Source organism: Natrix helvetica (assembly GCF_964273705.1).
Source record: "Natrix helvetica genome assembly, chromosome: 3".
Classification (NCBI taxonomy): domain Eukaryota; kingdom Metazoa; phylum Chordata; class Lepidosauria; order Squamata; family Natricidae; genus Natrix; species Natrix helvetica.
The window spans coordinates 39299216-39433011 of NC_138549.1; the positions used below are offsets into that span (position 1 = coordinate 39299216).

The 133796-nt window shown below is 37.7% G+C and overlaps 3 protein-coding genes across 5 annotated transcripts; 1 reads left to right on the forward strand and 2 right to left on the reverse strand.

Annotated features, from left to right (window-relative positions):
* Positions 1 to 1688: 1688 nt before the first annotated feature.
* Positions 1689 to 26626, forward strand: NIPA2 (NIPA magnesium transporter 2). 2 transcript variants are annotated; one of them, XM_081947665.1, is made up of 7 exons: positions 1689 to 1991; positions 16973 to 17028; positions 19390 to 19620; positions 20489 to 20545; positions 22532 to 22622; positions 24215 to 24375; positions 25693 to 26626. In XM_081947665.1, exons 3-7 carry the CDS (start codon positions 19482 to 19484, stop codon positions 26328 to 26330), a joined length of 1086 nt encoding a protein of 361 aa, XP_081803791.1. In that variant the 5' UTR covers positions 1689 to 1991; positions 16973 to 17028; positions 19390 to 19481; the 3' UTR covers positions 26331 to 26626. The 2 variants fall into 2 exon arrangements, with proteins under 2 accessions (XP_081803791.1, XP_081803790.1); XM_081947664.1 differs by lacking the exon at positions 16973 to 17028.
* Positions 26627 to 28444: 1818 nt separating this feature from the next.
* Positions 28445 to 80120, reverse strand: CYFIP1 (cytoplasmic FMR1 interacting protein 1). Of its 2 annotated transcripts, none has more exons than XM_081947656.1 (31): positions 79807 to 80120; positions 69241 to 69364; positions 69026 to 69115; positions 66808 to 66885; positions 64329 to 64430; positions 63850 to 64031; positions 60346 to 60442; positions 59980 to 60108; positions 59053 to 59157; positions 58390 to 58481; positions 57476 to 57593; positions 56527 to 56649; positions 53081 to 53206; positions 52816 to 52982; positions 51294 to 51441; positions 49903 to 50050; positions 47253 to 47409; positions 46397 to 46493; positions 45468 to 45544; positions 44457 to 44565; positions 43470 to 43589; positions 42167 to 42366; positions 40258 to 40345; positions 36938 to 37081; positions 36100 to 36190; positions 35054 to 35184; positions 33164 to 33236; positions 32341 to 32435; positions 30523 to 30761; positions 29553 to 29700; positions 28445 to 29468 (listed from the first exon to the last, which is right to left on the reverse strand). In XM_081947656.1, exons 2-31 carry the CDS (start codon positions 69355 to 69357, stop codon positions 29304 to 29306), a joined length of 3756 nt encoding a protein of 1251 aa, XP_081803782.1. In that variant the 5' UTR covers positions 69358 to 69364; positions 79807 to 80120; the 3' UTR covers positions 28445 to 29303. The 2 variants fall into 2 exon arrangements, with proteins under 2 accessions (XP_081803782.1, XP_081803781.1); XM_081947655.1 differs by lacking the exon at positions 49903 to 50050 and adding an exon at positions 49528 to 49681 and having other exon boundaries at positions 79807 to 80117.
* Positions 80121 to 84733: 4613 nt separating this feature from the next.
* TUBGCP5 (tubulin gamma complex component 5) lies at positions 84734 to 118506 on the reverse strand. Its single transcript, XM_081948201.1, has 23 exons — positions 118197 to 118506; positions 114804 to 114857; positions 114614 to 114722; positions 113068 to 113164; positions 112513 to 112589; positions 111755 to 111887; positions 103119 to 103233; positions 102205 to 102294; positions 100750 to 100843; positions 99464 to 99710; positions 99165 to 99367; positions 98377 to 98492; positions 97322 to 97590; positions 93459 to 93657; positions 91918 to 92106; positions 90985 to 91167; positions 90345 to 90429; positions 90138 to 90258; positions 88814 to 88992; positions 87970 to 88095; positions 86543 to 86631; positions 85565 to 85665; positions 84734 to 85270 (listed from the first exon to the last, which is right to left on the reverse strand). Exons 1-23 carry the CDS (start codon positions 118367 to 118369, stop codon positions 85224 to 85226), a joined length of 3096 nt encoding a protein of 1031 aa, XP_081804327.1. The 5' UTR covers positions 118370 to 118506; the 3' UTR covers positions 84734 to 85223.
* Positions 118507 to 133796: the final 15290 nt, after the last annotated feature.

Here is a 133796-nt window from a genome sequence, read left to right on the forward strand (position 1 = left end):
CATGAAGAGAAGTAAGCAGTGGGGTACCACAAGGTTCCTTCTACTCTTCAATATCTTCATAAACGATTTAGATGAGGGAATAGAAGGGGAACTTACCAAATTTGCAGATGATACTAAACTGGCAGAAATAGCTAACACCCTAGAACAGCGATGGCGAACCTTTTTCTAAAGGTGTGCCAAAATTGTGTGTGCACGCCTTGCGCATGCATGCGCCACCCACCTGTGCATGCATGCACAACAACCCCCACACATGCGCGTGTAAAATCCCCCCCATGTGGGGCGGGGAGTTTTCACCCTCCCCAGGCTCCAGAGGCTTTCCTGAAGCCTGGGGAGGGCAAAAACTGCCTCCCAGGCCCCCTGAAGGCCCTCTGGAAGGCAGAAACAGATCATTTCGCAACTTCCGGTTGGCCCGTTGGGCCCGTTTTTCACCCTCTGTAGGCTCTGTAGCTTTCCTGAAGCCAGGGGAGGACAAAAATGGGATCCTCGGTCCTCCGGAAGGCCAAAAATCAGCTGGCTGGAGCTGAGGGCTGCCAAGCTGGTAAATATGGCTCCATGTGCCACCTGTGGCAAGCCATCACGGTCCTAGAAGATAGGCTCAAGATCCAGATGGATCTTGACAGACTTGAACACTGGGCCCCATCTAACAAAATGAAATTCAATGTAGAGAAAAGTAAAGTCTTACACTTAGGTAAGAAAAACCAAAAGTATACATATAAGCTGGGTGAAACCAGGCTTAATAGCAGTGACTGTGAGATTTTGGTGAGTCTTTAGTGGATAACCAGCTGCAGCAGCCGCCAAAAAAGCCAATGCAATCCTAAATTGCATTAACAGAGGGATCAAATCAAGATCAAGTGAGGTACTAATACTACTCTATAAAGCCCTAGTAAGAGTACACCTAGGGTACTGCACTCAGTTTTGGTCACCACACTATAAAAAGATGTGGAGACTCTAGAAAAAGTGCACAGAAGAGCTACCAAGATAATTAGGGATCTGGAGACTAAAACATATGAAGAACGGTTACAGGAACTGGGCATGGCTAGTCTAATGAAGAGAAGGACTAGGGGAGACATGATAGCAGTGTTCCAATATTTGAGGGGCTGCCACAGAGAGGAGGGGGTCAAGCTGTTTTCCAAAGCGTCTAAAGGCCAGACAAGGAATAATGGATGGAAACTGACTAAGGAGAGATTGAACCTAGAAACAAGGAGGAACTTTCTAACAGTGAGAACAATCAACCAATGGAACAGAAGTTGCCTTCAGAAGTTGTGGGGGCTTCATCACTTGAGATTTTCAAGAAGAGATTGGACTGCCATTTGTTAGAAATGGTGTAGGGTCTCCTGCTTGAGCATGGGGTGGGGGGTTGGACTAGATGACCTATAAGGTCCCTTCCAAATCTGTTTTCGAGCACTAACTACAGACTTGCGTTATAAAGCAAATTTTTAAAGACGGGCCAATCTATCGTGCAAAGAGCAGAGCCAGATGACGCCTCGCACTGTCAATTTCACCGCTTTGAGGTAGAGCAGGCTGGGGGAAGCGGGCGTTGCAGGCGAGGCGAAGGAGACCCACGCCGCTTATTCCCACGCAGCCCTCCTTTCGGGGGGGCGGGGGGGGCGAGGCGAGAGGGCGGAGCAAACGGCACCGTGACTCTGGCCGCGAGCGGGCAGCTTCCGCAAAACCGTTTGTTTTGTCGCCCCGCCTTTTCCGGCCGCGGTCGGTGCCAGCAGGAGGAAGACCGGCAAGAGGCTCGCGGGTTACTGGCAGCGCCCAACGAAGGGCGATGCGCAGCTCCGGTGCTACCTGAGGTGGGGGCGAATCTCCATGGCGACGGCGCGGCTTTGGGAAGGTCCCTCGGCTTTCCCGTCCCCCGGTGGCGGTGGTGGTCGTGGCGGACGCGGTCGCCGTCCTCCTGCGGCTGCAGCGGCCGCAGCTCCTCTCGGAGCTCGCGGGATGTGAGGGCGAGGCGCTGCCGCGGAAGGAAACTTCGCCCCGAGCAGGTGATTCCTTCTTCCTCACTTTTTTGCGGGAAAAGAGAAATCGCATCTCGGGAAGAGGGTGCTGCGGGTTGCCGGCCTGCCTGCCTCGGTCCTGGATCCCTTTGCTAATTGCTGCGCCTTGAGAAATGCGCGCGTAGGAGACTCGGGGCATAAGTTAGAAAGAGGTGCTCGGAGAGGGCTGGGTGTGACTTAGACGATGGCTGGCGGCTTTTTCTTTCTTTCTTTTTTAAGGGAGGCTGGTAGCTTTATTCGATCTGGGCTTCCAAGTGCGGTGTTCATACGTGAAGCCCTCCTCTGGAATATTAGGAGCGCTAATAGTTTTGGGGAGGTGGTTTTAGTCCCTTGGTGTATTGAAGCGAACTCAGCAACCTGGGCTTCAATTTTCTAGATCGGCTGGAATTGAATTGCAGATTGCCGTTCACACCCCCCCCCTTTTTTTTTTTGCTTCCTCTTCTGATTGTGTCACACAATTCTTTTTACTGTTTTGTAAATATACCGTGGTTGTAAAATCAGGAACTAAAGGCCCTTGAACGGAATTTGGTTTACAACCTACAACCGATACCATATAAATACCACACACACAGCATAGCCCAAAACACACACGCTGCTAGAGAGAAGTTTCCTGAAGATGAACTCCAGCACCGAATCCGAAAGCTTGGAAGTCCGAAAGCTTGGATGACGAAACCTCTGGTCCCGGTGACTGACCCAGATTGGGTGTTGAGTTTGGCTTATTTTTCAAGGACCATGCATGAGATTGTGCAGTGCCTTGATAGTCCTTTTGGGATTTAGTCATTCGAACTGTACAAAATTGTAAAGATCAGAGAAGAACAAGAGAGCAGAAAAGTTGATCTGCAAGGTTTGAAATTTTGTTAGGTTTGTTTTTCTTCTAGCTGATGTTTTCATCAGAATTCTTGAAATAACATGGGTTGGTGGTAGTATATGTTCCAAGATAGGGCATGATTTCATTATTTTTAATCAATTTCTTCTTATTTTTCTGCTGGCAAGATGCACAGATTGTGTGAGATTCCTATCTTAATTCATATAGCAGAGCTAGGAGGGAAGATACCAGGTAAAGGCTTGCCTTGGAAGATAGCCAGACCAAGATAGGAAGCCAGGGCCAGGCTATACAGGCCTAGAGAGCTTCTAGAAGAGGATATGGACATCTAATCCATTGGTTGTGATAGGAATTAACCAACTGGGCAAATCACTTGATCAAATTGGCTCTCTAGACATGACAGACTTCTAGGGTATAAAAATTAGAGCCCTAGAATTTTCATCCAGTTATGCTAAAGGACAGTGTTAATTTTGATTTGATTGATGGTTAAATGATCATTAGCAGGCTCATTTTACCTGTTGATTTCCCTATACTTTAATATCTATAATGTATGAAACCATTGGAATAAATTTATCTACAACTTTAAAATGTATTTGCTTACTTGATTTATGCTCTGCCTTTTTGCCCAAACAAACATTCAGGGTAAATTGGATGTTGTTCATTACTTAATATTCTGTTAACCGTCTGGGAGCATTTTTCCTGGACTTGAATGGGTGTTTGGAAGCTTTGAGCATCTGAGGTTACACATATTGTATTTAAATTGAGATTAGTTTTAGAAATTGCTGATTTGCAATCCTCAAGCTCTAAAAACAAATGCATAAATAGATTCCCCCCCCCCCCCCGAACTATTGGTGAGAGCTGATGAGACTGAATAAAATAATACCAGACGGTCAGAAAGTAGATTAGTATGCATTGATAAATTATTGTAACTGCAGAACATTGAGAAGTTTCTAAAATAAAATTGCCTCAGAATAACAGTTAAATATTGCTTTTCCCCATATCATAGTGCAGCATTTAGAAATCAATATTGTGGGATGGCCACTGTAGAAGGAATGATGGAAAAACAAGCTTCATTCTGGATGCTGAATTTGGGAATCTGGATGAATCACTAGGCATACCACCTTGATTACTGCTAGATACGCAAGCAGGAAAAACATAGATACTTTTGCCAGTTCTCAAACAATCAGTTCAATTACCTGACAGAAATGTATTTCTCAAAGATGTTTGATAAACTCAGACTTTCTACTTCAAGCTTTCCTTGTAAATCTGCACAAATATTTTTCATATATTACCTTATTGATACTCTATTATTAATTATATAGGCAGATTTTATATATGGCATAAAATCAACTATAAAATCAACTGTACACATGTGACATGTCAAATATTTCATATGAACAATAATCTTGTTATAGTGTAAAATTCTGTAATTATAAAATGAGATATCACTAGGAAGAGCAATTCATTACAGCCTGTTACATCTGTAATAGTCCCATAGTTCTTTAGTGATAATAGAGCTTATAAATAATATCACGTGCCACTCATGAATTGCTTTCTGTAACTTTCTAGCATACCCAGACAAAAGTTGCTTTGTTAAGATAAAGTTGAAAGTTGTAAGCACAAAATGCTGAGTTACTTTAGCATTCTTCATAGAGATAATGGGGAAACATTTCTATATACTTTCATTTTGCTAATGGCTTAAATTTTGTATTTGGATAAACATTCTCTTAATAGAACACAATGATATAAATACAGTATTTGCTTTAAAACTGCTAGATAGCATGTTTTTTTAATAGTTCTTCCTATAATCTGTTTCAAGTAAAGTATATTCCTCACTTAATAATGATAATTGGGACTGAATTTCTGTTTCTAAGCAATGTGTAAAGTGCAATATCACATGACCACACCACTTAGTAATAGCAGTTCTGGCAGTGAGGACAAAGCAGGTTGTCAAGCATGACCGTGACTTATGGTTTCCACTGGCTTTTCTTTTTTTAAAAAAAAATATTATTATTATTATTATTCTTTAAAAAAGACAAAACAACACAAACAGAACAAGAGCAAGGAGAAAAAAAAAGAAACACAATTTCATCAAGCATGTCCACTGGCTTTTCTGATGACTTTGCATGTGATAAATCTGTAAGGAAGGTCTCATATGATAATCACGACTATGGGGCGGTGTGAGTGTCAGAAACCCAGGCCAGTTGTTGTATGCCTAAGTCATGAACAGGTGATCATGTGGACACTGCAATAGCCAGAACTTCAAAGATTGGTTCAGTGCCATCACAATTTTGAACAGTCATTGAACAAAGGGTTTTTAAACTAAGACTACCTATAGAAGGTTTATGGGAGTCAGTTTAATGCAGTGATTAAAGGTGCCAGGTTAGAACCCAGAAGACTATGAGTGCTAATCCTGTCTTAGGCAAAAAGACAGCTGGGTGACCTTGGGCCAGTCCTACTCTCTCAGCCCTAAGAAGAAGGCAATGACAAACCACTTCTGAAATCTTGACAAGAAAACTGTGAGGACTTGTTCAGACAATCATGTGGGATCAAGATTGCCTTGTTTGTACACATAAAGAAGTGGAATTACAAATGATAGAAAAGCTTTAAGTGAGTTGTTACTCATGAAGAATCTGAACTGGAATGAATGTTATTCATGTGATGCCTCTATCAGAAGTTGGTTCAGTGAAGTAGGAGATGCTAAAGCTGAGACCATCTGAAGAGGAACATAGTCTCAGGAACATAGTCCCACCATCTCCCCAGGAACATCCAGGGAGGCCAGGGGCTGAGGATAATGCATTCCCAGGCCATCCGGCATAGGGGAAGTGGTCGACCAGGTGAGGAGCCATCTCCACCTGCACCTGAAAGTAGGGAAGGGTCAGCTGCCAATGGTGCTGATGAAAGGCAACATCCCCTCTGACAAGGAACAGCTGCCTCCCCCACCCGACCTGTAAGTTCAGAGAGTGGAGTGAAGGGAAGCACAGAGGAGGTCTGCGAGGCTGCCCACAAGGAAGCAGCCCTGCTCCTCCTCACAAGAAACACCTGACTTGGGATGTTTTGGCCAGACATAGGGGAAAGGTGCATTTGTCAGGAACAACCGTTTGCTTTGGTGCACACTTCCCCAGCCCTCATAAACACTACTTTGTGGATTTTGGATTGCGATTCAGCCTTGTGGATTTTGGATCTTGCTGTGTGGACTCGGAACCTTGTTTGTGGATTTCCTTCTTTCCTTGTGGATCGGATTTGGTAACTATTGACCGAGTTTGTGGGACCAGGTGGCATTGACAGTGGGTGGCTCCTTCAGGCAAAATTGTGGTGGAGCTTTACTGGCACCATTGGAGGACCATCTGTCATGATATACCTGTGCAATAAAACAGACTTTATTGGTAACTCCAGTTGCCAACAGGACTCGAGTCAGACCAATTTATCATTTTAGATTCACAATAGGTTATGTAAGCAGAGGGAAAAGTATCCTAGATTTTGGATTTACTCCTATCAGTCTATCCAGCATAATAGCAGTTAATGATACCTGAATTTTCCAATAGTTAAATTAATATTTGGAGCAGGGATTTTATGAGCTTCTAAGCATATTTGAAATCCTGACAGATACTTATAAAATGGCTGAATATAGATAGTCCTTGACTTATAATTGGCTGCTTAGTGACCAAAGTTCCAGCTAGAGTACTTACAATCCAGATGTGAAGTTCCAACAATTTTTCCTGCTCCTTAAAAAGGTTTTAATTTTGAAATTTTAGTTCTAAAAATTTATATATAAACTATATATCAATAAAGAAATGGGCCATGAGATGAGCTTGATTTCACAAATGATAAACTTGTCCCAATACAGTACATACAATTTAAAAATGGCACACTGAGAAAAGCATGCATGAACACTAACAAACCCCAGACAATTCCTCTTTCCTGCCCCCATACATCAAGGCAAAATACTATCATACATGCCCCAGATCTCCAGGACATTTGCAACCATCAAAATTCTACTTTGTTTATTGTTCTGCTTTTTTAAATAATATGATATGGGGCCTAGAATGAAGCTCTGAAATAAAATGCTGTTGGAGACTGGCGTGAATGAAGATCATCTGGACTTGGCCAACACCAAATAAAACCTCTGTGGACAAAATTTTGCAGACCTCACATCAAGAGGAAGCCATGTAGTGAAAGATACTTTATGTTATCTGAGGGCAGATCTTAACCCATGAAGCAGCCCTGTTCTCTGCAGTAACTCTGAATTTACTTCAGGCTAAGCAAACATTACTCGGAAGAAAGGAAATAAAAAAGGGCTGGAAAGAGACAATAGTTACAAACCAAAAACTTATGAAGTTGAATGGTTGGACTCTAACCTTAGACAAAATGCTTTTTGTAACTATCATTGGTGGCTGTTGAACGTTAGTCATAGATGCCTGAAGTCCTAAGGAAAAGGACTCTTAGACATCATAAATGTAGAATGTTAATATTCTACCTTTATGATGTAGACTGAATAAGAACATTTAGGAGGATAATATTCCTCATAGGGCTTTTAAACAGTAATGCTGATTACTAGTTTGTGTATTGGGAGTACTTCAATACAGCTCATCATGAATGATGCAGTAGATTGCAATTAATACCATGGCCCATTCAAATTCAAAGACCAAGACAATTTTGGAAGCCTGGTTTGAAAAACCTTCCTTATTTAGAAATTGTTATATATAGAGTCATGTTTAATATTTGTTTTTTAAACAAATAAGGGTGAATATGTGTTATATTTATTGTATTGTATATTGATGAAGTGCCATCAAGTAAAGTATATTCTGTTTGGCCTACGGGGCCTGACTTAATACACCTAGTATTTACTTATATCTGTCTGTCTATCTATATTTATATACTTGGATGTAGAATATTGAATTACAGTAATAGTTTTATCTTGAAACATTGTCATATTCAGATAATACACACCTGAATTCAATATGAATAATAAGAGTAAATGATAATCCCATGTGGCCCTTCATGTAGATTTTTTATTGCCATAATCAATGACAATGCTGGCACATAACTAAGCATCCATGTTTTTTTTATGGACCCATATGTGTATAGATGAGGTCTGTATAGTCCCATTTACACAGCTTGAAGAAAAACTCATGTTTTATAATGTTAGAATTAATTTAAAATTTACATTGAATCAGGAAGTGTACTTTGCTCTGTATTGCTTACATGTCAATATTTGCAACATGAAACACAGTTCACACGGTCTATAGTCAAAGTTCAGCCATAAAAAAACTGTAATCGTTTTTACTGTACTTTCTCCTGTTCTGTATTAAAATTCTGTTAATGATTTGCATCCTACTCTGTTCAAAACTAGTCTTAGAAAATAATAGTGTGTCCCAATTTGCTAAATATTACTTGGGAAAGCTAGAACTTTTACATTCTTTCATCCAGCATGGGAAAAAGTTTCTGAACAGGAAGAATTGTGTGCAAAATTTAAAATATTATAAGGACCCATGCCAATTTTTTATAGAAATCCATGCCCAGGCTTGTAAGTCACAAAGCTTTAGTACCTTTTTTGTTTTAATGCTTATGTTTTTGTTCGGGGACAATATATTAAAATTGGAAGCAAATATGAATTATTAATGAGAAGTATTGTAGGAAATAATGCATAGTTTTATTTGAAAATTAGAATAATGTTTTATTCGAAGAGAAGAAATGGCAGCAAGAAAAGAGGATGCCTCTTCCTGAATGTAGTTCAGCTAATTGTTTGATACAGTGAACAAAAAGGAAGTTAAAAAATTAGTTCTTTTCTGTAAAAGAAAATATGTTTGTTGAGCCAATCATAGTGAATCATAGACATACATTACCCCAGGCGCTGCTTGGAGAGTCCAATCATGAGTTAACTTCAGCTTGCTGCCCAAGGACTGAGTTCAAAGTTTGTGTAGCCATGCCTCCTGCTCCTTATAGAGGCCAGTTTAAAAAACTCAGTTGCCCTAAAAGGACGCAGTTTGGGGAGCTCCAGTACTTGAGCAGCAAAGTTGGACTCTCCAAACAGTATAGTGTAGCCTTTGTTATTTTTGTATTTAGTTCAGAGTTTAGTTTTTTTTTGCAGTTTAGATTCCCCCCCCCCCCATCTTTCTCGACACACGGAGCAGGCTGCTTGGTGCAAAGTTGCCTTCCGCGATCATTGTGGTTGAGGCACCACCGCGGGAGAATCGTTCAACGGCTGCTGACGAACCTAAGGGCATGTAGGAAGCCTAGGGGTGCCCCAAACCTGTCGGAGGATTTTCCTTCTTGCTCCGGAGGCTCTCCTGAGCGCTCCAGATTGCCCACAGTCCCAGTGTCGCTCCGAACCATGTGGTGGCCATTTTAGACAGTTTAAAATTGGCGCGCTTTTCTTCTGAGCCGTTTGCCTTGCCGTTACCTGGCTCCAAAGCAGATCGCTGCTGCGAGGGGTATTAATTTACCAACCTTGCTCTGGACAGGTTTCCCCCTCCCCAGGAAGAATGTTCTGAGTGGCTGCAGAGTGTTTGGCTGTGTGATTTGGTCATACCCTGCTTTACATTTAGGGCGGATCTGTGGGCGCTCTGGATCTTTTCCGATTGGCACCAATTTATTCCTGCTTGAGCTCATTCATTGCCTCAGGACAGTGACTGTTCTATTTTGGACTTTAATTACTTCACTTTGACCTCCAGGGCAGCAGACCTGCAGTGAAGAACAATTTCTTGTGCTCTGATCCCTTGGCAATAGCAAGCAACAGCGCAGCCAAGGATATTGAGCAAGCAGGACCATCCACCAATAAGCACAACAGGCCGGGTCCTGCTGGCAAGGGTGAGGGTACTGGGCGTACATCTAAGGGGAAACAACCCAAGCCTAAGAAGGCGTCCAAAGCTGCTGAAAATATTGCTGAGAGGCGCCAAAGAGCCCTGGAAAAACTATTTCAAAAAGCCTAAAGGCTTGCCAGGGCTCCTTCTCCGTCTGTGGAGGCCTCTGTAGGCCCTTCCCAGCCTACTTCTCCCTCCTCTTCCTTTTTCAATAGGGCATCCCTCTTCTGGCTATGTAAATTGCGATCCAAATTGCCAGCTGGCGACACTAGGTTGTGCCAGGACGTCAACAAAATTATTGCAGCAGTCGAATATTCAGCAGATGCCTCTCAATGCCACCAAATTCTCATCAAGAGCCCTAGCTTCCAACGTGACCTCACGCCGCCTGCTTTGGCTCCGCCACTGGCAGGCGGACATGAAGTCAAAGTGGAAGCTTGCTTCTGCTCCCTTCAAAAGGGGAAAGGTCTTGGGGGAGGCCTTGGATTTAGTCTTAATAGAATCCAAGGATAAACGCAAAGTCTTGCCATCCATTACCAGGAGGTCTGATCGCAAGGGCCACTCTTATTTTCGTAGGCAGCCCTTTCAGAATGCAGATCTTGCAGCCACCTCTGCAGAATTTAACCGATCTTATCCCCAAGGACAGGATTGCGCCCATGATAGGTCCTCATTTTGGACACGGGCAAACAACAGCAGACTAACCGCAGTCTTTTCAAGGGGGGGGTTTCCAACCTCCCCTTTCGTAGAAATAAGTGACCATCATCAGTCCCCTCCCATAGTCGGACGTCTCCAACTCTGCCCAGTGGGAGACGATGACAACAGACATGTGGGTCCTAAACACCATCTGTCACTGCCTCACCCTGGACTTCCTCTCTCTTCCTTCGCGGACATTTGTCTGCTGCCCAATTTCGAAATCGAACCACAAGCGTCAGCTGATGCAGGCGGAAATCCGGCATTTACTGGACATAGCAGCCATCGAGCAGGTTCCGGTGGGTCAGGAGTGAAGGGGATTCTACTCTATCCTCTTCCTGGTTCCAAAGTCCTTTGTAGCGTACAAGCGTTTCAAAATGCAATCACTTCAAACAATATTGGGCTGCATCAGGCAGGGTGACTTCTTGACGTCAATCAACCTGAAGGAGGTGTACCTGCACGTCCCCATTCATCCAGCGCATCACAAATTCTTGAGATTCCAGTTTGCAGACAAATATTATCAGTACAAAGCTCTATCCTTTGGCCTGTCATCAGCCCCCAGGACTTTTACCAAGCTCTTCGCTGCAGTCACAACACATCTCCGATCTCGTACAGTGAGGCTCCAGTGCTACCTGGACAACATCCTGATATAGGCATCGTCTGTGGTGCAAGCACATCGAGACCTCAACACCACCATTCACATGTTCCAATGGCACAGATTCTCCGTCAACCTGGAGAAAAGCCACTTGTCACCAACCTCCAGAATCCAGCACCTGGGCTCAGTGATCGACTCCAAAACCTGCAGGGTGTTCCTCACACAGGAACGGGTGACCAGCATCACGTCCCTTGTGCGACGGGTCCGTGCATTCAGGTCAGCATCCATCATCACCCTATCCCAATTGTTGGGGAAACTGATCTTGTGCATTGCAGTAATTCCCTGGGCACGATTGCATGCACGGGACCTTCAGCGGTTCCTCCTTCCAATTCAAAGATGCAAAGCCAGCAATTCCCAGAGAGTGGTACGAGTGCACCCGAGGGTACTTCAGAGGCGGAAGTGGTAGCAGTCAGCGGTGTTGACAAAAGGATCCTTCTTCAAAGATCCGGAGCGCCTCATCATAACAACAGGCGCCAGTCTGTATGGCTGGGGCGCCCACCTACAAATGCATGTGACTCAGGGCAGGTGGTAGCAAGTGGAGCTCTCCCACAACATAAACTGGCTGGAACTCAGAGCCGCCAGACTCACCCTGCATCATTTCTACAAACACATCGAGGGACTCCACGTCTTAATACTAACAGACAATATCACCACAAAAGCCCACATAACCACCAGGGTGGGACTCGATTGAGGGGCCTTCATGTCAGAGGCAGAGGTCCTAGGGCGATGGGCAGAGTGTCACCTTGAATCGTTAAAAGCAGATCACAGCTCGGGGAAGGACAACGTGACCGTGGACTGGTTAAGCAGAACCACCTTCAGCAACTCTGAATGGTGTCTTCACCATCTCTGTTTCACCAGCTGTGTCAGAGATTCGGCCTTCCGACGATCGACCTCTTCGCCAGTCCGGACAACACGCACACACCTCTGGTTCTTTTCTTGGTTCCAGTGCTCCGGGGCAGAAGGGATGGATGCTCTCTGCCGCTGCTGGCCTCCTTTACGTTTTTCCGCCCCTCTCCCTGATCCCACAGGTGATCAGAAAGATCCTGACAGAGGGAGCGGAGGTCCTACTGGTCGCACCTCACTGGCCGAGAAGGCCTTTCTTATAGCCATCACTTCGGCTCGCACAACTTCGGAGCTGGCAGCATTCTTGGTCAGGGAGGATCTTTGTATTGTACATCCTGACAGGTTCATTCTTCGGTTGGATCCGTCTTTCCTTCCGAAAATTAACACCTTATTTCATAGGATGCAAGACGTGGTCCTTCCAAATTTTTGCCCGTGCCCCAGACATCCCAGAGAGTGCATTTGGCATAAACTGGATGTACACCGCGCAGTGCGCGTATATAGGAAAAGGACAGCTTTCTTCCGCAAGTTGGAATTATTCTTCATATCCTTTCAACCTGCTTCCATGGGCAGAAAGGTATCATCTTTCACCATAGGACGTTGGCTGCGACTTACATTTAGCTAGCTTACAAACATTAGGCTAGGCCAGGCCCTCCTCACATAACGGCTCACTCTACAAGGAGTGCCGCGACTATGGCTGTTGGGCCACGCAAGCACCCATTGAGGAGGCACTGCGAGAGAGTTCAACCCCACCTTAGGGTCGTCCACTGGTGCGCAAGTTACCATTTCTAAGGACATATCACATCTACTTACTGCATCCTTCTGGGTGTCATCCCTTCATTTTTTAAACTCGCCTCTATAAGGAGCAGGAGGTGTGGCTACACAAACTTTGAACTCAGTCCTTGGGCAGCAAGCTGAAGTTAACCCATGCTTGGACTCTCCCGCAGCACCTAGAGAACAACAATTCAGGCAAGCCAATGGTCATTCTGCTTTGAATGGGTCAAAGTTTTACATCAATTGCCTCATTACTGTACATACTATTACCAATTAAGAAATAAGTAGTGTCACATAATCCGAACTTAAACTGTGTTTTAAATCCAATGTATTAAGGTTGGCCTTATGTTTTCTCATGGGAAATCTCATTTACAAGAGATTAGAGTGAGAATAGAACTCTTCTATTAATAAGAGAAGAAAGGGAGCCCCCTTCGTCTGATCCACAGAATAATGATTTGTTTTATCACAGAATCATAGATTTGGACGGGACACAAAAACTATTGAAGTCCAATCCTCTGTACTACACCATTCTTGATATAGATAGATAGATACAGCTGTGTGAAAAAGTCCTGCCCATTTTCAGTTTTAAGCTGTATTTACATGTTTAATCAACTTTTCACTCATAGAAACCATGCAAAGTTAGTACTTTGATGAAAATTTGTATAGTTAGATTGAGATGCATAATTTTTATTAATATAACCAAAGTCTTTTTAAGGTTTTGAGTGAGTTTATGTGCTAAAACAAACACAACTTGAATTTTCGAGAATGTTAGGATTGAAAGTAGCCAATCAACAGCAAGCTTTGGCTAACCCAGTGGTGGGCAACCCGCGGCTCCGGAGCCACATGCGGCTCTTTACACCCTTTAATGCGGCTCTTCTGTGTGCCGGGTGCCCGCTCCCCTCCCTCCTCTCGGGCTTCAGAGGGAAGCTTCTGCAAAAGCCCGGGCGAGTGACAACCAATTTTGGTCCTATGACTGCAGAATGCTGCAAAATACCATAAATGCAGGCCAGTTGTTAAGTGTTTCAAATGTGATTGGAACACTCAACAAGGTGACCACAGTGTGTGTGTGTGTGTGTGTGTGTGTGAGTGAGAAAGACAGACAGAGAGAGGAACAGAGAGAGGGAGTGAGGGAGGGAATCAGAGACTGACAGACAGACACACACACACACACACAGAGACAGAGAGGGGGAGGGAGGGAGAGAAAGATAGACAGACAGAGAGACACACACAGAGTGAGTGATTAAGTGAATGAGTGAGAGACAGACACACCCACATACACAGAGTGACGGGCAAGGATGAAGGCCTTTGCTTTCACCAGCACTGAGCAGCGGCATCGCATCATTGTGCTTCATGAAGAGGGCTACTCCTGTACAGAAATAGCCAAGAGAGTGAAATGCCATCGCATCACAGTGAGTAGAGTGGTTGAAAAATACCAAATAACTGGTTCAGTTGATGACAGGCTCCTCTCTGGAAGACCAAGAAAGTCGACAAAACGGCAAGATCGGGCTCTGCAAAGCATTTCAATGGCTGACAGGAAGCTCACCTCACCTCAGATCACAAGAATTTGGGATGAAACATGTGATGTAAAAGTGTGCACAAGCCCAGTGCGTCGCAGACTGCTTGCCAGAGGGCTCAAAGGCTGCAGGATTTGAGGTAAACCTTTGCCCATAGACGCTCACCGCTCTCGTCGACATGCGTTGGCCAAGAAGTATACCAAGTGGACCAACGAACAGTGGGCCAAGGTCATCTTCAGTGACGAGAGCAATTTGTACTTGACTGGGAATCAGTGCAATAAGTATGTCAGAAGATTTCCAGCTGAAGAATTTAGGCCGTATTGCCTGAATCTATCTGTGAAACATCCATTGCACGTGATGACCTGGGGCTGTATCGCTGCTTCTGGTATTGGTCAGATACAAATCGTGCAGGGAATCATGAATTGCAAGCAGTATGCTGAAGTCCTGGCAATGATGACAATGCTCCTTGTCATCCAGCCAAGTCCGTCCAGCAGTGAATGAAGAAGCATGGTGTTCAACTCCTGGATTGGCCAGCTCAGAGCGCGGATTTGAACCCAATTGACAACCTGTGGGCCAAGAATTGTTAGGAAATAAGCAAGCATGCGAAGACCAAGCAGGAACTGATTGAATCCATTATTGCAGCCTGGCACCACATTCTCACCAAAGATCACATGCAAAAGCTTATACAGTCTATACCGAAGCAATGCCGCCTGGTGATAAGCAATAAGGGCTGGTCAATTTCATATTAGTAACCATGTTTCGTTACCTAAACGTTCCTTTTCAGGGCCACAAACAATAAAAATGTTAACCAAACACTAGCATTGGCCTTAGTAATTGCAGTACGTATGCCACTGGATATGCATCAGTTAATCTGTTTTCATAGTCATTGTAAGCATGCAAGAAAATTCACAATCCCCATCCAAACAGCACCAAATTGCAAAAGCTTATGCTTTTCAGTTAAGAACCACCAGTATTTATTTAAATATAATAATATTTACATAGCAATTAGAGTAAAATATCATAAAATCAATGGCCTATCCAAAAAATGTCATAAACCGTAAAGCGTGCAGACTTTTTCACACAGATGTAGATAGATAGATAGACAGATAGACAGACAGACAGACAGACAGACAGACAGCAACAGACAGACATATCCTTGAAGTTTTGTCTTGCTAGTTTTAGTCTTAACCTCAGAAGCAGGTGAAAATACATCCAAATCCTTTATAATTTGACAGCCCTTGAGTATTTGAAGACTGCTGTCTCAAACTATTCTTCTGCAAGCTAAACAAATTTAAGTCTTTCAACTGTTTCTCATAAGACTTGTTTCCAGTCCTTTCACTTTCTTGGTAGCCCTTCTCTGGTCTTGATCCAGTTGAACAATTTTTTTTAAAGATAGGGTGATTTGCAATGGGGTAAATAAAAATGGAAGAATTGGGACTGTCAATCATCCTTTTATATATGTGATTGCTAAGAGTTAACACTGACTTAATAGCACCTAATCAATTAACCAGTACAATATCACTAATTTGTTTTCTTAGAATAATTTATAACAAATTCCTAAAGCTTTTAAACAAAAATAGATCTGAAGTTTATCTTTGAGGTTTAATTGATCTCAAGTCCAAGGAATGTTTATTTTATCAAATGCAAATAGCGATAGTGGACCTTTTAGGTATTAAGATGGAATATTCACCATGGGTGCAGCATGAATATGTGCATCATTAACTTTGCAAATTATATTAATTAACAAAGACAGTTAAATTATCTTCTGCCTTTTACTCGATAGAATCATACTTAAGAATAAGCAAATGCTATAATGTGTCTTTATGTTAATAGGAACAAAAGCGTATACAAATTTATTCAAATTTAAACTTTGATAGATATCAGCCTTGCATGGAACTAGGGTACATTAATCTCTAAGCACAAGAAAGGAAACAATAAATTTAATTAGAATATAATTTTTCTAATAGAAAATGTATTTCTTACTGAGTAGAAAACTTGAAACTTGATTGCCACAGGGACTTTACTGCCCAAACACTGTCTCTGTAAAGAGTGTGATTAATCAAACTGAATGTGCACATTCCAAATTATAACCTCCAAGATGTATATAAAACTAATATAATCCATAGTGACTTGGTTTATGCATTGTGCTAACTCACTTGTTAGATTGATAAGCCAGGTACCCTGATTTAAAGTCTTCAGTAATGAAATGTATTTAACTTGCTAAATGAAATACTCCACACATTATGACCTAATGCAGTTTGTGAAATGAGCCTGGATTTGCTAAGAATTGTTTTTAGTGGGAATATTGAATATGTAAGTAAGAAAAACTTACGTTTTCAGCATGAACGTTACTAAAATTCCCTGTTACAGATTAATTTAACACTTTAGTTGGTTCAAATTCTAAATATATATTTTAAAATAACTGGATCAGAGAAGATGGATCATAGATGAGTGGAGGAAGTTGAAGGGCTCCTGCGGTCATAAGTGTGGGTGGGCTGTCAAGTGCCTGAATTTTGATGACATGGTCACAGGGATACTGCATCAGCAATAACTTTGGGCACACGTCATATTGTAAGTCCATGTTTTCAACACCATAAATTTGAATGGTCATTGAACAAATTGATCATAAGTTGAGGATGACCTGTACAATGTTATGACTGAATTTCATGACAGAAATAGCAATATAAGCAGGTCAGGAGCTTTATTATTTGGAGGGGGAGGGGAGAGGAGAATTTGTTGTTCTTATCAGTGTAAATAGTTTGCAGGAGATATTACTATATATGACTTCTGCTCATATACTGTGTTTAAAAATAGGGAGACTTATATACAACATAACTTGTGCCAGAGTTCAGTTTGGCGTTTTTCTTTTTTAGCATCACCTCTCTGATTAATAATACGAAAGACAAATGGGTTGAAAAATGTCATCAAGGTAAGGTTACTGCTCTTTATAAGAATATTGGTTTAATAAAAAAAATATTCAGGTGATGTAGAAATCTGTCTTTCTTCTGAAGAGAATTGTGTGGCATTGTGTCTAATAAAATACTAAAAGTTGGAAAACTAAGAAAAAAAGTAGCTGCTTGTAAAATGATAAGTTTTAAGAAATTGTTTTACTTTCTCTTAATCAATAATGTCATTAGTAACTACTGTTGAAGCAGTAGTTCAGTACTGAATGTAGCCCATCAAACATTATACTGAAATGAAAAATTAAGTAATGTGTCAATTTTCCATTTTGAAAGGCATTGCAATGAGATGAGTTAGGATATTACTTATTTCCAAAGCAATATCATATAATGCTATTATGAAACATCGGATAAAATGCATGCAATCTATTCATCTCTTGTATTTTTTTTAAGATAACCATAGCACTTTCCTGATTGGGTAGGGATGGGTATTTTTAAATATTTAGATGTGATGATGTAGCAATTTGCAATAATGTTCTTGTTGAATTTTATGACTGATCATTTAACATGAAGCCAAAATGATTAGGAACTTCAGTTTTCACTTCCTTTTAGAGGATCTTTATAATCACACCTGTTTCTCTTGAAGAATTGCTATGGTCGCAGCAATTACAGGGGTTACAGAGGTTGACATTCCCTTTAAGGATGTATTTATTATTATTATTATTATTATTATTATTATTATTATTATTATTATTATTATTATTATTATATTGTCTTTAAAAGTCACTGAAAGTTTGGATTTTTATAATCTTTCTTTTTTAGATCATTATTACTGTCTGAATACTTTTGATCATGTGTTTTGAGAATCGCAAACCTTTTCAGAACTTTTGATCAGAAGTCATACAAGAATTTTGGACTTTCCAATGGAATGTACATAACATTAAGATTTAATCTTTTTCTCATATTCTTATCTATTTCCTATCAAAATTTGATTAATTGAATTATCATATTTATTACAATGTTCATTTCATTTATTGTATTTTTATTTTAGTATATCATTTCATTTTATAAAATTTCATTATTTTTCTTTCACTTTTCATTGTATTGTGTCATATCAATCAATTTGAAATTGATTAACTTCTTAAGGTAGTTCTCACACAATTAGGATGTGGACATGATCCTACGGATGAGGACGTCATGTGAATAGCAAAAGGGTCCAATGCTTCTGATCTGTCCCGTGATTCCAATGAATATGCAGACACAGGCTTGGCTGTCTGCCACGACTAATTACATAGATAAAACCAACTCTTGGCTAGGAGCCTAGAAAGCTAACTTCAAGAAACTAAGATTACATTTACGGAATGCTTTCTCAACGGCTCGGATAATGGACTGTTGTTTCCTGCAAAGATTCCTCTCCCGTCGCTCCACCTATAAACTCTTTGGGAGGGGCCACTCCCTTAGCCAGCTGTCCTTTCTTCTATGACGTCTTCTCCACAGCTATTCCTTTCTCTTATCAATTCTACACATACACACATCAGGGACAACCTACCTCTGTTCCTCCTCACTGCTCCCTGACTCAGATGCCACCTGGTGGCCAACAGGCCTTCCTAGTTCCTGCTCTGACTCCAAACACCCTCCCGAGTCTTCCTCATTCTCCAGAGCAGTCCCATAATAGTCTGAGCTGTCAGAGTCCACCAACAGCTCAGCTGGCCGCTGCTGGGCACAACAGTTTCTGAACAAAATTTTAAAAGAGACCTGAAAATTTTGAACTGTAAAATTCAGATATTCTGTGTTGAGAGATTTGATGTGCTCTTTCTGTTTTTGAGTGAGCTCCTGTTACTTGTCCCATCTTCTGCCAACCTAGCAGTTCAAAAGCATGTAAAAATGCAAGTAGAAAAATAGGGAACACCTTTGATGGGAAGGTGACAGCGTTCCGTGCTCCTTCGGTGTTTAATCATGCTGGCCACATGACCACGGAGATGTCTTCCGACAGCGCTGGCTCTTCAGCTTTGAAACGGAGATGAGCACCGCCCCCTAGAGTTGGGAACAACTAGCACATGTGTGCGAGGGGAAACTTTACCTCTGTTTGCAGTTTTGAACAAATGGGACTAACTATACTATTGGTCGGGAAAATTAATTTCCTTACGAAATAAATGTACATTGTGCAGCAGTTTGAGAACAGGATTATCGGGATCATATGAAGCAAATGAATGCTTTTACAGGAAAATTAATTCTTAATTGAAATGGATTGCCAGTGGGCCTACCTTTATTTGGAACTATGCCTTCCGCTGAAATTGATGGCAAAATCTTTCTTTAAAAAAGGCTTATTTACCACTACATAATTGATCTCTATGATGTGCTGGGTTATAACAACATATACTTTCTTTTAGGTTCCAGTTTGGCATCATCTTGCTTCCAATATCAGCAGCAGCTTTGTACCTTGATCAATGTGACGGTTTGGAAAACTTTAGCAGCTGACGAAATGATTGAGAGTCGAGGAAAATATGATTTCTATATTGGGCTTGTGTTGGCAATGAGTTCCAGTCTTTTCATTGGAGGGAGTTTCATCCTGAAGAAAAAGGGTCTCCTTCGATTGGCAAGAAAAGGGTCCATGAGAGCAGGTAACATTTTGAGGCTTTTTTAATTTTATTTTTTTTAATTCAATTTGCATTCTTATAAGCTGTGTAAGTTTTTTTCCCAGTATTACATAGCATCAGTTTTTAAGTAAGTATTCTTTGATTTCATGGAGAATCTGGTGTATAGGACAAAATTACAAGTATTTATTTCAATACTTTAAAGCTAGCTTTCCGTTGTATTTTCAACTTCTTCTAAATTCTCGACATGCGGTTTTGGTTTTCATGATGCAAGAAAAGTTCCTGTTTCTTCATAGATGCTTTAATTATTAATGTGAGCATCATTTTGAATATTGTATAAATGATTGAAGGCTAAAGTCAGTAGAACAATAATACAGAGTTGGGGCCAAATTTTTCTGCTTTTAAAAACGTTTTTGAGGGGAATTTAGGATTCTTTCCCCCCCCCCCCTATAAATTATGTTAATCTTTACTGTATTTTCTACATCAAAATTGCAAGAAGTTACACAATAGATGTTGGGCAAATATGATTACAGCTGGCTTCTGGGGATGCACAAGGGCCTGAGACCTTAGCTTGCCAGCTTTGATCATAAGTTGTGAATGAAAGGACTCACTACATCCTTGCTGACATGGTGGTTATTTTCACTCTAAAATGCATAGACACCTGCTTTTTCTAATGTACACACAGGTCACTGGACTTTCAATCATGCCTTATCAATTGGATTTGATAGACACAGCTGCTGCTTTGAAACATCTTTAATAACCAACAATAATGCTGACTGGCCAAGAATTTTTAACAAGTAGCTTGGCATTTTTACAAGAATTTGAACATATACTTTTAAAGTATAGTAATTTGTAATGGATCATAATAACATCCTTTTCTCTTTTTAAAAAATAGGACAAGGTGGCCATGCATACCTTAAAGAGTGGCTATGGTGGGCTGGACTTTTGTCAAGTAAGTATCTGGAAAAACTAGAAATTGACTCTTAGCATAACCACTAATTCATACATTGTACCAGTGGTGGGTTTCCAGATCCCGGTCCAACTGGTACAATTGGAACAGGCCCGGTGGCATCCACAGTCCACACTAAGATGCAGCGAGTATGCGTCTTAGCGCCTCCATGATGCTCCAGCTGCTCAGTGGAACGTCGCGCAGGTGCTGTATGCGCCGTGTGCAGAAGCGCCGAAGACTTAAAAGACCGATAAGGAGCTCGGTCAGGCGGGTGGGCCCTCCGGAGCACTCTACCGGAACAGTATCTGGTGCTCCGGGCAGGCTCCAGTACGCCCGTACTGGGGCGTACCACCTGCAACCCAGCACTGCATTGTACTAAGACTGGAGTAGTGGCTAAGGTATTGACACAGAAACCAGAAGACTAGGAGTTCTAAGCCTACTTTAGGCAGGAAAGACAGGTGGGTAATTTGGACCAATTATAATCTTTCAGCCCAACCCACCTCAAGGGCTTATTGTTGTGGTGAAAATAAGAGGCAGAAGAATTTATTCGGTGTGTTTGCTACCTTGAGTTGACAAACAAAAAGGCAGACACAAACATGCACACGTTATGTATGTATGTATGTATGTATGTATGCATGCATGCATGCATGCATGCATGCATGCATGTATGAGCAGGATAAAAATATAATAACAATAGTAATACAATGTCTAAAACAAACCAAAAGGTGACCTTAGTAGGAGCAGGCAATAACAATGTACTGAAAATCTTTATTTTCTGATATATGACAGGCTCGATATTTCTTATAGAATTTGAAAGATACCAAGATTTTTTGATTTAAAGATTAATATAATAGATCAGAAATTATAGTCTGGCATTCTTTTCAGAGAAGTCCAAATATTTAATACAGATAGTCCTCGACTTACGACCACAATTGTGCCCATAATTTTTGCCCCATTTTTGCAACCTTTCTTGCCATGGTTGTTAAGCGAATCATTGAAGTTGATAGGTTATTAACCTCTTTGTTAAGTAAATCTGGCTTCTCCGTTGACTTTGCTTGTCAGAAGGTTGCAAAAGGGGATCACATGACCTTGGGACACAGCAATGGTCATAAGTATGAACCAGTTGCCGAGCATCTGAAGTTTGATCACATAATCATGGGGATGCTTCATAGGTCGTAAAAAGTGGTCATAAATCACCTTTTTCAGTGCAGTTATAACTTGGAACAGTCACTAAATGAATTGTTGTAAGTTGAGGGCCACCTGTACTAGATATGGAATGATTATATCCAAAGTGGGCAAGATTTGGGCTGTTGATGTCTTCTTCACGCAAATATTTCCTTTACTACCATACAGCCCTAAGAAAAGCACAGCTGCTTTAAGGAGTAGTCAGCAGATACCACAAGCGTCCCTGTACATTGCATCCATAGCAATGTTGTTAACTTTGCATGTTTCTTCTTAATAAAGATGTGTGAGGTATATGGCATTATTCAACTCTATCATCTCCTTGCAAAGCAGTATTTTCTATAGCTAGAAAGTAGAGTATCTGAAGAGCTACAGTGCCACAGTAGTTAGAATGCAGTATTGTAAGCTGCCCACAGCCAGGAGTTAGATCCTCACAGGGTTAAGTTTGACTCAGCCTTCCATCCTTCAGAGGTTGGTAAAACGAGACCCATATTGTTTTACCATATTGTTGGGGGCAATACGCTAGCATTGTAAATTGCTACAGAGCAATTTACCCAGAGAGGGCTGTAAAGCACCATGGGGCAGTATATAAGCGCTATTGCTATTGTTAATTGTAAAAATAGGTAATATGTGAATTATCTACCAGAGATTATTCATGTGATGTTCTGTATTTGCCTTCTTCTCTCCTTTACTTTCTGATTTACTTTTATCTTTCCCAAGTATGAATTTACTTAAAATAGTAGGTGTAGCAGTGACAATTGTTCTTCTGTTTATCTCCCCTCTTCCCTTCCCATGTCTTTTCCTCAGTGGGAGCTGGTGAAGTTGCTAACTTTGCTGCGTATGCATTTGCACCAGCTACATTAGTGACCCCATTGGGAGCTCTCAGTGTTCTTGTAAGGTAAGAAGGTAGTTTTGGGTATCTCTGTAAATATCATCAGGAGATCCGGTTAAGCACTTGCTTTTAATGCTGGCAGAGAACTGGGTTTCTAAGACTGGCTCAGTTGCTTTAAGTTTTGCTTTTTTGAATGTTTCGATATAATTTTCTATTTTGATGTCTTTACTACCGTCTGCCCTTCCTCCCACTGATTGCTTACAAAAAAGTCACAACATAGATGATTTTAGAAATAAATCTCGGTATAGCATAATCAAAATTTATCAGCAATTCAGTTTAATGTTCTGTGCATGAGAGTTTGCTTACTTGTTTGTAGATTTAATATTTTGAATTGAAATTGGATACAGGTAGTACTTGACTTACGACCAGTCATATAGCAACCCTTCAAAGTTACAATAGACACCCACAAAACCTGAAGTTTCAGGACCCAGACCTGAAGTGACATCTGTGATGACACCCCTGCGGTTGTTTGCTCTTGCAACCAACCAGAGATGCTGCAATATGTGTGCCCCCCCCCCCAAATGCTGTCCCACTAAGGCTGCGACTCACCCTGGGGTTTTCTTTTCTCACTAGATGCTAGCCTTAGTTTCCCCAGCATGGGAGCATTTCTTCTCTGGTCTTAGCTCCCCATCAGAAGGATTTCTTCTCCTTGCTAGTGCTAGCCTCAGTTCTCTCAGTATGAGCTGTGTTAGTATACTAGAACTAACGCTAGCATCTAGTGAGGAAAGGAAAACCGAGAATTTTGCCAGTGTTATTTTTCTTTAAAAGATTCTTGGGGGATTGTTCCACATAGAACAGGGGGGCTGTTCTTATTCTCTGCCCCACCTTGAGCTCTGGAGATCTTGGATCTTGTGGGGATAGGAGTGGTGACACGGCTCCAAGGGCTGTGACGAACCCAAAGGGTTGCAAGCGGAGCATGGGGTATCTTGGGATAGGGGGAGGCCTTGGGAGGTCCACATCAGGTGGGCTTATGCCTGCACTGGGCCCCCTGGGTCTCCCCTACCCAAGGCACCCTTTTTTCCACAACGACTGGTGCATTTATTTTAAAAAATGCATTGGGGAGAGCAGGAATGAGGGTTATTAAGACAGGTGGTTCACTTAACAATCATTAGGGGTAGATTTCATTATAGTCACTCGAAGACCAACGGCGTAGAATTTTCTCCTTGAAGTAATTAGGATCCTTTTTATTTTAAAAATATCTAAAAGAATGAATTTATCATTAAAGTGTCACAACCAGAAAGTCCTTGCTCACTTTCTCTTAAACTCTGTGAGTGCCTCAAAATCTCCAGATAATTTAGAGACCTTCTGAAATTGGATTTTAAAGTATAAGATAGCCTCTTCGTCTCTGTCCAAAGAATAAGCATTTCAATTTATTTTAAATAAGGCTACTTCATAACGATTTATTTGGAATACATGCGTTCTACCTTCTAAACCTGACAGGCCTTCAAAATGTTGATAGCTTTCAACGTTTTAAAAATATGCAATCCCCCCCCCCCCAAACAGAAATTGTACTCTTTAACAATACAAACCCATAATTGTTACTGTAGATTATTATCTACAGGAGTGCTTGATGTCTAATTTATATTTGTGTGTTTTAGTGCCATTCTTTCATCATACTTCTTAAACGAAAAACTTAATTTACATGGAAAAATTGGGTGTTTATTAAGCATACTTGGTTCCACTGTGATGGTCATTCATGCACCTCAAGAAGAGGAAGTTGAAACGTTGAGTGAAATCTCCCACAAGTTAGGTGATCCAGGTGAGAGATTCGATACTTCTGTACTCAATTATATATGGCGGGCCAGGATCTAGCCCTGCTGCAAGTGTCTCTTCACATTCCACTAGAATTGTTCTGCGTAGGTTTTGTAATGTATTTAGTTGCATGTATCTAGCTGCCCCACAACTAGAGATCCTAATAAGACCGGATTACCAACAAGGCTTTCAAATGCTTTTAGTTGAATGTACTTACAGTGCTCTTGTATACACTTCACTCAATACACAAGAATCTGAAGAGGCATTTATGAATGTTGAGAATGAGGTTGGAGTACATCTTCAACTCCGTAACTCATTTTTAACCCTTTTCTGAACACTAACAGAAGATTATTAAATGGTTTAATCCTGCAAAGTTTAAAGTTGTAGCAATAAATAGATTAGACAGACAGTAACTATGACAGTTTACTGTAAGATTTCCTTTTTTTCTGGAGCCTCTGAGCTATGACGTTGATATTTAACATACATTAACAATGTATCGAGCAGAGAAGCATTCCTCCAATTTTTACTGAGAGTCAACATAGGTTTAGTTAACAGCTAGAATTAAAGTCTTAGCTACTCTTCATGAAATAATGTATTCTAGTGGTGGGATACAACCGGTATGCCCCGGATACGGGTGTACCGGTGCCTGCTGGGGCCACCAAGTACCGTTCCGGTATGGTGCTCTGGAGGGTCCGCCTGCCCGCCTATTCTCTTTACCTCTATTTGAGCTGACCGGGGCATTTGCACACACACAAGGACCATACGGCGCCTGCGTAATGCTCCGCCGAGCAGCTGGAGCATGGCAGGCAGTGGGTTCACATGTGCGCATGCACATAGTGGACGTCCGGCCCCGTTGCAGCGTATTGGTTGCAACGAGAGCCAGAACCCACCACTGAAGTATTCTGAATGATGCAAATATTAAAATTGCATCATTAGTAAAGGTCCTATAGGGCAAGGGTATTTTTCTATACATTCCTATCTTTTAACTCAAGGGTAGGCTACCTAAAATTTGTACGTGACTCTTCCCCCCTCCCCCCATTATTTCATCAAATTTGGCAAAATGCATACATTTGGAGATGTGACAATCCCTATACTTAAAATATATATATTAAACCTATACACATCTACTGCCCTCAACTTCCTCCCCTACCCCACCCACAACAAAATAAAATATACAAATATAACTTTTGGTCACATTGAGTTCCTGTCCTCCTTAGCTAATCATACAACCATTGACAGACTCCAGATGTTTGTATGTTTTCAAATTGTGTTACTACTTAGTATGTGCAATTGCAACATGCCATGTTTTTTTTTAATATTTCAGGTTTTGTGGTCTTTGCAACACTTATTGTCATTGTATCCTTGATCATGATCTTTGTAGTGGGACCCCGGCATGGGCAGACCAACATTCTCGTGTACATAACAATCTGCTCAGTCATTGGAGCTTTATCCGTATCCTGTGTAAAAGGTTTGGGCATTGCTATAAAGGAACTTTTTGCAGGAAAAGCTGTGCTGAAACATCCATTGGCCTGGATTCTGCTGCTAAGTCTTATTGCTTGTGTAAGCACCCAGATTAACTATTTAAATAGGGCCCTGGACATATTCAACACTTCTGTAGTGACACCAATCTATTATGTGTTCTTCACAACATCTGTTTTAACCTGTTCTGCGATCCTCTTCAAGGAATGGCAACACATGGCAGCTGATGACATTATTGGCACATTTAGTGGCTTTATCACCATAATCGTGGGGATATTTTTATTGCATGCCTTTAAGGATGTCAATTTTTCCCTAGCAAATTTGCCTGTGACATTGCATAAAGATAACAAAGGAATAAATGGCTGCATGCCAAGCACATATGAACTATTTAATCACGATGAAGAAAGTGCAACTCGCAAAAGTGACTTACACTCCCCTGATGGAGTGTCTTCCAGGAGAAATGGAAATTTGTCAGCCTCCTAAAGAAAACAATTCTTCAACTTTTGTTTCATAGTGAAAAGCCACTTTTACAGCATTTTTCAAACAGATATATTTAAATAGTACTATAGACAATCATTTTTTTAGGTTTGGCTAACTTGGTCAAAGAGCAGTGATGCTCTTTGTGATTTTATTTGCCTTACTCAATTTAAAAATACTAAAGAACCTCACTCTGTTATTTGCTTAACTTAGTATGAATATGTAAATATTCTGTTTTGGTTTAAGACTTCTTGCACTAATGACAATTTTAACAAATAAAATGCTTTATTTCTGATGAAGTATATTGGTCTTGCACACCTACAAATCTTTTATGGTAATTTGATGAATTATGCAGTGACTTGTTCTTATTATAAGACACTGCTACTCATCCATAAACAATCCATGTTTGGACAATTTATGATCAGATGTCTAGGAGATTTGCAATTGCATCTAATGTGTTTTTATTTAATCGATAAAGCAGACATTCCTGAGGAACAAGACTTAAGTGGTATTAGCTCACAAAGGTCATTACGTAGAAAAATGCTATTTTAAGAAATTATATGTTCACACACACCCAAAACACATACAAGTACTTACTGGTTTCAAGTGTTTAAAGTGCTTCATGTTGAGATTACTGCTGGATAATGCATAACAATTGGCAAAATTATTCATTCCATTATTGAAAGTGGGATGAAAGAATAAAATAAACTTGCCTTTTGCCCCTTTCCAGTCTTTCTAGTGTAACAACTATTACCTGCATGGTTTGACTCTCTGTTCTTCTGCAACACCAAAGGCAATAAAAATGCATGTACCTTTCTACTCCATCTAAAGGAGAGACAAATCAACAGGCAGAAGGCAGGCTTAGGTGTGTTTGCAAAATGGAGGAATGCCTGTAGATTATGCTTCTCTATATGGAAGAAAAGTTGAGAAAGCTGACCTTCAAAATTGGGAAGGTGGAAACTAACTGAGACTGAGCTGGGAAAAGCTTAAAAGAGAATAAATTAAATATCCTGATAAAATGCAATAGGAAGAGAGCATCAAATACCAATTGTTTAATCTACCTTCATCAGTTTGGCAGTTGATTGCATTCAGAGTTAGAAAAGAAGTCTCAAATGTTTGTAAGAACAAAAATGCAATGAAATTAGATGTTTCCGTTAATGGCTGAAGGCATCTGTTGTGGGAAATAGTGTGGATTATTGTAGCACTTTTTAAGTGTTCTGCAATATAGCTAATCGTATACCAATCAAGAACTCTGTTGGTAAGTGACAAAGTAATCAGATGTGATGGCGGTTGTGGCAGTTCCAGTTGCCGTCATTATGCAAGTCCCACCCAGTTGCAATGCCCCACAGTCGCATAAAAGCCATTTGCAGGGCTCACCATTTCCTGCTGGCTTCTCCACTGACTTTGCTTGTTAAAAGTAAACAGTGAAGGCTGTGAACATGTGACTGCAGGAAGCTGTCAAGGCCACAGTCATGATACCTGGTAAGTTCTTGTTCAGCACCACACCTAGGAAAGGTTGCCAAATAAGTAAACATTAAATCAGAATATAATCTTTTAAAGCAGGGATAGGCAAACTTTTAACTGGAAGTGCTGCAGTGAGCGGAGATATATTGTTAAAATGAATAGGATAATGACTTCCCATTTTGCTTTATTTCTGGAGGTTATCCCAACAAGTTAGCCTATTTTAACATTTAGAAAAGAAATTTATGACAGAGTTCCATAACATTACAGTGGGATTAAATAGTTCAAAATTTATCACATTGTGTTAACCAAGCTAAATACTTTGTGAATTAAGCCTGTGTGTTTTCTACTTCAAATTAGAAAGAAACTCTTACAGCTATAGGTTGATTATCTCTGCTCTTAGGTATGATCATCTATAATCTTAGAATAGTTTGCATTGTGTTAGAAACTTTAATATTACTGCCTATGTTATAAATACAATTACGCCACCTAGAAAATTGGATGCAGAGATAATCTCTCTTGCAAACATGTCTTGACTTTATACATAATAAGTAAACATTAAATCAGAATATAATCTTTTAAAGCAGGGATAGGCAAACTTTTAACTGGAAGTGCTGCAGTGAGCGGAGATATATTCTTAGACCAGAAAAGCCAAACAATACTTTAAAATTACAGTGATATTTAATTCAGAATTTTGACAGAACTAACAAAGAGAACCCTTAGAAAACTTAACTATTGAATCATGACTCATCAAAGTATATTTCTCAAACAGTTAAAAGTTTGAAGATAATTTTTCTAAAACTAAATAACCCTTGAAAAAGGTATAATTCTAAGCTAGTAAATGTAAGCTGTGTTCCCTACATACTATTCCACAATGATTCAACTTTATTTGCTTCCAACGAGATATAAAAACAGGATTCAGATTTACCAATTATATGAGAAGCTAAAAAACCAGAAGTCCTTTATTCTAAGGGTATTCAACCAATTCCCTAAATCTGAATAAACATGAAGCATTAATTATTTCTATCTTACAATCATACTTTTAAAATCTCATTAAAATCTTTTATTTCCAAAACTGATTACATTATGGGGTAAAATAGTTTACTAAAGAAACCTTCTATTGATTAAAAAATAGCAAACCGAGTGTCTTTATAAGATAAGCTGAGCAGCTTTACTTTCCTTATACAAAAACATTTCAAGCATACTCCTATAATAAAATTCACTTTTGTTAGCCAAAGTAAATAAAGATCCCTTATATTAAGCCTTTAAAACAATTATAAAAACTGAAGAAACGCAAAGTTTTACGCCTAAAATAGTTGTATTGCAAAGTGTTATATCAAAAGTATTTTAAAAATAGTCTAAAATCAGAAATTTGTGTACAGTCATTGAGTTTGAAAACAACCATTCAAACGTTTTAGTTGATCCTGGAAAGCAATGAAGATCAGGGCAGTCTGCCTTAGACAACAAATCTAGTTTCAAAATGTGCTGCAATTGTTTTCAAAAGATCACAGATCTTTTCTAGTTGCTGGCCAAAGACTGATGAATGGGAGGTTGGAAACAGCGGACATGTTCCACCGGTGTGCTTTCTCCATCACCAGATTTCAAATACTTGTCCAGTGTGGCAATAATTTCATCATTCAGGATCTGGAATTTGCGAATTCTCTCAACCATTTTTTTTAATGGCTACAAAACAAAAATTATAATCAGTAAAAGGGAAAGATACCAAAATGACACACAGAGTGAGAAATAAACCTTGGTCAAACCTACCACATTCTTGATGACTTCATCTTTGCCATCATGCTTCTGTACTTTCAGTAAGTGATAACAAAAATCGAGCACATCAAATCGACGCTGCTGTCCCAAGAGCACAATAATCATACAGCCAGCCCAATGCAGCCCATCTCCAAAACATTGTCTACAAAGTAAAAGTGTAGAGAAATCACTACATTATATTGAGTAGGTTAAATCAGGATTCTGGATTCCCAGTCCCAAGTCTGTCACTACAATTTACAATGCTGACTGAATGTTTTGCAGAATTTTGCAATATCTTTTTATTATATGGTACCGCTAATAAGTATGCAGTCAAAGACTATTTCAGAAATGGGTAGGGGCAGGATCCATTCAGGATGGAATTTTAGATTTAGGTGTTAAATGGATGCCTTTAGCATCTGTTTCTTTAACCATTAAAAATGCAAAGGAGGCTTTGCAAAGGAGTAGAATTTTGTCTACTTCGTGTTGGCTTTTGGGGGGGAACAGAAAAATGTCATTTCTGCATCCCTGACTAATACTACTATACACTATTTTTGATTCAGTATATGATCTTTATCTTCATACGGTTCTAAAGAAATAGTTACATGAAACCAGAACCATCCCAAAAACTATAAAACTGATTTGATATCTCCAAAGTTTAGATGCTGAAAACAAAGAATCATTGTAATCATAGTCAACTGTGACTCATTAGATTATCATTTTTGCATTTATCAAACTACATTTAAAATAGTATTTTAACGTGTTGGTCTAACACAAACATTAAAGTCTTAAGACTGACCATCCAAATGCATTTGAGTAAGTATCTGAAGCAACAATATACAGTTTGCTAATATTTGCAAAGGAATTAAGAGTTTAGTAATACAGTACATTCTTAATTCCTTTGTTATATCATAGTCATATCTAACTTCAGAAATAAAAATAAAGCACTATTAAATAGCAATGCTATTGCCAGTATTTGGATACATACTCGACAGTAAATTCATGGGTTCCCACTGGAATACAGTATACAAACTGCATTGCACTCCAAAGGCGGTGAAATTCCACGCACTCATCTACGTGCATCACACCATTGCTAGGGAGAGGACCACGCCATATGGGATCATCCAGAAATATTCGAATCCTTGTTAAGATGACTTCAAACATAGAAAGTCCACAGCAGAGACGCTCCTTAGTTAGCAAATCTCCTTCTCTTGCAATGGCAATTTGCTATAATTGCAACCAACAATACAGTATCAGTCTATAAAGAACGTATTAACTTGAAAATGAGCTACTGAGTTTCAAATAGGATGGAAAACGATACTTTCCCATCCTATTTTAAATTGTTTAATTTAGATGAAAGTCATACAAAATAACGTACGTGTAACTAAAATTTGAAAATAAAATGTATACAATATTAACATATAATCAGCTCACTCTTTTAGCACATTAAATGTACATGATAGAGAAATATACTGATCCATCTTCAATTTCTACAACTGAAAGACATCAAAAATCAATAAAGATTCAAATCCATCCTTTTGACAGAATGTGTTGTTTTCTTTTCACCTGCAGAGGCTGATTCTCTTCACTGAATCCCAAGCTCATTAAACCTAGAATGCTACATAAAGTGTTATATTTTGGAGTGAAATTCTGCTTTGTTTATATCATTAGCTATTATGGTTTCCCCAGTGTTGTATTAATAGATGTAGTCATTGAATCCAAAAAGAGCCTACTAACATTTCATTTTTTTTTCTTCCTCACACTTTATTTTTTTCAAATCAACCAAACGTTTATCCATTAGTTGCCATGGGAATTGATCAACTGGCTTGTTGCCTAGCCCGGAGGTGAGACATACAAGCAACTGGGACTGATGCAGAGGGCCACCACCCTGTCTCCCCATCACCAACACGCTGCCCACTACCCAGGTCCCTGCCAATACTATCTCCCCCCTCTACTGATGCTCTGCCCCCAGCTGACACCCCCTCTTCCACTGACACAGATGCAGGCTCAACAGGGACAGCCCACAGACCAAATGTGGCCTGTAGGCTGTAAAATGCCCGGGTCTGCCCTAGCCTGATGTGGGCTGAGAGTGACTGACCCAAAGTTACCTAGCTGGCTTTCAAGGGTAAGGTAGGACTAGAACTCATGACCTCCTGTTTTTGAGCCTGGTGCCTTAATCACTGGACTAAGTTTGCTCCCAACATTCCAAATATATCTGTATATCTCAAATAAAATGGCACAAAATATTTTTAAAATACTCCTTAAGCCATCTTAAGCAAGTCTTTTTCTCATGAATGGAATTAACAAATGAGAAAGTTATTTTCTTTTGGAACGTATAAAAATTGAATATTCAAGGGTTTTTTTTTCTCCCAATAAGAGAAAACAATGTTTTTGTAAAACTTAAATACATGTAAGTAAAAAGGGGGGCTGGGAATCATATTTGATTTTCATTAACTCATAGGCATATTTGTGCAGTTTCTTGGTATAGTATGAAAATAGTTTTCACTCCCTTTTGTTTCAGTTTCCAAATTTACTTTTACAGCCCTGTTCTGCCAAATAGTTTCTCCATCCAAATATTAATTGTGGCCAATTTTATTTAGTTATAAATCACATAATCTGGCAAGCTGGTGGTGTTGTATGGCACATAACTCTCTAAAATTTGAATTATGAATCCAATAAAATCAAATCTCATTATTTAGAAATTAATTACTAATTCAACCAACATAGGATGCCAAAAAGCTCTATCCTCTACATAGTGGTAAGCAAGTAGGTAAAATGGCAGTTCTGTAAAAAACGTAAAGACTACCTGAGGTGTTCCCAGTCTTTCAATCAATGGAACAAGGTGGAGTGGAGCATATTTTGATTCTAGTCTCTTCATTTTAGCATCAAGTCTTTCCCCCTCTGGAAACAGACAAAGAGAGAATAATGTGACTTAGTTTTCATTTATTCATTGTACTGTTCTTTTATCCCAACTTTCTGCACTCGGAGTCTGAAGGAGGCTAATAAAGCCTGTTTCAGCTTAATGTTTGGTTTGATTTATTCCACCACCACATTTTGTACATTCGAGAATACAAAATAAATACTAAACTTCAGAGCTTTTTATTTCACTCCTAAAATGGAGCTGTGAAGTTTAAACATATATTTGCTGCCACATGCTTTTTTGTATACGCAGAAAAACATCCTAATTTTTAAAATGCACATGGCTTATACATCTTGTGAAAGGAAATGTTCTGTGGCAAATATCTGACGAAGATGACACATGTTCTTAACCATCTACTAAGCAAGAAGAAAGACCTATGACATTTCATTTTGTAAACTAGCAGGATATGTAAATGATACCAGAATAAAAAGGGGGAGAAAGTGCTCAAAACAAAACTGAAATGAAGAAAAAATATAAAGTGCAGAAAGTGCCTTCACTTCATTAATCATACTAAGTTTTTCCAGCCATTTAAACTGCTTAATCTGTTCTCTGCACAATAGATATGCACTACTAATAACAAAGCTTTATTTAATTCTGATACAAATGTGTGCTGTGCTTCATTAGCTTTTTGTCTTGATTTTGCAGTCCCACAATGACAGGATAATTTGGCATAAGTATTCCGGTTGGAAAGCCATAGGAAAAAGCATACCCTTGACATGAATTCTTGGTAAAATATTCTGGAATGGCGCTGCATGCAATAGATCACAAACTTCCTCCAATGACTGCAACAAAGAGAATAAAGATATAACACTAGAGAGCGGTGATTGGGAATCTCTAACTGCAACACCGAGGTTGTTGGCTGATTTTGAACTGAAGTAGCAATATCCCAAAAAGAGAACATTTTCCCCATGGTTTCCTGATGGAAACTGGCCTGTGCCCCCATGTATAGGAACAGTTTCATAAATGAGGGAAATGAAAAGAGAAATACTGCTGAGGATCATGACTAATCCCACTCAAATAACCAGCAGGAATGTATTGACAACACCGGAGTAGCAAGTATTACATTTTTTAAACTTGCAAGATATAATGATATTTTGGTAGATTTGCCTCTGTCTAAAAGTTGCTATCAGAATAGCAAAGTAGTTTCATGGGCAGAATAAAATTTTATTTTATAAGTAAAACAATCCACATAGCATAGTTTATCAAAAAGCATAACACAAATTATTAATTTCCATTGTTCAAGCAGCAGATGGAGAGATGTCAACTGGATATAGAATTAAGCTTTTGTTTTCAACGTTATTCTAAAATTCACTATCTCCCCTAGGACAGTTTTCATAATAGAACTGAAAATCCAGGAAAGTAATGACAGGGCTTTCATTTTTAAAAAAAAGGATCTTCAAAATGTACTAAATTTGATAACTGTTCATTTCGACGCTTAACACCGATGAAACTATCTGTGCCAGGAGGTTGTTTTATATTCCAACAGCACCAAAATTCAGGAAGGCTACCTTCATAAGGGAGCAAACAGGGTTGTTTTCAGAATATACTTTCAATATGCGGAATGAATGAAGCAAATATACAGACTATGCTGTGGGAATTTACAGCACAGGTTTTTCTTCCCAATGATTATTCCAGCTAGCTAGGCAGAACTTTCAAGTAAGAATATACAGTCACCACCATGCAAAGCGCCATCTTTTTATACATGTATGTGTCAATGCAAATAAAAAGGGGCAAGCTGTCAATAACATAGTCACTACTGCCATCTTAACTTCTTTAGCCACCCACGTAGATACCTTAGATCAGGGTTGTCAAACTCGTGGTCTGTGGGCCAGATGTGTCACGTGCTGTCTCCGCCCCTGCCCAATTTAGCGAAGGGGGGGAATCCCAATACGTCACGTGACTCTACCCTGACACTGAAAGTTTGACATCCCGGCCTTAGATGATATACAGAATTGCTGAAATGCTAGGAAAAATTACTATTGAAGGACTGCTTCTCTATGGAGAAGCAGTCAAGTATATATAATATTTTTAAAATTAGAAAACATTTTACGAGCACTTAGGTGCAAGAAGAACCATTCTGATTTTTCATTACTCATGTATCTTCAACACTGATAGTGTTTCAGAGCTTCTCTGTAATTTCTCTAAAGATTTTTATTTTTCAAAGTTCTTTTTCTAAACCAGACAGTAGAGGGCATAAAAGAAATAGGACTTCTCCTTTGAAGGGAAAAAGACCCAAAGTAATTTGTGCACATTTTGAATCTGAATTCTTATGAAAAATGCTAGAATTTCTTCTTCACAATGTTATTTTTATAAATAATTAAAAAGTATTTGAAAGTTAAGGCTCTTAATTGATGGTTGATTTTATGCCATCATCTTTAATGTATGAAGCACGCAGGGAAACAATAGCACTGCTTGGTTTCTGCAGCAGGGGGCAAATGCTGAAACATGTATGACAATGTCAATATGAAAACGGTCTTATGTACTTGGGGCACAAATATGTAATTGATGCCTTTGCATGATGGCCTAACAGTACATACTGTGTGCTCTTTTGGCTTCATTGTACTATAATCTGTTATTGACACTGTGTTTCCACACCTACCAGGCTCTGCTCAATGAGGAGACAGAAGAGAATAGCATTTCCCACTTCTCTCAGATTTTGGAAACACACAGTTTTCAGTTCAGCATACTCAACAATATCCTTGAGCTGATGATGAAAGAATTCCAGAATTCCTAAAGAATGTGGTAATAGGAGAAAAAGAACGAGAGACAGACAGACACAGAACAGAGAGGCAGAGGAAGCGAATAAAAGGTCACATCAGTCAGCACCACAGTATGCTGTTCACAGAAAATTAGTATTTTTCCTCTATATTCATTACAGATAGTCCTCGATTTAAATGATTCATTCAGTGACCGTTCAAAGTTACAACAGAAACTTGAAAAAAATAACTTATGACTGTTTTTCACACAACCATTGCAGCAGCCCCATGGTCCCATGATAAAAATTTGGATGCTTGGCAACTGCTCATATTTATGACGGTTGCAAGGTCCCGGGGTCATGTGGCAACTTTTTGCGATCTTCTGACAAGCAAAGTCAATAGGGAAGCCAAATTCACTTAACAACTATGGCAAGAAAGATCATAAAATGGGGCAAAACCCACTTAACAACAGTCGTGCTTAGCAACGTAAATTTTGGGCTCAGTTGTACTCATAAATCAAGGACTACCTGTATCCAGATAAGGAAGCCATAGTTGTGATATTATATCCCACAGGCCTAAATTCTATCAAGACAATCTCTTTTCATTTAGAATGCTCCAGGATACCAGGATTGATCCCTTCTTGAACTGTTGTTCCTCCCCGCCCCCCCTTCGTACATATCATGGCTGGCTAGGGAATTCTTAAAATTGCCAACGTTGGACACTCCTCTAAATCTTGAGATTATTGTTGTATCCATAATCAATAAAGGTCAATTATGGAACCCCTGATGCCTACAAAATATATTGGAGGAAACCTGAAAATATATTACTCCAATCTATCACAAACTGAAAACTAAAATATAGCAATATTAGTCTTTTTAAGCACTATGTAATTGTTTATTAAATAACCCAATAAAAAGAAGAAACAAACATTCATTAAAATTGAACTTACCTGGGGAGCCATACTCATGTCTAGGCAACCGACAGATTTTGGGCATTACTTCCATTAAGGTCTTTACATACTGAAGAATTGTGCCTTGTAACTGAGAAAGCAAATATAAATAATATTGCTAAATGAGCATAAATTGAACTGAGGTTCATAAGAAACAAGCAATGTTTTAATCGTACTACTATTTTAAGCAGGGTTCATTTGCATAAAAATGTGAACATTGCCATGTTAACACTGCTTCAAAGTGAACATACTTATGATAAGACATACAAGTGCAATAGTTGTACAAAAAAGGCATTTCATCTCTACATAGGTACATTTATGTATTTAAAAAAGAGTAACGATTGAGTGAAAACATTAATTGTATTGTTTACTGCTAATACAAGATGTAATTTTAGGCAAATTAGCCAGATATGACTAAGCATACTTTGATGATATCCCCTAGAAAACAGTGGGACAAGCTGAATTCCCAAAATGAAATGGTAAAAAGATGTCAAATATTTTCATTAATAAACTAAAACTTCCTGTGACTTTCTTCTTTCATCCATACTATAGTATGAAATTTTATATTTCAAGGGAAACAGCCCTAGAATAATGTTTATGCTTCTAAGAATCATATAATTAAGAATGATTTTCACACAGAATTACAATTCCTATTTTCATACCATCTCACTCATTTATAGTCACTGGCTTTCCCAGAGATACTCCTTTAATGGCTGGAGCAGTATGAATTGTGATCCAAAATATGTGAAGAACATAAAATTCAAAACCTGAGTGATTAAATGAACTTGAAGAAAGGGTAGCTTTTTCTATTTTATTGAAATAAAAATAATCCACATACCAGACTCTTGACAACTTTCAGTAATTCTTCCATCACCACAGCAATCCCTTGATATCCCAATAGTCTGCAAATCACTTTGAAATGAGGGGGGCCTACAAAGTTCCTATAGTTGCTATAAATGCTGGAGTATGCAAGATTCAAAGCCTAGAGAGGAGAACAACATGAGTCATTCAAATCAAGTTAGAAAGTATTTCTCCTTTCATTACAAAATATATAAAATATTTTAATATTTTATATATTTGAGCCAGCAATATTTTTATATATGTGAGCCAGCAGTGTGCAGCAGCTGCCAAAAAAGCCAACACAGTCCTAGGCTGCATCAACAGAAGGATAGAATCAAGATCACGTGAAGCGTTAATACTACTTTATAATGCCTTGGTAAGGCCACACTTGGAATACTGCATTCAGTTTTGGTCGCCACGATGTAAAAAAGATGTGGAGACTCTGGAAAGAGTGCAGAGAAGAGCAACAAAGATGATTAGGGGACTGGAGACTAAAACATATGAAGATCGGTTGCAGGAACTGGGTATGTCTAACTTAAGAGAAAGAAGGACTAGGGGAGACATGATAGCAGTATTCCAATATCTGAGGGGTTGCCACAGAGAAGAGGGAGTCAAGCTATTCTCCAAGGCACCTGAGGGTAGAACAAGAAGCAATGAGTGGAAACTAATCAAGGAGAGAAGCAACTTAGAACTGAGGAGAAACTTCCTGACAGTTAGAACAATTAATCAGTGGAACAGCTTGCCTCCAGAAGTTGTGAATGCCCCAACACTGGAAGTCTTTAAGAAGAGGTTGGATAGCCATCTGTCTGAAACGGTATAGGGTTTCCTGCCTAGGCAGGGGATTGGACTAGAAGACCTCCAAGGTCCCTTCCAACTCTACTATTGTATTGTATTGTAAAAGAATACTTTAAGGGACTCAAGTTACATTTAATTTTAAAAAGTACAATGATGTTTGAAATATATGATACTTTCAGTTAAAGGAACAAAAAGAATGAATTTTGTAATTAATTAAATGCAATTAGTCCTGCAGATAATCTGAACCAATGCCATACAGCAGTGGTGGGTTCTGGATCCCGTTGCAACCAGTACAGTGAAACAAGGCCGGGCGTCCACCACGGGCATGTGTGCGGCATGCATGCAGCGCGCACATGGGTACCTACCACCCCTGACACTCCAGCTGCTCGGCGGAGTATCGCGCAGGCACCGTACGCTCTGTGAGCAAATGCCCCGATCAGCTCAAATAGCGGTAAGAACGCTGTACCGACGGGAACTGGTCATATCCCACCGCTACCCTACAGGGTTTAAAGGTGGTAACTATATCCTAAATTGCACTCAGAAAGAAACTGGAAGCCAATGCAGCTTACACAACAGCAGTGTGATATGGGCAAACTCCAAGGTACTCTGAACTATGTGTCCCACACTATTCTAGACCAATTGTAACTTTCAGGTGGTCTTCAAGAAGCAACCCCAAGTAGAGCACATTACAGTAATCCACTACCCTTCTCTTTTTCTAAAAAAAAACCTTGCAATTATTACAATGAATTACCCATTACGTCTGGCAAAAACTTGGCCCATGATTTCTACTATTTTATATTGTAAGATTTTAGAGATAAAACAAGTTAGAATATGAATTTGCCATTTAATGCATCTAATATACTCAGTAATGTATAGGAAAATCTTTTACGTGTTAATATCAGCCAAATGTTACAAAGACTGTTTTGCCGCAAGAAATATAACAAGATACAGATAATTAATAGCACTGTGAAACAAACTTAAGAATAATAAAGCCCAAATGCTCTTTCTAATGTGATATTTCCCTCCCCCTCGGTCCAATGGTTCAGTACTGGTGTCACTAAAAAAATGAGAATTATTCATTTGAATCACCAATGAAGCAAGCAGAGTCTGGCAAGAGTGGTTCACAATGCCTTTGCATTAGCAAATAAGAAAAAAGGAAAGTTTCCTTAGGGAACAGAACAGGCTGTTCTTGAATGGATGTAAGTAGAAGATAACATAACCCTCATCACAAGAAACCTCTGTAAACAAAAGGTCAAAGAATGGGAAACGTATTGAGCAAAAAGCATGTAGCAGCAACTATGAATCACGAAGAAATCTACTTGCTCATTTGCAAACTATCATATTTATTTGACTATTTTATGACAAACTCAGGATTTTTACTCTGAGCATAATTTATGGAATTTGAGTACTCCTAAGCATTTGCCAATATTAATAATTTAAGGGGAAAATCCTGTGAAAAATACATTTGTATATTTGTACATCTGCATTGTTTTCTTGAATATTCAGATTAAATAGGTGATTTAATTATACCGTATACAATAAATTCTGATTCAGTTGCATTTCAATTTGGAGCAAAACAAAAAAAATCTGTGTTAAAGACACAGAAATTATAAACTGCAGAGAATTTTAAGAAGTCAAATCCATAAATTATGCTCCTTGCATTATATCAAACCTTCATTGTGGTTTTTTCCTCATTACAGCATTAAGTAAGTCCCACCTACTTGTACATTATAAACAAATAAATGCAGTATTGTATCATTCAGCAATCAGTACTTTTAGTTCAGTCAAGGATCAGTTTTACTCTGAGAATGTGCCAACATAAAATGGGTGATATAATAAAATAAGTTTAACAGTTTGGATAACCCCTTTGCTTCACTGGAAAAAGCTTAGACCAAATGAGATACCTTCTAAGAGGGCTACCTCTATTATGATCTCATTTTCTAGAACTAGAGATGAACTTTCTTTGGAGCATAGCATTCTCAAGCTCCTTCATGTAGACACAAAACTGCTAGGACATAAGTGGATCATTTTATCTGCCAATGGAGTGGTCTGATAATCAACTTTGAATGGTCGACAACTGCCCGTACATCTGTCTTTCAGAAACAAATAAATAATTATACCCCACAAGTTATAAAGTGCAACTATTCTTAAAATGGACCCCACTGAAAAAAGTACAGACTGCAAAATTAGATATAATACCCTGTTTCCCCGAAAATGAGACTTCCCTGGATAATAAGCCCAATTGGGATTTTGAGCACATGTGCTAACCTAAGTCCCCCCCCAAAAAAAATAAGCCTTCTCTGAAAATAATGCAACACAGCAGCAGCCATGAGGTGACCGCTCGCTGCTTGCTGCACCTCAAAAATAATAAGACTTCCCTGAAAATAAGGCCAAGTGCTTATTTCGGAGGTCAAAAGAAAATAAGACCCTGTCTTGTTTTTGAGGAAACACGGTACATAGTGCTACAGAATGAAAATTATGAAACACCTGCTACACGAAAAACAAATAAGGAAAAATACGAACCTTTGATCCATGTAGATATTGAGGCTGTGCATTGGGCTGCTTGTCTCTCTGGAATTCCTGAGAAAATGGTAACACTGTTCGAACAAACCTATGTAAACCAAACAAGGCAACTGTCAGGCTCCAAAAACCAAGAAAGACATGGGATTCTTTCAAGTAGTTTTCTTTATTTTTCTCACTAATGGACAGAATCTTGCCAAACTAAAACATGCTACTAACCCTAGAAATATACTCTGGGAATTATTAGGGAGGATTGTCTTCATCCTTTTTTCCCCCCACATAAGCTGTCTGAACTGAGTTGTCTCTTGATCATCTAGATTGCACTCCCTCCCTGCTGGCAATCCAGACTATATTCCATCACAGCAATGCAATTTATAATTGTGTAAGTCCCACTTTAGTCATGAAAGCATGTTAGATTTATATCCTGCTTTTATTTTAAATTGGGAGCTCAAGGTGTCACACTTAGCATTCTTCTATTTTTCGAGACAACAATTTAGTGAGGTATGTTGAATTGAGAGAGAAGCAGAGACTAGTCCTGTGAGCTTCTGTGGTTGGGAATAGACTGACATGTGGGTCTCGTTGGCAGTCCAACCCCTTAAACACTATACCAGACCTTGTGCCAGTCCAACATTTTCACCACTACACCACACCAGACCCTATTCCTTTAAAAAAAATCAATTCTGTATTATTATGTGAATTATGAGAAATATGACGGTGGAGTTAATGTGTCACGCAATAGAAAAGCATCACTACAAAAATATTAAACGCTAAGATATGTGGAAAGTATGTGACTTCACAGACTAACTAGAAAAACATTATTTGTTTAACTGAGATGCCTTTCAGGATAAAAATCTTTGATGCTGATATAATTATAATACTATCAATTTTTGGTTTTGCTTTGTTTTCTGAGACTACCCAGTGCACATGATATATCAAAATCTCACTCATATATTCATCAAAGTTGGATTAGTATGTTTTATAGATGGCTAAATCAAAATTTAGATTCTACACTCCCTTTTTCTGACATATTGCTTAGTGAAATTCAAGAACTGGACCCTTAAGTTCTCTTCAGTTTTGTGGAATTGAAATAGTTCTTAAGAAGCTAAATATTCAGTCTCTTTTGTCATATTCAGACTCTCAGTACCTCAGACACTGAGTCAGGATATTGAAAACTGGTCCTGTACAGTCTGAAGTAGTTATGCACAAATGAATATCACCAGCATACAACTGGAGTGGTACATGCCAAAACTGGAATACAATCCAACCAGGTTCTTCCATTTGTACAAGACCTTATTCTACTAGACACAAAAATGACAACATAACCCTTGCATATATAAAATATTATCGCTGCACGTTACATGCAAGCACTGGCAGAACTGCTGCCTTTTATTTCTTTTTTAACCTTAATTTTTTGAATCTACCCCATTGTTCTAAAGCCTTTCTTTTACATAGTTTGTTCTAATTAAATGAGATCAAAAGCTTTATTCATATTTGCTCCCTCTGCATTCATGAATAGTGAGGCTATTGTATAAAACCTGTAGGCTAGAATCGAATATCATGCTCCACATAGTACAAACAATTTTAACAGCACAAGCACATATATAAAAATGCACACAAGAGAACACATAGAAATATATAGTAACTACTGGGAAAGAAGCTGCAAAAAACTAGGAAGCTGTTAGTATTTTATAGGTCATTTTCCAATATTTATGCCTCAAGTCAACTGCTGAACCTCTTTCTTGAAAAGGATTTCAAATATTTTTTTAAAAATAGAAATCCCTGTCCACAGAAAGCGCTGATATCAAGAATCATGTGCTTAAAACCTTAGAGTTAAGTTGTCTTAACTTTTGTACCAGGATCATGAAATTAAATACAGTATTAGAAAAAAATATTTAAAAATTGTCGCACTAACCTGTTGGTTGACCCATTGTAGCAATAATTGGGAAGAAAATCATAGTTCAGTTCCCAAAAGACGTGTAGAGTGATTCTTCCATAGGGAGCAGATACATTATGATTGGCTTCTCTGAACATAGCATCAAAGCTGTCCAAAGTCATATATCTGCTCAGGAGCTTGTGTGTCATCTTGTTTATTTCTACTAATCCATCCAACTCCTGATAATTTTTCATGGACAGATAAAAGTCATAAGGAGAGGGAAAAAAATCAGAATTTTCTAAAAAATCTAAAGCATTAGATCTTTTTTAGTGACTATGCACATTAGAAAAATGTTGATCTATGTTGGAATTATTTCTTGCCTATTTAGTTCAAATGCATATAATGGACAAAGAGCCAGAGTCTCAAATCATTTTTGTAGTAACAATTTTAAATATATGATATGCTGGCTTCCTATCTAACTGGAAGTTCCTAAACACTGAAAAGCCTATACAATGACATGTTTCAATGCCTTTCCCTCAGTCGCACTGGAAGATATTGAAATATTCTTTTCATGAACTATTTTAGGTCCTTGCAGAGATGGTCAGATGGGAACTATTGCACATGTTCTTCTCCACTGCACATATTATTGAGATGTTTGCAGCTCATATATTCACCCTTTATAGATAGTCCTGACTTACAACAGTTCATTTAGTGACCAAAGTTACAACAGCATTGAAAAAAAGTGACTTGTGACCATTTTTCACACATGCAACTATTGCAGCATCTCCATGGTGACGTGATCAAAATTCAGATTCTTGCCCACTAACTCATATTTATGATGGATGCAGTGTCCCTGGGTCAGGTGATCACCTTTTGTCATCCTCTGACAAGCAATGTCAATGGAGAAGCCATTGATTCACTTGACAATTGTGGCAAGAAAGGTCTTCTTAACAGCATCTATTTTAGCCTATCTCTTTAAGGGTACCAAATAATTCCCTTTCTAGAGTCTACCTTTTCTAATCATCAAAATCATACATCACATTTATTTTTTATTTTTTTCCTGCGAAAAGTCCATGAAGTGATTTCCAGTCACTTCACACAAACATACAGTATTTCCAACAGCATTACACAAGGAGAATACATGAGATCTATTGTAACTTGGTCACTGAATAAATGATTGTAAGTCAAGGAGTATCTGTATTTCTTTGCACTGATCGTATTACACTCTTACATTAACTTTGTTATCAATAACAACTGGCTGAAGGAACCTTGTCAAATTTGACATTTTCTGTTAACTCCAGACCCAGTGGGACATTAAATCCTACTGTATTTCAGCACTTACTACAATGGAGGTCAAATCTTCACTTTCAAAACGCCCAATTGCCAGTTCCATTGATTTGTACACAGCTGCTGAAATTCTCTGCGTGATCAAGCGATTCAGATCAATTGACCGACCAAGAAGCTGAAGGAAACAGACAAAAATATTAAATGAAGTTTTCATGTAATTATTCCGTATCTGTAAAAAAAAATGTCCTGAGCCCCACATACGTTAAGGTATGTTTGGTTTGCAGAAATGTTATGCAACAAGCCAAATAAATTTCTCCAGATCACAGTACATTCCTGAAGATGGAAATGTCACCTAAATGAATTAATTCTACATGCTCAATTACATTTATACATTTTACTTGTACCAGCAACCACATATTAAAAATAGACACCTATTCAAGTAATCTTTGATGGGTGAAATGTAGCAGGTGGGGACCGGTTGCGCATGCACTTAAATAGTTGGGGGCGGGCTTATTTTGGGGGGAGGGCTTATTATGGCACATGCTCTGAAAAGCCCGATTGGGATTATTAGCAGGGCATGTCTTATTTTCAGGGAAACGGTATTCACAGGATATACTAAATTATAGAAATATTCATTATTCACATTATCAACTAAATAGTGACATCTATAGACCCAAACTGATGTCCAAATCTGGTTCACTTTCATACTATGACCAGGTTTACCTTCCTTAACCCTAAATTAGCTGAGCCTGAACTGGAAGGGGTTTTAGCCAAAGGTTGACTTCCCCTAATCATCTTTGGACAAAGAGATGCAAATAGAACTGCTGTTCTCAAACATGCTTTCAGCCTCTGAGGTGGGAATGGGAAGAGCCCATTCCCACCTCATACACAGGATTAAGGAGATTGAGCTACTAAGTATTCTTTTAATGTGAATCATGTTGAAGTAAAACAAAAAAGGAAACTTCAGACAAGCATTGGTGAGGTTTCTTGGACATGATGGTAGTTGTAATCAAAAGATGCAATGAAAGAATAATATACCAACCTGGACATGTCTCTGTTTTAGCAATGTTTCATATCGATTAGATGTTAGCAATGGAATTGTTGCACCCTGATTCTTACATTCTGATCTTAATCGTTTATCCAGAAGTAGGCTGCACAAAAGTGAGAATATTAAATAAGACTCTATAATAGGGGTTATCTTTTAATATCATTATGTCAGTATTTTAAAATAACACAGTAAGAAAATAACAGAGTTGGAAGGGACTATGAAGATCCGATCTACTGCTCAAGCAGAAGATCTTACGCTGTTTCAAATGGTTGTCCAATCTCTTCTTAAAAATCTCCAGCGGTAGAGCATCCAGTTTCTGAAGGTAAGCCATTCCACTGATTAATTGTTCTAACTGTCAGGAAACTTCTCCTTATTTCTAGGTTGGTTCTTCCTTTCATAAGTTTCCATCCATTTGCTTCTTATTCTGCCTTCAGGTGCTTTGGAGAATAAGTTGACCCCCTTTTCTTTGTGGCAGCTCCTTAGATATTGGAAAGCTGGTATCATGTTACCTTTAGTCCTTCTTTTTATTAAATTAAACATACCCAATTGCTGCAATTGTTCTTCCTGAATTTTAGATACCTTTGGTCTCCGGATCATCTTTGTTGCTCTTCTCTGTACTCTTTCTAGAATCTTAACATTTCTTTTACATAGTGGCAACCAAAACTGGGTGCAATATTCTAAGTGTGGTCTTACCAAGGCATTATAAAGCGGCACTAACACTTCACATGATCTTGATTCTATCCCTCTAATGAAGCCTAGAAATGCATTGTTTATTTTTGGCAACTGCATCGCATTGGTGGCTCATATTTAAATGATTGTCCACTAGGAAATCTTTCAATGTATGGCATACATCCAATGTATGGCAATGTAAATAAATTTACCACCTAGGATATTGTTGAACTACAACTTTCAACATCATTTACCATTTGTCATGCTGATTCAGATACTGGGAAGGCAGTAACTGAAAGGCCCAGGCTAGCCCCAAACTTTAATGGAGTCACATACCTTCCTGCCATAACCTTGTAATATGCAAATATCTGATCTGCCAATTTGTAGACAAACTGATCAAAACATAAGTTGACCTAGAGAAAATATGAAAGATTAGACACTTTACTCAAATGCATTTTCTTTTGAGCATTTTAAAATGGAGGATGAAAAGGTACCTTCCCCAGCAATTTAATCTGTATAATCTATCTTCCAACTGTAGGAAATGTGTTCCACTTACAAAATTATTAAGAAAATATCTATGATATTCAGTTTGTTTTCTGCATGTGGCTTATTAAACTATAAACAAATGCACCTGGATATTCTAAATTCAGTACTAATTCATCTGTTCATATTTATTTTCATATTTATCATATTTATTCACCTTCATTTCATTGTACTTCTTAAAATATTTTTCAGACAAGATGGCAGAGTCAACTAACTTACATTTCTGTACTAACTGAATTATTTTTCCTACTAATCTCTACATTTTGAACAAATTTATTTTCCCTCTGCCAGTGTATTAATCACTGATCAGGCTTAGTGGCTCAGTTTACGTACCTTATTAGGATGCAAAGAGATTGCCTAGTTTTGCCTTATCATGTTTTGAGAACATACTATACTTAATTGTGACTTATTCAATATATCATGATTAAACAAGACATGCCCTAGCACAGGGGTGTCCAAACTTGGCAACTTTAAGACTTGTGGACTTCAACTCCCAGAATTCCCCAGCCAGCAGAGCTGGGGAAATTACTTATTATTTTGGCCCATTATTCCTCAGTAAAAATGAAATATTTTTCTGGGCTGTTCCTCTATTAATTTGAGCTGCAGATTTGAAGATCCTATCCTTGCAAGTCCTATACCTTTCAACACCATTCATACAATTTCTTTTAACTTAACCTAAGTATTTATCTTCTGTATGAATTATTTGTTGTCTTATGACTTACCTCTGCCTCAATTTCATCATAGAGAAATTGTTTCTTGAATGTGGTGAGTGCATAATGAGCACTGTCATTATACAGGTCCAAAGAATACAGGACATATCTAAACAAGAGATCAAAACACAGAGTCAGTGATGTGTAAAATATTCCTATGGCTTATCTTAATATACCAAGCTGCTGTTCAAGAACAAAACTGTTTATAACTTTAATGAGAAAAGTACAGCATTTATCTGCCCAATACTTTGTATGCAAGTAGTCATAGAAAGCTATTGATACATCATTTTGTACAAATTTCCCTGCACTTAAATAGTTTTATTTATTTTATTCATTAGTTTTATCTGCTGCCTATCTTTTTAAAGAGAGCTCCCTATGCTATTGGGAAAAGGAGGGCTAATCAATAGAACACATTTTACAAAACCTTTCTCTGGACCAAAAATTTGACTGTATATACCTAAGAATGTGCTTACATTCTTTTTTCCAACTGGAGCCCTTATAGATTCCTGGCACAAACTTAGGCCACAGGTGGGAAATGGAAAAGAGAAGAGCAAAGAGGAAAATTAAGACAGCAACACTGACCTTATTCCTGTTACCCATCCAGCAATAAAATGATTGATTTCAGCAAAAGAATGAAAAGCATGAAAGGAAGGATCCAGGCAGATTTCACCAATTCAAAAGAGTTTGTAAATGGAAAAGTGAAGCAAACTCAAAGGGCCCAACCCTCTTTCCTCTCTTTCTTATCTTAAAAGGGGGACTCTATTTCATAATTCAAATAATTTTAAATACTCTCATCTCATTTCGACTAAAATTTAGTGATTACAAGTCAATTATGAAACAAGAAGAGAAAGAACTTTATTAGCCTTACTCCATCATTGATGCTTCCTTGGTCTCCAATATGTGGTCAGTTAGAATCCAAGGCATAGACATCTCAATGGGGAACTGGATTCTTCTGCCCATTGTGAGCTCCAGAAAGAATTCCCTGAACCACAGCTGGGACAAATCACAGCACTGCTGGAGGGTTTCTTATTGAAAAGGAAATGATACCGAATTAATTTTGATTGAAACCAGGGAGAAAAGCTCCTTTAATAGTGCAGTGTTATAGAAGCACAACCGCGGAAGAGACACTGCAATAGCGAATGTGAAGAAACTGAAACCAGCATTCAGATGGAGCGCCTAAAGAGTTACTGTAAGCCGCTGCTGCTGCTGAGACAAATAGACACCAAAAATACAAAGGGGTTTCTTACTGAAAACTTTGGCAGAGGAAGTATCATCAGTTTTGTAGTACAGATGTTCTAAACCATTCTCCCAATTTGTGCTAAATATTGAGAACGTCACATTTTCAGCCCTTGCAAAGGAAAATGGAATTTCTTGCAACAACCATCAATTATTATTTATTTTACCTGATTAGATTATTTACCTTACCGCATTTATTTCTCTGCTACAATACGCACTGAACAGATGGATACTTAATGAAAAATATATGTGTATAGGTGTAAGTAAAAGGAATAGTTAAGAACAAGTAAATTGTTTTCAAAACACAAAGATTCCTTCTGGACTGCCATAATAGAAGTGTTTTCAGTAAGTTAGAACACTGATTCCCAAACATTTTATTGAGAGACTCTTAAGAGTATTTCCTGGTCTCTAATATAGAGTAGAATTTTAAAGTATAAGGTAACCTAAAAAAATGTAACAGAGCCCCAAAAGACATGTGCATCTTTCAACTCTGACTAGCATTGTGTACATCAGGGGTGTCCAAACTTGGGAACTTTAAGACTTGTGGACTTCAACTCCCAGAATTCCCCAGCCAGCATGGCTGGCTGGGGAATTCTGGGAGTTGAAGTCCACAAGTCTTAAAGTTCCCAAGTTTGGACACCCCTGGTGTACATAGTGATTTATAGAAAGCTTCTGTAGTACACACATACATTTCTTACAGCTGGCTAAGCAGAGATAATATTGTCTCTTATAGCAATATACAACCCTAACAAATAATGCTAATGGCAGACTCTCTCCAAAAACTCTACAGAATCTCAATTCAGTGCTTGGGAATCAGTGTCCTATCCACCAGCATTGTTTCTGAAGGGCATTGAAATACAAACTCTCCCCCCATTCAAAGCGAAAATATCCAACCACATTGTGGATTGAACAGACAATGCAGTATGATACACCTTGACGCATGTCAATAGGTAAATCCACTTGAACAACATGCTTCCGATTAAAGCCAATAATATTGAAAATGGTAGCCAAACAAGGCAAGATACTTAACTTCTCTCCTTAGAAAAAGAAGGGATGAGAAACAAACTAGGCAAACATTTTTGCTATTTTCACAGGATCAACATAGGGGCTCTTATTTGGCAACTATTTATGAACAACAAAACCATTCCAACTAGAAAAATCTATCAAGTATATCTATTTAAGCCTAGGGCTTTTATGTAATACAGGTAGTCATTGATTTACAAGAGTTTGTTTAGTGACCATTCAAAGTTACAATAGCACTGAAAAATGTGACTTATGATGTTTTTCCCAGTTATGACTTTTGCAGCATCCCATTATCATGTGATCAAAATCCAAATGTTTGGCAACTGGTTCATATTTATGACCGTTTATATGCCCCAAGGTCATGTGATCACCTTTTTGTGACCTCATGACAAGCGAAGTCAATGGGGAAGCCAGATTCACTTTAAGAACTGGGCTGCTGACTTATCAAGTGTAGTGATTCACTTAACAACTGTGGCAAGAAAGGTCATAAAATGGAGCAAAACTCACTGAGCAAATGTCTCATTTAGCAACAGAAATTTGCAGCTCAATTGTGATCGTAAGTCATGGACTACCTGTATTCTCAAAGGTGAAAGACTTAACAAAAGTCTTTTGGGATCAGACAGAGGGACCACATAATATTAGGTTATATTTGCCACCTTAAGTTATTTCTAAAAATAATAAAGGCAGGATTTAAAATAAATAAATAAACAAATTATCCAGCATCCTGTTTTTCTCAACAGCAGGAAAAAAGATGCCAAGCTGCTAAGCTCTGATAGAATATTTTAAATAAAAGTAAAGTTAAATAAATCGGAAACATTTTCCCAGGATGTGTTAGAAGTATTAGGACATGCTGAAGCTGAGCACTGATCATCTATGTATCTTACCACTGAAATTTATCAAGTGAGTGTAGAAGAAAGACTCTCGATGGAATTTTTCAATGTCCAATATGGTGGGCCCCTCAAGGCTACTTCTCAAGGTTTTCTTGGAACCACTTTTGTCAGCAATGAGGGACTCTAACATGGTTCTCACCATGTAAAGCTGCATTATTAAACAGAACATCCATGACGGAGGAAAAACATACATAGCACATTAGTTGAGCTTTACTTATCTGCCAAAAGGAAGATTACTTCAATTTGCAACCTGATAAGGAAAGTAAAAAATAATTAACCTGAAGGAAACTGAAAGGGGGAAAGCACCACAATTTGCAGTGGAACAGTTCATGGCATGACATTATTTAAAAATAATAAGTAATGCCTTACCACCAAAGTTTAAAAGAGTGGGATAGATGTAGGACTGCCTCAGAAACTTGTTTATCACATGCAATAACTTTTCCATTCCCAGAGATCTGAGCTGCTTCAACAGCTCTGCATAGTTTAAGGACTCTGTCATAGAACGAACCAGGAAGAGCTAACAGAAAAGGAAAAGGCAAAAGAGGAGAAGAGAGACTGCGTTAATAAATACACAAGGGTAAATAGAGAAAAGGAGAAAGCACAAAATCAGATGAATGTACAGTGTATTAGTTTGTTAAAACATGAATAGCAAGACAATGAAGAATACAGAACCCTTTGACCAACAAGAAGTAAGAAGTTTTATTTATTCAGCCTACTCATTTCGTTATAGCACATAAAAAGATCTTAAGTTTGTTAAGGAAGCTTAACAAATAAATTCAAAGATAATTTATTTTCCTATTACAAAGATTTCTTGTTCCAACACAGCAATGTATTAATGGCAAAGAACTGAGGATGCTGCAACTAACACGAAAACTGCAAGCAATATTATTTCACAACTGATTGATTGGAATCATTTTTATTTGTCTAAATAAATAAATAGGTAGTTAGATAGAGAACTGTGAAAGAAAAGTAAAAGACACTAAAGAAAGTTCAAGAAAAGAAAGCTGATGACAGGCAACCTGTCCTGGTAAATTCTATTGAGGGTGCCACAAACATCAGTGGAACTGGACATGTAGCATACTCAAGAGCAAGTTCCCAAGCAAGAACATTTTAGTCCATACATGATGGCTATGGAATTCAGCATAGCCTTGTAGGAGTTTGACATGAGCTTAATGCAGGGGTGTCCAAACTTGGGAACTTTAAGACTTGTGGACTTCAACTCCCAGAATTCCCCAGCCAGCCAAGTCTTAAAGTTTCCAAGTTTGGATACCCCTGGCTTAATGCATATTAACCAAAAGACTATAATTATTTGGTACTTTTTTCCCTTGTGTTCTAAGCCAGATAAGCTAGAGCTTTAAAAGTTTAACTTTACAGCATATATTCAAAGGTTTAAGTGGAGAAAAACATATTCCTCTCCTTCACCTCAATATAGCAACCCACTGAAAAACCCACCAAACAGTTAAAATTTAAGGCCATGGTGTTTTTCAGGAGCAAAATCTTGAGCATATCAAAAATCTAAATCCCAATAATTTGTAGCCATCTTTGGAGCTATGACAAACTTTGTATTTAAACAAAGGATTACTTGCACTGAATAAAAAAGCAGCCAAAAAACAAACAAACCCATAATCAGCAAAGAAAATTACAAAATAGGATCCCTGATAAAATTGCCTAATCCTGATGACATTTTAAATAGATTTATTTCACCGTAATTTCTGTTGTTGGTCAGTGACACACATACAAGAATTAGTAGAGGGAGTTACCTGGGTACTGGAGGGACCTACAGCACGCCTTGGAACTTTAACATCAAAGCCACTTTTGGGATCTTTCTCTCCCCTTAGTGCAGGGTCATTAAATGGTTCGTGCCCACCTTCCCAGTCACACACAGTCTTTCTGATAGCCTGCAGGATACTAACCATAATTCAAGAGGGTTTGTGAGCATCAGGTAGTCTTAAGAACCACAAGGAACTAGATATATGCTTTCTGAAGTTATTATACACTAATAATTGTGATATTAAAATATATTAGCAATTGATAATGCTATCATTTTATAAATCATAGTCTGGAAGCATGCAAATTTTAAACCTTGAGAAAAAAATTCTTGCCACAATAAACACAAACACAACTAAAGCTTTCTTCACATGTAATATATGTGATGTTGGTAGGTGAGGACCAATCCTTGATATCTGCAACTAACATATACATTTAGATCTTCAAATTATGTTGATTCCACATAGTGTGAAAGTATATGAAATGTGATTTCTAACTGAAGTAAGAAGTTTATTTATATAAATTAGGGATGGGCAAAACATCTTGACCACATAATAGGCAGTTCTGGGATCTAGGCATAGACCAAAAATTGTTTGATTGTGGGCCTAGATCATAATTTTAGGATGTTTAGGCTGGCATTATCTAAGGGACTGCCACTTTGATCAATTTTTAAAGACCTATTACTTACTCTCAAGAAATCATAACAATTAGAGGCAAGTAGGATAAATTTATTTTCAGTGTTCTTTCCAAAGATGTATTTTACCAAAGGCTAGTGTTATGTAAACATAACTTTCTATTTTTTCTTTTTCAATTTTTGATAAATACCAGGCCTATTTTGGATTACAGGTAGTCCTTGACTTACAACAGTTCATTTAGTGACCTCTCAAAGTTACAATGGCATTGAAAAATGTTATTTATGATTGTTTTTCACAGTTACAACCTTTGCAGCATCCCCATGATCATGTGATAAAAATTCAGATGCTTGGCAACTGGTTCATATTTATGACCTTTGCTGGGTCCCAAGGTCATGTGATCACATTTTGTAACCTTCTGACAAGCCTTCTGTCAATGGGGAAGCCAGATTCACTTAACAACTGGGCTACTAACTTATCAAATGAAGTGGTTCATTCAAAATTGTGGCAATAAAGATTGTAAAATGGGGCAAAATTCACTTAACAAATATCTCACTTAACAACATAAATTTTGGGCTGATTGTGGTCATAAGTCAAGGACTACACCTATATTATATTGGCATCCAATATTGCCAACTAGTCCTGTCAATTGCAAAAGACCACACTGCTTACATCCATACACATCCTACACAAATACATTACAACATTCTAGGTTCTTGGGAAGATCTCAATGTGTATGAAACCAACACCAGCTGAAAAACTGGAAACTATGATTTCACATTGTTGTGTAAATAATAATAATAATAATAATGTTCCTCAATATTCACAAAGATAAATGCTTGAAAGAAAAAATATAATGGCATGAGATAGTGTCAGTCACTACCTTTGGATGACATTCTTCTTCTTTTTGATGGCTTGTCTTAATGGTTCTCTAAGTGTGATTTGGGCAAAGTCTTGGAGAGCAGCATAGATTGTATGACGAATGGCATGATTGAAGACACTTTCCATCCTCCCCATCAACACCTGTAATCCTTTAATCATTGCAATGACCTGCATGGGGGAGAAGGGGGAATGTTAGTTTGTCTAATGAGGCAGATTTATAGGAGGGCAAGCTAGAAATTTTGCAGAACTCATCTGCATTCTCTTACCTCTACAAGAGCAAATTTTTCTTCACTTGTATAATTATAGCGAGTTGCTCTTTCATACTCCTCAGCATTGTCAGGGCAATCTTTGTTAGAATATTTGTCAGTCGGGTGTACTAACTTCCATGAATACTGAAATCAACAAAGAAAATGAGAATGACACAGAACTGAGCAAAATAAAACAAAACTTTCCATTCACTATTGAATATATAGACTTGTACCTCTTAATTAGCAGCTGACATGGGATACATTCCACATATTCTACTTAAAAGAATAACCCTTCTATATATGCATTGCTACGTTTATCCAGGCTCCACTGAACTGGCTTGATATACAGTATCTTTCAGTCTAGAAGTATCCATCTCAATCTAGGCCAGTGTTTTTCAACCACTGTTCCGATGTTGCCTGGTGTGCCGTGGGAAAAATTGAAAAATTCAAAAAAATTCCACTTTTCTGATGTCCGGGCTGTGATTGGTCCAGACTCCAGCCTTCCTTCCCGCCCGAGCACAGTGTGCGACGTCGCGACTCGAGTCACCAGGAGGACCGGAGCAGGAGGAGACGGAGTAAATATAAAAGTAATAATAAAAGTAAGGGCTCGCCTCTTGCACACGGGCGTTCCGATCAGATCCGCCTGGCGGGGACGAGAAGCGAGGAGGCAGAAAAAGAAACGGGAGGCTAAGGAGCTTCCTCCCCGCCTCCTCCCAGCAACAATTTGCTAATTTGCTACTGCCCGCCGGCTCCCTGATAAGATTTTTGCGGGGGAGGGGGGGAGAAGCTCCTTGCCTCCGTCTCTTTTTCTCCCTCCTCGCTTCTTGGGGCTCCACCAATGGGGGAGCAAGGCCCGCCCAGCGCCAGGCTTTGGGCTAACACAGAGGTCTGCAAAGGTGGCTATTTTAAGACTGGTGGACTTCAACTCTCAGAATTCTGGGAGTTGAAGTCCACCAGTCTTAAGAGCCAATTTTGCAGATCCCTGCCTGGGCTAATATGATTGATGCCCTTGGTGGACTTCAACTCTCAGAATTCTGGGAGTTGAAGTCCACCAGTCTTAAGAGCCAATTTTGCAGATCCCTGCCTGGGCTAATATGATTGATGCCCTTGGTGGACTTCAACTCTCAGAATTCTGGGAGTTGAAGTCCACCAGTCTTAAGAGCCAATTTTGTAGATCCCTGCCTGGGCTAATATGATTGATGCCCTTGGTGGACTTCAACTCTCAGAATTCTGGGAGTTGAAGTCCACCAGTCTTAAGAGCCAATTTTGCAGATCCCTGCCTGGCCTAATATGATTGATGCCCTTGGTGGACTTCAACTGTCAGAATTCTGGGAGTTGAAGTCCACCAGTCTTAAGAGCCAATTTTGCAGATCCCTGCCTGGGCTAATATGATTGATGCCCTTGGTGGACTTCAATTCTCAGAATTCTGGGAGTTGAAGTCCACCAGTCTTAAGAGCCAATTTTGCAGATCCCTGCCTGGGCTAATATGATTGATGCCCTTGGTGGACTTCAACTCTCAGAATTCTGGGAGTTGAAGTCCACCAGTCTTAAGAGCCAATTTTGCAGATCCCTGCCTGGGCTAATATGATTGATGCCCTTGGTGGACTTCAACTCTCAGAATTCTGGGAGTTGAAGTCCACCAGTCTTAAGAGCCAATTTTGCAGATCCCTGCCTGGGCTAATATGATTGATGCCCTTGGTGGACTTCAACTCTCAGAATTCTGGGAGTTGAAGTCCACCAGTCTTAAGAGCCAATTTTGCCCAGGTTGCGCACTGAATAAAGTATTTTATAATTTTTCATATTTCTGTTTACTTACTATTTCATAATAAAGTAATTATAAAATACTTTCGTTGTGTTTATTTGATTCCTATTCAAGAGAATTACTTTATATATAGTCAATATAGGCACAGAGTTAAATTTTTTAACATTTTCTAATGGTGGTGTGCCTCGTGATTTTTTTCATGAAACAAGTGTGTTTTTGCCCAAAAAAGGTTGAAAAACACTGATCTAGGCAATTAATTGCAGCATAAGACTAGTTGCAAGTATTTAAATCCAAACTGATACTTTAAAATGTAGCATCATTACACAGCATACCAGAATCAAATATAATGCAGCAAAATAATATTAATATTTCTGTCATGGTACATTTCAAAAGGCAGTTATTAATTTGCTTATATATATATTAAGTACCAATGCTATAAAATCACTCAAAATAACCCCTATCATTAAGAAAAAAAAACTCCTATAATTTGTTGTGAATTGTAAGTGAAGTTATGCTGATGGATATCACAGAGTTTAATACCCTTTCCCAGAGTTAAGACATCAAGTTCTATGTGAACTTCTTTTGTCTTGATCTCTTGTTCTGTTTGAGAAATCCCAACTTTACAAGACTATCAGAGTAACTTCTGTTAACAGATATATTATAAGCAACATTTATTCATGGATGTCCTCCAGAAATTTATAAAAATATCCTATGTTATAAATAACAGGCTATACATTAAATGAAGTGCCTATGACACATATGGTGGACAACGTTTTGAGATAGGTGCTATAGTTTCCGTTTAAAAAAAGCTGAAAGGGGGGGGGCTACAAGGGCACGCCTGGTGTCGAAGTGAGTCCCTAACATAACCATTCACAAATTTATTGTCTTGTTTATTGTAAATTATTATGAATGGGAAAGTGTTATTTTACACAAAATAGTCATCGGAAGCCTAACACACCTATTTTACATTGTACAAGAAATTAAACACTGAAAAAGCAATTATCCTACAAAGAAATCCACCATTTTGCCGCTGAATTGGCAGAGTTTGATCTTGGGCTGCCAATGCAGACTGACTTTTTTGGTACTCTGCAGATGTCCTGTGCTGACACAGAAGGTGTGCCTCTGAAATACTGCTTTTGAGATGGGACCGTATCATAGTACAAAACTATTTACATGTGTATTCAAAGGTCTACAATAACAATGAAGGTGATTGGTCAAATATGTGGGCCTGGCCTGGCCTGGCAATTTCTGAGATTATTCTATTGTATGGGCCCTCTGCTAGAAGGAATAACTAACAATTATTCCTTCTAGCAAAGGGCCCATACAACAGAATAACCTTGCAGATTTCCAGGCCAGGCCCATATTTGTCATCAGTTGTGTTGTGGATGGGCCCAACACAACTACTACTTTTGCTATGTTTTCATGTGATTTTGATAAAGAGAAACTTGGGTCCTCAAACCATGTTGAGTTAATTGGTGAAAAAAATGCTTCACAATTCAACAAATGTGATATTTGGCCACAATAGCTATGATAATTTTAGATCTGCAGAAGATATGACTATTCATGTTGTGATTCTTAATTCATTTATGTTGGACTGGAAATAACCAATAAGATTTTATTACTAAAATGCAACCTAAGATTACAATTATATATTTTTTCTTAATTTCTCCTTTAAAACTTCCTATCTATTTTTTCCACATACCACTTCCATAACATGTGCACTCCACTGTGATAGAAGTTGGAGACCCTGAAGAGAAAGATCAAAAAGTTTCCGATACTCAGCATCTGTTTTCTGAGCTTCTTGACGTCCTGATCCAGTCACCACCTACAAAGGACGTATGACTGTTAAATGATTTTATATAAAATGAAAGCCAGGTTTAAATGCAAAGAACCAACACGTACAAAGAATTATTTTTATTCAAATTAAATGAGAATTTGTGATGGTCCAATATTATCTCTATTCATTTGATACCCTCAAAATATGTGGCTTTACAAAAGTAATGTCCACCATCTAAAAGAACTGGTCTAGTTAGATAAGCAATTTGGAAATTAAGTGAATCTGTTCCACAGCAGTCTATATTCTTACAAGGTTTCTTCATGTAAAGAGCATGAATGTCAACATGGAGCAGGAGAATATATTAATTTATAAATAGAATGCATTTATATCACTACTTCTTCATACAAGGTTATTTTGATCTAGTATCCTTTTGGCTTGGTGCAAGGGTGGGGTAGAATAGGAAGTATACTTAGAAAACCAGGTATAAAAATCTTTTGCTGATGGTTTCAGTTACATTTCAACACCCAAGGGACAATGCCCCAAAACATTTGGGAATGGAATCCAACAATACTCAAAACTCTTATCAATTGACATCATGTTGTTTATGCAATTAACAAATCTCTGCCCAGATTTTAAGAAAAAGCCATCTTCAAAAAGAAATTGTTATAAAACAGGAATTCAGAAATCTGAATTCATAAGCAGAATTGAACTTCATACCCGGAGTAAATCTTCTATTGACATAGAATAGGAATAAGTTTAAATGATCTCTAAAAGGAAGTTACATACTAGAGTCTCTTGAGTGAAGCATGCAAAATAATTGGTCATAATGTAAAATTACCTCTGCTTAAAATGTGCTCCCCACTAATCCACATACCTCATTATTGCTGTAACGAGCCAGTTCTGAAATAAAACGCATGTGATCATCTCTTATCTGGATCATTTGCTCACAGATGTTGTATTGGGGACTACTGCCAGAAGAAGTACATGTCCATCTGCAAGAGAAACACAAAATGTGAAATGATCACACTAACGAGAAGGAGGAAACTTCCAATTAATAATTATTTCAAAACATTTTGAAACTACTTTTGCAGGAACTAGATGATGTACAAGTATCCCCCATTTAAATATAATTTAAAACATAAAGTAACATAGCCAATCCTAACAATTACCAGTAATACAATTTTAAAGGCTATATGAAGAAGATGCAACTCAATCAGACTCAATGTTTTAGGAATGTATAAGAAAAGCAAGCTCCTGTAAATAGGAGCAACTTAAAACAGATCGCTCCTGAAGAACTTCATGTTCAAGCACATCTACTCCCTCAGACACATTTAAATCTTTAAATATTAAAACCAAAACTCCAAAATGAGATCAGAAAATAGTGAAAAAGTGAAATAGTGAAAAAAGAATAAATTGGCACAGTGAATGTTATACTTTCCAAAGTTTGCTTAATATTTAGGAGAAATTAAATACAAGTGCGAAGAGAAAAGATCAGGCCAACATAGCTTCGGCCGGGTCTACCCAATACGAAGAGGAAACATGTCAGCAATTTGGGGAGTGGCTTCAAGCTGGCCATGCCCATCCCCCCCCCCCCGATCCACCACAGCCGATGCAGCCCTCAATGAAATTGTGTTTGACAATCCTGATCTAACTCTTTAGTAGTTGCTATCAAGATAACATACATTACCCTATATCATGATTTTAAGTGAGATATAATAATGCTGATAATAATATAAAGCAATTCTACAGCATGCTTTACAAAGATAGCGGGATATTTTTCACTCTTACCTAGATTTATTCTCCTCGTAATGAGCGCTAGTTTTAATGTATCTTGCCAGTTCAATCTGCATGTCACCAAACAGTGGAACTACTTGCAGCTGCTATATAAGAAAAAAAAATGCAAATCTTACACATATTTCATGCTCCCATATTTTTCAAATAAGCTGCTTAGATACCATTAAAATGTATGCAATTATAACAAAACAATCATAAAATCATGGATCCAAGTAAGAACATCATTTAAAACAATGTGCACAAAATTCAATACAATGTAATTTTGCTATAATAAATAATTGTCTTTTCCAAAACCTCATAAATAGATTGATGCCAGTAATGATACCCAGTATATCAACACCATTCAACTATTCCAATTAAAAAGTCAGGCATAAACATCCACAGGGCAAAATGTCTCCTGAACAGGTTCTATGGCTGAATTATTATCTCTTTCAAGCATAACAGGTGGGTATATAATCAGAGCTTGGAAAGCTTTCAATGTGTAAACAACCAAGTATCTTAAAAATATTTTGCAGTTTATGGCATTTTTTTTCTGTACAGTACAAAATTGACCCTTATAAACCTGTTGTTTGGTTGCCAAGGATTCAGCCTGTTGCATAAGACACGAAGATATTCATAAAAATACATTACTACTCATATTAACAATTATTCACGAACCTTAAAAAACTTGTCAATCTTTGTGAGATTTATCCTCTTTTTGGCATCTAATTTATAGATGTTACTGACACTTCCATCCATCAGGTATAAACCAAAACCCATCACCTATTAAAAAAAAAGAACATAGGAATATTGCTTGCAGATAAGAATAAAAGTCTATTTATCGGAAGCATTTTACCTTGCTGTTCAGCCCAAAGAAGCTCTAAGAAGAGTTTACAAGAATTAGTAATAGGACAGTTGTTGTATGGGAGTTTACAATCCAAGAGACATGGCATAAAGTAGATCAGAAGAAAGAGAAAAAAATGATTACACCAGAAACAATAAAAGTAGGCAGCTGAATTTCTTTCATATTTAACAAAAATGCTAAAAACCAGAGATATTGTTCTCTGGTAAAGTGGCACAATATGCACTGGGATCAATAAAACATGCTAACCAAGCCTTTTATAATATGCAATTAAATACTGGGTGATATATGCTTTAGAAACCTCTGTGTTAGCCTCTTTGCATAGTCTCTACTTGTTCAATTTTAAAGACGACTACCACCACTGAGAATTAAATGCACTTCTATTTTCAAAAATTATTATGTTCATTTTACTAAAAATCAGTGCAATTAATAAATGCTGAATCAATTTGTTCCACTAACCACTGAATCCAAAACATTTACTTCTGCAATTCGTTTACTACCTATGACCAAATTGCTTTGATATATTCATTCCATTCTGGTCTTTTCATCTGAGGGAAGGGAAGGGAGGGGAAGGAAAGGGAAGGAAAGGAAAGGAAGAGAGATTTGTAGGAGACAATAAAAAGATATAAATATTTCAGTAGAATAATTGTTCTGATGTATTAGCATTTCAAGTGAACTCTTTGCCAGCACATCCCCCCACACCATCTCACCCTGTTTTTATAGTTTCCAGCAATATAACTTACTTTTAGAAGCATATGCTTCTCATTGGGCGTTAGGTACATTTTGTTTTCATAATAATCTACACATAGATTCACAATATCAGCTAGTAGTTCTTCATAACCAGGAATTACTTCCAGTTGTTGCTGTAAAGACTAGAATAAAGCAAAACATGTGATTTAACGTTGTCTTAAATCATACTAAAACAATGAAAAGCGAATCAATGAATACCATACACTATTATTAAAATACCAGGTTAGAAGTGCCTATCCTTTTACTTTACACAGCAAAAAATGGAATTTTGTAAATGTAATGTAAACTTGAATAATGTAAATTCAAATAATAGATTAATGGTTAATTTATATAATGTTAGTGTTAAATGTAAAACATACTTGTGTAATCTTGTTGTGATTGGCAAGAAACATGGAAAGATTCTGGGATTCTTGGATAGATTGAGGATCAGCCATTTTACGTAAAAACTGGGCCGCCCTTTCAAGGAAAAAAGGGAAAATTAGTTAAATCTACAAAAATAATTCTAATTATACCATTTTATGATTTCCCGGATTCTTCAGCAAATTGTTTATATCTATAAGTTAATGTTATTTCACAATCGGTTATATAAATTAATAAACAGAGGCTGTATCTTTAATAAATCAGTATAAGTATAATCTTTATTGTCATTGTACTTAAATACAACGAAATTGGTTGTAAAAAGGAAAGATTCATAGTAGCTACAATACCTGTGACTATATATTCTTATCTTCCTGGACTGTAATCCTGAGATTTTTCTAGGGTTTCCATTTAAATCCTATGTCCTGCCACATGCAACACTTTTTAAATCAACCAAGGTTACAATCTGCTCAGGTTCAGTGAATGAGTAATAAGAAAAAAAGCTAATCACAATGTGAAAATAAAGCCATGGTATTACTATAGTTTATTATATTATAAAATATTATAGTTTTAATCACAGTAAAAATGTAGTATTCAATTCAGCAACCAAACCTGTTTACACATGATACATATGCAAGCAGAAATGCTTTTCTATTAACTGAAAAGGCGAACCTTCTTCCTTGGTGATTGCTAATGCTGAGAAGTAGACACTGAAAATACTTCATCTAAGAAAGTAACTGGAATTAGTAAATTAGTCCTTAACAATCACGGCTATGTGAAAAGAAAAGAAAATATTCTAATTTTGGGTCTCTCTTCTGCTGACTAATTAAATAAAGAATAGACACATTGCCCAAAATCAATAGTCTTCCTTTCTCTGTTGCTTATTCTTCTTATTAAGTCCCTATTTAGATATTTCATATTATTAACCTATCTTTGGTAAGAATAAAAGTGGATTTAAAAACATGTAACCAAAATAGACTGAAATGCAAGCTATCACTCTTAAATTCTGTGAACTGTTTTATTACAGGTAGTCCTTGACTTATGTTCATTTTGTGACCACTTGAAGTTACATAAGCACTGAAAAAAGTGACTAATGACCGTTTTTCACACTTACAACCATTACAATGTCCCTATGGCTACACCACATCAAAATTTAGATGCTTGGCAACTGACTCATGTTTATGACTGTTGCAGTGTCCCAGGATCGTGTGATCACCTTTTGTGACCTTTTGACAAGCAGAGTCAATGGGGAAGCCAGATTCACTTAACAACTGTGTTACTAAATTAACAATGGCAGCAAGTCATTTAACATCTGTGGCAACAAAGGTCATAAAATGGGGTAAAATTAATTTAACAATTGTCTCACTTAGCAACAGAAATGTTGAGCTCAATTGTGGTTGTAAGTCGAGGACTACCTATATACCGAAGTTGTACTAGTACAGAAGAAAAGGAGTAGTAAAATAGTACTTTCAACAACCTGATATATTTAAGGCTTCAAAGACGCTACCATGACACTTAAAGGAATGGAAATTGAAACTCCCATCTAATATGTAATAAATAGGTAATATGTAATAAAAATATCAGATAATGAAGTGAAAACAGAAGTTTGCCATTTTCAGTTGCCAGCTGAAAGCTGATTTTAAAAAAGTATCAGGTAGTCTTCATTTCCCAAACCACAAAGGTAACAGCAGATCGTGAATGCAAGAGCAAACAAAAAACACTGGGGGGCCCTTGGATTCCTACAAGGAAATCTTGCACATAATGTATTTGTCGAAGACAAGACGAAGGAAGGAGGAAGGCGTTAATGAGCCCATTAATTAATAATTACCGTATTTTTCGGAGTATAAGACACACCTTTTTCCCTCAAAAAAGAGGCTGAAAATCTGGGTGCGTCTTATACACTGAATGCAGCATTTTTTTGCGTCCTGAAACCCCGCCCCCTCACCAAAATGGCTGTGCATAGCCTTTAGGAGGCTTCAGAGTGCTCCTGGGGGCTGGGGAGGGCAGAAATGAGCAAAAAATGGACCATTTTTGCTCAATTTTGCCTCCCCAGCCCCCAGGAGCACTTTATAAGCTTCCTAATGCCCTTTTTTGGACAAAAAACGGGCCCGTTTTTATGAAAAATGGGCCGTTTTGGGGAGGTTTGCAGAGTGCAAGAACTTTTTTTTTTATTTGCCTCTTCAAAACCTTGGTGCATCTTATACTTTGAAAAATACAGTATAATTAACATCATAATCAACCACCTGGCTCATTCCTGTCAGGCAAATTTTGGCAAACGTAATCTCAGAAGGGATGGTTTTGTGCAGCTTGTAAAAATTCAGAAGTCCAAATGTATGCAATGAATATTGTGCATTTTACTCTAGCAAAATATAAGACCTTACACATACCATACATGCTCTTCCTGTGTTGGCAGGAAAAAAAAAACATCTTTAATGAACTGAAAACATGATGAACTGAGTGGCTGGTTTTGCTGAAGTATTGTGGCACAAACCTTCCCACAAATCATAAGTGACAGCTTTCTGCCATCATGACAGATTTACAATATTCAGTATTTAGTCTAAGTGAAGGGAAAATGGAAAGCAGAACATTTATCTACATGATCCAGAGGTAACAATTCAGTAAAACTGTTAGAGCCATGTCTTTAACAAATGTTTAGCTTTATTAATATTTCAATCTGAACCTAATTATGAAGTTATTTTGCCCAGATGAAATATATAAAATAAAACAATCGTATCAAATTCTGTGTATATCTTTTCAACAAGAATAATACCATATGACTAAAGCAAATTACTGTCACCTTGTGGTCTACTTTTTCCAGTCTACTTTTATTTTAAATAGTATTTTTCCCCTAATTGGAAAATCCTGCAGAGTGAGTCCATTTTAAATATATACTGTGGTTCGCTGGTAACTAGCTCCATTTAAATAAAATAAAATATATTGCAATGATTTGTATTATTGTTAGAGAGAGCAAGCATCTGAAGCAGATTTTAATCATATGTTTTAGTCAAATGAACTATTCATTCATTCATTTAATTTTTACGCCACCCATCTCCCCTATAAGATGATTCTGGGTGGCATATCCATTAGCCTGGATTGATGCCTTATGGAATATTTAATAAAAGACCTGCTACCCGTTACTGAGAAATTCTAGTTATTGATGTACTATTTAGAAAACATATTTAAATTTCCAACATATATTCATTCTACCAATATCAGCAAAGTAGACACTGTAAAACACAGTAGAGCATTAGAAATATCTAAATGTATGAACTGGTATAGAAAACATGACAATCAGGTTCACCCTATTTGTGTTTTGCAAAGCCTTTAAGGCCTATTTTGCTATTGAACGTGGAGCCCCGATTATATGGGTGAGTCTGTTTCTGGGTTGTATTAACTGAGAAGTTAATTGTAGGTTGTTTGTTGAGCTGCTGTTTATTTATGTTTTTATACATTTATAATGAATTATATTCATTATTGTACTTGTTACTTTTTAAAAAACCTCTCACCGCTTGTAGGCTGAATGGTCATTCTTCACACTGCATTTCATATTTTTCAGCTCATCTAAAACAGCAAACATGTTGATAAATTTTCCAAGAGTGAGCAAATAAGCTTCAGATACAAAGTCTTTCCTCCTTTCTGCATGACACAAACGTTTCACCTCTCCACAGAATCTTTCAATGGCATTTCTCTGTGCATAAAAATAAATCCATATTTTAAAAAAACAGCACAAATGGCAAGCTATTTCCCTCTTAATTGCAAGTACAATATGATGCCAATAGAACCAGACTATATACACAAATTGCATTAATCGGATTTTTCCAGACACATTCAAAAACTCATTGTGAGACTTCTTTATTTAGAACAATATCTATTTTCTATTCAACAGATAAGGTATGGCAGGGACAATACCAGAATAGAAGGATTAAAAAAGGGGGGTGGGGTGGGATGTTGGACAGAGAGATGCTAATAATTAACAACTATTTACCTGAAAATACATAAAATTCATCAGCTTGGTGACCTCTGGTTCAAGTACTTCCACAGTTTTTTCATAAATTTCCACTCTATTAGGCTGCTCATTACATTTTACCTGAAAAGGAAGAAAAGTTAAAGAAAAACACATTTCCGATTTTAAATCATGTTCTGCCATATAAAATGGCTTCATTTTTAAACGCAACATCTTATACTCTTTTTTTATTAGTAATAACAGTTTTCACAAATATTTGATTTCATAAATATTTTACATGAGTGACGGTTTTTAAGATTGATGAATTATATAAATAAAAAACCTGGTGGGCATATTCTTTCCCTGGAATCGGAGCATATATCTTTCAGTCCCAAGGATCTTATAAACACTTAGGGACTGACTAATTCTTTCTTCTTCTTGTGCCATATCCGTCATCAGATGTTGGTGAATCATGTTGGCTATTTTTAACAACAGCCACGTGAAAAAATGCTGTTGAGTTTTGTCAAAGCAGTCCCTTAGATTTTGAAGCCATGATGTTCTTCTTCTCCCTGGGCCTCATTTGACTTCAATCTTTCCTTGGAGGATTAAGTGAAATGTGCCGTATTTTTCTGGGTGTCACATCACATGCCTAAAATATTCTAACTTTTGCTTTTTTATGATCTCCCTTGGCTTTCCCAGGTGGCTTAACTTTCGGACTAATTACTTTGTTGGAAATAAGAGAAAGCAATATTGATTTCAATGAAATTATTTTTTTTCTCAAGAATATTTTTCTGTAACTTTTGGAACTATCAGCAAAGTAGAACACATTTCATCAAATTCAACAATGTCCAATTTATGCTTTCTTTTTTAATGGAAGTTCAAGAGTTTTTCAAAAAATGTTTTAGTCATTCCTACACAATGTAGGAGCAATGTAGGAGCAATGTAGGAGCACACAGTTGGTCTTTTATGATTCTAATAAGAAACAGAAAATGCCATTGTCAAGACATGAGGCTGTATTTTTTTTCCTCTCATTACTAGGTTATAATAATATAAAACTAGTTGGAGGAAAAGAGAAATTCACAAAGGTGTCCATTTCCATAATAAAAGAGTCCTCAAATGAACTTGTCTAGGACTAGAGCAGGACTAGAGATGTTCTGCAATATCTCCCTCTTATGCCAGGATATGCTTTAAAAGAAAAGTTATCCCCAGATGATGAAGAAACAAGTATATTTGCAATTTTTGAACTGCAGCCAAATTTAGCAGCAGATGGGCTGCAATTAGACCTAAGTGTTTAGTCTGTTGGATAGGCAAACTGAAGAAAATAAATGGTCTTCTGCTCACTGGGGTTGAAAAGGAAAGATTGAATGATCAAGAATGTATGCACAGAAGCACAGTTTCCCAAACCATTTCTTCCCTACATATCAAAGATTCTATATTGTCAATGCAAGATTAAAAAATAGGGAGATACACTAAATTTTAAAAGAAGCCTGTGTATACTGCTGCTACTCCAGTGTTAATTCTATTTCTTGGCTAAAAGCCTGTGGATAGAAGCAATACATAGGGGAGGAGGAAGAGCTCCACCAGATGTTAGCATCTATCTGATCCTGGCTGACTTTGAAGACCTAAGCAGGAAAGAACTGGATTATTACTGGTTTATTGTTGATAGAAGGCAGCTAGGCAATTCCAGCTAGGCTAAACTTTTTTGAAAAAAATCTAAAAGCCCAAAAACGGCAATATCAAACTACTTCCATACTGTTGTGACATCCGGAGGACACTTCATGAGGAGACTGAAAATGGAGAAATCTGAGGATTTCTCATTTGGATATCCCATTTGATATTATTACAATTCTTCAAATTTAAAAGTGTGTGAGTATATGAATGTGAAAAGTAGCAAAAGAAGAGAAATAATAAAACATGATTTTTATCTCTCTAGAATGATTTTATAAATAGTCAGAGAGATTAAATTGGGTTGATTTCAAACGTCAACATGGATATCATTCCAAAAGATTGCAAGACAGTTTTTACTTATCCTTGAATCCAAGATTCTTCCACATATTTTCTGGGACTAGAGAAACATATTGGAAAGGGTCATGCATGTTGCCTCTTAAAAACATGAATGATATATTTTTGACCATGAAGGCAATAAAGGGCACTTTGGATCTGCTTCATAAAGAAAGAGATGTCTAGTTGGTTGGTATTCTCAACATCTGTGCAACTGAAAAGGGGAGGGGTACGGGGAATCTTCTTTTATGTTTGTCCAATGTATTTCTAGTTCAATTCTTCCATCTAAACTCAGTGGTTTTAGTAATTATGTCTAAAAAGCCTGAAATGATTAATAGGTCACTGAAAGCATTTATGTGTGGTAAATGTATTATTAAGGTATACAATAATACAACCTATAAGCAAAAAGCTCAGAGACTGACCCATTTATAGAAGATCTCTTATTCTTATGCAACTGTAAGATATTATTTATCTATAAGTCTCTATGGGGCATTACAGTAATAATCCGAAATTATTCTACCTGCGGGATAGCTCTTGAACAGCTTCTCCACGTGTATAGCATAACAGCATATTCTTGACCTTCTTCCAACATTACATTCTGTAATAAAACCAAAGCTAATATGTAAGGTATAAAATATACAGAAATGATCAGGCTAACAGAGATGAAAAAAATGAACATATTTTGCATAATTTCTCTAAATCTTAAGCACATCAACAAAGAAATGTACTTCTTAATTAAGTTAGAAGCCCCAATTCTTCCATCTCATTTAAAACCAGATCTATTAAGATAATTATTACTGTTGCAAACAATATTGAGCATCCTGTCAAAAAATGAAAAGGGGAGGTTTATTAGGATGCTGAACTAGTATGTGCCTAAGGCAAAATTATTACTTTAAAGCAAACTCACAGACTTGTCTAGATCCTACATAAGAAGCTACTTTCCAGAAGATCAGATTACTTGATCATCTGTATCCCTATTCTAACCAAAAGATTCCCAAAATCTCAGGCAAAAGTCTTTCATATCACTTGCTACCTGGCATTCTTTTAAATTGGAGGTGCTAAGGGGAGAACCTAGGGCTTCTGCACAAAACCTGTATCATTGCATGTGTTCCTATCACAACCACATCTGCCACTTTGGACAGAACTTTTTTTTTCCAGATTTTAATTAAGGGCTATTTTATACCTTAAGCAAGAATCGTACCTATACCGCCCTTTCACAGTTCTCATAAGTAACTCAACCTTAGGAGTGTGAGGAAAATTTAGAAGCTAATGAAGTTACTAAATCCTGATCCATGGCAACAAGAATGCATTAGCTTATTATACAGTACATTCCTGAAACTTCTACACTGTTTCAGTGATAAGAATTGATCTTATAAGACAGAGACTCTAATCCACGGGTGTCAAACTTGTGGTGTCACATTGCCATCACGTAACATATCGTAACTTTTTTCCCTTCGCAGAGCTGGGGTGGGCGTGGCCTGCGTATGATGCAGTTTGACACCCCTGCTCTAATCCAATTTTCTCAGAGTAACATTCAAGCCTGCAAGAACAGTATTGCTAGGTATGTCCTGTCTCCAAGAGACTGGACATCAATGGACAGAATAGTCCGGAATAGTATAGGATTCCCTGATTCAGCAGGGTATTGGATTAGAAGACTTCCAAGGTCCCTTCCAACTGCGTTATACTGTTACTGTATACAAAGATGAAGTACAGAAGTGAGTGATTACACAAAAAAGCTCTCAGAGATTAATGATCGACTCAGTCACTCTTGCTGTCAAGTGGGCCTTCCTTCTGACTGAACTATATGCAGTTTAGGTGTAAGTTTGCCGAATGAGGAAACACCTTTGCCTAATGTGTTCCTGTAATTCTGCACACTGTCCTGGACTTGAATTGATTTATTGGATTTTGATTTAGTTATTCTTTGCCTTTGTCTTTTCTTCTCCATTTTCACCTGGCAGCATTTTAAACTGTTTCTGGTTATTTTCCATCAACCATCTTTTTCTTCTATTCTAACATCTCTAAATTTTAAGAGGCTGCCTGGAGAAGTAATTGATTAGCAGAAGCTTTAGATTTGCTTCCACTTTTCTACAGCTATGGCCTGAGTAAAACCAATGATAGCTTTAGGATTAATAACAATAACCTGGTATTACATTGCTATCTCAATGACCAAAACATTTAAACTTGCACTTTAACCCAAAGAACTCTGGGGCTGTTTCCCACAATGCTAAAAAATTATTACAGATCACATGAACACACATAAACATTCCTAGAACAGATGATAATTGTGTATCATTGCTAAGAATGAGATATTTATAAAATAAATATTATTCTCAACTAGTTACAAATAATTCCTAAATACATGAAATATTTCTAGATGAAGCAAATGAACAAATTTAATTCTTTATTTCTTTCTAGTACCCTATTTGTCGAAAATAAGACCTCCCTAGACAATAAGCCCAATTGGCTTTTGAAATAACCCCCCCCCCCCGAAAATAAAAAACTGCCTGAAAATATTGCAACACAGCAGCATTCTGGAAGTGACCCCGCTCGCAGCCCCCTGCACCTCAAAAATAATAAGACCTCCCCAAAAATAAGGCCACACGCTTATTTCGGGAGTCAAAAGAAAATAAGACCCTGCCTTATTTTCAGGAAAACACCATATAATCAAGTTCTACCTGAAGGAAATTCATTATGCCTACTGTTGCTGTTGTAAAGACATTATAGAAAAATATATTTACCATATTAGAATGAACAGTTGCTTGTTCAATATATCTTGCAATGCCTGTGACAAACGCATTCCTGTCTTCGAAATTGGTGTTGAAATTTGGCTGTGTGGGATGAAAAATAATCCAAAATAATCAATAACCATGAAAAAATGATTCAGCTGTGTTAATCTAGAATACTTCTAGGTATTACATTTTCCAGCGAATATTTATTTTAACAAAAATCATACCTGATAAAGCAATGATGATGGAGGGGGCTCAATGCATGGTTGTTGATCAGGCAGTGGCAATTCTTCCAGGAGATCTACATTGGACAAAGCATCCTCGAGAGTAACTTGGGCAGTCATTCTGATTCTATAAAAAGAAGGCAGATATTTTAAAAATCATAACAGATTGTGATGAATATGGAAACTGACAATCTAAAAAATAGACTCCCTTTTAAAAGAGAAAACTCAACCTGCATTTACCCCCATTCACTTTTTGAAAATAGTTTCATCAACTGTAGGAAGTATTTAATATAAGTATTCACTAATTAAAGATGACAGTCAACAGTCATCGCATGACTATCACACTGAGAAAGAAAAATCATAATGTGTACTGTCCAACTTAAGGTGACTTAATCAAATTTCTAAAGCTGTAATAAGTAAATGTACAATGTCTCACATAAATATACTGTGGTTAAGCTATTACAAATTCAGTCAGAAAAAAGCAACCAAACCACATCATACTGTATATTAATGCAATTTGTAAACTACAACTGCATAGGATAAGTACAAATTTAGGCAGTAGAATGATTATATCATTTTCTCAACTAGCAGGCAAATAAACAATCTAATCCTTGGACTACTTCTATAATGTAGAAAAATGCAATAGTCACCTAACAAATCAATAAGGTTCTATTTTTTTGCTCAATTTTTTATTTTATTCAAAAGATTAAAATACAAACTACAAAATAAAGAATTTAACAGAGACAAAACAAAACTAGACAAAATATTTAAAAACATGAACTAGGACAAAAACATATATTATCCTCTAGTTGAATACTGACAAATCTATTGCAACAATAGCTTCTCCCCTTGCAAAACAGCTCCAAAATTTGCAACCCAATTGACCTGCCATATATTACATATATGAAAGAAAAAAGTTAACAGATTAAACAGACAAATTTAAGTTCAAAGCACTCTGTTAACAGTCTGTTTTTGCAATTTACTTATAAACTACACAATTTCTTATTTATCACAAATTATTTTAAACAGTTTTATCTGGTGAAACACCCTTGTTTGGTTCTTAATGATACCCTTCCTTAGATTTTTAATTGGGAACTTTCAATTGCATCCCATTTCTAAGTTCATAAGTCTGTGTTGTAAATATCTCTGCCATATCCACTGCTAAATAATTCATCTTGACAAGACAATATTTGATGAGCCTAGGTGAATTAGAACCTGATTTGTTGCTGTCAGATATGAAGAAGAAAGTATTTGTTTCAGTGGTGGGTTCCGGATCCCGTTCTAACCGCCATGCGCATGGGCAGAAGCGCCGAAGACTTAAAAAACTGGTAAGGAGCTCGGGTGGGTGAGTGGGCCCTCTGGAGCATCTAATCGGAATGGTATTTGGTGCTCCGGCAGGCTCCGGTACACCCGTACAGGGCGTACCACCTACAACCGACCACTGATTTGGTTTGAAAAATATAGATCTGCCAGAAAAGATCTATAAGTAGTGCAGAAGTAGCCTGCAGTACTGCACTCTCACCATTGCACCACCACGGCTCAATCTCAGAAAGTGAGATTTGGGAACACAGGGTTCTTTAAAAGACTCCACTTCATTTCCAACAAAGATAGTTTAGTTTCCAGCCTAGGAAGCTTTTATATGGTATGTGGCATGCTTAAGAAGAAAAAAAAGCAGTTTTTTTCCTAGTTGCTTCTTCAAAAAATTGGAAGCAGATCCACCAAATAACCAGCTTTGGTGGTGAAATCAGCTGTTCATCAGCACGAAGAAAAGAATCACCTCGGGGAGGACCAATAAGATTCTATTTAATTGGGAAAACAACCTGATGCTTTTAGTTGCTTTGATATTCCTTGTGGCCTTCAGAAATAAACATTGCAAATGTATTCAAAATACAATTGTCCTTAAACTTTTTATACAGGTAAAATTATATTTAAAAAATTGTGATTGGAGATCACAACTGGGACCAGCAGCCTGGTTATTAAATGAAGCAACTAAGTAAAATTGCAACCCTGCTTATAATCTTACTTCAGCTTTTCTTTCCTTTACAGACCTGTGAAGGTCATGAATGTGAGGATTGCCTGTGCAGTATGTTATTTTTTCATCACTGTTGTAACTGCCAACCAGTTGCTAAATGAGGCTATTGCTAAACAAGATCTACCTGTATTTCCTGTAGTTGAAAAATGGGAAAATGCAAACCACAATTAATATATTCCCTTGAGAACTGAGAAACCAAAGTGAATATGAATATTTATAAGTACCTTCAGAATAAATGATACCTTTCAAGTTCTAACACAGTTCAAACCTCTGCTATTCTTCAAGATGTAAGAGAAACTATGATATATAATATCTATGAAAATTAATATAAGCAACATTCAGAGAACATGTTAACCTCAATACATGTAAAGCTAATTTGGATTCAATCTAAACCTTGACTCAACTGTGATTAAAGTCGATCATTTAATATGATTTTACTATAGATTTACTTACTAAAACCTTGGCACAATGGTCCCAATCTATAAAATAGAGCTACTTTAACATACTATTTCTTCTCCTGATTTTGTTTAATACCCCACTCCCTTCTTAGGATTGAGTACAAACCCTAGCCAAAAGGTTTTTCAAGCAAATTACTGTACAAGTTTTGTTAAAGAAAACAACAAATTAATAAACAAAAAGCAAAGGCACTAATTGACATAAGCCAACATAAGTAGTTCCCTACAAATTGAGCACTTGTTTTCTGGGTTCTCCAATATTGAATCTAAGGATATGCAAAACTCTTCAATCTGAAACATTTAAAATGAAAAATATTATAAAGCAGTGTTTTAAATGTAAAACTGGAGGTAGTGCACATTTTGGATGATTTGACATTTTGTTTCGGAGCTGTTGTGAGTAGGCATGCGGGATGTGGAGGCAAAATGCCTCCAAAATGCTGCAAAGAGTGCACATCAAATTCAAAATAATTTCATACTTTTGAATTGAATGTTTTATAAAATAAAAATCCAAAATCCAGTATGTGTAACAAGCAGATGCTAGCTTAAGTTTACTGCTATCAAGAGAACCAAAGTGGTGAGCAAACTTATATGTCACACAAGTAGTTTCTTAGTATGAATAATAAAATTGCAACTATTTCATGTCCACGTTGTTCTGCAAAACTGCTATCAATTGTCTATCTTTAGCCACACGTATTTTAAATAAAAAGGAACATTTGAGAGTTTTCTTTAAAAGATCAGCATTTGCTGTAAGTTCCCTATTTTTGGTATAAGGAAGCAAGAACAACCAGTATCTGACAAAAAAAAGCACAAATGCTTTATTTCAAAAATTGTTTTAAATGAATAGCCTTTTTATTATTATAAATTACATTGGAATCAGGTAACAAAAACTGTCCTCTTAAAGATGACACCTACATCAATTCAAAGCTTGCTCATAGATGTGCAACAGTTGGGGAGGCAGAGTTTCTTCTTAAGGCAGATCAAGACTGTCCTCTGCCTCACCTGTCAGCCAAGCTATTTTGAAGAAAGAATTATTGGTCCACCAGGAGGCCCATATTCAAAAGCAATTCAAGTGACAGGTCAACAGTCATCACATTGATACAAAAATTTGTACCCTGATTTTATTATAACTAAAACTTGCATCAGATACATGTCAGTTGCTGAAATTATTCTATAATGGGTTCTTTCACTTATCTATAATAAACCTATTTATCATAAGCCTGGGGTTTATTTATTTATTTCTAGATCAGCCTGTAAGAAGCCTGACACCAAATCTCTAAAGGCAGCAATAAAATGCAAAGCTGACAACAAATGACCCCCAGCACTGACAAGTATGCTATGGCAGTAGGCCCCCAACCTTTTGGGCACCAGGGGCAGGTTCCATGGAGAGACAAGAGAGGTTCCAGAGGGCGTGATTGCATAGTGCTACCTGCATCCTGAGGATGGATCTGTGCTTGTTTGCCTGGACCGGGCTCTGGCAAGCAGTGGACTGGTGCCAGTCCATGGACCGGGGGTTGGGACCCCTGTGCTATGGAATATACAAAGCATCACCACAACTCCCACCTCAATAGTAGTAACTAGGCCATATGACACCCATATTAACAGGAAGAACTGAAAACCTGTAATGTAGTCATTTGAAATAGAACCAGCAAAACATTTCTGGAAGAATTTGGCTCTTTCCCAGTTTAAACCAATTACCTCTCTGGAACCTAAAATACATTATCCACTTAGCTTTTGTTAAACTCTGCTAACGTTGTCTGAGTGTAAAAATCTACACACACAAACACACACAAATACAGGTCTCCTGTTTCTTCAAAAGAAGAAAACATGTATTTAAAAACAGGTCTAACGCTCTTCCAAAAGAATGCTAGGCCTAGGTATACAAGAAACAATGCATAGAGCATTGTGAAATGCCTCAGCGGGCATTTCCATTTGTGGAAGTTAGGAACCTAACTTCTCCTGCAGCCTAAATCAAAATATCCATGGAAGGTAACCAGGAACAGAGGAAAGGGAGTGTTCCAGCAACAACTAAAAGTGTCCAGTAGGAGTTTGGTGGCTCCCAGCCAGACATCATCAGAAAACATTTATTGTTCATGTAGCAAGACTAGTTGGGAGAATAGGAACAACACAAATTGTAATTTGAAACAGCTAAAGAAAAATGTGAGCTAGGAATGAGATGAAAGCTGCATTATGAGGACATGTCATCTAAAACCAGTTAAGGAGCTGTCTGCTGGAGAGTTATGATCAATCAATCAGAATAGAGCTGGAAGGGACCTTGGAGGTCTTCTAATCCAACCCCCTAGCAGGAAACCCTATATCAGTGATGGCGAACCTTTTTTGGCTTGTGTGCCATAAGTGGGGGGAGCGCAGGGGGGTCGTGTGCGGGCGTGCCGCACCCATAATACAATGCGCGACACCCCCCGTGTGCATGCGCACACTACAGGCGTGACACCCCCCCATTTTTTGCATGCTTTTTTCGCCCTCCCCAGGCTTTATAGGAGCCTGGGGAGGGCGAAAACAGCTTCCCCTGCCCCCCCGGAAGCCCTCCGGAGGCTTCAGGGACCTTCAGGAAGCTTCCCTGAAGCCTCCAAAGCAGTCAAAATGACCCTCCAAGCAAACCGGAAGTCACTTACAGTTTGCTGGGAGGGTCGTTTTGAGCACTCCGAAGGCTTCAGGGACCTTCAGGAGGCGTCTCTGAAGCCTCGAGAGCAGTCAATACGACCTTCCGAGCAAACTGGAAGTCACTTCCCGTTTGCTTGGAGGGTCGTTTTGAGCGCTCCAAAGGCTTCAGGGACCTTAGGACGCTTCTCTGAAGTCTCCGGAGCAGTCAAAACGAACTTCCGAGCAAACCGGAAGTCCGTTCCTGAACTCCCGGTTTGCCCGTAGGGCTGGTTTTTTGTGCTCCGGAGGCTTCAGGGAAGCTCATGAAGCCTCCGGAGGGCCTCCGGTGGGGGTGGGGGAGGCTCTTTTCGCCCTCCCCAGCTCCTATAAAGCCTCTAGAGCATGGGGAGGGTGAAAAATGGCTTTAAAAAAGAATGAACTCAGCTGGCCAGCGTGCATGTGCGCTGGCCAGCTGACAGGGCAGCGCCTCGTGTGCCCTGACAAATGGCTCCACATGCCACCTGTGGCCCGTGTGCCATAGGTTCGCCATCACTGCCTTATACCATGTCAGACAAGTGACTGTCCAATGTCCTCTAAAAACCTCCAATGATGAAGCATCCACAACTTCTAACAGCAAGCTGTTCCACTGGTTAATTGTCCTCACTGTTAGAAGTTTTGTCCTTAATTCCAAGTTGATTAGTTTCCATCCATTACTTCTTCTCCTTCCCTCTGTTACTTTTGAAAATAAGTTGACCCCTTCCTTTTTGTGGCAGCCGCTACCCTTCAGTTGCAGAAGAATTAGGAGGAAAAATAATGTGAGACTTTAAAAATGTAGAAATATAACCACTTTATATAATTGTGCCCATTCCTCCTTGGTTGGATACAAGTGAATACAAAGGGGGGGGGGGAGCAAAAGTAAGGCAATGACTAAAATGCTTCCCTGTGCAACAGAGGAGCACTAAAAAAATAAGTTACCTATCTACTGTTCACTAGTACCCCCCACTGTATTCTTATATGCAGTGACTTGCGGTGGGGTTTATGGCTGGTGAGGCACTGACCCAGTGGTGGGTTTCAATTTTTTTTGACTTGTAGACTTCAACTCCCAGAATTCCACAGCCAGGCATGCTCAGTTCCGATTTAAAGCAACAGCATTTGTTTTTCTCCTTTGTGAAAGAATTTTCCTTCTTTTCTTTTTCTTCTCCCTTCTCCTTCCTCCCTCTATCCCTCCCTCCCCCATCTCTCAAACACACACACACACACTGGATTGGACTACACACATTTTCCCCCAGCCCCGGAAGGATCCAGCCCAGCTTCACTGATTACAGGTTTGAAAAGGCAACGTGGCTCTGCCTGCAATCAAACCCTAACCCTTCCCTCCAGCCTTTGCCCAAAGCTCCGCACCAGGAGGATGAAGTTTTAATTCCTCCCCCTCCCTCCAACCCACACGTACCTTTCCCAGCTGTTTCAGAGAGGATTTCAACTCTGCTCTTGCCTCGGGTCCTCTGAAGAAGCCCCCCCCAAACGAGCGACCTCTACTATGAGGCAGGAGAACTGTGTGCCTCACCTACATCAGGAATTTTTAGACTTTTAATCCTTGCTTAACTCTGCTGGAGTGATCATAAAACGTCTAAAGTCAGACTAGATGAGGCATGCAGTTCTACTGCCTCATAGTAGAGGGCGCTTTTTAGAGGCTTTTTTAAACAGTCAAGCAGAGTCATCTACAGTGAGGCAGCAACTAGCTCAGCCTGACCTCAGCTCTCGCCTTTTTCCTTTTACATTTTTTTTCTTTTCATGATGACAGTGGTGAGGCTGTGCCTCCCCTGCCTCCCCTGATTGCACGTCACTGTTTATATGTAAACCACATCTCAACTGTGCTAGTACAATATTGTTTATAAAGACATTTATTAAAGAGATACCTTCAAAATATAATTTAAAGAACAAAATTAAACTTCTAATATTATTCCATCTATTCTGTTATGTAGCATATAGGAGGCCCTGCGGAGACTTCATGAGCTTCCCTGAAGCGTCCGGAGCGCAAAAAACCAGCCCTACGGGCAAACTGGAAGTTCGGGAACGGACTTCTTGTTTGCTCGGAGGGTCATTTTGACTGCTCCGGAGGCTTCAGGGAAGCCTCTTGAAGGTCCCTGAAGCCTTCGGAGCGCTTAAAACAACCCTCCAAGCAAACCAGAAGTGACTTCCTGTTTGCTTGGAGGGTCGTTTTGACTGCTCCCGAGGCTTCAGGGAAGCCTCCTGAAGGTCCCTGAAGCCTTCGGAGCGCTTAAAACAACCCTCCAAGCAAACCAGAAGTGACTTCCTGTTTGCTTGGAGGGTCGTTTTGACTGCTCCCGAGGCTTCAGGGAAGCCTCCTGAAGGTCCCTGAAGCCTTCGGAGCGCTTAAAACAACCCTCCAAGCAAACCAGAAGTGACTTCCTGTTTGCTTGGAGGGTCGTTTTGACTGCTCCCGAGGCTTCAGGGAAGCCTCCTGAAGGTCGCTGAAGCCTTCAGAGCGCTCAAGACGACCCTCCGAGCAAGTTGGAAGTGACTTCCGGTTTGCTCGGAGGATCGTTTTGACTGCTCCCGAGGCTTCAGGTCCCTGAAGCCTTCGGAGTGCTCAAAACGACCCTCCGAGCAAACCGGAAGTGACTTCCGGTTTGCTCGGAGGGTCATTTTGATTGCTTCGGAGGCTTCGGGGAAGCCTCCTGAAGGTCCCTGAAGCCTCCAGAGGGCTTCCGGGGGGGGAGGGGCAGGGGAGGCTATTTTTGCCCTCTCCATGCTCCTATAAAGCCTCTGGAGCCTGGGGAGGGCGAAAAAAGCATGCAAACAAGGGGGGGGGGTTCGTGCCTGTAGTGCGTGCATGTGCACTGGGTGGGTCGCGCATTGCATTATGGGTGTGGCATGCCTGCAAATGACCCCCCTGCACTCCCCCCACTTATGGCACACAAGCCAAAAAAGGTTCGCCATCGCTGACCTATACCATGTCTCTGCAGCATCTGAAGCACAATGTAAATTGAGTTATAGCCTCTCCATTTGATGACTAGGCTTTAAATTAACACTCTTTTAAATAATCCCACATTTCAAGCAGTTCAAAACAAAATGTACAAAATTTCACACTGTTCAAAATAAGATATTCAGTATTTTAGTTAGAGTATTTTAGCAGGCCAGGATGAAGCATTGGGAAGAATCAAGATACATGCTGGACTTTTTTTTAGTTAACCTGATTAAACATGACTGCTTCTTACATATTATTTATACTTTATCACACTTTAAGACAACTGTTAAATATAATTATACCAGAACCAAAGCTGTTATTCAAGCACTTGAATAACAAAGCATGAAAGAAAACCCTTTCCATCCATCAGAAAAGGCGTCTATAGTTGGGAGAATTTTCAAGGAGGGAAAGCAGATGATCATTTTAGAGCTCAATCCAACCGGCTGATTCTTCCCTGCTAACAGCAATTGCCATAGGAGAAGAGGAAAAGCAACCTCAAAGACTGCTCCAACTATGCATTTTGCATCTTTCTTCCACAGAGCTATCTGCCATGCTATGTTCTGGGGGAAGGTTTTTGATCATTTGTAAATATACAGACAACTTTTTTCTGCCTAATCTTCCATAATCAGGTAAACCGTTCTTCTGAATAAGTATGCTTTACTTTTTTTCTTTAATCAGGTAAAACTTTCTTCTGCCAAAATAAAATAAATCAATATTAAATGGATGAGTGACTTTGAAGGAGTCCTTTTCTCTCAACCCAACAAACATTTCAAAGCTATTGGGAGTGGAGGGATGGAGAAGTGCATTATGTACAATGCCTTGAGCATCTAGAGGGAAATGACATATAAATACTTAGAAACAAAAACTGAGGAAAATAAAACACTTATTGCAAATGAATATTCACAGTAAATAAAAACATTTACTGCAAAATGAAGACCATAAGCGGTTTAATCAACTGCTTCTTTCAACTAGTTTTCCTATGAGAATCTGATAGGAACGGACTGAAACAAGCTGTGAAAGAAAATCTATGTAGCAACTAACAATGCACATCAATTGCATGAACACTGTGGTTAAAGCTACTCTAAAAATTAGTTTCTATATTAGTTTAAGGGCTGAAAGTAACTATTTCCTTCACCATATTTACCACAAATCTGTTATCATTACAAGTACATGAGAATTTATAGTAGCTTCTTAATATTTATCAATTTTAACAGTGCATTGCTAACTAAAATACATATACATATTGTAATTGAAATTTAAAATCCATGATAAAAGCAGTTGCTTTATAAAGTCAACTTACTGAACACAAAGTAATATGCAGCCTTTTGAAGTTTCCAAAATTGTCAGTTAAAGTAAGAAATAAAAGGAGGAAAGCCAGCAAATGTTGAAGGTATATAATCTACATTTCATCACATGTTGTGTTTCCAATCTACTACATATGACTCTAGAGGCCAGTCAACCAAAACACCAACTATGATATCCTTTAGTGCAAATTGAAACATGATGTTAGCTTGAGGTTCAATATATTATAGAAATACAGAAAATTGATCAAGCAATTAACTAATACAGACATGATTTGCAAACATAATCCTGAAATATATTTGCAACTTTCAAAGTAAATACCCACTGGATTACAGCTCTGATCTACTTCCTCCCACACTGTAAACATTAGCAGACTGTTTCCCACTCCTTCAATGAATTCTAACAAGTATAAATTATGTGCATGATGCCATTATTATAATAGGAAAGTTCATTCCCAGCTTTTAACGAACCTTTATTCTCAATAAAAAGACACTCGGCCGTCAAACTTAATTAATAAAATCTGGGGATGTGGATGGGTTGGTTAAGAATTCTGAATTTATTCATAAATCTTAAGTGAGATTGCCTGAGATTTCTTTCAAATTTCGGGAAAAACGCGATTGCACTGCAATTTACAGCAAACTTGAAGAAAAGGCACCCACGTCTGAATTGTTTCAAATGGATCACAACTTCAATAAGATGTAGAGTTAAGAAGAAACCCTCTTTAGTTGTTCCCTTTCCACCACAATTCCTAGTGTGCAACTTTCTTTCTCCCTCCCTTCTTATCTCCCCCAAGGCTGTTTCCGACACCGGGGCTTATCCCACTTAAAACAACGATGCTTCCAAGGCCGCACCGAGACTGGACTTGTTCAATGCAGCAGCCTCTCAGGAATTCCTCCGCGCAGCTCCTAGCACAAGCTTATTAGGCGCCGCGGAAGAAATTGGCATTTTATGTCCCGGAAGCTTGAACTTCCACGGAATTTGGTATGTGAGGGAGACCCGCCCCAAATCCACGAGCCGTGGGCCTCCCCGGTTAGGCCGCGCCGTGGAAATAAATGCATTTCAAGTGTGCGCGGCCACCTGCACGCGAGACTCCCCGCGCCACATAAATGAAAAGAAGAGCCGCCTGGCACGGGGTCTCGGGGTTCTTCTCGGACGGAAAGCGGAAGGAAAAATCGATGGAAGTTTTTTCTCACCCAGCTTCGTGCCGAGGAGGCCCTGTGGGTTTGTCCTCACGCCCAGAGATGCAAGCCGTTCCGAGGGGCGGCCTCACTCCCCTTTAGGCTTTGTCTCCGGCTTTGCCTTCAGGTCTTGCCCCTCGGGATTATCCCCGCGCTCCCTTCCAGGGCCGCCGGACGCTCGGAAGTTTCCTGCCTGAGTCAAACCGGGAAATAGTGCAAGGAAACACCCTTCCTCCCACTCCGGCTCCTCCCCCGTCCCGACCGAAACCTTCGGCCATCTCTTTCGGAAGCAGTCAGTCCGCCCAGGGAACTATCCGCGGCTCCTCCTTCGAGTGAGGGAATCCCTTTCTGATCTTCACGCCGGTTTCTAGTAGAAGAGAGCAGAGCTCGCAAGGCTTCTTCTCACAAAGGGGGGGGGGGGGGAGTTACTTTATACATACGTGCAAATACTGTCACCTGTGATCTCATGAGGTGAATTGCCATCCCCGAGTCTTTATTCAGAGAAAACAAGCCAAGTAGACCAAGTTAGGGTCTCCTGTTTAACCATAAACTGAAGTTGCAAAATTTGACTATAACATGAGGTAGTCTTTGACTTAACAGCCATTCGTTTAGTGACTGTTCGAAGTTACAATGACACAGGAAAGAAGTGACTTATGACCGTTTTTCACATTACATTGCAGCATCCCTCTGGTCACATGAACAAAATTTGGATGCTTGGCAACTAGCATGTATTCATCATGATTGCAGTGTCCTGGGGGTCATGTGATCTCTTTTTGCGACCTAACAAGCAAAGACAATGGGGAAGTCAGATTCACTTAACCATATTACTAACTTAAATGATTCACTTAACTGTGGCAAGAGGTTGTAAAATGGGCCAAAACTCACTTAAAAACTTTTTATCAACAGAAAGTTTTGGATCAATTGTGGTTGTAAGACTACCTGTAGATTGGGAATCCAGAAGGAATCTCTTTGTGAGGTGTGTCCAGGCTACAGAATGATCTTTGCCAAAACTAATACATTGTGGTTGTATTGATGGACTGCAACTACATTTACTGTGAACGGCGATTTGCAGGTGGGACAAGGTTGCATATCATGCTAAACAAAAACAAACCACATTTTATCTTAATGGTGGGAATCATTCAATAGACCGTATCATTCATGAGCTCTATAAGCCTTAAATTTTATATTAGGATTAATTTGTATCTAGGAGGGCCAATTGAGTGGTTAAGCCATCAGGCTAGAAACTAGAAGACCATGAGTTGTAGTGACTATGGGCCAGTCACTTTCTCTCAACCCTAGGAGGAGGCAGTAAGAAACAACTTCTGAAAAACCTTGCCAAGAAAACTGCAGGGACTTGTCCAAGCAGTGCCCGAAATTAATTTTTTTTTAAAAAAATCTGAAATTATGAATAATTTTAAGTCTTTTTTTCTGTATAGAATTTGCGATTGAATCCTGTATCAGCAAGCCTATTGAAAAAGTTGTACATTACAGGGAAAGCAACTTTACTCTATAGAGGTGCATTTTTTCCCCTAAAGCTCCATATTAGATTGTTCATTGTTTTCTAAAAGGAGATTTTAAAAAAAAAGAGAATTGAAGACAGAAAGCCTGAAATGGTCTGATCTCCTCTTTTTTTTAGGATTATGGGGAGACTTAATCCTTTGGCAGATGTCACCTTATACTAAAAAGGAGAATGGCTCCAATAAATCACTTTACAATAAGTACCACTATCATACCAGGCCACTGGCATTAACAGTCCTTTCTGAAAAATAACTAGTATTCTTTGTTCTTAAAGAAAGGTAAACCTCACGATTTTAATACTGTCCATTCTTGGTTTGTTCTTATGTTGATCTTGCTCTTTGCAGAAACATATTGTTTTGTTTCTAGTATATGGTCTCAATACAGTAGTACATTCTAATAATTTTTCCTCAGTAGTAATACAACACCTTATGCTCAAAAAGGAAAATATGTAACAGGAGTTAGCCATGGTGATTACTGCAACTGCCAGAATATACAGAATCAATTTCAAGAAAATAAACTGCACCATCAAAGAGTCTTTAATTGAAATGCCATTGTCTCAGTAAAGAATTACATGAAATGATAAGAAGTATTCAGAAAATGTTTGAATAGGAACATTTTCATATCTTCCTGTCCTACCTTAACACTCATAATCTGGGCAGGCATTTAAAATGTTAGTTATAAGGGGAGACTCATGAAATCATTCCTGTTCAATTGTTTACAATCACAAACAGCTTTGTAACTGATATACTCCAAGTAAAACATCTGTCCCAGAAAAATCTGACCCCAGAAAACTTTCTAACTCACATGTTTAGTTCAGTTCTAATACCAAAACAGGAACAAAAACTTAAGAGTCTTTTTTCGGTCATGAAGTTACGGCCATAAAAGTTCGTGGCGTGTGCTCAGAATTGCGCAACTTTTGTATTTCCCCTACAATTTTTCCCGAGACAGCCAATACAAAACTAATTAACATATATTTGCATACAAACGTTTTGGTAACCTGGTCCAGTTGCATAGATTTACTGTTCATGTGCAGATGTGTAAATTATAAACAATATGGCAAGTGCAAAAGTTTGTACTTTGGAAAAATCTTTTGCCAGAAATGGCAACATTCCTATGTAGTTTGTGTTTTCTTGCTTTTAGAACCTTTCCCTCTTTTCCTTGCAGAACTGCTCTAGTTCACAAATATTTTTGAGTCTCCTTACATGCATCATGTGTTTGAGGTATTTCCTCAGATTCTCAATAATCAATTCTGGGGAATGTGAAGGATGTTCCAAAACTTTTTTTTCTTTCATGCAAATATTCATGGTTTGATTTGGCAGTGTTTCAGATTGAAGCCTGATGAAATATCTACCCTCTTTTTAGCTTTAATTTCTTAAATGATAGTGGGATATTACCTTTTAAAATATACTGATATTTAATTGAACTTATCCCTCTTTCCATCGGCAAAATATATGCTGTGCTGCTGAACGTTACCCCATCCCCAAAGCATAACAGAATTATCCATATACTTAACAGTAGTCAAGGTTTCTTCAATTATTGCACTCTTTTTTCTTGCCTGGTTGTGACTGAATATTAGTGTTGCTTAACCAGTTTGAAGTATTTTGTTCCAAGCTGTTTCAACTATTGTTTGTGTATCTGTGTGTGTGTGTATCTTAGAAGATTACTTTTGTGTTTCTTTCCAACAACTCTCCATTCAGGTTACTACTGTATAAGCAATATTGCACTGTGGTCTTATGGACATTCCATTCAACTACATCTTTCAGCAGATCATTAAAAGTGATCCAGAGTTGTTGTTTTTTTGCAGAATGACCAATTTGGGGCCAACTGAGACTTTTTTTTATTTTCAATCCTTATGCCATAATCATAATAATGTATATTTGTACTGTAAGGAAAAGGATATATTCACATTTGTGAACTGACATCAACAGCAGTCATATAGATAATTCTCAATTAACAATAGTAATTGGGAGCAGAAACTCTATCATCAAGCAGTGGGGTCATAAAACTCAGTATCATGTCATGAATGAAGGCAAATGTACATATCCCAGGATAATGTTGCAGGGAACTTCTCTCTAGCAGTCTAGCACAGTGATGGCGAACCTTTTTTGGCTCGTGTGCCATAAGTGGGCGGAGCGCAGGGGGGTTGTGTGCAGGCGTGCGCACCCATAATGCAATGTGTGACCCCCCCCATTTTTGCATGCTTTTTTCACTCTCCCCAGGCTTCAGAGGCTTTATAGGATCATGGGGAGGGTGAAAACAGACTCCCCCGCCCCCCAGGAGGCCCTCCAGAGGCTTCAGGGACCTTCAGGAGGCTTCCCTGAAGCCTCCTAAACAGTCAAAACGACCCTCCGAGCAAATCCTCAGAGGGTCGTTTTAAGCGCTCCGAAGGCTTCAGGGACCGTCAAGAGGCTTCGCTGAAACCTTCGGAGTGCTCAAAATGACTCTCCGAGCAAACCGGAAGCCACTTCCGGTTTGCTCAGAGGGTCATTTTAAGCGCTCCGAAGGCTTCAGGGATCTTCAAGAGGCTTCCCTGAAGCCTTCGGAGCGCTCAAAACGACCCTCCGAGCAAACCAGAAGTCACTTCCAGTTTTCTCGGAGGGTCATTTTAAGTGCTCCGAAGGTGTCAGGGACCGTCAAGAGGGTTCCCTGAAGCCTTCGGAGCGCTCAAAACGACCCTCCGAGCAAACTGGAAGTGCGTTCCCAAAGTTCCGGTTTGCCTGTAGGGCCGTTTTTTGCACTCCGGAGGCTTCAGGGAAGCTCATGAAGCCTCCGGAGGGCCTCTGGGGGGGCGGGGGGCTCTTTTCGCCCTCCCCAGGCTCCTATAAAGCCTCTGAAGCCTGGGGAGGGCGAAAAATGGCTTTAAAAAAGGGTGAACTCAGCTGGCCAGCTGACAGGGCAGCGCCTCGCATGCCCTGACAAATGGCTCCGCGTGCCACCTGTGGCACGTGTGCCATAGGTTCGCCATCACTGGTCTAGCACAATCTGGTCCCAGTAACTGATCCAGATTGCATCTTGCAACAGTATCATGGGCCTATGTCGATTTACAATGGCAGTTATAGTTGTGGTTGTTTTCCCCTATGATCATTAGGCACAATGTCATGTGATTCCTGTTTATAACCCCTTCAAAGTCATGCTCTCCATTTATTTTGCTTATCAGAAGCTGGCAGTTAAGGTCACAAGTGGTGATCAACTGACAGCAGGCTGCTGCAAAAGCTAAAATTTGGGGAATATTTAAGTTTCCTACTTCAGCATTGTATCATACGTTTCTTTGCTCAGCATTGTTGTAATTTCAAATGGTCACTGAATGAATGGCTGTTAAACTAAGGCTCCCTGTCATTGCAAAATTTAAAAGCTCAGTAATATTTATTAACAATGCCAAAAATTAAATGTATGCAGTATAAAAATTGATAATCATAAAGTACTTTTCCAATGCCAATTTTACTGAAATCTGATATTTATTACATCAACTACAGTTGTGAATTTAATTTCATCAGAAATAGTTATACACTGAAGAGGGGAAAAGAAAACTCAATCCAACAACAGTAATATTACATTTAAGTATAACTGATAACTTATGCACTAGTAATCTTAATGGAAATATTTAAGGTTTATTTTACAACATTTGTTTTGATGTTTGTGCCTCACAGAGGAAAATAAAAATATGGTTTGGTCAGACAAACATTTCACATATAAAATTAATGATAGTTTCATTATTTACATTATTTACATTATTTACATTTGTACAGTTTCAAGTGTAATACCTATACAATTGTACATATGAGAAACCTAGGACTGAAGTACTGGAACTTATTAAAACAAAATGCCTGCCACATAAATCACAGGACATTTTAGCCAAGATCACATTGTTTCAAAGAAGTTGTTGCTTGAGTATAATTTCATCCTTGGATGTCATGTTAAGTTTGCTGCATTCCAGCCATGAGTGACAAAGCTAAAGATTCCACTGTGAATCAAAAACGAGTAAAGTATTTAGGATCAAAATAAGCTGTCTTTTGAACAAAACATATCAGAAGTGGATAAAACTATGATATACTTCTTAGTGTCAAGTAACACAAATTTCTAACAATTCTAATTAATATATACCTCCAATTATATAGGATATAGTTGATAGTATGTTAGTTATGATTAAAAGTATTTAGGGCTACAAGTATTAAGAAAGTAATATTGCACACATTATTCTAAATGTTTAACAACAAATTGTTAATATTAAAAAATATTTTTTTCCTTAAATACTCACAATGTGGAAAAGAGCCTCTACAGACTGCTTTGTTTAGAACTGTCACAAGAAACATATGACAGTTTTTAAAATCTGATTCCATCTTTGTTATGGATTCCATCCTAAAAGTAATGAAAGATAATTTAGACAGACAGTACAAACAAAAACCAAGTTTTGGGAAACTTATTGTTATTCTTTCTGAGTAAAAACAAGGTATTTGTAGTAAAAAGCTTTGAACAGAAAATATTTTTATTAGAAAGTTATAATCACTTTGTTAACTATCTTTTATCCTTTGTACCATATTTAAACTTGTACCAAACAAATCATTTAAGGTTTTATCTCTTGCAACAACCTACACCTTGAAATCTTAATGGAATACTTAATGCTACCCTATAAACCCTAATTTTATTCTTATCATCCTAGGTTTCCCACAGCGATGCATACTTTTACATTAGGTTAGATGACTTGATACATATGTTCACAGTAGAGGCGCAACATATTTTTATTGTTATACTATATCATATGTTATAGAGTTTTTCACAGATGTCCCATTAATGAAGTAAATGTATTATCACAGTCATGACTGCTGCTCAGAGGAAATCCACAAATAATTGCTGAAACTATTCTTAAGAATCCAAATGATATTTCAAGATATCCAAGATTTTTCACTATCAGAGCATTTGGAACACATAGATACCTCGTACTATACAGTACAGGGCTCCAACAATGCAATTCCTTTTATTGCTGATTATGTCTAATTTATTTTCTGAATGTACAATTTAGAAAAGTATACTTAAAAAGACACACTGATTGTGAAGCTAACATGTGTCCAGAAGTGATAACATCCAATGTAAATGTATTCCATTGTGATCTACACAATTAATTTGTCAACACTATACTTCATCTTATTCATAAGACTTCACTCAAAGAACAAATGTCAGTAAAACAAGTCCCAATTCTGTCAACCAATTGTGAAACATAAATTGAATAGGTACGTACTTCCAGGCTCCCAAACCAGCTTGCCAACGATCTGCAAACATCAATACTAGGTTCAGAACTTTCATTATTGCTTCTTTCACAAAACTAACCTGGAAATCAAATGTAACAGGCAACATAACAGCTGTTATGTAGATTCAAAGTAGATTTACATATTTCATTCTTCATTTATTTGTTAAAGTTGATATATTGGTATTGGATAATTATATCTTGTGTGTTGGTTACTTTTTGTTAGGAAATATATTTTTGCAAATATTTACAGCACAAAAAAGATTGTTAGCTCCCAGAGTCTTTTGGAATGGATAGCATACAATAAAATAAGGCAGATAATCACACTACAGGAAATACCCATATTCCAAATACATTTATAGGAGGGGAAATTAATCAGAGACCTATACCAAAATACATACTAAATATGCCATGCTACTAACCCAAAGAAGCAAAAAATCCTGAAAACTAGAGGTTTTTCCCCCAAGGAAGAGGCATCTACATGTAAAATTTGGAGGATGGAAAACCATTTAAATCTATGAAAATGGGATAATAAACTTTTGTCAGTTTTAAGGCCTGTCATTTGATCTCTGTTTCTTGCTGGAGCTTAAGCAAATCTATCACAGGTGCAACAAGAAAGTTAGCATTGGATCCTGTTGATCTCTATAACTACTAAAGACAATAGTCTATTTTTCCAGCATTAAAGGCTGCAAGACATATTTGGATGCTATTTAGAAAAAAGCTTAAGCTTCATTCCTCTTTCCATGACAATCTGACACAGAGACCACTGTTTGAAGACTGCAGGTAAATCTGTTTTAGAACAACAACAAATATGCTTCTTATTGTTAATTCTATCTTCAAAACATTTGCTGTATTGTAGGAAAAATTAGTCTCTGTTTTTACAAACCAAGTAGTTTTTTAAAATGTCTTATGATCTTAAAGCAACATTCAACATAAGGATTTTTAGCAAGGGTTGATTATCAACTTCAGTATGTTGGAAATATAATGGACTGGAGCTGTGAGCCTGTTTTACATTGGCCTGTCTTAATTATAAATTTTTGTTATCAGTTTATTAAATTTTGGGGGAAATAACACTGAAAATATTAATATTTTTGAAAATTTTGAATTTTCTAGTTCATTATTATCATGCACAAAATCTATTATCATGCATGAGATTTAAGCCAAAGAGATTGCTGGAAAAAAATATGCTGTATCTGATTTACAATCCTGAATTGATATGTACTCAGTCTTCACCAATGAACTTCTTTTCTATTGAAGTATTGGACAGACTGAAAGTATTATTCAGTGTAATCAATGTGACCATCTAAAGATTAACATTCAAAATATCAATTTACATGCATTATAGTTTAACTGTTAGACATTAAAAAATCCAATCCCTTGCAAATATTATAAGGATTCCATACAGGTAATATTTGATGTACCTTTTCTCTCAGGAGGCAACGGTCATGGATTGTAGAAAGATATCTATAATGTATTTTGATTAATTGATCTAAATCTTTTGCTTCTTCTACTTGATGCTGGAACTCCAAGCCTGTACTATGAAGAATCTTATAAAAGGAGGCAAAATGTATAATGAACCAAAATTTAAATTTCTTTGCTCTATATTTCTCTAAAACTGTACTGTAATCTTCAGAAAGTTCAATTTACAGAATACAAGACATTTCTAATTACAATGAATGGCAGTTAAATAATTAAGGTAATATATGCACTCCTTAGATTAAAACCGTTTCAGAAAAGAATGTAGCCCCTTTTTAAAAATGATGATATAATTGGGAACCACATCGAAGAAAGAATCCCTAAAATTCAGCCAGAGACTGAAATATTACGTAAACTTGAATATTTGTCAGTAAGTATGACTAAGTAGAAATCTGAATGTCTTCTTTCAAATTGTAACTATTATTTGGAAAGGATACAGGTTATTATTACACTGGAGAATAAATACTGGTTTTCTCTTTATATTCCTTTAAACAGATACAACAACAATACATCTGGAATAGTTTAGAATGCAAACCAAAGTTGAATTCTCATGACTAATAAATTTATTTTGCAGTACTTGGCATTAGCAAGAATATATTACAGAAGAGGTTTTCATGTATTTGAAAGCATTTTATTTGTTATTTAAAATCCCAAGAGCTGTTAAGCTAGGAATGACAATCATATATCTGGTAAAAATGTGCAGTCTTTTTGCTACACTAAGAAACAGTGTAGCACTTCTGATTGTTTACAAAATTTTAATCTTATTGAAATGCACTGTATATCACATACCCTAGTCATAATGTAGTTGTGTAGGCTGTTAACAAAGTGCATGAGTTTCACTCTTAAAAGGAACATGCGTTGAGTTTGTTGTTTAATGGGCTCCGATTGAAATCCAAATTGAAGAACAGCTTCTTGATCAAGTGTCATCCCTCTATTATCCTGGAGCTTTTCTGCTGCTATGACTAGTTCTTAAGAAGAAAAGTGCAATAAAAGAAAATAATAGGGAAAAAAGCAAAACAATATAAATTACAACAACAGTCACACATTTTTTAGGTGAAAAGTTCAACTTTCTGAATATACTGCTCTAAAATGCCTATTCAAAGAACAGAGTAATGACATGTCAAGTTGGCAAAAAAACAAGACAATTAAAATACAGCAAGAGCCAAGAAAGACCTAACCAAGAATTCACATACCCCAACTTTCTTTCTACATATTCAACATGAAGTTCATAAGCAGTACCTAAGCACAATATCATGCTCACATTTACTGATTCTTTTAGTTGCAGATCACTTCTTTATTGGCAGATTCAAACTAATTACATCTATTATACTTTAGCAAACTTGTATGTTGAGAGTACAGCCTTTTGCAGCCCAATCAAGGTAATCTGTGAACCACAGAAAGATACTAATAATTTTGTGATAACTCTTTATATTCCCAAAAGTAATTTGATTGGGACAGTACAAAAATATTGCTAATTACTAAAATAAATAAACATTAATTTTTGAAATCTTCCCAAAAAGAATGCAATGGTAAATATGTATCCTTGCTTGATGAAAACTGACAGTTTAGGTGTATGAAGAGGGAAAGTGGGATTAAAATACAACATCGTGATAATGATGACTAGAATGATGACTGCATTGCAACATTATTTTTGTCCTTACATTCAACTGATCTCAGAATTTAAAAATTTTTTACACTGCAGTAAAACTTTAACAAACTATTTAGACAACAGGACTATATCTTTTAAAAAATGTCTATTAAACCTAAGCTTACTGTATGTATCTGACATAATTTATGTTATGTAAATAATTAAGCAATCAATGCTAACATCACATGGGTAAGTTGCATCGTTCCCACAAATCCATTAAATGTCCATTGTTTCAGGTACTCTAAAATAAAATACCGCAAACTGAATTTGAAGTTCACTGAATGGTGGTTCAGAAAAATAAGGTTCTATTTTATCTTTTCCTTTTCATACATCTGTCTGTCTCTCTCTCTTTCTCTCTTCCACCCTCCCTCTTCCTCTCCTCTCTTCGCATTATACTTCTGTAGAAGCTGAAGATAGTGTAGGTTTTAGAATTATATTTTCATTACAGAGAAGTAATCCTCTTACCATGAAACCTCAACACATCCAGACTGTATTTGGCCCACTTTATTTGTAACAACAGAAGGAAAACTTGATTATAGATTTTTTGGCACTCAACACTTATAACTATATCCACTGGCCAAGGGACCTATATAGGAAAACAAAACAAAACAAAATTGCTATCCTTTTTTGCTTTAATGTTAAGCCTTCCATTTCAATAAAAGCAAGAATTACCTTGTAACTCAGTGTTAAGCCATCTAGTGTATTAACAGGCAACTTCTTCTTTGCTATATCAATATTTTCACATAGAATTGACAACCTATATAGAAAAACATATAGTTATTATCAACTGTCGATTCCAAGACAGATAACTATACAATTAATGAAATAAAATCAACACAAATGTTTTCAGATAAGATTACCATCTATAATCACTTTGTTGCAAACTTTGTAATGGGAAATTTCATTTCAACATGGGATATTACCTATCACAGCAATTATAAACCAGACAGTTGCATTTACTTTTAAACTGATGTAATTAGTGGCTGCTTCAAATCATTTAAAATTGGTGGTCACCTAATTATTACATATACACCTTTCTTAATTTTAACCTCTAAAAATTCACTCATACTAAATAAGAGCCAAATTACAATTACTGTAAGCACATTATCTATATCTCTTATTATTATTAGCAATAAACCTGGATAATATTAACATGAATGCCTCCATTCACATTAAAATTACATCAACTTAATTTATGTTAACATCACAGAAGTAAAATATGCTAAAGTTAATGTTTTAAATTCCTTTACAATAGAAGTGGCATATTTATGGCAAATCCTTCTTCCTCTTCTAGATATAATTACTTTATTACCTTAAACTATCCTCTGGATAACGTTGTCCAACTGCTTCTTGAAGCTGGACATTTAGGAATGCTTCACTTTGCCATGTGTCTTTCTCACGTATTTTATCAAAAATAGATGTGTAAAAGTCATACATTGTATCACCAGCCTCAAGTAAGAAAAAGTTTCTCATTGCTTGCAAGTATTCTACCAGCCTAAACAAGAAATACAAATTTCATAGTTTACATTTCAATTCTTCATTTATGCAATGAAGATGTAGATGTTAAAAGACATTTAGTATAATAGAATTCAACCATGTTTAACAATTATAAATCTCAATGAATTATGTTATTCAAGAGACCTAATTCAGACATAGTATAGTTATGTTTTACAGAAGACAATTATCTTATGGTGCTTGCTCAACATTCTTCCCATCATCTAACTTGTTTATCAATTATGTTTCCTTGCAAAAAGCTTCTCACCTTATTCTAAATTCTTGCCATCTACTTCTAGTTTGGAATGTAGTCATAATTTTAAGCTTATAAGTAGTACTTGGGTTATATCAGCAATTGGGCCTGGGATTGCCTTGTGACACATGGGCATTAAGCAGAAAGAGGCAGGAGTTCCACATAAGGAGTGCAGTAATGCAGCAGGCAGGGTGTGTGAGACCAGGAGAGATCCAGTGCAACCACACATGGGTCGGGGAAGGGCCAGTGCAAGCAGTACACAAGTCAGGGGGAAGCAAGCACAAGCCACATACGTGTCAATGCGGAATGAAAACTGCAACCTAGTCCCCGCTTTCAAACCATCCATCACAACAGTACATAGCCATAGCTACTAAAATATTTCTTCTATCAGGTGAAGAATGTACAATAAGGATTTTAGTGAACAAATAAATATCTACTACGATGCTGAAAATATGTATTAGCTACATGTCAAAACTGGCAACTTATGTAAATTCTTACCTGTAATCTTTCTTCAAAGTTTGCATTAAATTCCCACAACATTCTAGATACTGCTTGTTAATATGAGGATAAAGACAAGATCTTAGGGTCAGTTCAAATGTCTGGCATGTAACTGATTCAGATGACCTATCTACACAAACATCACCAGCAGAAAGTGTCTCGTGTATGTTTCCGTGATCCAAATATAATCTGCAAAAAAAGGGTTAACTTTAGGTCCTTCATATTAATTCCAACAAATTAATATAGAATTTGTACAAATATATTACAGATAAGCAAACCATACAGAAAACACAAGGATATAAATGGTCTCTAATTTTGAGAGAGAGATTTTCACAGGTTCTGTAGCTGGTTTGTTTGTTTTTGTTTAGCAACTGAGTATGTGTCATCAAGTTGTCAATACTTAGCAAACACATAGATTTTCTCCATAATGACTGCTTGATGATAAAGGGGGGGAAATGTACTTCCTGAAGACATTATATTATTTCCACATATTAGACATAAACTAAAATACGTATTCAGTGTAGGACAGGGCTATGAAACTCGTGGCCAATGGGCTGGATGCGTCACACACTAGCCACACCCACACCTGGTTTAGCGAAGGGGAAAAAGTCACAATACATCATGCAACAACGCTGTGAGTTTGACACCACTGGTGTAAGAGAAATAAAGTCTCCCTAATCTTCACATTTGGCGAAATATAAGAAATCAGACAATTGTTAGAAAATAGTCGAATAAGAAACTGCTCCTGAAAAAATAATAATATACAAATGTGGTTCTACTGTATTTTTTCTATCATTAAATGTACACTTTGATAAAATATTTTAAAAATGTATGATTTGAAAAGACTATAGAAGAGAATATATGGAAATGAAGAGTTTAATTATGGAATCCTTGGTGCTCTCTGAGCTTCATTGTTTTCTTGCAGATGTTTCATTATCCAACTCCATAACATCATCAGTACTAGTGAGTGTGGTGTGTGCTCCCTGTTTATATACAAAAATTTGCACTGTCAGTGTTGGTGAGGTGTGGTTTTCTCCTTGGTAGTTCCTTGATTAAGGTAGTTTTCTGCTTGTTTCTTTGCCTGGTGTTAATCCAACTCTGGACTAAACCCTTTCCCTTCTTGGCTCCAATCTCTGGCATAATTAAATTTGGCATTACATTTTCAGTTATAATGAAACTGAATCATTAATGAGTTTGGTGCAGTTCTTTCTCTTATACTAAATTTTGGTACATTAAGCAAACTCTGTTTTCTATTGCATTTTTGTATATTCATATTTCTATTATTGATATTTTACTCTAATCAATGTATTATCCTATGAATTTATATTTTCCATACAATATCCTGACATCTATTATAGGAGACATTAATTAACATAATAAAGGTTACCAATGTATGGCATCTAACTATTTTACTTGTTGAATATTGTATTAAAAATAACATACATACTACTGGAATAGCAGGAACTTTTTTATATTTCTTTGGCAGAAGATGTTTGAAAAATGAGAAAGGACAAAAAAATATTCTAAATCCCTTACATTACCTTGCAAAATTAATAGCTAGTAAAGGATCATGAATATCATCCAATTCTAAATGTCTTTCTGCAATGGACTGCATCTTTATTAGGCTTTCTTTAGTAGCTTGCTGTTCTGTTAAAGTATCTTGAATATGTTCATCTCCATGACGTAGACGCAATTGCACAGATTCCAAAAATAACATGTACAAGCTCTTCCTTTCTGCACCTGAATTGGATATTGAAACATGGATTACTGCTTCTTCAAGACAATTGTTCATAAAAACCAGAAAAAAACCAACACACTTGAAATTTTTTACTACACTGACAATGAAATCTAATTGGTCAAACAAAAACATATGAGGAAAACTGAACTAGAAGTATTGATTTTGCAGCAATAATAATAATAAAACAAGATTTTAATACACTATGTCAACTAATAGTGATACAGTGTGTCTAGAATGTTTTCATTTCATTTTCAGGTGACAGCAATTGCAGGTGCCTTATAACAGTCCTAATCACCTAAACAAGTTTAAGAAATAGACAGTGGCTTGCTAATTTTGTCCTGTATGTTCTTTTTCAGTATGGTTGTCTGCTTTGATCTCATAAACATCGAGATAATGTGCTTTACAGTATAAAAATCCAAAATGGAATAAGTTAACATAATGATGCTATTGAAATCTTATCCTATGTCTGGAATCTATGAGGATCATGGATGAAGAGAACATAGTAAGGCTGAGTCCTAGCAAGATAAGAGTTACTAATTAGTCATCAGGGTTTTCTGGCAAGTCCAATGGTATCTCCAGATGGGGAAGCCAAAAGAAAAAAGATTTGGTTGTTCCCTTATCTAATTGGGACAGGGTGAGTCCACTTTATTTGATGATTGTTGTTTATTAATTGTAAGTAGAATTAACAATTTGGATTTCTTAATTGGTCTTGTAATTTATTTTTAATTAAGGTAAAGATTTCCCTGCACATGCTTGCTGGTCGTTTCCGGTTCTAGGGGCGGTGCTTGTCTCCATTTCTAAGCCGACGAGCCAGCCCTGTCCAAAGATGTCTCCGTGGTCATGTGGCCGGCATGACTAAACACTGAAGGCGCATGGAGAGCTGTTACCCTCCCACCAAAGTGGTTCCCATTTTTCTACTTGCATTTTTACATGCTTTCAAACTGCTAGCTTGGCAGAAGCTGGGACAAGTAACGTGAGCTCACTCCATTACACGGTGCTAGGGATTCGAACCACTGAACTGCCGACCTTCTGACTGACAAACTGTCTTAGCCATTGAGCCACCGCGTCCCTCTTATTTTTAATTTCTCTGAATTAAATTTCTTGTTAGACAACGAAATTCCCCATTGTGAGATGGACAACCATCTTCATTTTGTAACTAAATAAATAAAAAGTGTGCATTACTATGGAGTAGTAGATGTAGGAGACCCACTGAACTCATGGCTCTTGCTGAAATAGCAGATGAAAGCTATCACTACAGAGGTCTTCTCCCAGTTTCACCTGATGTGCCAGAGGCACTGCTTTTTTGCAGTAGTGTCAACTCTCTGGAATGGCATCCCTTTGAAGCTTAGTTGTGATCACAGCTGTCTTCCAGAAGCAAGCAAAAACAGAAGTCTTCCGCAGGGCATTTGGGTCGTGACACCTGGCTTTATATTTGTTTTAGTAAGTTATATTCATTTTTAATATGGTTTAAAGATTTTTATTATTTTAATCTAATTGTGGGTGGTTTACTGATCTAGGTGTTCCTGTAAACTGCTTAGAGGCATGTAAGATTGCAGCAGAGTATAAACATATAAATTTGAAATTTTCTGCTAGCAGATTTTTTAAAATTATCTATTATTCTAGAGCTAGGCTGGCTTTGTTATCTCAACTGCCACTACTGGCCTATAGATTTTATCTTATTCTATTAAAAAGTAATAAAATTATAGCTCCTTCTACCTTTTCTTCAAAAACTGTTGATAGAAATCTTGCTTCAGATACAAATAGTCTCCGATTTGAGATGGATGGTGCTATTTTCTAAGCATCCAATGAAGCAATTTTATTTATTTATTTATTTATTTATTTATTTATTTATTTACTTACTTACTTACTTACTTACTTACTTACTTACTTACTTACTTATTTGGACTTGTTAGTCGCCCCCTCTCCCCACAGGGACTCGGGGCGACGTACAAAAGCAACAATCAAAACAGTATCATATAGAGGAGGTAAAAATAAATAAATAAATTACAGTGCTTAGAAAAAGTTAAAACCCCAATAACAGTAAAAATTTAAAAAACTAAAATTAACAGTTAAAAATGCCCAAGAGGTGGAGAAGCTGTAGATTTATGTCAGGCCGGCTAGTCGGAACAGGTGGGTCTTCAGTTTCATACGGAAGGAGCGGAGGTCAGTTGTTGTCCTAATGTCTGGGGGGAGGTCATTCCAAAGGGTAGGGCCCACCACAGAGAAGGCCCTACTCCTGGGCACCGCCCTCTGACACTCTCTGGAGGACGGCACCCGGAGGAGTCCCTCTCTGTGTGAGCGAATGGGTCGCAGGGATGTATGGGGCAGGACACGATCCCGCAGATAACTAGGCCCTGTGCCATGGAGCGCTTTGAAGATGGTGACTAACACCTTGAAGCGCACCCGGTAGGCCACAGGAAGCCAGTGCAGCTCGCGCAGGAGAGGTGTTATATGGGAGAACCTCGATCTCCCCATAATTGCCCGCGCGGCTGCATTCTGGACCAACTGCAATCTCCGGGCGCACCTCAATGGGAGCCCCATGTAGAGAGCATTGCAGTAGTCCAGGCGAGACGTCACCAGCGCGTGAGTGATTGTGCGCAAGGCCTTCCGGTCCAAAAGGGGTCGCAATTGGCGCACCAGGCGAACCTGGTGGAACGCCCCCCTCGCCACGGCTGCCACATGATATTCCATAGCCAGCCGGGCATCTAGGAGGATGCCCAAATTGCGCGCCCGTTCCACCGGGGCTAATTGCTCATCCCCGATGGCCAGCGATGGAATATACTGGTTGAACCGGGCAGCCGGAAGCCACAGCCACTCTGTCTTAGAGGGGTTGAGCTTGAGCCTGTTGTCACCCATCCAGACCCGTACGTATTTCAGATTAACACTTATTCCATGGATGGGCAACCTAGTAAGCCTTAAGCGTTTTGGACTAGAAATCCTATATTCTCAGGTCATCATCCCACACCAACTGCCTTAATCCTGATTTACATTACGAAACATGGTAACATGTTCTGAGTGGACTAAAATATTTTAATAAAAATTATTCTGGATTAAACTAGGGCATTCTGTTTCCAAGCCTGTTGTAACTTTGAAGCAGTGGTGGGATATGACCGGTACGCCCCAGTATGGGCATACCGGTGCCTGCTGGGAGCACCAGGTCCCACCTGCCCGCCCGCCCTCACTTGTATTTGAGCCGATTGGGGCTTACCCGCAAGGAGCATACGGCACCTGCACGATGCTCCGGCGAGCAGTTGGAGCATCACGGAGCATCGCTGGTGGTAAGCACGCATGCACGCACTCGTACATGTGGTGGATGCCCAGCCCCGTTGCACTGTACTGGTTGCAACGGGATCCGTAACCCACCACTGCTTTGAACCATTGTTGACCAAATAGTCATAAACTGAGCATTATCTACATTTAAAGTCAAGTAAAAGTCCAGTCAAATGTTTTGTCATATCACTGATATTTAAAAGTGGCTTAAAATTAAGTAAGCATCAATTAGGCAGAAACTGTAGAATGTTTATCAGAAATATTATCTATTTAAAAATCTAAACAATTCCTTTTAAAAAAAATTACAAGCAAGTCATGTAGTGCTACATGAATTCTAAAAATCAATACGCATAACATTACAGAATAAGAAACATTTTGTGGAATTTCAGTTTTTACCTCGGGCTGCAGCTGGCTGTGCAGAACCATCTTTGCACTGCAAATTTTTTAGCAACTGCATGGACTTCCCAGCCATAATGATCTGCTTTAATACAGGTTTTAGAAAGGAAACCATGGTATGCTGTCTGCTTGATGGTGCTTGATCACTGCCAGAACTGGCACTAGCATTATCACTCATTTTCTCTTCATTTTCAGATTTTTCTGATACACTGTATAATGTGTAGGTGGCATACCAAAAGTCTCTATGATTTACAGAAACGTTTTTGTTTCTGCAGAAAAAAAGCAGGCAATTGTCAGAAATTTATCAGAAAATTGCATATATTTATTTACAATGCATGTGTTTATAATTACAATAATAATCTAAAATAGGTTTTTCAAATAACTGGATAAGAATATTCATCCACCATCTGCAGCTTTCAGTTCTGTAGTTAAGGATAAGATTCAGGAAAAATAAAGAGATTTGAAGGCTCATCACAGCCAAGTAAAATTTCAAAGGAGCTACGTGTATACTAGAATGCATACTGATTAAGAAAACACCAAGATTAAAATTAAGATATAGAGGTCAGCAGCCAAATAGGAAGATTCTTACATTTTTATATTCCGAATTCAATTAGCTGTAATAATTGTGATATTGCATCACACAAAATAGGAATAAAATAACTAAAGCACTGAACCCGGTCATAAGTATTCTCCCAGAAATATGTCAATTTTTAAAATTGCAAATGCAGCCTAGAATTTTAACAATAAATGAGTTTTTCTATGGTTGATTACCTAAATCTCTAACTGTGCATTATATGGATACTTAGCAATATGTAAGTATACTTACACAGGATTTCTTTTGGCTCCACCACTATCAGTACAAAAATTACCTACACCCTAGAAATATCAATATATCCACAGGATTTTGTAGAGATTCTCAGTCATCCAGTTCATGGTTATCCCCAAAGAGCTTTTTCAAGAGGCAACTGGACTTTCTTGTTTTTTCTTTGAAGAAAGTCCAGTTGCCTCCTGAAAAAGCATCTCTGGGATATCCACAAGATGTTCACTATCATTACCTTTGAATTATAAATTCTTTGGCAGGATCAAATAAATTACCATGGACAATCCACTCATCCACTGTCTGTAGGTATGGTCTTACTGTTTCAACCCACAGAGAAAACAAAAGGGAGACCTGAAATGAAATTATGAAAAATTATGAGAGAATAGAGAGGAGTAGATAATAATAAATACTGAATTAGGAAACAACAGCATCATTAGAAAATTTATAAATATAGTCAGCATTTAGAAAAGCTTTTAGCCTGAAGGTCTGGGGAAGCGTGACTTTAAGATCAGAGAAACAATGGCAGAAGGAAGATGCTTATTAGCAGAGGCACCTGATTAATCACAGTGACAGAAAGAAAATGCTGAACTAAGGCTTGAACCAGCAGAGCTAATTCTTATGTTTGTATATACAAAGCATTATGTAAATTTTAAATTAAATATATATTCTGGGCTCCATTTTTCCCCACATGATATATGGTGGGAAGATATTATTCTTGCAAACTTCTAATTTAGAAAGCTGCTATAAGAATGGGAGAATAGAAAAATAGTTCTACAGCTGCTCTATATTCTGTGTGGTCATAATATATCACACACATGGATTTGTGTTGAGGTATTATTTACACTTGGGGCAGAGACTTAACTGAACTCATATATGCCTGATCAATAAGATGACATTATACTAGAATAATCATCTATGAACCAAAAGAATTACAGACTTAACTTGAATAGAAACTATAGTTCATTTTTCCAGTATATTTATTAAATAATTTATTATTTATTAAATATGTTTTTTTATACTTACTGTCTGTTCAGAAGCTTCCCCCATATTGTCATAGTCAAGAATTGCTTTGTATAAGATATTGAGCAAATGAGATGCTCTTACAACGTTGCGGGTATCAGGTGGTACTTCAGCAACTCCAGTGCTAAAAACTTTATGAATTACTTTCAGCTGTGCTAATCGATGTGACAACTTATCTATGACTATGGAAAGGGTAACTGTAGTATCTACAAAAAAGTATAGGTTCATGTTTTTATGTCATACATACAAAGCATGCACAGAACATTAAAACAAAAATTTCAGTTAAAATGCAATTATTTTACCTTCGTTGATTATGCATCTCTCAATTTCCGTAAGTTCTTTTTTGAAATTAATGAAATATTTATAAAGAGCTCGCACAAAAGCCTGATAGGTTCTAAAAGGGGCTTCCACAGATTTCTTGGGAGTGGATATGGTTCCATGTATTCCACTTTCTGAGCTGTGACCCATGACATCATCAATAAACTTTTGTAATCTAAATACCACTTGCCCATAGGCAGCTATGCGCTCCAGCATTGATCTTAATGAATTCTAGAAAATAAAAGATTTTTATTTATTTATCTATTTTGAAAGGAAAGGAGAAAAAAGATATAGAAATTACAAAATGCAGATATTACATAGAAAAGTTTGCAGAGTAGTTCAAGGCACAATTAAAATAAAGTACAATGTATTCTATTGGGGGGGGCATGCAACCTTTATCCTTATACTAGACAATCTATGCCTGATTGGTCATCATTAGACAAGGACACACCCTGATCTAAGCTATTCTCAGCTTTATCCTTCCCAGCCCTGAGCCTCAGTAAGGTAAGAGACTGCCTCTTTTGAACTTTCCCCACTCACCTATCGCACTCATTTTTCAGGCACATTTCTTCAAATAGTGCAATGCTTGTTGCGATGCTTCTAAAACCTTCCAAATCATCATGACAATTTGGAGAGGGATGGACACGGCCCTCTGCTGAGTTTCGGAAAATCTCAGAAGCATTGCAAGAGGGCAGCGTCCAATACGGAGAAGAGCATGCACAGACAACCTCAGGAAAAAGGACTGGTGTGGCCAGCAGTTGCCTTAAATAAGACCAAACTGGGCATGCCTTGTCAGCAACAGAAGATATTGAAGGTCAGCTGGGATGGCAACTGAGGTTTGGACTGTGCTGCTGGGGGTGGAGGGCTGGCCACTGTGGCACTCTTTGTCAGCAATGGCAGCACTGGGGCTGAAGTAAAGATTCAGAAGTAGTGACAGCTGGCTAAGTCTGCTGAAGGCCATCAATGACATCACCACCATCAAGCAAAGGGAAGACATGGGGAAATAGGCAAATGGGGGTTGTTGAAGCACACTTACAGTCTTAAGTGTCAGGAAATTGTTAAGCACCCACGTTTTGATGACATTACAGGGGTGCTACAATGGCCATAACTCATTCATTTATTCACGGCTACTGTAAGTTCAAGTGATCACTGAATAGATACTAATTAAGCAAGGATTATCAGTATTATCCTATTTTTTATTTGTTGGCTAAAGAATTAATATTGAATTGCTGTATTTGCTTATTTTAGATTCACTAATCATTTTACTCACATGTGTCAAATGGGTTACTGCTATGTCATTTCTCACAGTTACCTTTCCATCATTCAGCTGAAATATAAAGAGTTTTTTTACACCTGAAAGAAGCCTGAAAAAATAAAAATGATCTCAGCACATGCTTTTGTAAAATACAAGCAAAACACACATTCAGAAGTTAGTATTATTTATTCAATTAACTTTTCAAATTTATATAGCTGTCCATCTCACAAAACAAGTGACTCTGGAAAGGAGTCCATCATATATTGCAGCGATGGCGAACCTTTTTTGGCTCGCGTGCCATAAGTGGGGGAACGCAGGGGGGTAGTGTGAGGGCATGTCGCACCCATAATGCAATGTGCTACCCCCCCAGTGGGCATGCGTGCACTACAGGCGCGACCCCCCATTTTTTGCATGCTTTTTCTGCCCTCCCCAGACTCCAGAGGCTTTATAGGAGCCTAGAGAGGACGAGAACAGCCCCCCGTACCCCCCAGAAGTCCTCCGGAGGCTTCAGGAACCTTCAAGGACGCTTCCCTGAAGCCTCCGGAGCAGTCAAAACAACCCTCTAAGCAAACCGGAGCAAGTGACTTCCGGTTTGCTCGGAGGGTCGTTTTGAGTGCTCCGAAGGCTTCAGGGACCTTCAGGACGCTTCCCTGAAGCCTCCGGAGCAGTCAAAATGACCCTCCGAGCAAACTGGAAGTCCGTTCCTGAACCTACGGTTTGCCCGTAGGGCCGGTTTTTTGCGCTCCGGAGGATTCAGGGAAGCTCATGAAGCCTCCGGAGGGCCTCCGGGAGGGGTGGGGGAAGCTCTTTTCGACCTCCCCAGGCTCCTTAAAGGCTCTGGAGCATGCGCGCTGGCCAGCTGACAGGGCAGCGCCTCACTTGCCCTGACAAATGGCTCTGTGTGCCACCTGTGGCACGCGTGCCATAGGTTCGCCATCACTGATATATTGTAACTGTAAAAATCCTTGATTTTCAACAGATATTTCATACTTTATATCAGGACTGTCAAAACCGTGGCTCATGGGCCAGATGCATCATGCATTGGCCATGCCCAAGCCGTTTAGCGAAGGAGAAAAGTCACAATACGTCATGTGACAACCCTGCATTATATATTTGCAAAATGGTAGCATATAATAGATACAAACTCACCCATTTCTGAAAACAGAAATGATAGGGGGTTTTTTTCTTTCAAATGCAACATTTTATTTACAGTTCCTTTTTACAGAGAAAAAATTAAAAGCAAGTATTAATGTAGGCTATAAAAGGTATAGCATCATTTGCATTGTGAAACTCTTTTCCTCCTTTTGATTAGCACAATTTGCTTTAGAATTAGCAATATTAATATAATAATAAAAACAGTAGCATAAAACCATTTTCTGAATTTTAAAATTAACCATAGAGACTTAAATATAACATGTATTATTCAACATAAAACAAACCTCAAGTGGTTTTTCTTTGAAAATTTCTTACCAAATTGTTTCACGAATGACCTGCGTTTCAGTGACAAGAATTCTCTCTTCTGGGACATATAATGGATCACTATTATATAAGTGCTGTTCCCTAAGAGAAAAATGACTTTAATACTTTTATTGTATTGGTAAAGAACATGCAACATTATTTATTTCATCCATATAGACCAATAAACTTCATTACATACTACATCAACAAATCACTGGTAACACTTGAAAAATCAAGCTGCATTATAGTCCTATTCTGAAAAATACTCATTTCAAACATTCTATTCATATATTAAATCAAAACTTGCTTTGATTTTTAAAGCATTTAATGCTACCTAATTCAAGAATCTTATAACCCTTCAAACCTTTTATTGTCTCTTAGTTGAGACTTTGAATAAGGATTTAGGTAGTCCTCAAGTTATAACCCTAATTGACCCTGTCAATTATGGCTGTAAATTATGACAGTCATAAAGGAATCACCATGTGACCAGACTCAGTTTTATAATCTTATTCACAGTGGTTGTAAAGGGAATGCTGCAGTTGTTAAGTAAATACTAAGTCATTAAGCAAACCCACAATTTGCTATTGGGGGGTGGGTGGAGGTTTGCTTGAAATAAATGCTGATTTCTGGCAAAAACATTGTAAATCATGGTCATATGACTATAAATGCTGGCCAGTTGCAGAGCACCCAAAATGTGGTCATGTGGTTGTGGGGGAGGAGCAGCATTGGAACTTCAAAGTCAGGTCATAAGTAGCTTTGGGGAAAGTCCATTGCAACATTGAACTGGTCATAACTCGAGGACTACCTGTATAGTTCTACAACACATAATTCATCACAAAGTTTGTACAGGGAAACATAAAGAAGTCAGTATAGTTTTATATGTGGATTATAGCTGTAGTAATTTACAAATGTGTTTGACAACTTACCATATAGAAGCTAAATTGGAATGAAAATGCAAACTATGGGAAAAACGAACAACTCTACCAGTCCAATACTGAGCCACTACATGTTGCTCTAACCAGGTACGTGCATCAGGTTCATCTAGAGAGAAAACAGTTATATCAGTGTATTGTCCTGTATAAAAAAAAGTCTTCATTATCCACCACATATATAGAGCTAAATGTTTTAATCAACTTATTATTAAACAAATGTGGAAGCTTGCCCAAATGAAACCCTAATCTCAAGAGCACTTGGGTGTACTGACACAAGCATACATTTGAAAACTCACAAGCCAAAAGCAGCAACACAAAATTAAACAAATATTCACTTTTCTCACTTTTTGAAGAAATTACTTCTTGCACTTTTTTTCTCAGAAGAGAACAGACATAGTTTGAATATCTTTCCCAAAAAAGAATATCTACTTTTTTGGCAGAACTCTTTCCAGAAAAACTCTAATCCTTGGACAGCTATTTGGACACTGAGTAAATTATATTTTTAAAAACTATTAGAAATTTCTAACATAAGATTTTTTTAATTAATTGTTTTCATAAGAAACTATTTGTTTTTCTTGTGTTTTACTTTTTCACATATTATTAATTTTAGTTATAATTTTCAGCCCATATCAAGTCCACTGCAAGATGAAGAAAGTTAGAGACCATAATCAACTACCCAGTCCAGCATCTCAATCATTACATAACACTATCTCTGAGAGTTTTTAATCACCTTTGTAGACTTTCCAGGTTCAAAAACCAGGTTTAAAAAATTAAATAATTATGAGGGCAAAGCTACACATCAAGGTGGTACGGCGACTTTTCCAGTATCTCCGGGATAGCCGTCAAATTCAGATCATCTGGACGGTCCAATCCGGACCTAAACCGTCCCAAAGAGACGGTGAAAGGTAGGGGCAGATCCTGTGGTCCCAGAGACACTCGCAAAGTCTCTGGTGACCTGGAAAAAGCCCCTCTTGCCAGCGATCGCGAGTCAGCCCCTAGGCTGCTGAAACTGCTGACAGCTCCTATACGCGCAGGAGAGAAGCATATCGTTTTGGTGAGAGTTTTTAAATCTTTTTTTCTATTGGAGAGAGAACACCTTAAATCTGGAAATTAAATTTAAAATAAAGGCTGACTAGAGAGAAAGCAGCAGATTTAAGATGGCCAATTGAAGATTTTCTTTTTTCCCTTTTTATTTTTGGAAGCCAGGCTAGACTTCAATTGCAGTTGAATGTGGATTGGCTTATAGCGCTTTTCCTATACTTTTACTTTTGGACTTTGTGGGGACATTGAATATATCTAAGCTCTAATTGTTTTAAAGATTCCTTTTCCTCTTTTTTTGGGGGGGGGCTTTCCTTTTTGTATTTTCTATTCTGTTTGTTTGTTTTTTAAGTTAAAGGCAGAGTGGAAAAAGGCAAGGTTTGAGAGTTGATACAATTAACACTGCCACCTAGTGGACTTGAAACAACGTTACTAAGTTTTACTTTCTGAATTATTTAGAGAGAAGCTGTTCCCTTGAAGACTATTTGGTTAAGAACTGATAGGGACAGGAACACAGTTGTTTATACAGCTGTTTCCTGTGGAAACTTTCATATCTGGAAACCTACTTTGGAATAAACAGAAGCTCTAAGAGAAAGCTCAGAGTGACCTTGAAAAGACTTTCATCTTAAAGAAAAAAAAACTGAATCTTTTTTTCTCTTGTTTTGGTGGCAATGCTTATACTATCTTGCTGGGGAGGTGGTGATTTTTCCCTTGGCTCCTTGGCTACTTTTTTTTGAAGCTTTGAAGTATCGATTCTTGTTTTTTCTTTGCTCTCTTTTCCTTTTGGAGATATTGGAGACATATGGATGGCTTGTTTTAAACTTTAAGGGAATTGGACTGAAGAATTTTTTCTTTCTTTTTTTTTAAGTAAGAGATTTTTTTTCCCCTCTCTCTCTTCTTTTTTCTTTTTTCATTTTATTCATGATTCTATATTTTTATAGTTGACGCTTAGTTTTTGTGATATTCCAGTGGTTATTTGGGACTTTTACACTATTTGATATTAATTGGACTAAAATATAAAAAGAAAAATTTTAGAAGATGAGTAGAACGATAACACCTGATGGTTCCACAACCACAATCCCTGCCTCCTCACCTGCAGGAGGACAAAGATCAATACAGACGATGCTTCAACAGGAAAAAGAGAAGGGAATAACCCTAGAGGTAATTATGCAAGGGATACAGAAATTGCAAGCAGGAGCTGATAGCAATGATGAGAAGTTAGACACCATTGTAAAGAGGACTGAGAGTATAGAAAAAAGAATTTAGACAATAGAGCAACGAACAGAAAACATAGAAAAGACAGCTAAAATGGAAGGAAAAATAGAAAACATGGAACAATGGATGATGAAATACGAGGACAGAATGCACAAAATCGAAGAAAAGGTTGAACAAGAAGAGAAGAAGGTTGAGGAGTTTGACAGCAGATTGAGTGACATAGAAAAGAGAGCAGTGGAATATTAGGATGGGAGATGGATCAGTCCAAATTTTTCTTAAGATTTCAAAACATAGGAGAAGAAAGAGGAGAGAACCTAGTACAAATAATATCCGAAATTTTGACAAACGTATTAGAGATATCCCAAGAGAGGATGATGGATGGCATAGATGAAGCATTGCGAGTACACCCAAGATATGCAATGAGAAATGCCCTCCCAAGGGAAGTCCACATAAGATTTACTAAGAAAGCAACTAAGCTACAAATATTACAGAAAACGAGAGACCGAAAACTGGAATATAAAGGCAAGGAGATTGTAGTTCTGAAACAAATTCCAAGAAGAGTGAGAGAGAAGAGAATATCAATTTTTGACTAAGATCCTGCTCAAAAAAGGTGTTAATTATAGATGGCTCATATCGCAAGGTTTAATATTTGCATGGCAAGGACAAGATACAGAATAGATACAATCGATAAGGCAGAAGCCTTCTACGCAGAACACTTCAGAGGAATGGCTGAGAAAACTGGAAAAGAAGAACTATTGGTACAACTACTGGAGGCACCCATAATCGAGATTGGAAAAACAGAAGCTGCTGTAGGCGGGAGAAGGCGCGCTGGGTGGTGTAAACCCCAGAGAACGAGAACCCAGATCAACTAGAGCCATAAATCCTACATATAAAATATACACATGGAGGGGGAAAATGGTTACAATTAATATAAACGGGCTTAATTCAGCAATTAAAAGAAGGAAAATATTCCACAAATTAGAAAAATTACAATTTGACATAATCTGCCTACAAGAAGTGCCTATTCAAAAGAGACATGAACATCTACTAGTACAACCAAAGTTTGGAAAAATGTTTACTTCATTGGCAAATTGTAAAAAAAGAGGAGTGATCTTCTACATTAAAGATAAAATTCCAGCAAAACTAATTTATGCAGATGAAGAGGGAAGAATCTTGATGGTGGAAATTATGGATAATATTAAAAAAAAAAACCTCTTAATCGCAATTTATGCACACAATGAAAAACAAGATGAATTTTACAAAAAACTCCACAAAAAAATTTCTGACTTGCACTATGTTGACATTTGTATGATGGGAGATTTCAATGGCATTGTAAACCAGAACATGGACTACAAAACACACAAAACAACAAAGTTAAATAGAAAATTGCTTCCTAAATCCTTTTTCAGGATGATAGATAATAATAATAATAATAAATTTGGATTTATTAGCCGCTCCCTTTCCAGGCAGGACTCGGGGCGGCGTACACTAGGACATATATAAACATACATATATACAAAGACATACATGCACGGAGGAGGTAATAGATTACAACATTTAGACAATTAAAACCAGTAACATACCCCAATAATAAAAACCCAATATACAATAAAAATTTAAAATTTAAAAAGACAGTCAGGAGGAATATGAAAAATTACGGTTGAGCCAGGCCAGATAATTGAAAGAGGTGGGTCTTCAGCTGTACACGGAAGGAGCGGAGATCGGAAATAATCCTGATGTCACGGGGGAGGTCATTCCACAGGGCTGGGCCCATCACAGAGAAGGCTCTGCTCCTGGGTGTCGCCCCCCGACACTGTTTGGCGGACGGCACCCGGAGAAGTCCCTCTCTGTGTGGGCGAATTGATGAAACAAATTTAAAAGATATTTGGAGAGAAAAAAACCCTACAAAAGAACAATATAATTTATATGTTATGGGCCTCAACGGAACTGATTTGTAACGTACAAGAAGTCGAGATTGAAACAAGCACCTGGGCAGATCATAATCCAATCACAATCAAATGGAAAGGCCAAAGAACAAGATCTAGATGGACACTAAACAATACTATATTGAAAGAAAAAGACTGTACAGAAAATGGAAAAAGAACTGGCTTTTTTCTTTAAAGAAAATAGAAAAGAAGATACATCAATGCAGAATCTTTGGGATACAATGAAAGCCGTTACTAGAGGTCTGATAATAGACTACACAAGGAAGAGAAATTAAAGAAAAGACAAACACATAAAGGTTTAGAGAATGACTATAAGATACTTGAAAAAGAGCTACAGAGATACCCACAAAAAAAGATGTTAAAATAAAAATGGACACAATTATATACAAAATGGATCTACTGGAAAAGGAAGAATTGGCACAAGAAATCAGGGGTGCTAAACAAACTGCTTCGAAAATGCACACAAACCAGGTAGATGGTTGGCATATAAACTGAAAAAAGAGAGAGAAGCAAAGAAAATATTGCAGCTAAGAGATGAGCAAGGACAAATTCAGTATGGAAATGCTGAGAAGAAGAAAATTATACAAGACTATTATGCTAAGCTGTATGAACAAGAGAAAATAGAAGAGGGAGGAGTTAAAAAATATTTACAGGACGCTAATCTTCCCCAGATACCAGACGAAACTAGAACAATATTGGAAAGTAAAATAGCGATGATGGAGCTAACAGAAGCACTTAAAAAACAAAATAATGGGAAGGCCCGGGACCGGATGGATTACCAGTGGAATTCTACAAAGCACTTGAGGAATCCTTGTCTCTCCCACTCTTAGAAGTTATAAATGAAGTGGTGTCTGAGAGTAGAATACCTAAATCATGGTCAGAAGCATACATTGCATTGCTACCCAAAGAGGAGACTGATTTAACACAAACTAAGAACTACAGACCAATTTCCTTATTAAATTCAAATTATAAGTTATTTGCATCTATACTGGCAAAGAGACTTAAAAAATACTTAAATAGTTTTATCCACTTGTTTTTTACCAAAGAGACAAATCAAAGACAATATGAGAATTATTTTGGATACTTTGGGGTATTATGAGGCCCATCCCAAAAAACAAATGGCTTTGATGTTTCTTGATGCACAGAAGGCTTTCGATAATGTGAATTGGTGATTTATGTTCTTACTATTGGAATAGATGAATTTTGGTAAGAAATTTATTCGAGCTATACAAACAGTGTATCATAAACAAACAGCAAAGATAATGGTAAATGGAGAACTGACAGATTCTAATGAAATAAAGAGAGGTACGAGACAAGGCTGCCCACTATCACCGTTACTTTTTGTCTTAACATTAGAAGTTTTAAACAGAAAGATTAGAGAAGAAGAAGGAATAAAAGGAATGAGAATTAAAAAAGAAGAATACAAGCTACAAGCGTTTGCAGATGATTTGGTTTTTATTCTTGAGGACCCATCAGAGACAGCACCCAAATTGTTAGAAAGAATAGAGGAGTATGGAAATGTAGCAGGCTTGAAAATAAATAAAGATAAAACAAAGATTTTGACAAAGAACATACCATTAAGACAAAAGGAAGAGTTGGCGGAAGTCTTGCAGATTCAAGTCACAAACAAGGTTAAATATTTGGGGATATACCCAACAACTAGATGCAGCACTCTTAAGGAGGACAATTATATTAGACTGAAGCAGCAAATTGTGACTGACTTGATGAAATGGGAAAACCTACAACTATCAATGATAGAAAGAATTTCTACAATTAAAATGAACATTTTACCCAGAATCTTATACCTGTTCCAGCCAATCCCAATTAGATTGGGGAAGGACTTTTTTGAAGATCTAAACAAAATAGTTTTGAAGTTTATCTGGCGGGAGGGAAAGCAAGAATAAAACTTAAATTGCTACAAGATGTTAGAATAAGAGGAGGATTGGTCTTACCTGACTGGGAGCTATATTACCAGGCAACAAACCTGATGTGGATTAAGGAGTGGATAACACTAAGAAACTCTATTGAATGTAGAGGGTCATGATTTACTGTTGGGATGGCATGTTTTTTTATGGTATAAGGGAACTAAAGCACATGGTTATTTTAGAATACATTATATAAGGGAGGCGTTGTTATTAAATTGGGAGAAGGTTAAAAGGTTACATTACTTAAAAACTTCAGTCTGGATATCAACCATTAAAGCATTTTCATATCCAATAGTATATAAAAAGGAACAAACAGTTAGATATGTTGAAATATTGAATGCAGAGGGTGAACTCAAATCTATGCAAGAGTTGAAACAAGAAGGAATAGAAATGAATTGGTATTCATATATGCAGATACACTCTAGATATAATGAAGATAGAAAATCAGAAGGTCTTTACAACAAAATGCAGAGCTAGATAAAATTTTAACAGGTGCTGATGAAAAAGTAATGAAAAAATTATATGGATATCTATTAGAGGTTAAACTACAAGAGGAACAAGTCAAAGAAACTATGATAGCTTGGGAAAAATTTTTGGACATGGGATTGAGTTATAGAAATGGCAGAAACTGTGGTCTCAAAATTATAAAATGACAATGTCAACTGCATATAAAGAAAATTTGTATAAGATGTTTTACAGGTGGCATTTACCCCCAATGAGAATTGCAAGAATGTTCAAGAATAAGTCGGAAAAGTGTTGGAAATGTCATCAGACACCGGGCTCATATTACCATATGTGGTGGACTTGCACTGGAGCCAAAAGATATTGGACTAAAATTCACATGTGGTTGGAGAAAATGATACATAAACACATAGACTTTAAACCAGAAATTTTTTTATTGGGAATTATACCAGAAACTTACAATAAAAACCTGAAATATCTGATTGTAAACGTTTTAACAGCAGCTAGAATTGTATTTGCAAAAAACTGGAAAAATGAGAAAATACCAAAACAGGAGGGAGTTATTCGAAAAATAATGGAGTGTGCTGAAATGAGTAAATTGACATTTGAAATTAGAGAACAAGATGAGCAATTCTATAAGATATGGGACTTGTTTTATCAGTGGCTTGATAAAAAAAACCTGGAAATGAAAAATGTTTTACTCATGTTCTAATTGAAGGAGATAAGTGATAATATAAAGACATTTTGTTGTTGATTAGATTAATAACGATACAATGAAAGACTGGTATATATATATGAATTGAATAATTTACAATATTTTGTTCTAAAATGAAGGATAAGGATAATAATGAACCTATGTATATTTGATAGATGATTGGTGATATTATACATAATTGTAAGTAGTGATGTATATTATAAAGATATTTTGTTGTTAAACAGTTTAATAAGGAAGTAATGAAAGATTGGTACATGTATGAAGTGAATATTTAGAACACTTTGTTTAAAAAAGATGGAATAACATTTGTGCTTGAATGTATGATGCACAAGGACAACAATGAACATAAGCATACTTGATGGATGAGTGGAGAGACTATGCATAATTGAAGGTAGTGATGTATAAACATAAACAGTTGGAAAACTCTTTCACACTGTAAAAATAACTAGAATGAGATAGGTGATTATATAACGGTATATTGTTATTAAATAGATAATTAAGGATGCAAGGGAATTAGGTTTGCTTAAAAAGAAGGAATATTAATTGTAACTGAATACATGATGTACAATGAAAGTGAGGTACTTAATTATATTTGATGGAAATTTAGTGATCGTATACGTAATTGAAAATATGGATGCACAAACGCTTGTAACCAAGCGACATGCTGTATGTAATGGATGAGTATTTTATATGTTATGTTTTGTTGGTCTTTTATGTTTAAAAATTTAAAAAATTAATAATGTTTTGAGCTGTAAATTGCATGGTGTCTTATTCAGAAAGCCTATGTAAATATTAGCTTATTCTGAGGTTCTCTTATAGAAATGTAAGGTGTACCAGTATATATTGTATATTCATGTTTTCTACTAAATATGAAAATTGAGATAAATTTAAGCATAATCCAACAAATGCTGGATTATGCTTAAATTTATATATATATATATATAGACAGACAGTGAGAACATACAAATGCTACTAAACTGCTAAAATAAGTAGCAGGGAAATTAAGATTTTTTGTATATTTTTATAATATATTTGAAAAACTTTATATGTATTTTATTCCAACAACTATTAAGACAATTTTATATCAGCATAAGCGCAGTTACTACTAACAATTTCAGAATTCTACCAGGAATTTTTATGAGCCATATAATCAGCAAGCAGACCAACTGAGTAAAGTAAATGTGAAACTTCTCTAAATACCCCCAAACATTTCATTTACATTTGCTAACAGCATACTACTACAAACTATCATAAAGTGTAAATCAAATAGGCCATGATAAGAACTGGTATAGTCCATTCTATTGTAACGACCTGCTTCAGAAAACATACCTTTCCAGTTGGCAAGAGATGCTGACTTCTTATTTTGATCCTGATCTTCTTGTGGTGTCCTATCTACCTGAATGCCAGAATCTTCTCTGCTCAAAGGTTCAGTATCCTCTTCATCACTTACATCTGACCACTCCTATAAAACATTAAAAAGCACAAAATATACTTCACTCTAAGATAATGGCACAGTGGAAACTTAAATGAACTTTTGTAATTTACTAGGCATTAAAATGTTAAAATATTACTGTATAAAATAGCATCTAAGATGTAAATATTCAATATATTATCTCATTTCATAAACAATGCACTATAAATTCCAGCATGACATCACCATAAATAATGCTCAATTTAATAATTTCACTGTCCATACCATTAGCTTTTTAGGACCACAGAGGTAATAGAGTGGAGCAATTCTCCAATTCTCTAAGGCAAAGTGGGAATGTTAAGGTAAAGATTTGTTGGCAGAAAATCATCAATGATTACACTGTTTCTATTATTAGCAAGAAAGAGGGAGACAGTGAGGGATGAAAAGAGAGAGAGAAACTGAGACCCAGACCTATATCTGCCTTAGAGAAAAACTAGAATATGAGGTTGAACTAAATTGACTAAAACCAACCGTATAATCATAATATAGATAAAATAATTTACTGAGAAAATGGAAAATCTATTTCTACATGGCAACTCACCTTAGAAATTTCTCTTGACTAAGTGCTAAATATTATTTATTTATTCAGTACAAATTATTATTCTCTATTACTTACTGGTGATTCTAGATCAGGAACGAAGTCCAGGTCTTCATCTTCCATTAAATATTTTTTCCAATCAAACTTCTCTTTTTCTATGGAAAATGCACAATAATAATATTTATATACTCTCAGCTATTTCTTCAGTGATCTTGATATATTTCATTTAAGGAAAAAGTATAATTGTTCATTAATTAGTTTTATATCCTATTTTTTTCAGAAGAAGAAACAAATGTGTTGCACCATGCTGTCATGCTATGAGATTCAGAAAAGCTAAGTATTGAGAAAGCCTCATCATAATGCTATACTACTATAAAAAATGTTATGTCGTATACTATGTGTAATGCCATGTCATGTAAAGTCATGTAATAGTATAATAGTCACTTACAGTGGTAATGAGTGCAAAAAAGGCCAGGTTACAGACCTACCGTATGTTGTTGCTTATGTGCAACTTCCTAGCACATAATTATTTTTTTTAAGACAACACAAAATTGAAAAACATATAATCAAAATAGTAGAATAAGGTTAGTATGATTTCAATTCCACATATTTTCTTGGATGCTCTCAACCTACCGACTGCTTTTTCTCTTGGTTCTTCAACAAAGCAGGTGTTGGAAGGAGAATCAGACAAACATAATAGAAGTGATAGTACGGCATAATGTGCATCTGTCTTAAACACAGGAAACAAGTAATTCAGTGAACAGGACAGCAAAATAAAAGAAGATACTAGAATTCTAACCCAATGGTATATTTAGAAGAGAAAAACAGCAAATTTAGTTTATCATTCATCTTAAATAGGATTAGAATTAAGACATGAAATACATAAGTACAAAATAAAAGTATAGTTCTATTTATCAAATATATTTCAAATATAGGATTTTATCTTCACAAGATGAAAAAAGCAGAAAAAATATTTCATGGTACATTTTGTGGTTCTGAAGTTATCAGAACAATCACTTCAGATGTTTACAGTTTGTTGTGTTAGAAATTCATTTTGGCAAGAAAATATGTTTTTTATTCTTGTGTTACGTGATGAACTTAAGGCACAAATTTAACTGACTGGCAAAAATATATTTTCAGTTCCAGATTTTCTTCAGTTTTAAATCCAGGCATTTTCTAAATGTAAACCCTAACCCTTAACATAATAATATAAATATAAATACACACAAGCACCTTGTTTACTGTCCCTATCTTTCCCATATATTCACTTACAAATCAGAGCAGAAAAAGATGAATATTGGACATGAGATTGGCCCACTCCAGATGCACTGGAGAAGGGCATGATGCAGACTTTATCGGTCAAAGAATTCTGACTGGTGGGGTCCGGGAGAAGAACCTTTTCTGCCATGGATCCCACCCTCTGGAATATTGTGCCCCCACCCAAGCTGAGATCCACATCCACCATTTTGGCCTTCTGAAAGGGACTGAAGACCTGGCTCTGCCAAAAGGCCTGGGGCACTGATGGGAAGATGTCATTTTGGAGGTGATTAATGGACTATGATAAGATCCCACCTCTTCCATGTGTGCATCTTGCTCCCTTCCTTGCCATCTTTGCTTAATTTTTAAGTCAATTGTAGTGTTAACATTTATTATTTTAATGTGTTAATAGTTTGTCTTGTTGCTTTCATTGTAAGTTGCCAAGAGTTCCCTCTAGGAGAGATGAGCAGCATATAAATTTACCAGATAAATAAAATATTCACATAAAAGCAATGTTGAAGGTTACTGCCTTTGAAACTACTGTAGTGTTGGAGCTAACAAAGTAATCTTAATTTTCACAAATTATCCTCTTTTTAGAGCACAGGAACTATTCTTTGTATTTTAATTAACTATGTCTAAGACATTATAAATCTTCATAAATCACAGTGCTACTAGCTTATCAAAATAATTTATTCCAATAGAGTTATTGCAAGGGTCTTACATGCCATGTTATATAGGTAACTGGTTTCATGGTAATTACATGCTGAGGTCTGAGAATACAACAAAAATAATATTATAGAAAAGAAAAATTGTTTATTAATTTCTGATGCATATATAAAGTTCCATTACAAAATGATCGGCTTTAAAAGAAATACAAGGACAAAAGAACATAGCATTCAGTTATGTTCTAAAAATCACAAACCTTTGTTCCTTCTGTGGTGGGAAGAGACAAATTCAGAAACTCTTCTGTTAGTCTCCTCCAACTTCCAGCTTTAACAAGGTCAGAGTGAACCACCAGCTTTTCATGAATTCTATATAAAAATATGGAATGTTTACTAATCTTTTAGAATAAAATAATTAATCTAATGTTAAAAGAAACACGAAAACTTTACCCTTCCATTATTTTCTCCACTGTGTGACTCCTGACATCAAGAAATTGATGAAACCTAGAAAAAAAATAGATTTGTCTTTTGGATCATGGGTCACAAATGATTAACTTGTATTTTGTTCAATGTGTATTTTTATAGCATTTTTACAAAGGATGGGCTTCATTTTTAAAAGTTCATTTTATTTACTATAGTCACAAACCCTAGAGTATTCAGCCTGTTTTCATAAGATCGACCTGTAAAAAGCAGCCTTGCTCACTCTAATGTTCTCCAAGCATGTTGACATCAATCTGATGCATTGTCTTTATTATTTATATAAGACTAATACAGGAATGGATTTCAGATCCTTACGCCTCCCCCACTTGCCTGAGGCGCCCTCTCTCCTTACTATGCAGCTTCTCCGCTTGGATTTCACTTCCCTCTCCTTTATGGGAACTGGTTAAAAGACCTGATGAAAGATTTCAGTTCCTCTTTGTGAACGGAAGGGAACTTCTCCAACAGGGTACAAGAGTAGGGCTCAAATGTTCAGAATTTAAGCTCAATTTCTACACTCTGATGAGGTTGAGTTTCCCTTCATGCATGGAGAGGAATTCCCGCGGCAGGGTGCAGAAACTGAGCTCAAATCAGGATTCAAGACCACAGCTCAAATCTTCTCAGCATTTGGCAACAGCTTGCAACTTTTCCCACTGACTTTCTGGGGAAGTTGGCAGGGAAGATTGCAAATGTGTAGTCACATGATTGTGGGGTGCTTGGCAACTAGTTATAAGTGGTGATACATTTTGCAACAGCTAGAGATCATAAAACAACCTTTGAATTCTGTTGTAATTCTGAACCACTGTCAAACAGTCAGAGATCAAGGACTAGCTGAATAAAAACATCTATTTCTTTTGGCATTATCTCCAAGTACCACTTTATCTATTTGAATCCTTTAATTCATTTAATCCACACAATGTCTCAAGCATGCTCGAGTGGTGCAGTGGCCTAGAGGTGGATGTCTAGCCTCACAATGAGAAGGGTGTGAATTCAATCTATGTGGCAGCAGATATTTCTTTCTCTGGGCACAATGAGAAAATATAAATATATCTATTCAGCAGTGTTACCCTTGCAGAGGTATAGCTTTACTTCAGTGTTCTGGAGGTCTTTCTGAAGTAAATGTGATCAAGGACAAAAAAAAGTGGGTTAAACTAAACAAAATAATGTAATCTAAATTTACGAACAAATATTTTTTTATTAAATTCACTAAATAGAATATTTATTGGCCAGGTGTGATTGAACACAAGGAATTTGTCTCTGGTGTATAAGCTCAAACAACAAAGTATATAATTATAAGATACCAGTGGAAAAAGTAGAAAAGATGAGAAGGATAATAGTAATACAGCCCTGCGCACATGGGTAAATATTCTTAGACATAAGAGAGTGCTGTGGGAATTAACAGCATCATTAGCCAATCTATTTGCATGGTAGGCAAATTGCAAGGGGTCTAGCAGTGGATCTGTGATGATTTTGAGATGGGCCAGCAACTAAGCTTTCAAAAGTTTTAATAACTATCGATGTCAGAGCAACTGGTCATTCATCTCCTTGATGGAGGGTTCCACAGACTACAACAACAACAATTTATTATTAGTCTTAGACCAGCGACCGGAACAAATAAAAGCACTCAGTATATAGACACTTAAAACTTCTAGTATAAAATAATAACTAAAATCTATAATAAAATCCACTGTCAATTATACATGATCTGACTATAAGATAGTTGCAATCCCTAAACTGTGTGGCCCATTGTAGGTTCAATGCTAAAAGTGAAGTGACTAAGCATTGCAAAGGGTTTGCCACAATTGTTACATAACATCGCTGTTCTATAACATGTTTGCAATGAATCCCCAGTGCTGCTGAATAGAATCTAGCCACCATCTGTGCTGTAGTTACGGACTGTTCATCCTTAAGCAGCCATTGGAGATGGGTAGTGTTGGAACGGTCAGGATATCTGGCCGTTATTGGCAGAATATGTTTTTTCCTAATCTCTGTATAAAAGGAACATCTAAGGAGCACGTGACCCAGTCTCCGTCTCTCCTGATGGAGGGCTTTTTAAATGCAAGGAATATGATTACTCCTTACACATTTAACAATTTTTCCTTTCTGCAAAGCATGTAGCTTCTACAGCAGGGGTGTCCAAACTTGGGAACTTTAAGACTCGTGGACTTCAACTCCCAGAATTCCCCAGCCAGCATGACTGGCTGGGGAATTCTGGGAGTTGAAGTCCACGAGTCTTAAAGTTCCCAAGTTTGGACATCCCTGTTCTACAGTATCTCAAGTTATAATTTGCTAACAACTTCTGCAGATCTTATAGGGCCACGATGGTGAACCTATGCATGCCACAGGAGGCACATGGAGCCATTTCTGGGGGCACGCAAGGTGTTTCCCTGACAGTGTGCCAGTTGGTTTCGACCATGATTTTCAGCCCTTTTTCTGCAAACCGGAAGTTGGAGAACGGGGGGGGGGGGGGGGGGGCTCACGTGTGCATGCGCAGTGGGGAGGGTGCATAGAATTTTGGGTATGGCATTAACCACCACCACCCTGCTTTTGGCACGCGATGGCAAAAAGGTTAGCCATCACTTCTCTAGGGGACTACACACTGCAGTTTTACAAGTTTTAAAATACAGATTTATATTGATGGTTTCCTAATGATTTGACTGCTTATAGGTACCCCGTGATCAGGGCCGGATTTTCCTATAGGCTAACTAGGCTTCAGCCTAGGGCCTCAAGATCAAGAGGAGCCTTTTATTTTTATTTATTATCCGTGCCACATTTTTATAAAGGTTAGTACCAATTACAACATGTTTCATTTAATATATTGATATATATATATTGATATATATATATATGAAACGGTATAGGGTTTCCTGCCTAGGCAGGGGGTTGGACTAGAAGGCCTCCAAGGTCCCTTCCAACTCTACTATTGTATTGTATTGTATTGTATATATCACAGTAATGATGTATTTTATTATCTCTCATGTAATTTACAAACTTAAAAATGGGAGGTGAAAGGGCCCCATAAATGGAATAGCCTAGGGCCTCTTTTCATCTAAATCCGGCCCTGCCCATGATTATCATTAAGTGCTGTACCATATGATTCTTGACGAATGTTTCTTTTATGTACACTGAGAGCATATGCACCAAGACAACTTCCTGGAGTGTCCAATCACGCTTGGCCAATAAAGAATTCTATTCCTATTCCCTTCTCTTCTCTCCACTCATCGGGAGGGGAAAGCGGATTTTAAGGCGTTCCTGCAAGCCAACCGTCCGCGTGCCTTTTTTTTTTCCCCTCACGCCGCCCGCCCGAAAATACCGCGGGACGAAACGCCTCCCGTTTCCCTCGTCCCGCGCTCACGCCTAACGGACCTGAAGTTGGACCAGGCGTAATTTAGCGCCGCTTGGAAGTGGCCGGACGTTTCGGGGCTCCGCTCGTCCAGGCCGGTTACTTGCCGGATGAGCTCCCGTACCGCTAGGTCTTGCTCTTGGTCAAAGCGGCTCCAGTGAGCAGGCGGAGTCGTGGCCGACGAGGCCGTCGCCATCACGGGCCGAGGGGGAGGAAAAAGAGATGAAACCGGGGTGGGGGAGTTGGTGCTGAAGTAGTTTCTCTAAAGGGCTCCCTTTATTTCGGTGGCCACTGCGGCTCACATCTCGCGAGATTCTGCTCCTCTTCTGTGGTTGGGAAGCGCTTCGCGTGAGGGTCTACGCATGCGCCACTTTACTTCCCACGCTCTCGCTTCTTCCGCTTCCCTCAGCCACCCCGCCCCTTTTCCCAGAGGGCCAATTGAATAGTAATTAGAAATATACCGGTAGAAACCATCTCCATCACTTAGGCGACCTTGATCCAGAAACTAACTAGGGCCGGCGTCCTTAACTTAGGACGTCCGACATAATTCCTATGCATAAAAGTTAGAATGAGAAAACGAGACTGGGTGGGTCATGTTTTTGATTCTTTGCATGTTTACTGCAGAGTAGGTTGTTCCCGCCACTGATAAGCCTCGTGGGACGAAGATATTCTATTGCGATTTTGTGTTTCATTTTTTTCCAAGTCAGTTGTGTAGAGATGCGAATGTCGTCATAAAAATTGTAAAAAAAAAAGTGATGTACATTGGCATGTACAATATTCTAATTATTGCCAGCTCAGATACCACTAAACGGGAAAGGAGACTCAGCATCACAGTGTATAGCTTAATGAAAATGTCATTGTGTCGTTTTTTTAAAGGCAAATGTTATGCTTGAAATTAATAAGGAAATTAAAAATAAAATAAAAAGTTGAATGGAGAACCAGTACAGAGATGGCTAAGTATTGGTCCAGCACCAAGAGATCCAAGTAGTAGTCCCTTTACAAGAGAAATGGTGTGACTTTGGGCTACTCATTCTCTCAACCCATACAGAGTTGTAGAGAAGAAATAGGGAGTGTATGCTACATAAAATGTTGAGACACAAATCATACAAATAAGTATGTGTAGTCATAGTGTCCACATTTGAAAACTGATAACTGGAAAACTGGAAATGCAAAGAAAGGGGCTAGCGCAGTTCTAGGGGGGAAAAAACCAAACAATATTATAGCCTTTTAGATTGAAGTAGATAGAAAAGAAAGATACTAATTCAAACAATGCTGTGAAAAGTATGGTTAGAGAGGTTTTTCTCATTAAAACCAAATGAAGGACCTATTAATGGTACAACAATATTTTACTCAAATACATTTGGTACAAAAACAATGGAATTAACTGCCACTAACTGCAGTGAGGCCACAAGTACAGATAGTCCTCAACTTACAACAGTTCATTTGGTGATTGTTCAGAGTTTGACAGCTCTCAAAAACATAATTTATGACCAGTTTTTACATGTATGAAGGTTGCAGCATCTGCATTGTCATGTAATCAAAATTCCAATGCTTGGGAACTTGCTCATGATGGTTTTTATGTCCTAGGGTCGTGTGACCAGCCTTTTGTGACCTGGCAAGCAAAGTCAATGGGGAAGTCAGATTCACTTAACAACCGTGTTACTAACTGCAGTGATTCACTTAACAATGGTGGTAAGAAAGGTAATAAAATGGGGCAAAATTCATTTAAGCCTTATTATTTAACTGCTATATTATTTGTTTTTATTTAACATGTCATATAAATAAAGCCATTTTGGATTATGAACCACTTTTTGTATGAGTGATGCAAACCGCTCTTAGAAATATATCAGAACAACATTGTGGGTTACAATTAAACAACCATTATGTAATATAGTTTAGTTTTTACACACTGGTTGGTTGTGTTCTGCCAAGATTTAATACAATACAATACAATACAATACAATACAATACAATAGCAGAGTTGGAAGGGACCTTGGAGGTCTTCTAGTCCAATCCCCTGCCTAGGCAGGAAACCCTATACCGTTTCAGACAAATAGCTACCCAACATCTTCTTAAAGACTTCCAGTGTTGGGGCATTCACAACTTCTGGAGGCAAGCTGTTCCACTGATTAATTGTTCTAACTGTCAGGAAATTTCTCCTCAGTTCTAAGTTGCTTCTCTCCTTGATTAGTTTCCACCCATTGCTTCTTGTTCTAACCTCAGGTGCCTTGGAAAATAGTTTGACTCCCTCTTCTTTGTGGCAACCCCTGAGATATTGGAACACTGCTATCATGTCTTCCCACATTTCACATTAGAGTTTGATATAAAACCTGTATACCATATTAAAGATGTAGTGCAATGTGTAAACATAGGCAATATGACAGGCCCCAAATCACCAAAACCCTGATCGCTTTGTCTTCCCAACATATATGAAGTCATAGTTTCAGACTCACAATCCACTGGATGTACAGATTGTAACTCTCTGACTAATTACAACATCTATAGCCTGAAAAAATATTTTGCAGGATCCGAAAAAGTTGCCCATCAAAGTCAAGGCACTGAACACAGCGTAGATGAACTTGGGGGCATGTTGAGGTGTGTGATGTGTTCCAGAAAGAACATCTGCATAGTGGCAGTGGTTCTGATCAGCCAGGCTGCCTAGAAGCATTGCTGCAATTTTGTTCTCAGCAGGCATTGCTTCTGGGGTTGTCCCCAAATCTCCAGGAAAGGACAGTGGGGAGGTAAATTTGACTAAATTGGATCTTCCTTCCTTCCCTCCTTCCTTCCCTCCCTCCCTCATTTTTTTTCCATCCATGTTGTTTCACAGTGACTAGATTTCAATATAGCATCCCAAAACCAATCTGGTTCATCTCCTATTACTTCACATCTGCACAAGAGTTTCCCACACTAATTCACTCTTTCCAAGAAGAGGTGATGCTAACACAAGTCAGGATACTCCACTATTCCATTCCCAGCTCCTCAGTTTCCAGCCTCTCCATTGTAACATTGCTACAGCAACATTTTTTCCACCTGAAAACCTCTCGGGACAATTTCCCATCTTTCTATTGTCATTATAAAAAGAAAGTAGAAAAAAATGATGCCAGTTATTAATCAAAATGATTGATCATTTTTCTATATTTCACAATATTTTTATTTAATGCATTTACTGGAACTTGAGCAGTAGTTTATGATTAAACTACACACATACACACACACACATTTTTTCCTTAATAGTATCAAAGATAGAACAGTTTTTCTGAAAGGAAAGGGAGACTCCATAATCAAATAGCTCATGGGATTTTACCCTTCCTCAGTGTGCTTGTAGAAATGCTTATGTTAAAAAAAATATGTTGCCAGCCAATTCTCATTGTGTTGCAAAATGAAGTACTTTGTCTTTTTTATGCAGTATTTTATTTATACTGAACATTTGAAAAGAATCATTGAAATTGCTCTGAGCTCTGGTTGAGGATTAAATTGAAGAACAGTCTTAATCCTTGTTGGGAATGAGATCTGACCTTTATAAATGCTAATTATCAGTCTCCTTGCACAGGCTTTTTCACATATTTATATTCATTTGGCTTGCAGATCTTTAGTAGGTTTTAATATTTTTATGTCAACCAAAGCTAACCAATATGCGTTCATTAGTTCTGTTTGCTTGTATGCTTCTTACAAAATGTAAATAGCAATAACTAGATCTTTTCTTTTTAATACAATAATTTGTTACAATTTAATATCGTTGACATATTCTCTAGGATTCTTTTTATTTGATTCTTGTTATTAGATTCTGTACCATGTTCATTTAAAGTGACACTTAAATTAAACTGATAGTAAAATTGTAGGCTTATGTGAAAAGTTGTTTAGCTTTCGAAGGCCTGCTGTTTCTTTCATCCATAACCTGATTCTACAAAGAATTATATGTGAAGATATTCTGAAACTTCTTGAGAATGTCATGTTCCTCAGCTTTCATCTGGAAAAGGAGGTGGATTCATACCTATCATATTGACCTTCAGAGAAGTCAAATTAGCCTATGTCTAAACTATAGTGTAGTTGTTTAATTTATTATAGTGCATTAATCTATTCATTGTAATTTGTAAACAAGCTATGGTTTAGTAGGGGTGAATCCAGCCATTGTTTCAGAATACAGTGGGACCTCGATCCATGACCGTAACCGTTCCAGGACTTCGGTTAGCACATGCGCACGCACACAAAAAAAGGCGTGGAAGGGGAAATCGCTGAGGCAGGGAAAATAGCTACGGCTGTGTTTGATCGCCATCTGAGGATGTGTTCGTGAACAGTGAAACATTTAGCGGATTTTTTGGTCAGCACCCAATTTGGTCATGATCAGAACCATTTGTGACCCGAGGTCCCACTGTGTTAATTTCCACAACTCAGAAAGTTCTGGTAGCTACCACATGTGTTTAGATAAATGAGGTTAAATGTCTATGGAGATTCTTAATAATCTAGGTCATGGTTGTTTCCTTTTTTTTAAAAAGGCAATTGGACTTTCTTCATTTAAAAAAAAATCTAAACTGAAGAAGCTTCTTGGATGAGAAGTGAAATATTTTCAAATAAAAAAAAAACAAGAAAGTCCAGCTATCTTTTGAAAAAGAAAGCGCAAAGATATTTTCCCCCAGTACTATGCTGAATTTCAGAGATACTTTAAAGGACTGTAGAAGTTAATGAGGCGTGAGGTAGTATATATGTCTAAATTCATACAACATGCAATTTCTTTTAGAGTATATATAAACCTAATAGTACATTCAGTACCAATTAACTGGTGAACCATATTCAAGATGCTGTTTTTGATACAGAGGGCCTTAAACAACTTTAGATTATGTTACATATCAGTAGCATTCTATACTTCCAAAACATTACTTTCCTCTTGCTTAGAAATATGTGTAGGAATATGTGTACTACCCGTAATTAATTAAGTGCCCTACAGAGTTTTATATGTCCTGACCGTAAGTGCCATTTAACTTATGTTATTGTCTTTTTCTTTTAAAAGCCTCTGAATGCTTTGTTTTTTGAAAATTGATTAGGAGTTTAGGAAAACCATAGGGAGAAAGGAACAGGCCTGGTTGTAACCAACACTCTTAAGAGCTTGGTTACAATCTCAACTGAGCACCTTCACTAGTGGTTCTGTCAGAACAGAAATCATACTAACTCACCAATTGCCGAAAATAAAGTCCTCACTGAGATATATTTAGTTCAGACCCTCCCTTTCAGTGGATTATGATTTTAAAGTGTCATTCTGCCTTATTCTCACAATCATATACCTAATCACTTACCTCCCTATTCAAATTTTATTACAGCTGTTGAGATGGTCATCTTGTAGTTGCAAAGAATCCTGGAGGAAGCAAAACATTCAGTCAGGTGTCATGGCAGGATTCAGAACTGCAGCTGTTTTGGTTGCACTTATTGATGACCTGTGGTGGAAGCTGACTGGAGGTGATGCATCCATCTTTGCATCCGTTGTTCTCAGAAAGCAGTAGCTTGGTCACTCAACACACAGTGAGATACTGATGAAGCGGGCACAGCAGCGCTGGCATTTTTTGTGTTGTATGAGAAGAGCACATCTTCCTTCCCCTATCCTTACTATTTTCTATAGAGGGACGATTGAAAGCATCCTGTCATATTGTATTATTGTGTGGTTTGGAGGTATTTCTGTTTCAGACAGGAAGGCTGTGCAGAGAATGATGACGATGGCAGAAAAAATATTTGAAATTTACTTATTTCTATCCAAGACATAGCATATAAACAATGCTTGACCAGGGTGCACAGTATTGTCTGAGATGCTACATGTCCTCTCCATAACCAGTTTTCTTTGTTACCTTCTGGGAGGTGGCTTTGCAGTATCCGAAGCAGAACAACTAGATTATGTGATAGATTTATACCATATAGCCGTGATGGCGAACCTATGGCACACTGGGTGCGGGCGCTGTCGGCAGCTGCTCTTCCAGTTTCTGGCCCTTACTTGCACGCTGGCCAGCTGTTCTTCACATTTGCCGGAGTGCCGGAAATCCAAAGACCAGCTGGCTAGCACTAGTACACGGGCGCATGCATGCATTCCGGTTTGGGCACTTGGCGCCGAAAAGGTTCAACCTCACTGCCATATAGTATCATCCTTGCTAACTTTCAAGACTCTTTTTTTCAGCTATGTATTTTAAGTGTGTTTATGTGTGTGTGTGTAGCATATGTATATGTGTATGTATAAGTAAGTATATGTGTGTGTGTGTGTGTGTGTGTGTGTGTGTGTTTTCATAGATTTTCACGGGTGTAGGTATGCTGGTCTTGTTGTATTTGGGTTTTTTCCCATGTAAGATTGAGATTGTCTTGACAACGTTTCGGCGAGATCTCACTCGCCATCTTCAGGCTGGTGTTTTGGGCTTAAAGCTTGATCGGAGCTGCCGTCCCCCTACAAACCTTGGTGGGGGTGAGTGGAGTGCTGGCCCTGTTTCAGCAAGTGGATTGATTGGATGTGTGGCTGTATCATGATTGGTAGATTGGTGCTGATTGGTGCTGATTGGTGCTGGCTGTGTGTCTGTTGTTGTTTTGTGTTGTAATGGCCTGGGTGGTGGGTGTGGCTCATTTGTTGAGTAGGGCTGGTTTCCAGATGTCTGGTAGGCGGGAGGTATCATCACGTTTATTCATGTTGTGGGGGTGTTTCTCTATTTCGATAGCTTCCATAATTATTCTCTTGTTGAAGTGTTCAGTTTTGGAGATTAACCTGGTTCCTTCAAAATTAATTTCATGTCCTGTAGCATTAAGGTGCTGGAAAAGGGAGGAAGTTTTTTTCTTTTTTTCTTACTACATCCTTGTGTTCAGCGATGCGTACATTTATTCTCCTGTTCGTTTGTCCTATGTATGTTGCAGAGCAGATTTTGCATGGTATTTTGTAGACTCCTTGGTTTTCTAGCTGGATTTTGTCTTTGGGGTTTCTTAAGATGTTGGCTATTTTTTGGTCAGTGTTGAAGGCTGTTTTGATATTGTGTTTGTGGAGAATTTTTCTGATTTTATCTGTGGTGCCTTTGATGTAAGGGAGGAGGACGATGCTGTTGTCCTGTTCTGTGTCTCCCAGACACACGGGGGAGTCTCCCTTTGGATTAGGTTGGTAATTGTTTTTCTTTGGAATCCGTTGGAGATTAATACATTTGTGAGAGTGTGCAATTCAGTTTTCAGGTGGTCTTTGTTGGCTAGGCGTTTGGTTCTGGAGATAAGGGTCTTGGCTACAGAGTTGATCTGTTCAGGGTGGTGATGGGATTGTGTGTTTAAGTAGCGGTTGGTGTGTGTTTTTTTCCGGTAGATGGTGTGTCCTAGGGAGCCATTGGGTTTTTTGTAGATTAGGACGTCCAGAAAGGGAAGTTGGTTGTTTGCTTCTATTTCCATAGTGAATTGTATTTTGGGGTGTAGGCTGTTGAGATGTGTGAGGAAGTTGTCCAGTTTTTCTTTCCCATGTGGCCAAATCACGAAAGTGTCATCAACATATCTAAGCCGAGTTTGGGTTTGTGTTCAGATTTATCTAAGTTTCAAAATGTTCCATGTATAAGTTTGTGATGACGGGTGAGAGGAGTGATCCCATGGGTGCGCCTTCTATCTGTTTGTATCTTTGTCCATTATGGATGAAGTATGTGTTGGTTAGGCAGTGGTTAGTCAGATCCAGGATGTGTTTAGGGGTGTTGTGTTTGTTCTGGATAGCTGTCAAGACTTCTTTTATAGGCACTTGGGTGAAGAGGGATATGACATCAAAGCTCACGAGTAGGTCGCTGGGTTGTAGGTTTTGTTTCTTTATTGTTTCTATGAAGTGGAGTGAATTTTGTACATGTGAGGTGATGGATTCTGCGTAGGGTTGGAGTTGTTTGGAGAGGAAATTGGCAAGATTCTGTAGAGGTGAGCCTACGGAGCTGACTATGGGTCTGAGTGGTGTTCCTTCTTTGTGTATCTTGGGTAGGCCATAGAGTTTGGGGCATCTGGAAGATTTCTCTCTGGGGATGATTCTTTGCCAGATCTCTTCACTGATGGGAGAGGCTTTTATTTTGGATTTGGTGGTTTCCAGGTAGTTGGTGTGGTCTGTGTTTAGAGGTTTGTAAGTGGGGTCTTGGAGTAGGTTGGATAGTTTGGCTTGGTAGTCAGATGTGTTCATCACCACTGTGGCGTTACCTTTGTCTGCTGGGAGAATGATTAGTGTGTGTGTATGTGTATGTTTGAGCATGTATTCACAGAAAAAGTGGCAATAAAGCTTATCTTATTTTATCTATCATCTTATCTTTGTGGGAAATAAAAAGTCAATGTCCTTTGCAAAATGTCTCAGGTTTGTTATTTATGATAGAGAGCAATTTTATATCTAAACTTCATACCCATGTTGTTGTTGAATACTTATATATATATATACTCTAAGAAATGTTTATTGCTGCACGTTGGAATTAGATAAATGCCTACAATATAGACAAAATATGTAATTTCATAGAACATACAAGCCAAAAAGTTCCGACTTTATCCTGCTTCAAACTCAATGGAGGTTTTATAGTCTGGAAAGAGAAATGAATAACAATTTTGAAAAGCTGAATTGCTATACTGTTAATGTTTTTTTGTCAGGTTCAAGGGTCAACAATCTATTTCCTCAAAGGGATTTGATAGAATTCCCTTAATGTACAGGGTATTCTGTAAATTAGCCTCATATCAAGATAACGGATCAGAGAGAAACTTGTGATAGGATCTGAAGAGCTGGATTGCTACTGGTTCTAACATGGAGGCCACTCACTTCCCACACTAAAAAATGTTTCAAAAAACAGGGTGCATTTGAAAAAAAAACATTTTTTAATTTCTTCAGTAAAAATTTAACAAAAAGGATAACAAATATTCCAGAAGAGTAAAATAACTGAAATAATGAAAATAATTCCTATAAAACTTTGATATCATATAAATTGTATGTATACAACATATATACTGTACATCATTCAGAGTCACTCTGTAAGATGGACAGTAAAATAGATAAAGAGTTTGTGTGTGTCAGGCCTACATCTTTGGCTTGTCACCATGCTGGCATCCTGCCATCAAAGGGGACGAGACATGGGCGGGGGGAGATAAATGGGCAATAACCTATATGCATTTTTGTGGGGATTTGGGAGAGTCTTGACAGCTGGAAAAAAAAACAGTTCACTGTGAGACTGGTTTATGCCAAAGCATCTTCAAGGCTGTTTGCCCTGAGTGAGGAAAGTTACCAGCACAAACTCCCCAGCATTCCCAAAACATCCTGGCAGCATTGCATTGGCTGGGCTTGGACTGGTCATGGGGGGTGGATGGGACTGAAAGAAATTGCTTTGTTTTGTTGCGCAGGAAACTCATATTCTGCCTGACTTTACTGCAACCAGCATCTCTTAACAAAAGTACCTTTCACGTCAATCAAATGGAGTTGAGGTTTTTTCTTCCCTAAGGAATCAGACTGGGGCAGGTCTGACAGAGAGAGAGAGAGGATGGATGGATGGATGGATGGATGGATGGATGGATGGATGGATGGATGGACGGATGGACTTTATTGACTTACAATAATAATTAAACCTGCAATTTTGGCTATAAATTGTGATAGTTGTATGTTAGGTACCAGTTGACCAGGCTCAATTTTACAACCTTTTTTCGGTGATCATTAAATTAATGCCATGGTTGTAAAGTGAACAATTATTAAGCAAATCTGCTATGAGTTTTGCCAAAATCCAGAAGTAAACACCATTCTGGTAAAAATGTAGATCATGGTCACATGATCACAGATTCTGCAAATAGCTGTAAATGCAAGCCAGTTGCCAAGCACACAAAATGCAAGACTGTGTTGGAGGACTGTACATCATAACTCCAGAACTGGGTTGAAAGTTCCTTTTTCACAGTCTGTCATAACTTTGAAATAAGTGACAGCTTATACATCAAGATCTACCTGCACACAAATCCTAGTATTTTATATTTTACGTCCCACATCAGTTTGCATCTAAGGCTCACTGTGATGTCAACAGCCTTAGAGTTCTATCTAGGAGAAGCAACTATTGTATTATATTTATGCAAGTGCCTCTCCTTTTTTCTGTCTTAAAGTGTGTACATGTGCCTGTGCACATTTTTTTCCTGAGTTTGATTAATACACAATATTAGTAAATCTTCATGCAGAAATAGCAAACATAAGATGCCTTCCTGCAGGATGTTTACTACTACCGGTAACAGCTTCACAGACTTGTCAGCTCCAGCTGCCATTTGGGAGGGGGTGGGCGGGGGTGGGGGGACAACTGGGCCAGCTGCCAAGACTCATGCTTACCAGATGGAGATTTCCCTCCTCCATAAGCAGTCCAGCTGAGAACTCTACAAAGCTCTCAATGATTGACTGCCAGGAGATTTCCACCAAGAACATTCCAGAACTGATAAGTGACTGCGAACAATCCATGATTGATTGCCAGGTGGTTTTCACTCTGGGTCACGAGGTGATGGGTGTGCGCGTGCGGGGATGGGGTTTAGCCTAATTACCAAGTAACTATAAAAGGGGGTGGGGAGCACCGGGTGTCAGCTCTGACAATTTATTCATTGCCTTAGTGCTTTGTTGGTCAGTTCATGCCGAAGGAAGAAGATAAACTGCATTTTCAAACCATCTCTATGTTTGGCTGTTTTCACTATCCCTTCGGAACCTGACAGTTTCCCTCCTAGAGATTTTACCTTATCTTGAGAGGTATATAAGAATTATGGGTTGTAAACAGGCATGCTCAGAGGTACAATTTCTTCCAAGGAATGATGACAGCTCAGTTCTGGCTGATTCAGTAAAGTTGGCTTTCCAGTTATTATTTTAATATGCCATGTGTTTATACAACTCGAAAGGCCTAATGAATTATCTTTTCCTAATATCTTGACTCTTTCTCCATTACTCAGAACAGGGATGTATTGTATTATGAGAAATCTGTAGTTTAACTGCCTGAGATGACAGCAGTGGTGTTTGTTTTGCTAGAATTGCCATAATTCAGCAGAAGCAGTTGGTTACAATAGAAGGAAAGAGAATGGTGAAGATTGGTTCCTGTTGATAAAACTAAATTCTTCATGTATGGGGGGGGGGGGAGAGATTGAATAAGAACATGGAGAGTTTTTGGTGGAAACATCTGCTCAAAAGGATGTAGTTTTTTGCTTTCTATTTTCCTCTAAAGAGAATTCAGAATAGCATAATGCATCTTAATATACTACCACCACTCCTTCAGATTGGTGTAGGTTGGAGGCATTAGTGACAAGCTAATGTCATTTGGTGATGGTTGATAGGTTCATTTGCAGTAGCAAAATAAAAGCTGAACTGTCCAACAAGAAATGCTACCTTTTCACTATTCCTTCTGTGGCTATCATATGGAAGTACCACAGAATATATTTCAGGGATTTTAAGAGTGTAGATAGGTATACCCATAGGTATCGGGATGCATATCATAAGCAGACTAGACTTTGGAAACTGAACTAACAGTTTGGGGCAGTCTTGATAGGGGAAGGATCTTTTCAAAATATTGACTTGACCATCAGTGTTAGGCTTACACTCTTAGGTCTTTACACAAGGTAAAAATAAATAAGTTGATGCAAAATATAGAATACACATTCATAAATGTATACATATGTAAAATGCTGCTCCATTTTATGAAAGCAGCATTATGCAGAGTGGTGAAAAAGAAAATGTTGAGGTTTAGAGATTTAAACTAGGGCACAATAACTTATTAAATCATCAAACACAAACATGTAAAAACCATCACAATAAGTTAAAAAAAGTGAAAATGCTGTAAATTTAATCTTGCAAATAGCAGAGTTCCATTTTGTTACATATGAGACCACTGTTCTATTATAATTAAAGTGTAATAATATATTTTGGATAATATTTTATCAGTTTACGTAAGGAACTATTTTAAATAGTTTCTCGAATTAGGTTATCACTTAAAATGATTTTGCCTTATTTCTATCTGACTGTATGCATTTATTGTCTTTTTATTCCAGAGTGATTTGTAAATCATGAAAACTGTAGTTCTGTCATCTATACAAGGTGTTTTATTTGTAACCATTATAAATTACTAAGTCAGGAGGACAGCGATTAAAAAAGATTTCTAAAAAAGAATTATTTGATTCAAAGACCTGTTCCTCTATTTGCCTTAAGATTCTTTAGTTTTCATAGTTTTGTAATAACAATTAGTTTCAATCAACATTTCAGAAAATAATAACAAGTTTTCAAATACACAAAGTTTCTATTTATGCTGCATGATAGGCAAACGTGGGGAAGAAGGAATGAGCAAAAAACCTGATTTGGTGTTGAAATACTAAACTGAATTTAAGAGTATAAGAGAAAATGCCAAAAATAATTAGATTAAGTTCTGAAGTTATTTTATTTTTAGGATGTTGTGCATAAGTCTGCTATGATAGAAATGAATATCAGTTGGCCTCTATATTTGAAAATATAACTATCCTTTTAGTATATTTAGCATCAATCTCCTGATTTAAATAACAAAAGACTTTTGGAAGGGAAAACATTGTTTCATTTCTGTTATATAGCTATCCATCTCATCTACTTGATTCCTGGAAACTTAACAGTTAAAAACAGAATAAAAGCATATTTTTTTAAAAAAATAAACCAAAATTAAAAACAACAGAAATAAAATAACATAGCAGCTGAAACTACTCATTTAATTCAAGGATGGTCAAGAAGCAGGTTCATCCATACTATCAAGGCCTATGTTTATCTTATTAGTTTTTACCCGAAACAGCTATTGTTCATTCCTAGTTAGTCCTCGAGTTATGATCACAGTTGAGGTCAGAATTTTGGTCATAAGGTGTCATTGACCTGTGGCTGCCTTGCTCAATTACCCAATCCCAGCTCTCTCCATTGCAGTCATTAAAGCGACTGTCCAACGGTGACTCAGAAGTTGTGGGAGACTTTGGGGGAAACAGCATCCACCAGGAAGTTGACATAGCAATAGCACTTATAGTCTGCTTCATCGTGCTTTAAAGCCCACTCTAAGTAGTTGAAATCATATCAGTATATTGCCCCCAACAATCTGGGTCCTCCTTTTACTGACCTTGGAGGGATGGAAGGCTGAGTCAACCTTGAACCAGTCAGAACTGAACTCCTGGCCCTGCAATACTCCATTCTAACCATTGTGCCATCAGAAAATCTGTTGAGGGCCAGAATGTCAGGGGAAAAACACCCTGATGAAAAATGAGGTTTATGGACCGGGCTGATTCCCTTCAGCATATCACTGAGATGTTAAGAAAATAAAATAAAAGTCTTTGAGAGGTATATTCTAATTAATAAACAAACTTTAATACGAAAATAATGAAAGTAAATAAAACAGAAAGTTAACTAAATGTTACATTTTGATAATAAAAGCTCCGTCTGCCAACTTGGCAGCCGGACAAAAGAACAAAGGAAAAGTTCTGGAATGTGTGAAGCATGCGCAATAAATCACTTTCAGATAACATTTATGACCTGCGCAATAAAGCTTTCTTAGTTTAACTCTTGAGTGTCAGTTTCCAGTCAGTTCATGTCTAGCAAACTTTTTAACATCGTGACACAGAATACCTTGGCCAGGTAGGTCCAGCAGCATAGGAGCCTCCTCCCTCTCCCCCAGTTCCGAGAGAACTTGCCTTCTCCCTATGTCACCACATCTGGAAGACCTCAGCTGGTTAGGACTAGTGGCATACGAGCCTCCTGTCTTCCTGTCCCCTCTCCATGTAGACACACTGTGGGGTGAAGGTCAGGCTGATGGTATGGCATGGTGGACAAAATTTGGGGCTTTTGGGTGGGAGGTTCCCTATTGTATTATATTTTGAGAACATATTCCATTAATGACATAAATTACTAATTGTGATTCTGGAACATATGACATACAGTACTTTGTAAGACGCAAGAATTCATTCTAAACTCAGCATTGTATCTTAATATGTTAGGTATTTTGAGCAGAATACTTGCAGTCTGTTTCATAAAACGGGAGAGGCACCTGTTTTAAGTGAGTATTAACAGGAGCAACACTCCCACCCACCATTCTTCACCTTCTGTTCTTAAAAAAACCCACATGCAAACTGAATGGAAAGAATCAAGTTCATAAGAAAACTTCAAGGATATATAAAATGGCATTTAAAGAGATGTTGTAAAAAGAAAGTGAAAGAGAAGATAAAACAATTGTTAAAAAAGAAATTGCTTTTTTTTTTTAACAATTGTTTTATCTTCTCTGGTCTTCCGGGTTGCTTCTTGGCACCGACGGCAGGCCTTTTTTTTTGAGCTTGTCAGATCAATAGGCAGTAGAGGTGTTTTTTTACGATCTTTAACACCTTGGGCACTCTTAAATTCTTGGAATTTATGAGGGAGAGATTCAGCTGTCGGGTTGAGCCTCTCGTGTAGCCTCCAGAAGGATTTATAGCCTCTGGAGTGCAACGAGGTGTGCCCCCCCTTGCAGTTGTTGCATTCTCCTGTCTTTTTGATAACCTCTGCTAACTAGCAGAGCCAGTCGCCGGGAACAGCCTTAACTTCTAATAACATCTCAACATCTTAACATCTCAACATCTCAAGAAGGAAGGAAGGAAGACTTTTGCAAGTATTTTAAGTCTTAATTGGGGGAAAAAAATCTTTTTAAAAAGAATGCTACTGCTGAGTTCGAGAGGCGTGGGCTTAGAACAAAGGATTCAAAATGGCGTTGATTTATAGCTGAAAACCTACAGAAAACAAAAGCTAATTACTTGCTGATAGCCGGGGCAGTAAAGGCGGAACGGCTGAAACAACCCTAACTATTAACAATCTTTAAGCCAGTTTACATAACCTGAACTACTTAAATGTCAACGTTTTAACTTCGAGCAACTTAGAAAGAAATATTTGCAAGTATTAATTTACAGCTGAATACCTAAGGAAAACGAAAGTTAATTGAATGGTGACAGCTAGAGGCGGCTGAAAGAATTATTAACAACTTTAAAGTTAGTTTACACAATTTGACCTATTGGGAGGAGTATTTTGTGTGAAAGTGGTGTTTTTTTTTCTTTCTTTTTTTGTTGTTGTTAAACATGGCAACGAAACAAAAGGCTTCCCTAAGTGCTACAATAAATTATCAGGATTTCAAGGACTTTATAAGGGAAGAAAATGCTTTTTTACGCAAAGAAATTAAGGAGGTTAAAGAAATGGTTCAGGATACCATTAAAAAACATGATCAGCTTGATAAAAAACTACACACTATAGCCACAGGTCTGTCAGAAGTTGTTCTTAAGGTGGACAGTAAAGTTGAACATCTGGCTTTGGATTTGGAAACTAAAACGAAGGAAACAGATCTGAAATTTGTTGAAATGGAGGGGAATATGCAGAGGATGGATAAGGAGATTATTATGATGCAATTCAGATCTATGGAGTACGCTGTTAGACTGAGGGGTATCAGAGAAAACCCTAGAGAGGATTTAAGAAAAGCTTGTGCTGATGCTTTGGCCACGTTATTGAAGATCGAGGATTCTTCTGAGATTTCTGCAAGGATTGACAAAATTTACAGAGTAAATTCACGTATAGCATCACAAAGGCAACTACCAAGGGATGTTGTGATATACTTTACTGAGAGAAATTTTAGAAATGATATTTTGCAAAATTCTTTTTATTCATCTCTTCAAATAGA

Coding starts and splice junctions, on each gene's coding strand:
- NIPA2 (XM_081947665.1), top strand. CDS start 19,482: ATGATTGAGAGTCGAGGAAAATATGATTTCTATATTGGGCTTGTGTTG. Junction 22,623..24,214: donor GCTCTCAGTGTTCTTGTAAG/GTAAGAAGGTAG, acceptor TGTGTGTTTTAG/TGCCATTCTTTCATCATACT. Junction 24,376..25,692: donor CCACAAGTTAGGTGATCCAG/GTGAGAGATTCG, acceptor TTAATATTTCAG/GTTTTGTGGTCTTTGCAACA.
- CYFIP1 (XM_081947655.1), bottom strand. CDS start 69,357: ATGACTGCCCAAGTTACTCTCGAGGATGCTTTGTCCAATGTAGATCTC. Junction 64,032..64,328: donor TGAATTTTATGTATTTTCAG/GTAAATAGTTGT, acceptor TTTTATGCACAG/AGAAATGCCATTGAAAGATT. Junction 60,443..63,849: donor GACCATTCAGCCTACAAGCG/GTGAGAGGTTTT, acceptor TTTCCTTGAAAG/GGCGGCCCAGTTTTTACGTA.
- TUBGCP5 (XM_081948201.1), bottom strand. CDS start 118,369: ATGGCGACGGCCTCGTCGGCCACGACTCCGCCTGCTCACTGGAGCCGC. Junction 114,723..114,803: donor GTGGAGAAAATAATGGAAGG/GTAAAGTTTTCG, acceptor ATTTTTATATAG/AATTCATGAAAAGCTGGTGG. Junction 102,295..103,118: donor TCCAATTTAGCTTCTATATG/GTAAGTTGTCAA, acceptor TTTTTCTCTTAG/GGAACAGCACTTATATAATA.